General features: G+C 40.5%; 2 protein-coding genes and 1 long non-coding RNA gene across 11 annotated transcripts; 1 reads left to right on the top strand and 2 right to left on the bottom strand.

Annotated features, from left to right (window-relative positions):
• Positions 1-11707: 11707 nt before the first annotated feature.
• Positions 11708-30180, bottom strand: HEPACAM (hepatic and glial cell adhesion molecule; the record flags this gene model as incomplete). Of its 3 annotated transcripts, none has more annotated exons than XM_081239575.1 (7): positions 11708-12013; positions 12576-12646; positions 12949-13022; positions 13561-13660; positions 13952-14233; positions 14910-15251; positions 29931-30180. In XM_081239575.1, 7 exons carry the CDS (start codon positions 30013-30015, stop codon positions 11708-11710), a joined length of 1260 nt encoding a protein of 419 aa, XP_081095701.1. The 3 variants fall into 3 exon arrangements, with proteins under 3 accessions (XP_081095701.1, XP_081095699.1, XP_081095700.1); XM_081239573.1 differs by having other exon boundaries at positions 12793-13022; positions 13567-13660; positions 29931-30015; XM_081239574.1 differs by having other exon boundaries at positions 13567-13660; positions 29931-30015.
• Positions 30181-38060: 7880 nt separating this feature from the next.
• LOC308620930 lies at positions 38061-45307 on the bottom strand. Its single transcript, XR_014016361.1, has 3 exons — positions 45172-45307; positions 39640-39810; positions 38061-39560 (listed from the first exon to the last, which is right to left on the bottom strand). It is a non-coding gene; the product is annotated as an uncharacterized lncRNA (long non-coding RNA).
• A 230-nt stretch (positions 45308-45537) lies between these two features.
• Positions 45538-110618, top strand: CCDC15 (coiled-coil domain containing 15). Of its 7 annotated transcripts, XM_081240835.1 has the most exons (18): positions 45538-45673; positions 46032-46220; positions 51414-51575; positions 52105-52296; positions 56591-56704; positions 61758-61880; positions 62138-62641; positions 63215-63337; positions 63577-63699; positions 65798-65914; positions 66181-66303; positions 66782-66904; positions 72890-72982; positions 74539-74642; positions 105178-105351; positions 105675-105823; positions 107035-107175; positions 108959-110618. In XM_081240835.1, exons 2-17 carry the CDS (start codon positions 46041-46043, stop codon positions 107154-107156), a joined length of 2526 nt encoding a protein of 841 aa, XP_081096961.1. In that variant the 5' UTR covers positions 45538-45673; positions 46032-46040; the 3' UTR covers positions 107157-107175; positions 108959-110618. The 7 variants fall into 7 exon arrangements, with proteins under 7 accessions (XP_081096961.1, XP_081096966.1, XP_081096962.1 ...); XM_081240840.1 differs by lacking the exon at positions 108959-110618 and having other exon boundaries at positions 51414-51563; positions 65798-65872; positions 107035-107928; XM_081240836.1 differs by lacking the exon at positions 108959-110618 and having other exon boundaries at positions 65798-65872; positions 107035-107928.
• The last annotated feature ends 1798 nt before the right edge of the window (positions 110619-112416 follow it).

Here is a 112416-nt window from a genome sequence, read left to right as displayed (position 1 = left end):
GGGGAGAGCTCAGGGTGGTAGGTCAGAAGACAGGGAAGATCAAAGGCTCTTGGACAGTCTGGGAGATGTCCGCTCTGTGCGCCTAGTCAGCCCAGAGACAGATGAGATAAGCTTCTGGGAGACCTCGGGCAAGTGACTTAACCCCTGAAAGTCAGTTTCCTTATTTGTAAAGTGAGAATAATAATAATAATAGTTCCTACCTTGAGAGCTGGAGTAAGAGTGAGAGGAGATAAAGCCTAAAATCACCTAGTACAGTGCCTAATGCATTGTAAGTGATCAGTAAAGCTTAGCCAATATTGTGATATATTTATTTTTATGCACATCCCATCATTGAAACTATTTGAGCATCCTTGGCAGGGATAGTTTTCAGGCCCTGGAAAGGTGGTTGGAGTACATGACCTTTAAGAATTTTTCCAGCCCTGAAACCTCGTGTCTATAGCAGACAGGACACATTCAGGTCCCGCCTTGGCGTCTCCCAGCGTTCTGCATTACATACCTTTCTGCTTGTGAGCCTGCAATGTCAGTGCTCACCCCGCTGCTCCCCACCCCCTGCCTAGAGAGATGCTGCTCTCCCCTCTCAGAGCCCAGCTCCTGTTTACAGGTCTCTTCCTTCCAAATCTGGAATCTCAGACATTTCCTGGAACTGTTCCCGGAAGGCCAAGGCCAGGCTCTGGAGGCTCAGCGGAAGAATGTCCAGCCTTTGTTCCCCATTGTTCCTGGCCAGCTCCTTTGTGGGGCCCCTAACCCAGCCGACTCCCTCCCTTCCTCCCCCTTCTCAGCCTGGCCTCGGTCAGTGCCAGCTGCAGCCACGGCCCTCACAGCCTATCAAGAGGAAGACCTCCTTCACTCCTTCTTCTCTTTCCCCTCAAATGCAGGCCAAGACTGATTAAGACAGTTAGAGCAAGAGAACACTGTGATCTCTCCAAACTGGGCATTTCCAAGGGGTAAAAAATTGAGTTAAAGTAACAGAGTGACAGAGCTGGAAGAATAGGAATTGGGGTCAGAGAATAGAGCTTGGTATTTCAGAAGTGGAGAAACTAAGAGCAGTGACAGACTCCATGGCACGTGCCTGGGCGTATGTGTGCCAGGCATAGCGGAGTAGAATTTATGGGGTCAGGGATCTGTGGGGACAGAGTGAAGAAGGAGGTATTCACATGGACCCTGAAGTCAGCCAAGGATGAACAAGAAAGGGTGTGGTGGGACAGACGGATTTACTGCACATCTAGCCAATTTGGGATTTCCCAGGTCCAGAGCCCCCCAGGCCTGTCTGACCCAGTGACTACCTGCTCCCAGGAATGTTGCTGTTAGCAGTCCTCTTTAGTCTCTTCTGCTTATACATTGGACTTGGGGAGACTAAACAAGTTCTCTGCTAATTATTTGATGGCAGCTTGATCTGACTCAAATCTCTATAATCCAAAAAGATGGTATAAATTTCCTTTGCGGGATAAGAGGGCAAGTCTCAAAGGAATTCAGATTCATGGCTAGCGCTGTCCTCAGATGAGTTGGAACGGGCAGGTGACTCAGCGAGGAGAGGCGCCAGTGCTGTACTGCAGGAATGGAGCCTGGAGGCTGCAGCAGCTGGGGCGGGGCCCTCGCCCCACAGTTATGTGACTCACCCCTGGACATGCCGTTGGCACAGCCTCTTTCCATTCCCAGACTCTGGACACCCAAGTGCTAAGAAGTGATGGAGATTGGAAGGCCCCATCATTCTGAGCTCTTCCTTAGGACGTTAAGACTCTTTCTCCTCACTCAGTCCAAGCATCCAGGGCACTCAGGGATCCGTGGAGTGATGGCCGAGGGGACTTCCCAACAGTGAGGTATGGCTGGATGGCTCTCAGAGACCACAGTGATCATTTCCAGCAACCTGTCCCATCAGCATCCTGACTGTCTCATTTCCACACACTAAGGAAGAGCTGACTGCGTGAGTCATGGGGATGACGTTAGTCAATGGGACACGCCTCCAACTATTTCAAGGAAGCTCTGCTCTGGGACCCTGGGGATGTGCCGGCCAGTGACCAGTTTAAATACTATCTTCCTTCACCCCCTAGTTTTAGAGTTTTGTGTTTTTGTGAGTAACTCTTTCATTGCTTGTAAGAGGGAAGAGAGAGGAGAGACATTAGGTGCTCTTCAAGGGCCCTCCAGAGGACATTTTTTTCTCCTGGTTTCTCTGGTGTCTTATTCTGTGTTTTCTGAAAATGCAGCCCAGGGACTCCTGCTGGTCAAGCTGGTGGGGTAAACGGTACTAATTCAGTTGATGTCCGTTATGCTTAGGTTGCGATCCTAGCTCCACCTCTTACTGGCAGAGGGACCTCAAATGAGTCACATAACTTCTCCAAGCCCCACCTTCTTTATCTGTGAAGAGTCTGTATGAAGTTTGTTGATAGTGGATATGTAAGTGCTGTGAAAACACCAGGTATGTGTTAAGTAGCCCTTGAGTGTTCTGGAAGGGGAATAGACCCTCACCGACCAACAGAGTCACAGCCGGCCGGCCCTCACCACCCAGGGCACTCTCTTTGGCCTTGAGATCCTGCCCTTTCTGTCTTCTTGTTTTTATTTTGTTTTGCTTTATTTTGTTTCCCTCTTTGCTTGAGTCTGTTTGGTCCCATTTTCCAAACTCTCCTCTGTGTTCCACGATGCCAGTAGCTAGAGGGAAATTGAGACGAGAGAGGAGACAGGAATGATCTCCTCTTAGCCGAAGGGAAAGTTGCCCTGAGGCCACTTGACTGGCTCTGCTTCTGCTTCCTCCTTCCTGGTCCCATCAACATCACGGGCAATTTGAGGGTCCATGTGGAAATCACCTCTAACACTCTCAACACCACGGTTTCTTGGCTTCCTCAACACCAATGTCTATGGGTCACATCTAGACCAAACATTGGAAATTGGACCAAGTGGAGATTTTGAAAGCTGTTGGCGTCTGTATTTAACTGTCTGCTCACATGTCCAAGAAGAAAAAGAGATCAGTTCCTGTCCTTTGTGTTCAGCTTGTCAATGCCCTGCAGGCAAAGAAAAGACCACCAGAACTTACCTGTTGTTAACATGTTGGGTTTATTACTCCTTGCAGCTAAGGGGAGTGCGCATCATGGGGTGCCTCAGTAAGGTGTTAGAACCTATTATAAGATTTGGACTTTGACTAGGTATTGAGGAGGGTCCTAGGAAGAAGAGTTGTGCTCTAAATTGGGTGCTGTCAGGAATCAGGTACAATTCTATGATTCTTTGCAGAAGAGTGTCTTTGATAATTTCCTTACTATGTAGTATATCAAGTGGTTCTTTTTCTTCTTCTATTATGAACCGTGCTGAACCTTTATTTTGTATATCTCCTAGTATAACTAAGATTTTCTTTAGGGAATAAAAAACCTAGTAGTAGAATTTCTGTGTCTTGGGACATACAAATATTCAACTTCAGATGCTAATGACAAATTGTTTTCCAGATCATTTGGTTGTCCCAATAACCTTAAACCACATCTTCAGAAGAGTTGATGGATTTCTTAATTTTTGACAATCTAGTATGCAAAATAATATATTATTATTGTCTTAATTTGCATTTGCCTGATTAAATAATGAAGCTGAACATCTTTTCAAGTATTATTCGCCATTTGTGTTTTTTCTTCTGGGAAGTATTTGTTTCTATCTATAGCTCATCTTTCTATTGCTTATATGTCTTTTTCTCAATAACTCTCAGGAGTTTTATACATTCGGGAAAATACTTCTCTGTGAATTAGAGACGTTGTGAGAAGAAGTTTGGCGTCATGTTTTCTCTTTCTTTATGATGTAATAGACTTCTTAATTTTGCCATAGATATATTTATTAATATTTATATGTTTAGTGCATTTTTTCTATTTTTGAAGAAAATCTCCTCTAAAGTAAGAAAATAGTCTCCCATATTTTCTTCTAAAAGTATACAAACTTCACATTTAAGTCTTTGATCTATCACTAAATGATTGTTTTATATGGCTTGAGGTAGGGCTACACTTTTTCTTCCAGATAGTAACCAGTTATCCCAGCACTACTTATTGCTTGGTCTCAGTGACCTGTAATTATTCCTTGGTCACATATCAAATACCCATATATGTATAGCTTGTTTCACTGGCCTCTTTGTCTAATCCTGCATGAACACCAGACAATCTCAATTACTAGAGCTGTATAAAATAAAATTATTATTTTATTAATAATTATTCTACAATAATTTGTAGAATTCAATAATTAGTATTAATCACCAGACATGTGAGTGAGGCCATCTTAGGCGTCCAGCTGCAGCTCAAGATGCCAGATGATATAGGCACATAAATGACCTCATGCAGCACCAGAGAATGAATTGCCTAGCTGGGTCCAGCCCAACCCACTGACACAAAGAACTGTGATAGAATAAAATGGTTATTCTTTTAAGTCATTCAATTTTGGGGTGGCTTGCTTCAGAGCAATAAAGAAATGAGACCTCGTGATATTATAATAGTTGTAGATTCCTTTGAATTTTCTATATAGAAAATTATATCATCTAAATATATATGAATTTTTGGTTTTTCAATTTCCCATCTTTATACGCTTTTGTTTCTTTTTCTTGCTTTACAAGTACAATGTTGAATACAAGGAGTGATTGTGGGTATCTTTGTTTCCCTCTTCATTTGAAAAGGAATACGTCTAGTGTTTCATGATTAAAAATGAGGTTTGCTGTTGGTCTTTGTAAACATTATTTATCATGTTTTTTTTTTTTTTTTTGCCATACTCGGGCCTCTCACTGTTGTGGCCTCTCCCTGTGTTGTGCAGCACAGGCTCAGCGGCCATGGCTCACGGGCCCAGCCGCTCCGCGGCATGTGGGCTCTTCCCGGACCGGGGCACGAACCTGCGTCCCCTGCATCGGCAGGCGGACTCTCAACCACTGTGCCACCAGGGAAGCTCTATTTATCATGTTTTAAAAGTTTTATTTTATAAAATTATTAAATTCTACAAATGTTTTTTGAGCTGATGTTTTCTTTGTAGGAGGATTTTAATTTCTTTTTCTGATTCAAATTCTTTAAAGGTTACAAAGTTATTCAGGCTTCCTAATTCTTTTTAAATAAGTTTTGGTAAGATAAACACTTCTAGGAATTTTTCCTAGGTTTTCAAATTAATTTTGTCCATATTGTCTTTTTATTATCTTTTCCATCTATACTGAATCAATAATTTTCTCTTTTTTTATTCATACAATTTATACGTCTTTTCTTTTTCCTTGATCAGTCTCACTAGAGATTTACTTTTAAAATGATCTTTTCAGAGAAATAACTTTTGGTTTAGTTGATCCTCTGTACTATATTTTTCTTTCTCTATTTCACTAATTTTTACTGGTCTTTCTATTGTTTCATAATTTCTACTTTCTTTGGCTTTGTTTGGTTGTTCCTTTTCCAATGTTTTTATTTATTTATTTTTTAATTAAAAAAATATTTATTTATTTATTTGGCTGCGTCAGGTCCTACCTGCAGCACGTGAGATCTTCACTGCCATTTTTATTGCTGCATGTGGGATCTTTAGTTGTGGCATGTGTGATCTTTAGTTGCGGCATGCATGTGGGATCCAGTTCCCTGACCAGGGATAGAACCCAGGCCCCCGGCATTGGAAGCGTGGAGTCTTAACCACTGGATCTCCAGGGAAGTCCTCCAATGCTTTTAGATGAATGCTTTCCTCTTTAATTTGCAGCCATTCTGCTTTTGTAACATAAGCATTTAAAGCGATAAACTGTCCCCTTAGTGACATTTTTGCTGCATTTTATGTTTTTTTTTTTTTTTTTTTTTTTTCTTTTTTTGCAGTACGCGGGCCTCTCACTGTTGTGGCCTCTCCCGTTGTGGAGCACAGGCTCCAGACACGCAGGCTCAGTGGCCATGGCTCACGGGCCGAGCCACTCCACTGCATGTGGGATCTTCCCGGACCGGGGCACGAACCCGCGTCCCCTGCATCAGCAGGCGGACTCTCAACCACTGCGCCACCAGGGAAGCCCTGCATTTTATGTTTTGATATATAGTATTTTATTATGGTTTACATTAAAAGAATTTTTAGAGCAGTTTTAGACTCACAGTAAAATTTAGAGGAAGGTACAGAGGTTTCCTGTATACCCCCTGTCCCCATACAGGCACAGCCTCCTCCATGATCAACATCCCACACCAGAGTGGTATTGATACATTTGTTACAATCGATGAACCTACACTGACACATCATAATCACCCAACTTCATAACTTACATTAGGGTTCACTTTTGGTGTTGTACATTCTATGAGTTTAGACAAACATACGATGACATGTATCCACTGTTATAGTGTCATACAGAGTATTTTCACTGCCCTAAAAATCCTCTGTGCTCCACCTATTCATCTCTCCCCTCCCCCTATCCCCTGGCAACCCCTGTTTTTTTTTTTAACAATCTCCACAGTTTTGCATTTTCCAGAATGTCAGATATTGGAATCACACAATACATAACCTTTTCAGATTGGGGTCTTTCACTTAGTAATATGCATTTAAGTTTCCTCCCTGTCTTTTCATGGCTTGGTGGCTCATTTCTTTTTAACACTGACTAATATTCCATTTTCTGGATCTACCACAGTTTAATTTTATTTTTTTCCCCAGCTTTATTGAGATATAATTGACCTAGAACATTGTGTAAGTTAAGGTGTACAACGTGTTGACTTGATACTTTTATAAATTGCAAAATGATGACCACCATGGTATTAGTGTCCACCTCTATTTCTTTTTTGTGATGAGGACATTTCAGATCTACTGTTTTGGCAACGTTCAAGTATATGATACAGTATTATTAGCTATAATCACCATGTTGTATATTAGATCCCCAAACTCGTTGATTTTACAACTGGAAGTTTGTTCTCTTTGACCAATATCTCCTATTCCCCTACCCCTCAACCCCTGGTAAGTACCACTCTACTCTCTGTTTCTCTGAGTTTGTCTTTTCAAAATTCCATACATAAGTAATATCATACAGTATTTGTCTTTTTATGTCTGATGTATTTCACTCAGCATAATGCCCTCGAAGTTGTTGCAAACAGCAGAAATTCCTTCTTTTTCACAGCTGGATAGTATTCCAATGTGTATGTTTATACCACATTTTCTTTATCCATTTATCCATTGATGAATGAATATGGAAACTTAGGTTGTTTCCATATCTTGGCTATTGTGAGTAATACTGCAATGAACATGGGAGTGCAGATACCTCTAGAGATCTAGATTTCAATGCCTTTGGTTATATACCCAGAAGTGGGATTGCTAGGTCATATGATAGTTCTATTTTTAATTTTTTGAAGAACGTCCATACTTATTTTTATAGTGGCTGCACCAATTTACATTCCCATCAGCAGTGCACTGAGGTTCCCTTTTCTCCACACCCTCATCAACATTTGTTATGTCTTCTTTTTTTGCTGATGGTCATTCTAATTGATGTGAGGTGATATCTCAACGTGGTTTTTTTTTTTATTTTTATTTTTATTTTTTATAGTGTGCTCGGGGCACACTATCACCTATTCTGCCTTTTATTAATTTTATGTGTTTATTTTTGCTGTGTTGGGTCTTCGTTTCTGTGCGAGGGCCTTCTCTAGTTGTGGCAAGCGGGGGCCACTCTTCATCGCAGTGCGCGGGCCTCTCACTCTCATGGCCTCTCCCGTTGCGGAGCACAGCCTCCAGACGCGCAGGCTCAGCAGTTGTGGCTCACGGGCCTAGCCGCTCCGCGGCATGCGGGATCCTCCCAGACCAGGGCTCGAACCCGTGTCCCCTGCCTTAGCAGGCAGACTCTCAACCACTGTGCCACCAGGGAAGCCCCTCAACGTGGTTTTGATTTGAATTTCCTGGATGATTAGTACCACAGTTTATCTAGTTAACTACTGAAGGACATTTTGGTTGCTTACAAGTTTTAGCAGCTATGGATAAAGCTACTATAAACATCTATGTGCAGGTTTTTGTGTGGACATAAGTTTTCAACTTGTTTGGGGAAATACCAAGGAGTGTGATTGCTGGATCATATGGTAAGAGTATATTTACTTTTGTTAGAAACTGCCATACTTTTTTTCAAAGTGGGTGTACCATTTTGTATTCCCACCGACAATAAATCAGAATTCTTGTTGCTCTACATCCTTATCAGTATTTGGTGTTGTCAGTATTTTGGATTTTGGCCCTTCTAATAGTTTCGTAGTAGTATCTCATTGTTGTTTTAAATTGCATTTCTCTGATGACATATGATGTGGAGCATCTTTTCATGTGCTTATTAGCTATCTGTATACCTTCTTTGGTGAGGTGTCTGTTCATGTCTTTTGTCCATTTTTTAATCAGGTTGTTTGTTTTCTTCTTGTTGAATTTTAAGAGTCCTTTGTATATTTTGGATATACAAGACCTTCCCTTTGTCCTTGGTATACTCTAGTTTTACTACATTTTATGTAGGTGTGGAAATCTTTTAAAATATCTTGTGTGTCAACCTTCTTGAATCTGTATATTTATGTTCATCATGAGTTCTACAAAAATTTCAGTCATTACTCTTAAACTATTTTCTCTTCTCCATCTCTCTATTCGCCCCTTTGAGCTTTTGAGGAAATGTGTGTCAGACCTTTTCATGCTACATGCCATATCCCTTAATCTCTTTTCTCATATATTTCATCTCCTTGTCTGTCTGTGCCTAATTCTGAATAATTCCTTCAGGTACAACTTTCAGTTAACTAACTCTCTTCAGCTGTTTTTAATGTGCCGTTAAACTCTTTCATTTACATTTTTATTGCAATAAATTGTATTTTTATTTATGAGTTCTATTTGTTCCTTTCCAAATTTGATCACTCTTGATAGTCTCTTGTTGCTTGTTCATTTTTGTAATTTTGTCTTGTATTACTTCAAGCATTTCATAATTATTTTATGTTCTATATCTGATAATTTCAGTATCTGAAGGCCTTGGGGTCTAAATCTATTGCTTCTTATATTTGCTGACTTTCATTCATGATGATTTATTTCCTTCTGTGTTTAATGACCTTTCCTTGTGAACTCGTCTTTGGTTGGTCTTAGTCTCTGAAAATTTAAGAAGATGTTTTTTTCCAGAGAGGATTTGTATTTTTTATTTTAGGAGCCTGGGATGCTACCAGCTGGGGGCCAATACCAATTTAATCCAGGAGTCTCAGATTCAGCTCCCACACTTTGCCACTGGCACAAGTCTGGTCTTTCATCAGTGCTAATGTAAACATTTGCCCTTGGGTAATCCACATTTTATGAGTGCTAAGAAGTCAGGACTCATCTTACACTTCTAAGCTTTTATATATGCTGCTCCTTCTGCCTGGAATATGTATCCTTTTATCCTCCCCCACATGCCCCATCTGATTAATCAATCTTTCTAAGACTAAGTTCAGGCTTGTTCTCTTCCAAGATACCTTTGCTGACGATCCCTAGTCTGGGTTAGATGCTGCTCTTACATGCCTCTACGGCACCCTGTATCTACCTGTCGTTGCATTTTCCACACTGTATTGTAATAATCTGTTTACTTATCTGTCTTCCTCCACGAGACTCTCTTTGGTAGGGGTCGTGGCATAGTTATGCTGTTTCCCCCGTGTCTGGCACAGGGCGGATCATGGTAGATTAATACATGTTTGTTGAATAAATGAAAGAACACCCGAAGAAATGAATGAATGAATGAATGAGTGATGATTTTGGAATGGACAATATGGGATTTCCAGAGAGGGTGAAGGATGATGGAGGGATGTGAGAAGAAAAGAGAAAAGGGAAATGACTGGTAGTTCTGGGCTGTTTGTTTGTTCTCCTTGATTAAGTGGAATAAAGTTGTCACTTCATTTCATCCAAAGTTTGTTGAGCATCCAGTATGTGCTAGGCACTCTGCTAGATGCCAGTAATACAAAGATGAAGATCAGAATGAAACAAAAACAAAACCACTCCCCCCTCACCCCATTTAAGGCAGATTTGGCTTGAGCCTGGGAAGCCAGCCCCTCAGGGATGCAGAACCGGGGTTTGGAATACAACTTGCCCGCATCTCACCTTAATCTTCACCCTTGCCTCTCAAGGCTGACCAGCATGTACCCATCTCCAAGTCCTGCATCTTCCACCTGCCTGAGCAACTTTCCCCTGCATGCATTATCTCCTTCTAGATGAGGCACCTGGGGAAGTGAGGGGAGCAGTTCGGGCTAAGGAAGGGGAGCTGCAAAGGCACACCTGCTCCGAGGAGCCTGGAGAAGTGCACAGGGGCAGGGAGCTGGGAGGGGCACGACGTCCAGGTAAGAGCAGAGAGGACCAACGAGAAATGTTGCTGCCCTTGGGGCTGGGACAAAACTGGCCCCAGTGTGGAGTGGTGGGGAACAGGGACCTTGAGAGTCGCTCTGTGGGATGGTGCAGAGTCAGAGCAGGGGCTGAGGAAGTTAAGGAGGGACCAGGGATGCACTAGAGGCATCAGGGGAGAGAGGTCAGAACACAGCGAGGGACTTCTTCTCTTTCAGCTTTTTAATTGCCCTCTCTCTTCACACGGTAGATTACTGTTCCTACAAACTGTTCAAGAGGCGGCGGCATGGGCGTGGCCCGCCTACACAGTGGACCAGCCTCTCGGTATTCTGCTGTTTGTGTGACTGGGGAGTCTGCCCTTGTCCTGTCTCCTGGGACCTGAGCATCTGGGAGCAAGGCAGGTGAGAGGCCAGAGTCCAAGGTTCCATCATGTCTCCAAGACATGCTGGGGAGCAATAAGCCTCCTCCTCCCCCTACCATTTTTGGGGAGAGTCGAACTTCATCCTCTTACAGCTGGAGGAAGCCCAACAACTTTCCGGGGGATAATGATTGTTTGAAAGGCTTGTTTTGTAGAAAGCCAGGGAGAAGCCATAGGTATGGGGGGTCAAAAGACAGAGCTTCACTTGATCTAGCCTTCTGGGCCTGAAGAATGCGTGAGAAGCCCCTTCGCCATGGAACAGGGACGGAAAAGACGGAAAGAATGCCGGGCACGCCACTGAGGGAGGCTTTGGGAGGAGGCCAAGCGTGGGAGGCTTGAATCCTTTGCTCTTGCTAGAACCCCGGTAGCTAGCGGGGCAACGGAATGTATTGTCCTTGAGCTCCTCCTTCACCAACTGGTAGGCACCGAGGTACCATATGCCTGAGAAGGGTGCTCCAAGGTACTGCCTTCACAATGATTCGGTGGATGCTCAGAACAGCGCTCTGTACACCCAGTAAAGGGCATCGGACTTCCCCTTAGTTTAGGACAGTTGTACGTTTGAGGCAAGTGGCCTCTCTGATCTGGGCTTGCCAAAAAAGTTCCCCAGGAACCAGGAGTTCGTTCGGAGGGAAGGGGAATGGGTGGAAGCGTGAGTGTGCCCTAGGAAGGGCATAGAACAGTCAAGGGGGTTAGGTTACTGATGTTAGTTTCCATAAGCCCCTCGGGGATTGGGCCGTAAATTTAATAATCTATATGGTCCTAAAAGGGCACAACCCACACCCACTGAGAACACAACTAAAGAGCCGGGAGCGAACGTAACCCGGTTTCACCATCTGATCCACCCTCCGCCTTCCCGCCGCGTGCCCCCATCTGCGCATGCTCACAATCGTCCACGCGCCGGAACCCTAGCGCCAGGTGAGGACCTCCATCTCCCCTCTGCCCTAGCCCCTCGCCCCTCGCCCCTCGCCCCTCGCCCCTGGCGGGCTGCTGCCCAGCTGCCCTGCCTTCCCCCGGGCCGCGGGCAGCAGTGCGCGGGCGCCCCCCGGGGGGTCCCGAGGAGGCTCAGGCGCTGATCTCCACCGCGCCGGCCTCGTCTTGCTCGCGGATCAGGTGCACGCCGCCCGCAGTCCGCAGTGTGCGCGAGGCGCTGCGCGAGCGGCCGGGCGAGCTCGGGGGCCGGGGCGGCGACGTGTGCGTCCGGCCCGTGGCGGGGGAGCGCGCTGGAGAGCGCGGGTAGCGGCGGGCAGAGCGGCTGGGCAGCCCCGGCGAGCGGCCCGGCACGGCCGGCGACACGGAGTAGCCGGGCGGACCGGGCTCCGTCGCGCTCCGAGGCTCTGGGGCGGGGTTCTCCTCGGGTTCCGGGGAGTCCTGCAAGGACACGTGCCGCGAGGGGTCAGCGGACAGCCGGCCAGGGCTGGGAGCGCGCCTGCTGTTCCAGGGCGCTGGGAATACCGAGGTGGAGGGGACATAGTTCCCTCCACAATCCGACTGCCTGGAGGGCTGCAGGCGTAGGTCTGTTTTTGCTTGCAACACAGGACACCTAGCGTCGTGCCTGGCACATAATAGGTGCTCATTAAATGTTGAAATGCATTAGTTTGAGTACTTTGTCCACTTACTCTGCGCCTTCCACCTGCCTTGGACAGCGTGGGACAGAGTTGGTTATGGAATAGTAGGGAAATCACCCGAGACAGTGTCCAAAGACCTGGGTTTGAAGCCTAGATTTGCCACTGATTTACTTGTTTGATCCTGGGCAAGTCATTTCACCCTGTCAGCCTTATTTTTCTCATCTCTAAAGTGGGGATGACACAAATATTTCTCAGGGTTATTCTGAGTCCTAGAAAGGTATATCAATATGGTATGGCTATGTAATACCAGAACATGGTAGGGGCTGTTGGAGAGTTTGTGGGGCACCCAGCCCGAAGCTGCTTACCTTGTCCTTCAGGATGTAGAGTGCCATGGGGTTCTTCCGCTCCTGCTCTCCGCTTCGTGGGAGGGTGTCTGCTGCACGGAGCAAAGAATGGGGTGGCTGGCCCAGGTACGGAACCCTTTCCACCAGCCAGCACCTGCACTCTTTGCTTCCCGATGGCCAGTTAAGGCCATCGGGAAGCCAGCCTCCACCAAAGGGTCCGGAATACCTGAGATCCTACCTTGGCTGCTCCTCTCCCTGCTCTGCAGCCTTCGTGCAGTTGATGCAGGAAGGGGCCCTGCAGAGCTGGCTTCCTTGTCGCCCATTTCGGCCTTTTCCCAGCAGCTCACTGATCTGAGTGCAGATGGGACGGGTGAGTGTGTGGCTGGGAGCTCACCTTCTGCTTTCAGGCGGTCATCATTCTGATCCATATATTCCAGGGAGTTTTGCTTCTCCAGCTTCCTCTTCTTCCTGCAAATCAACCCAGCACCCTGTGAACAGAGCTGTCGAGTGTGAGCAGGAGAAGTTCTGGGGGTGAGGACACAGGGGGGATCTGATGGCCATAAACGAGGCCTTGTAACAGGAAGACGGGCTGAGTGCGGTGGGAGGGGGAGAAGTCCAGAGCTTTGGGATGCGTCCCATCTAGGTTTGCATCCTGAGTCTGTCCCTAGCATTGTGACTGTGGGCTAGTCATTTAACTAATCTGCGTCTCGGGTCGTTGTCTGTAAACTGCAGATAATCACATTTAAAGGTAACACCCTAACCACAAACACAGTGCCTGGCTCACAAAAGGCGCCGTGCAAGTGAAACCAGTATTCATCGTGCTGGGGTTGTCAGGGTTGTGAGCACAGGATGTGGTTCCATATACAACACATGCAGTGGTAAGATGGATCTCCTGGGAAGAGGTGTGGGGCCCTGGGAGGAAAGGCGTTTAAAGGAAAGAACAGAGCTCGGGGCTGGAATGGGTTGAAGGATTCAGGTGCTCAGGGAGAGGAACTTGGAGAGTTACCCAGACTTTTTGGATGGTTTCCAGCAGGCACAGACTGTCACCAAGGTCACAAGGAGGAAGATGCCTCCTGTGGACAAGATTATGTAGAGCGAGCTTCTTCCTAGGGAGAGAGAGGCAGAGAGGTGGGAGAGACTTCAGAAGGGGCACGGGGTGTGGTGAGGAGAGCTTCCTGCGGCCGAAGAAATAGAAGAGGAACCCCAGGCAGCATGGCTGGCCAGTGGTGGACCTTACCCAGAGCTCACTTCCTACCCGTGGCTGTCCTCCAGGGAAAGCTGGCCCATCTCTGCCTCTCTCCCCCTCCAGTGGCACTCTGTCGGGGATGTCCTTAGCCTCTCATGGGCCCCTGCCTCTCAGGGCTTTGAGTCCCAAGGGAGGGCAGCGGGAGACTCACTGTACACAGTGATCTTGACGGGCAGGCTGCGGCCCTGGCTGATGGGGTTCTCCACCACACAGCTGTACAGGTCGTCGTCCTCCATGAGCACGCGGCTGATGGTGAGCACCTTTTGGTCGGGGGACAGGAGCATCCGCGAGTCGTTGAGGAGGGGCTTGCCGTCCTTCAGCCATGTGTAGCTGGGCTTGGTGCCATTCTCGTGCGAGCAGTTCAGGGTAAAGGCCTCGCTGAGCTCCAGCACCGTGGTCGAAGCCACTAACACCTGGGGCCTCGAAATGGGCACTGAGCCCGGGGGTGGGAGGAGCCTGTGAGCCACAGGCCAAAAAGCATCTCCCTTCCCCTTCTTAACTGCCTACCTTCCAACTCAGTCTGCGGTGTTCAGAGATCATCACTCCAGCTCTTTACCACCATCCATCCACCCATCCATCCATACAGCCACTCACTCAGTTATTTACCCACTATTTATTGAGCACATACTGAGCACGGGGAGTGCAATGCTGAACAAGACAGCTATGGTCCCTGCCCTCATGGACCTTCCCTTCCCTTCTTCCCAAATACCTTTCCAAGATGTCTTAAACTGACCCAGGCTGGAAGATATTTTAGTTGGGCTAAGCTTAGGTCAAAATAGGTTCAAATATTGGCTCTACCAGTTACTAGCTGCCTGAACTTATGCCCCAGTTTCCTCATCTGCAAAATGGGGTCCGTGATATTAACTATCCCTAGATTATTATGAGCATTACGTGAGTCAATATAGGCAAAGCACTTACAGTCGTTTCTGGCACATAGTAAGCGCTGTATACGTGTTAGCTATGGCCTATCTGCCAACCTCTAACATTCCCGTTGGCTCACTCCCAAGCGGCTTTTGTGTGGGTTTTCCTGGGGTCTAGCTAATGTATTGGGTGGACGTGGCCCCAGTCCCAGTCACCAGTCCCGCCTCCTTCCCTGCCAGAGACTTTACCGTCTACAGTGAGGTTGATGGTCTTCTCCCCAGTGAAGGTGTCATCGGTGATAGAGATCTCAACCTCATAGGTGCCCTCGTCGGCCAGCTGCAGGTCGCTGAGAAGCAGGGAGCCGTTTTCAAAGAGGCGGATGCGGTCTCGATAGTCGGGCCGCAGGGTACCAATGACCTCTGTGCCGATGGACTGAACCACGGTCACTGGCTTGTCCCGCTTCAGCTGCCACTTGACAACGGGTTTGTCACTGCTGGTGCTGCTGTACTGCACAGAAAGCAGGGCCGCCTTCCCCACTGTGCCATGGATCAGGCGCACCGGGCTGGTGATGTTCACCCCCTCCAGGGGCTCTGTGAACAGAGACCCATGAGGTGAGGGCAGCATCAGGCCCTGGCTCCTAACCTCACTCCCATCTTCGAGTCCTCTGGTCTCTCCATGCCTCACCCTTCTGGACCCTTCACTCCCTGTCAGTCCTTCCTTCTCACCCTTCGACTGTAGCTCTGGCCCCTCCGCTCCCCTGTCATCCCTCACACCCATCCCTTTGCCCTCAATCCTTCTTCAATCTGGACCTTTGCCTCTGCCTCTGGCAGTTTTCCCTATTGCCTTCCTCTTGAGGAAGATTCCAGGTAACCCATACCTTATGTGGCCCATTTATGGAAATATGTATTGAGACTTCCCATGTGCCAGACACTGTTCTATGTCCCCAGGATATATCAGTGAGCAAAACTGACAAACATCCCTACCCCCTGCAACTTATAGGTCATTAGACCTCAGAATGAACTTGTCAGATTTTCTCCTTAATTGGGCATTGGGAGAGTGGGGGATGGAGAAAGCATGGACATGTAGATTCCCAAAGAAAGGAAGGTGTCATGAGACAGCGCCAGTAAAGGGCAAGTTTAGGGGCCTGAGGACAACTGGACAACTCTCCGGTCATGCCAAGAGCCTCCCCTATCCTTGCGCCAGCTGCACGTAGCATCATACTAGGCCTGGCCCAGGGCAGAACAGTCCTGGAAATTCACCCAAACTCCAGCCCAATTTGCATCCCCTATGGAAGAGGGATTTGGGACAGGTCAAGCAAAGAGCTTGGAGTCAGAAGACCTTGTAAGATTGGGCTCCACTGCTTACTGGCTGTGAGAATTTGGGCGACTCATCCTTCTAGGCCTCACTCTTCTCTTTTAGAAAATAAGGATGACAACGATAACAAGAGCAAGTGTCTTATCCAGTTCACAGTGCAAAAGCACGATACGTATGTCAGTTACTGTGGTGTAGGGGAGAGAACACAGGAGTGAGCATCAGAGATCGGGGCCCTATTGTTGACTTAGGACCTCGGAGAAGTTGCTTATCTGTTCAGAGCTCAGATTTCCCACAGGCCAAATGAGTGGTAACGAGATGGTCTCATGGTTTGTTCCAGCCCTGTAGTTAGTTCTGGGATTTTACCATCTTGTCCAATGGCAGCCCCATCCAGAGACACATCTCACATTTCAGAGATCTCTTAGGAACTTTGGGGCCTGAACAGATGCTGCTCGTTGGCCTTGCACCTGGCCTTGCAGAGCAATACAGCCACCTGCGGGAGGGGTCTTCTGGAGAGGATGTCAGCTAGGAACAGGGCTGAGTTTAGCTGAATAGACACATACATGTCAGGTTCTCTGTTCCTCTGCACCCCCAGCTGCTCCCTTTGACTGTCATTGCCTCTGAAGTTCCCTCCTTCTTTCTCACCCCTGTTTCCCACTCTGCTACTGCTGCAGTGTAGATTTGGGGAAGGTGAGCTGTACCTTTCCAACCCCTATTCCTCTCCTTGTACCTCGAGGACCCAGACCAAACCAGGAGGCAATGGAACTAAAAGGCTAGTTGTGGAGATTGAAGCAAATTTAATTTGAAAACATATCCAGTCCATTTTGGGAGCAAATGCATTGTTAAGTAATGAGCTCATCATCTTTGGAAGTGGTCAAGGAAAGGCCAATTGACTTTTCTTTCACCTGTCTGTGCTTCCATTTCCTCCTCTGAATAGTGAGGTGGTGGGACCAGATGATCTCTAGGGGCCTTCTCCACCCTGGCATTCTATGATCCATCACCTGTCAAGGATGTTACAATCATAAAACCTTAAGCATGGAAGAGACTACTTTAATGATGAAAGCCACCATATGTATGAATATTACATACTTGTTACTGAGAGGAGTCTCAATTGGCAGGAGTTAGAATGGACAAAATCAACTATTTTCAAATTTTTTTAATTAAAGGTATTTTGGGGGCTTCCCTGGTGGCGCAGTGGTTGAGAGTCCACCTGACGATGCAGGGGACATGGCTTCTTGCCCCGGTCCGGGAAGATCCCACATGCTGCGGAGTGGCTGGGCCCGTGAGCCATGGCTGCTGAGCCTGAGCGTCCGGAGCCTGTGCCCCGCAACGGGAGAGGCCACAACAGTGAGAGGCCCGCGTACCACAAAAAGTAAATAAATAAGTAAATAAATAAATTTTTTTAAAAAAGGTATTTTTGTTCCCACAAAACCTTATAGAAACTGAAAAGAAATGAAATTTAGTTCTAGTTCACCTGATTTGGCCAAAGAGGTGGTGAGGACCAGAGCCCTGTCCTCCCCAATACCTTGGGGTGCTGCTAAGAATCCTTATGGCTCTGTGTATCAGGCTGAAATTGTTTGGCTACATGATCCTTAAGATTTCTCCAGCTTTAAGTTTCTGTGATAATTTAGATGGGATTTCCTGCCTTGCATCTGCTAGGTCCCAGGCTTGCTTTGATTTAGAAACACAAGCTTTCAAATTTCCCTGAATAGGCAAATAGGGTTTGGTGTGTGTGACTTGAGGTGACCCTGAAAAAATTCACTGAGCTTCATTAAAGGCCAGGGTGGGCACATCTACCCCCCTTCCTCAGGACCCAGTCTGAAGCAGTGGGGTTGGCACATGAGAGTGATATATGCAGAGCCATCCTGAGGTTTAGCAACCCCAAGCACTGAGGTTCCCCTTTCCTCCCTCCTGGAGGCTGGACAGTGACAGTCCCGGCCCCAAGAAAAAGTGGAAGGGATTCTCCTCCCCCCTTCTGTCTTCTCTGGCCCTCCCTGAGTTTCCCCAGCGTCCACTCTCTTGCATCCCATAGAAGGTCCTGCTAGTGCTTTTGTGATGTCTTTCCCCCTTCAAGTCAGCTCTTTCTACCTATTTATTTATTTATTTATTTTGACCACACCACGCAGCATGTGGGATCTTAGTTCCCCGACCAGGGATCGAACCTGTGACCCCTGCATTGGAAGCACAGAGTCCTAACCACAGGACCGTCAGAGAAGTCCCACTTTCTACCAATTTAAACTTGATTCTTCTGGATAAAAACATTGGAGAAGCTACAGCATGTGGATTGCCCTGGGCCTCACCCTCTTCTAGGTGGATGCCTGTGAACAGGGCCTGCCCATGAGTCATAGGGATGTATGGAGGTATGTTCAGAGTGGAGGGAGCAGTCTTTCTCAGAAGCTGACAAAGAAAGCGTTTGTGCTGAGCAGACACTGGTTCCCAAAACTCGCGCCAAAATCGGAGTTGCTTTTAAGTTCAGGGTCCCACAACTTTCAAGGGACACAGAGAACTGGGACAGGTGCCAAAGCAGGACACAGAAGTGAGGAAATGGCTAACAGTGCAAATAAAAGGGACTGGGACTATTCAACCTTGAGAAACGATTAACTTAATCATTGTCCTCAAGTCTCTGAGGCATCATTATGTAGAAAGTTGCTCTTCCCGCTGGAGGCCGGAAAAAAAGGAAACTGACCTCGCAGCAAGACGTCCCTATCAATTTAAACAGCCATACCGGATCAGGTAGGTGGCCCTCGTCAAGTAGGATTTTGACCTGTGGTGACACCAAGGAATGTCAAACTTTAAAATATAAGAATGTACCGAAGAGACACCAAGGGTGCACAGGTGCCGAGGGAACACCAAGTGAACACACAAAGAGAAGGTAGCCAAGAAGAAAGACTTCAGAAGAAAGTCTATTCTTTCTTCTGAAGAAACCAGCTCTACTAGCATCTTGATCTTGAACTTCAGCCTCCAGAACCGATTGGAACAAAGATGGCGGAGTAGAAGGACGTGCTCTCACTCCCTCTTGCGAGAACACCAGAATCACAACTAGCTGCTGGACAATCATCGACAGGAAGACACTGGAACTCACCAAAAAAAGATACCCCACATCCAAAGACAAAGGAGAAGCCACAATGAGATGGTAGGAGGGGCGCAATCACAGTAAAATCAAATCCCATAACTGCTGGGTGGGTGACTCACAAACTGGAGAACACTTATACCACAGAAGTCCACCTACTGGAGTGAAGGTTCTGAGCCCCACGTCAGGCTTCTCAACCTGAGGGTCCGGCAACGGGAGGAGGAATTCCTAGAGAATCAGACTTTGAAGGCTAGTGGGATTTGATTGCAGGACTTCGACAGGACTGGGGGAAACAGAGACTCCACTCTTGGAGGGCACACACAAAGTAGTGTGCACATCGGGACCCAGGGGAAGGAACAGTGACACCAGGGGAGACTGAACCAGACCTACCTGCTAGTGTTGGACGGTCTCCTGCAGAGGTGGGGGTGGCTGTGGCTCACCGTGGGGATAAGGACACTGGCAGCAGAAGTTCTGGGAAGTACTCCTTGGCATGAGCCCTCCCAGAGACTGCCATTAGCCCCACCAAAGAGCCCAGGTAGGCTTCAGTGTTGGGTTGCCTCAGGCCAGACAACCAACAGGGAGGGTACCCAGCCCCACCCAACAACAGTCAAGTGGATTAAAGTTTTACTGAGCTCTGCCCACCAGAGCAACAGTCAGCTCTACCCACCACCAGTCCCTCCCATCAGGAAACGTGCACAACCCTCTTAGATAGGCTCAACCACCAGAGGGCAGACAGCAGAAGCAAGAAGAACTACAATCCTGCAGCCTGTAGTACAAAAACCACATTCACAGAAAGATAGACAAGATGAAAAGGCAGAAGGCTATGTACCAGATGGAGGAACAAGATAAAACCCCAGAAAAACAACTAAATGAAGTGGAGATAGGCAACCTTCCAGAAAAAGAATTCAGAATAATGACAGTGAAGATGATCCAGGACCTTGGAAAAAGAACAGAGGCAAAGATCAAGAAGAGGCAAGAAATGTTTAACAAAGACTTAGAAGAATTAAAGAACAAGCAAACAGAGGTGAACAATACAATAACTGAAATGAAAAATACACTAGAAGGGATCAATAGCAGAATAACTGAGGCAGAAGAACGGATAAGTGGCCTGGAAGACAGAATAGTGGAATTCATGGCTGCGGAACAGAATAAAGAAAAAAGAATGAAAAGAAATGAAGACAGCCTAAGAGACCTCTGGGACAACATGAAATGCAACAACGTTCGCATTATAGGGGTCCCAGAAGGAGAAGAAAGAGAGAAAGGACTAGAGACAAATGACAATGAAAACATGACAATCCAAAACCTATGGGATGCAACAAAAGCAGTTCTAAGAGGGAAGTTTATAGCTATACAAGCCTACCTCAAGAAACAAGAAAAACCTCAAATACACAATCTAACCTTACACCTAAAGGAACTAGAGAAAGAAAAACAAACAAAACCCAAAGTTAGCAGAAGGAAAGAAATCATAAAGATCAGAGCAGAAATAAATGAAATAGAAAAAAAGAAAACAATAGCAGAGATCAATAAAACTAAAAGCTGGTTCTTTGAGAAGATAAACAAAATTGATAAACCATTAGCCAGACTCATCAAGAAAAAGAGGGAGAGAACTAAAATCAGTAAAATTAGAAATGAAAAAGGAGAAGTTACAACAGACACCACAGAAATACAAAGCATCCTAAGAGACTACTACAAGCAACTGTATGCCAATAAAATGGACAACCTGGAAGAAATGGACAAATTCTCAGAAAGGTATAACCTTCCAAGACTGAACCAGGAAGAAATAGAAAATACGAACATACCAATCACAAGTAATGAAATGGAAACTGTGATTAAAATACTTCCAACAAACAAAAGTCCAGGACCAGATGGCTTCACAGGTGAATTCTATCAAACATTTAGAGAAGAGATAACACCCACCCTTCTCAAACTCTTCCAAAAAATTGCAGAGGAAGGAACACTCCCAAACTCATTCTATGAGGCCACCATCACCCTGATACCAAAACCAGACAAAGATACTACAAAAAAAGAAAATTACAGACCAATATCACTGATGAATATAGATGCAAAAATCCTCAACAAAGTACTAGCAAACAGAATCCAACAACACATTAAAAGGATCATACACCATGATCAAGTGGGATTTATCCCAGGGATGCAAGGATTCTTCAATATATGCAATCAATGAATGTGATACACCATATTAACAAATTGAAGAATAAAAACCATATGATCATCTCAATAGATGCAGAAAAAGCTTTTGACAAAATTCAACACCTGTTTATTATAAAAACTCTCCAGGAAGTAGGCATAGAGGGAACCTACCTCAACATAATAAAGGCCACATACAACAAAGGCACAGCAAACATCATTCTCAATGGTGAAAAACTGAAAGCATTTCCTCTAAGATCAGGAACAAGGCAAGGATGTCCATTCTCACCATTATCATTCAACATAGTTTTGGAAGTCCTAGCCATTGCAATCAGAGAAGAAAAAGTAATAAAAGGAATACAAATTGGAAAAGAAGAAGTAAAACTGTCACTGTTTGCAGATGACATGATACTATACATAGAGAATCCTAAAGATGCCACCAGAAAACTACTAGAGCTAATCAATGAATTTGGTAAAGTTGCAGGATACCAAATTAATGCACAGAAATCTCTTGCATTCCTATACACTAATGATGAAAAATCTGAAAGAGAAATTAAGGAAACACTCCCATTTACCACTGCAACAAAAAGAATAAAACACCTAGGAATAAACCTACCTAGGGAGACAAAAGACCTGTATGCAGAAAGCTATAAGACACTGATGAAAGAAATTAAAGATGATACCAGCAGATGGAGAGATATACCATGTTCTTGGATTGGAAGAATCAATATTTTGAAAATGACTATACTACCCAAAGCAATCTACAGATTCAATGCAATCCCTATCAAATTACCAATGGCAGTTTTTACAGAACTAGAACAAAAAAATCTTAAAATTTGTATGGAGACAAAAAAGACCCCGAATAGCCAAAGTAGTCTTGAGGGAAAAAAACGGAGCTGGAGGAATCAGACTCCCTGACTTCAGACTATACTACAAAGCTACCGTAATCAAGACAATATGGTACTGGCACAAAAACAGAAACATACATCAATGGAACAAGATAGAAAGCCCAGAGATAAAGCCACGCACCTATGGTCAACTAATCTATGACAAAGGAGGCAAGGATATACAGTGGAGATAAGACAGTCTATTCAATAAGTAGTGCTGGGAAAACTGGACAACTACACATAAAAGAATGAAATTAGAACACTCCCTAACACCATATACAAAAATAAACTCAAAATGGATTAGAGACCTAAATGTAAGACCGGACACTATAAAACTCTTAGAGGAAAACATAGGAATAACACTCTTTGACATAAATCACAGCAAGATCTTTTTGGATCCACCTCCTAGAGTACTGGAAATAAAAACAAAAATAAGCAAATGGAACCTAATGAAACTTCAAAGCTTTTGCACAGCAAAGGAAACCATAAACAAGACAAAAAGACAACCCTCAGAATGGGAAAAAGTATTTGCAAATGAATCAACGGACAAAGGATTAATCTCCAAAATATATAAACAGCTCATGCAGTTCAATATTAAAAAAACAAACAAACAAATCCAAAAATGGGCAGAAGACCTAAATAGACCTTTCTCCAAAGAAGACATACAGATGGCCAAGAAGCACATGAAAAGCTGCTCAGCACCACTAATTATTAGAGAAATGCAGATCAAAACTGCAATGAGGTATCACCTCACACCAGTTAGAATGGGCATCATCAGAAAAGCTACAAACAACAACTGCTGGAGAGGGTGTGGAGAAAAGGGAACCCTCTTGCACTGTTGGTGGGAATGTAAATTGATACAGCCACTATGGAGAACAGTATGGAGGTTCCTTAAAAAACTAAAAATAGAATTACCATATGACCCAGCAATCCCACTACTGGGCATATACCCAGACAAAACCATAATTCAAAAAGACACATGCACCCCATGTTCATTGCAGCACTGTTTACAATAGCCAGGTCTTGGAAGCAACCTAAATGCTCATCGACAGACAAATGGAGAAAGAAGACATGGATGGATCTAGAGACTGTCATACAGAGTGAAGTAAGTCAGAAAGAGAAAAACAAATATCGTATATTAATGCATGTATGTGGAACCTAGAAAAATGGTACAGATGAACCGGTTTGCAGGGCAGAAGTGGAGACACAGATGTAGAGAACAAATGTATGGACACCAAGGGGGGAAAGCGGTGGGGGGGTGGGATGAATTGGGAGATTGGGATTGACATGTATGCACTGATGTGTATTAAATTGATGACTAATAAGAATCTGCTGTATAAAAAATAAAATAAAATAAAAATAAAAATAAAATGCTAAAATAAAAAAGAAGGTACCTACCAGTAGCCTTGGGATCCCTTAATAGCCTCTTCCTTTAAAGAAACCATCATCTACTCATTTTCATGTGATCATTTTTGCTGGGCAAAGGTTTTCTTTTACCAGTATTTGCCTTCAATTTACCTTTTAAAAGTATCAATGAGATAGTGGGAAACGTGTTACACCTAATCTATACACTCTGATAACACTGACTGCAGTTAAATCCCTTTTTATCTGAAGGGCTTTTTGTTTTGTTTGGATGTGTCTCCACAAGGAAGTTCCTCTTTCCCTTTGGCTAGTATAGATACCCTTATTTGGGCTTTCTCCAGCTCTATTATTTTTTTGAGGTGTGGTAACCAGAACTGCATACGGTAACCCAAGGGCACACAGCGTGGTTTTCGAAGAGGAAAAAATATTGCTTTCCACTTTTCATTTTTAATGTTTTTCTTAATGAATTAACAATAAAGGATATTAAAGGCTCTGAGAAAACAACCACCCTCCTCAGTCCCTACTGTATAGGGCCTTCACTGTTGGGGTTATTGTATTGTTTTCTTATGCTGTTACCACGTTGAGGCCTACAAAAGTGTGAAATCATCTTAAGTGTCAATCACTCAGGAATATAAGAGAAAACCAGGAAATGGAAATGGTGAAGAAGGCCCTTGGGATCCAGGAAGAGAAGGATAGCTTTTTTTCTACACTGTACAGAGTGTAGGCGTTCAGTAATGTGTACCTAGCTAATAAGTGTTAAGCTGACACACAGAGATTTACCATGTTTTGGATTGGAATAATCATTATTGTTAAGCTGTCATATCTCCCAAGCTGACTTATAAACTTAATACAATGCCAATCAAAATCCCACGAGGTTTACTTTGTGGTATTGGCACAAGGATAGACAAATAGATCAATGGAACAGAATAGAGAGTCCAAAAACAGACTTAAACATGATAGCTTGACTTTTTTTTTTTTGGCTGCTAGGCTTGTGGGATCTTAGTTCCTGACCAGGGATCGAACCCATGCCCCCTGCAGTAGGGCATGGAGTCCTAACCACTGGACCGCCAGGGAACTCCCTGATTGCTTGACTTATGACACAGGTGACACTGCAGTGAAGTGGAGAAAGAATTTTTTTTTCTTTTTAATAAACAGTGCTGGGCCACATAGGGAAAAAAAAAGAATATTGATCCCTATCTCACATCTCACACAAATAGCAATTCTAGGTAGATTGTAGATCTACCTAGAGTGCGAAAGGAAAAATAATGTTTTAGAAAGAAAACATAGCATAATATCTCCATGACTTGAGGGCAGACACAGATTTTTTTGACAGGACAGAAAAGTGGTACCCATAAAAGAAGAAAATGATACACTGGACACAATAAAGTTAAGAGCTTCTGTTCATCAAAAGACACCATTAAGAGAGTGAAAAGGCAAGCTGTACAGTGAGAGATATTTGTAATACATATATCCTATAAAAACTCATATCCAACATATATATTTTAAATTCCTACAAATTAGTACTTTAACAAAATCCAGGAAACTCAGTAGAAAGTGGGCAAAAGACTTGGAACAGGTACCTCACATAAAAGGATTTCCAAATGGCTAATAAATATATGAACAAGACACAACTTCATTAATCATCATAGAAATGCAATTTCCCTGGTGGCGCAGTGGTTAAGAATATGCCTGCCAATGCAGGGGACACAGGTTCCAGCCCTGGTTCAGGAAGATCCCACATGCTGCGGAGCAACTAAGCCCGTGTGCCACAGCTACTGAGCCTGCACCCTAGAGCCCGTGAACCACAACTACTGAAGCCCACGTGCCTAGAGCCCGAGCTCCGCAACAAGAAAAGCCACCGCAATGAGAAGCCCGCGTACCGCAACGAAGAGTAGCCCCCGCTCACTGCAACTAGAGAAGCCTGCGCGCAGCAACAAAGACCCAACACAACCAAAAAGAAATAAATTTAAAAAAATTTTTTTTAAAAGAAATGCAATTTTAAACCATAATTTGATGCCACCTCATACTAGGATAGCTAAAATGAAAACGAGAAGATTCAATTATTGGTGAATATATGGAACATCTGGAACTCTCAATCACTGCTGGTGGGAATGTAGATTGATACAACCATGTAGCTTGATACAACCACTTTTGAAAACTCTGGCTATGTCTACTAAGTCTAACCACACACGTATAACTCAGCAAATTCTACTCCTGGGTATATCTGTTCACCAAAAGACATCTACTAGAATGTTTTAACAACTCTATGCATAAAGGCCCAAACTGTAAACAACCAAAGTGTCTATCAAAGTTCAATAGGTAAATTGTGGTAAATTCATACAATGGAATATTCTACAGCACTGAGACCAAACAAGTTATAATTTTAACAACAAAATGCATGAATCTTACAAATTTGGTGCTCATTGAAAGAAGCCAGGCATAAAAGAATGCATACATATAATTCCATTTTTATGAAGTTCAAAGACATGCAAAATTAATCCATATTAGAAGTTAGGACACCTCTGTGACCCTGGAGGGAAGGCAATAGTAACAGAAATAGAATGGGGGTGCTTCCGAGGTGCTGAAATGTTCTTTTTCTTGGTCTTGGGGGCTGATTAAATGGGTCTGTTCACTTCATAAAGGTTCATAAAACTGTATCCTTATGCAAAATGCATGTTCCTGTATGTAATTTTCAATTGCAATTAAAAAAAAAAAAGACAGCACCTACGATGTGAAGGTGATCTTAGGACTAAAAGGGTGGAAACCAGGCAAAGGACTTCCTGCTATTGGGTCCGTAGAGGATGCGCTAACTCTAGGATCCCAGAGAGTAACATCTTGCAAATCAGATTATCTAGATTTATGGCATGCTGTGTTTATGTCTGTAAATAGTATCCTAGCCTCTAGAAAAGCCTTGTTTGAATGTTCCAGGAATAGGGCTGTGATGAATTTAGGAAAGCCTCATTAGGCCATATTAGGTTCAGAGTACTAAGCGTTACTTGCCTGAGGCTAGTTTGGTGATTGCTGTCATAAGGGAGTATGGCAAGGGATTAAGGTAAATCTCTGGGAGCCAGGGCCACGTGGTCCAGCCCCCCTTTTAGTGCCAATCTTAAAAATACATTTCCCAGCCTCCCTTGCAATTAATTATGATACTACTGATTTCTAGTCAATAATACTAGCAAAAGTTGTAGACACCTTTTATAGGCTGATTTAGAAAAACCTCCCTCCTTTTTTTTTAATACTCTACCTAAAAGAAATGAAGATAAATCTCAGACTGACCATTGGAAACACATGTCAAAGTTGATAGCGCTCCATCAGCTTGGTGCCTGAAAAACCTCATGGAACAGTCTTTCCTCATTCCAGGCCTAGCCTGAAACGGCACTGACTACTCCATGGTTAATGCCAGGAGGCCTTAAATTTTGGAATTTATTTGTCACAGAAGCTGACACTTTCCTCATAGATTGAGGATGGCAGAAATTCCTTATAGAATCTCAGCTCTTTATTGCTCTTGAGTCCACAGCAGTACAATGGCCTGACCCTGCACTTACCAAGTCTTACCTGTCATAGATTGTAACTAATATCTTATTAGCATAGTTTATCTTTAGAACTTTTTTGTTATACCTTTTTTTTTTTTTTTTTGGCCGAGCCACGTGGCATGCCTGATCTTAGTTCCTTGACCAGTGATCGAACCCATGCCCCCTGCAGTGGAAGCACGGAGTCTTAACCGCTGGACCGCCAAGGAAGTCCCTTGTTATATAATAATTATTAAGTTCCATTTTCCCTCACAGGAGATCCTTTGTCACCTTTTTTTTTTTGCCTAATCACACTGACTGACAAGATCTTTCTATATATTTTTTTCTTTACCATATGATGACCTGAAAGAGCTTCGGGAACATCTCTGATTTGTATAATTCATTGTGCATTTCCTATTCCCAATTCACTGCCTCCATACCCTCAGCTCTCATTTCCTCAACTCATTGTAATTTCCACTGAGACCGCTCTCAACAAGGCTAATGGTAACCTCTTTTTTTAAAAAAATAAATTTATTTATCTATTTATTGCTTCGTTGCTGCACGTGGGCTTTCTCTAGTTGCGGAGAGCGGGGGCTACTCTTCGTTGCGGTGCGCAGGCTTCTCATTGCAGTGGCTTCTCTTGTTGCGGAGCACGGGCTCTAGGCGCAAGGACTTCAGTAGTTGTGGCACATGGGCTCAGTAGTTGTGGTGCATGGGCTTAGTTGCTCCGTGGCATTTGGGACCTTTCTGGACCAGGGCTCGAACCCGTGTACCCCTGCATTGGCAGACGGATTCTTAACCACTGTGCCACCAGTTAAGTCCCTAATGGTAACCTTTTAATTGGCTCTTTAATGGGCTCTTTCAGGTCCTTATTATACTGGGCTCCTTGATACATTTGATGATGATTGTCTGGGAAACTCCCAACTCCCTTCACTTTATAGATACCACAGTCTCCCAGGTCTCCCTCTGTGTCTCTGATTGTTCCTTCTGGGGCTCCTCAGTGGGCTTTATTCTCTGCCTTCCTCTGCAAATCTTGGGGTTCCTCAATGTTCCATATTTAGCTCATTTTCTCCTCCAAGGTAATATTTATTCATTCTCCTTGTTTTAAATCTCACCTCTTGGCTGACAGTTTCCAAATACTTCCCTCCAACCCTCCAGCTTTAGGTTATTCAACATTTTCCCACACATGACTCATAGGCATTTCAACCTCAACATGAGAAACACTAGTTATCATATCTCCCAACCTTGCCCCATTTTTTAAATTTATGGTTTCACACAGAAGCCCTACCTCCTTCTCTAGATTGTTTCACTTCCTATAAATCACTAGGTCCTGACTTTCCCTCCAAAATATTATCTCAACATCCCTCACTCCCCCTCTCTTTATTCTAATTCCAGCCCAGGTCACTTCTCTCCTGAACTATTGCAATAGCCTCGCTATGGTTTGACTTGTGTCCCCTAAAATTCATATCTTGAAGTCCTAACCCCAAGTATCTCAGAATGTGACCTTATTTTGCAGTGTGGTCATTGCCAAGGTAATAAGCTAAAATGAGGTCATGCTGGAGTGGGGTGGGCCTCTAATCGAAGATGACTGGTGTCCTTTTAAAAAGGAGAAATTTGGATATACACACAAGCACAGGGAGAATGCCATGTGAAGATTAAAGTTATCTGTCACAGCCAAGGAACTCCCAGAAGCCAGCAGAGAGCACTGGAACAGAACCTTCCCTAGGGCCTTCAGAGGGAGCACAGCCTTGCCAGCACCTTGATCTTGAACTTTTATTCTCCAGAACTGTGAGACAATACATTTCTGCTATTGAAGCCACCCAGTCTGTGGTTCCAGCAAATGGATACAGGCTTCCTTCCCTATCTTGCTTGCCTACAGTTTCACCTCCAACACCTCACTGCAGAGTGAGGGATCTGAGCTATACTCTGGCCCTGCTTGTTCCCAGATTAAAAACCATTCAATGTCCTCCCCCGCTCCCATTGTTTGCAAACTATATTACAATTTCCTTAGCAGAGTTTACCAGTCTCACCTAACTCCATCCACACTTTCTTCTCCAGCAGCGGTAACTGACTGGGCTGCTCCTAACATGTGATACCATTTCAAGCTGTTGACCTTGGCCCATTTTCCCAACTCTAATGCTCACTCCCACACCTATCTGTTTTTCTCATCTTTTAAAATTCAGTGCAGACATTCCCAGGAAACCTCCCCTGATATTCCCCCACTCCCATCCTGTACCACCAGCACCAGCTTCCTGATGGGGTAGGTGACCTCTCTCTGATTCTTGGAACCCTCTGCCTCTCTGACTCATAGTAGTTTCTGCATTTTATTAAAATGATCTCTGCATCTTATTTGCCCCACTAAATTGTGAATTCCTAGGCTCTCTGGAATAGTGTGTGTGTGCGCGCCTGCGTGTGCGCACATAAGCATGTGTATTTCAAATAAGATCATTTCTCCAAGAAGCTGGTAGGGGGAGGTAGGTGTCTATGGCGTGTGTGTTATGCATAGATTGGTGTTACTCTCCCAAACCAGGAGGCTTATTATCTCCAAAGCTTCTTTCATCTCCCTTGTTATTTTATACTCAGAGAAGCCAGGGTGGCGGCTGGGGAGACACAAAACCAAGATTTCCCCACCCCTTCAAGGCCCACCATAGTCCCTTGGAAAGAATGCCGGACTGGCCCACGCCAACAAGACATCCCATCAGAAACGGCTCATTGCCCTCCATCTAATGTACGGAATGCTGTGGGAGCTGCAAAGTCATGCAGGCTTTGGGGGATGGGGGGCAGGGGCCGGGCAGGAGGCATACAGAATGAAGAAATACATTCAACACGAATGCCTGAATTCACTGAGACGCTTCCCACGGTGGCTGAGCATTCTCCCCTCCTCCCGCCCCAAAGGCATTCTGGCCCTCAGCTCTCCCCTCCCTCTCCTTTGAAAGCCCCGGGTCCCTTCTCTAGACCCTGTCTTACCCTCTGGTCTCCTACCTGTCTGGATCAGAAGCAGGTAGAGAAAAGGAGTGAGGCGCAGGGCACTGAAGGCTCTGGACAGGGCTTCCCTTTCTCTCTTCATTTTGGGTGGCGTTCTCCAGCTCTGGTGCACACAATTAGCATGATTTCTCCACTCTGGGCACGTCCCTTTGTACCACTCGGAGTTTCTCTGCCCGAACACAACCCTGCCAAGTTCCCTCTGAATACACAGAGCTCTGTGTGTTGCTGGACTTGTTCTTTCCTCTCTTTCAGACCTGGCATTTTCTAGTTTCAAAGCCCTACATCCCGGGTTCGGAGGAGAGTATCTGCTTGGGAGATAATCTCCAGCACAGGGTTCAGTCTGATGGGTCCCAGCAGCCTAGCAGCTCTTTGTTCACCTGCGCTGAGCCCCACTGTCAGGGGGAGATGAGGATTTGGGCTCATTGAAGGGACTGGGCTGGGACACACACTAAATTGGACCTTGTGTGTCCCAACCTGTCCTGTCTCCACCTCACGCTCCCTGTTCCTGCAAAGGAGGGTGTGCGCCAGGGACACACCTCCAATAAACTCTGAAAATGGAGGGAGAGGAGCTTTTCAAAAGCTGGGGAATGAGAGATTCCAGAAACTGCTGAAGAAATGGAAAACTCCTGTTCCACCCCAAAGAAAGAAGATTGGAATATGGCTTGAATTCTATTATTTTCATACCTGTCCTGGTGCTGCTTGGGCTTCTCTCTCCTATCATAGAATCACATAGATGCTGGGAACCTTTCTCCAGAAGCTACTCTGCTCATTCCCTAGCCTCCAGCCCATTTCCTAGAACATGTCAGAACAAAGATGAAGGTAATAGCCCAAGGGCCTGGGGTTCTGTCACCAGCTACAGCCCAGCCGTTTCCTCAAGTCTTGAGGCATGATGAAGAGAGACACCCTAGCTCTACCCTGACCCTTCATTACCACGTCCACATCCTCTCCTGAGGGGCATCAGTGGAATGTATGCTTGCTAACTGTGTGATCTGGGGATGGGTGTGCAACCTTGTTAATTCTCCAATTTCACATCTGTAAAAGGGGGGAAAACAGTAGCTTCCTTATGGAAATTGTTGAGAGGACTGATGAAGATTTAGTACGGTAGAGTGCCTAGAAAATTCTTCGTTGGAGAGGTGATATTTTAAACTTTAAGAAAAAACTGCCTCTTCTTCTTTTCCATTCCTTTAGGGATCTTTATATCTTGGTGAGACCAAAGTTTACAACTTCCCCTCTTGACTGTCTCTGACGCTGACCTTAGTTTTGTAAATGCAGTAGCTATCTCCTAAAGTATTCTTTTTACATACTGGAGACAGCTTGTGTAAGCCAGGTTTCTAGAACTGAAGATTGAGTGTATGGTCCATCTGAGCCAAAGGATGGGGAGAAGAGGTGGGAAGCATTGCTTTTGAACTTCACAGAGGAACTCCAAAAAATATTCTGAAATACACAAGTCAGATTTTTTTCCTTTTGCATCTTTATGGTTGTGACTTTTTCCTACACAGCTCAAGGCGCTTGTCTGCCTCTGGTAGAGCTAATGGTGTTTCAGCATGAATACAATGAAAAAGAGAAAGGCAATATTCAGCTTCTGACATCGAAAATAGTATTTTAGAGTCAGTAGCAAGACGAAAGGCTTGAAAGCCAGTGTTTGTAAGGTACAGAAGGATATTTTAATTTCTTTTATCTGTTCCTTTGATGTATCACAGAGCAGGCTGTGGACCAGATCATAGCGTTCTTCTATAGTTGTAGACAAATGGCCTCTTTTGCCTGTGATGGTTAGGTCCAGAGGCTTATTGTCTGAGGTAAAAGGATATGATGTTCAGGAAATAGAAAGCCTGAACTCTGTCTTTTTCATCCTGAAGGACTGTGGAAAGAGCACTGTGATAGAGGGAGACCTGGGCAGGATCTAAGTTCTCCACGTCCCCTCCAGGGATGAACCTTAGGCTCCTTACACCCACGCAGAATACGAAAGTGCCCCAAAGTGGCCACATGTTCCCTTGAGGGGACCCAGAGGTGCTGGAGGGTAAAGCACCAATAGAGGGCAGAACAGGGAGCAAAGAGGCCGCACTGTGCAGGTGATAGCTGGACCACCAACTGCCCCTCAGACCAGAGAGCAACCTAGACTCGTGCAGAGACCAGTGGGAGTCCTGAGAAGGCCACACAGGTCCCCGGACACCATCTCCCCCGTTGCCACAAGGACCTCTAAGCCACACCACCTATGCTCACCCTAACCCTTCTCAGAGAAGAGCTGGGTTTGGGGAAGAAACTGGAAAGACTGATCCAAGCAGAGACTGAGCTACCTCAAGTGAACGTTCAGGTGGTTGGGTTAGACTGAGTTTACCAGGATGGACTGACTTTTGGTTTTCCTCTGCTGCCCTGGGTGGCGGGGGTGGGAGGCTCACATGGGAGACCCCGACAGCTGCAAAGGCACAAAGGCACCACGGTGCCTTTTCACATCTGAGTGTATGAGGAGCAATTCCGCAGTCCTGCTTCAGGTGTTTTAAGATGAGTAGCCCTACAGAGGCGTATATCATCTGCTTCTGTGCTTTTCTCATCTCAAGAACAGAGAGTTAAAAAAAAAAAAAAAAAAGAACAGAGAGTTCTTTGATTGAGGGACTGTGTCTTATTGGCCTCTGTAGCCCTACTGTGTAACACAGGGCGGGGCACATAGTAGGTGCTCAGCAGACAGTCACTGACTATTGAATGGGCGAGAACTTGTGGGGGGCAGGGGGACTTCTCTAGCAGCTGGTGGAGTGAAGGGTAACTGTGAGGGGAGCCGGGCTGGAGGAACGACAGCGGGGAGGGCACCAAACAGCAACTGCAGGTGACAGAGCGATGTGTGAGCACACGTGTGGCACCCCTTTGGGAATTCCCAGAAGTAACTGGGATTCACTTTGAGGGGGGCCACTGATCCAATAGGCAATGGGTGACAGAAACATAAGGTAACAGCCCAGCCAACTTAGTCTCACACACAACACATACCCGTGATCTCACCTGTCTGAGCTGACCTTGTTTTATCCTTGCATGCATTCCTTGTGTTTTTCCCTGTGGGTGTGTCTGTTCCAGCTAATTGTTGATGATTCAGACTGGGGTTTTTGCTTTTTTGTCTTTCGTTTTTTTCTTTTGGTACGGATATCCTGATTATATATATTATGTTTTTCTTTAGCTTTGAAGAGGGTTGTCCCCCTTGGGATCAGAAAACATGGTTACTGTGGCTACCTCCTCATTAGCCTGGGAGGCTCTCCAGGGCAGGGGCTGTAATTATTCATTCTTATGTGTCTCCTCCCAGGGAGGAGCTCTGAGCTCTGCATAACATGGCTATTAAGCAATGTGTAGACACACCGCTTGACTGACCGCATCCAAGGCCCGTGCCCTTTCCTCCACTGAGCACTTCAACAGATGCATTTCCGCGGGCATCGTCCTCTTCTGAGCAGCTCGGCCCGGTTCTCTTGGCCCTCCGGCTGCACACAGGTGCTTCAGGCCACTCTCATTTGGCACCCGCTCTGGGGCTCTGGGATTCCGACCCTCCCCTCCCCCACACCCATGGCAGCCCTGGCCTGCCATACTCAGGCCGCTATGCTGAGCACCCAGGCAGTGGCCCTGCAGCTCAGAATGGAAACCTCCCTCAACACACACACACGTGAATGATGTATATATAAGTAGGCTTTAGTAACCCTACCATTAGATTTAAGAATGTCCCTGCCCACTTGGCCTCTTCTCTTGTCTCCAGGCTGCAGGAAGAATGCTCTGGCACGGATACTACTGGAGAGGTTTGGTCCTTGCTAATACCATAACATCAGTGGTGATTTTTATATTTAGCACCCTCCCCCTCCTTCCCTTCATTCACGTCCTGTTATTAATTGACTCAAATCTGTCTCCTCCACTAAATTGTAATTAATCTTTGGTAGCAGAATGAAAAGTAATCTAACAAATGGCACCCAAATTCCTCTTATAGAGTAAATTGTCTTTAGCAAGAAAAATATCTAGATATGCCACATGGAGTGGAAGGTAAGGCCTGAAGCAAAAAGCGTCAAGACACAAACAGATAAACCCCTGTGCAATAGAAACAAACTGGACTTGGGGATGGAGAAAGAGCAGGGAGGAGAGACGTGAGGGGTCGGGGTGAGGAAGCAACAAGGGGCAGGGAGCTGAAAACAACTGAAGACCAACTTGCATTGTTACACTGTAAAACCCTTTCTCCTCTGTCTTCTTCAAAACTCTAAGAAAAGTTTACTGTACACAAATTGCAGTATGTGTGTGTGTGCTTCTAGCTGATAGAGTATGGCAAAGGTGATAGGAGAGCCACTCCCTTGGTTAGATTATGTTATACAAGACTTAGCAGACCAGAGAGAGGTGGTGCTGCTGACTCTGAAGAAGTCAACTCCTCTGTTGTGAAACAGCCTCGTGGCAAGGAAATGCTGGTACCCTCAGCTAATAGCTGGCAAGAAAATAGGAACCTCAGTACTACAGGCACAAGGAACTGAATTCTTCCCATGACTACATGAGCTTGGAAGATGACCTTGAGCTTCAGAAAGGACTGCAAACCAGCTGACACCTTAACTGAAGTCTGATGAAACCTTGAGCAGAAAATCCAGCTAAGCTGTACCTGACCCACAGAAACTGTAAAAAAAATAAATGTATGTTGCTTTAAGCTGCTAAATTTGTGGCAATTAGTTATGCAGCATAGAAAACTAATACATGTGTGTGTGTGTGTGTGTGTGTGTGTTTACACACTGAGACAAAGGACGGAGTTCCAGGTCTGGATCAACAAGGTGGGCAGGAGGACAGCACATATAGAACAGTGAAATCATCTCTAAAGGGACTAATTCAGGTGAAGCAGGAGTTTGGAGTCAGAGACAGTGCTGAGAACTTAGGCCTTCAGAAATTTGGAGAAATATTGGTATCTTAGTCAGGGTTCCCCCAGAGGCAGACTCCAAGACAAGAAGCTAAATAGTTTATTTGAAAGGTGATCCCCGCAAAACCAGGAAGGATATTGGGGGAATGAGACATGGAAGGGAAGGAAGCCAATGAAGGTTGCACATCAAGCAATTTACTACCGTGGACAGCTAGAGCTTAATCCTGTGGGAAATTGAAGAATAAGCCTCAGAATTATCCCACCCAAGGGGCAAGGGAGCTGGGATATTTATCCACAAACTGCCATCAGATATGCGTTGAAGGCTGCTTCTCCGGGGTAAGGAGAAGTTAATTCCCCAGATTTCTGGGTGACCTTGCAGTAAGGTATCCCGTCCAAACCTTCTCCCCTTCTCTAACTGCTCTCAAAGTGTGTGTGTGTGTGTGTGTGTGTGTGTGTGTGTGTGTGTGTAAGCTACTCCTACTGTCAGGCACTTTGTATCTATTTGTTCATTTAATTCTCCCAGTACCTCCTTTTCAGTAGATATTATCACCTCATTTTACAAAGAGAGACTAAAACTTCAAGAAGTTAGCAGTTTGCTGAGGTCATATAGTTACTGAGTGGCAGAACCTGGATTAGAAACCCAGGTTAGTTGCTATCAAAGCTGAGGCTCCCGACCACCTCTCTGGGTCATCAGTTGGAAGTCCAAATCCTGGTCTAACCTTTTACCCCCAGCACCCACCCTCTGACTAAGCCCCAGGATGTAAGGTGGACCTCTCTGCCCACTCCTGGTGCCCTCTCTTGTTGCTGAAGTTATTTTCAATTCTTTGTTCCATAAACCTATATGTGAACGGTGCCAGAGCTGTCCCTACCATCAGTTCAGTTTGCCAGAAAGGAGGGAGAGGGAGGACTCGGGAATTTGTGGCGCTGCAGTGCGTTGCCTGGGAACGAGGAATTTGTGTGAGGCTTTGAGTTGAGAGAAGGCAGGGCCCTGCTGCTCCGGCAACCGGCGAACCAGGGACAGATTAGCTAGCTCTCTTTGGAAAAAATAAGCTTTCTGTGGGCCTGGAGAGTGAGGAATGGCCCTCCCCAAGGACATTTTTTCTTTCCTTTTTCTTTATAAAATTCCCCAGCTCTGGCTCGCTTCTGAGAAACATCAAATATGAACAGAGATGGGGGTCAAAAGGCTCCCCGTGCCCTCCCCGGGGCCTTCATCCTGAACGTTGGTTTTGCTGCCTGTGAGTTCTGTGAATGTGAGGGGATGCCTGGAAGAAAAGCGTTCTACAGATAGGGTGTCTCAAAAAGGCGTGGGGTTTACTAGCAGAAACAATGTGATCCTGCAACGGCATGGGGTCCAGATTTCCATAAGCCAGGGAGGAGGTGCTCCCAGTTCCGAAGTGGAAAACTTGAAAACATCAAAGTGTTTTATGCTGAGAGTCAATATTTGATTTCTGAATAGAATTCCCACCCCCTCAGAAACTGAGAGGAACTCAGGCTTGTGTACACGGTCGATGAACATGCCCTATTCAGCAACTCTCCAGAGGGACAAAGAGGAGACATGAATTGGTATTAAAGCGGGGAGAGATCCAGCTTTCCTTGACCTATTTGAGATGTGGCGAGGACATTCTAGAAAACATCTCTGGCTTTCTGTTCATGTAAAGCTTCAGTGCTCAAAGAAAAACAGGCTGAAAAACCATGGGGAAGCCACAAATTACCCCAACTCATGAATGGCTTCATTTTTTCTTTTCTCCTAGATCCTCAGATGGTGTCCTCCCACCAACCTTGTCAGGAACGGGTTTGGTCCCATCCTCCCTCTCCCGCCCTCCTCCCAAAGAGGGAGGCACAGAAATGGAACTCAGCTGGCCAGCATCTAATAACTGCCTACTGTGTGAAGAGCGCTCCGTGTTCCAGACTTTAGTAAGAGGAGTGGGATGTGGGGAAGGGTGTCACATTCAAAAGTAACAGAAAACACAATCCTTGCCTAGGTGCTTAACTCTAGTTGGGAGAGCTGCATCTGTATCTATAATACTGTTGATAATATATTTGCATTGCCCCTTACAAATTGTCTTTTATTTATTTTTAATATTTTATTTATTTGGCTGTGCCGGGTCTTAGTTTTGGCGTGCAGGATCTTCAGGTGCGGCATGCAGGATCTAGTTCCCTGACCAGGGATTGAAGCCAGGCGCCCTGCATTGGGAGCACAGAGTCTTAACCACTGGACCACCAGGGAAGTCCCCCAGTAAAGGGATTCATTATCTTATATAACCAGAGTCCTAACTAAGGGCATCTCTGTAACTTGTAAAAGTTAAGTGGCTCAGCAATGTTATCAAGGATCCAGGTCCTTTCTGTCTTGCTATCTACCAGTCCCAGCTTCTTTTTTCATCGTACTTATCACCATTTGAGACAATATGACGTAGGGGTTAACACAGACTTTGAAGCCAAACTCCCTGAATTTGAAATCTGGCTACCACATTACTAGGTGTTGAGTTAAACTACTCAATCTCTCAGTTTCCATATCTGTAAGATGGGGATGATTATTATAGTATTACCTACCTCAGAGGGTTGACTTGAGGATTGAATAATGAGTTGCTGTGAGGATTAAATATGTAAAATGCTTAAGCAACCTAAATGCCCATTGACAGATGAATGGATAAAGAAGGTGTGGCACACACATACAATGGAACACCACTCAGCCACAAAAAGGAACAAAATTGGGCCACCTGTAGAGACCCGGATGGACCCAGAGACTGCCATAGAGTGAAGCAAGTCAGAAAAGCAAACATTGTATGTCAACACATATATGTGGAATCTAGAAAAATGGCACAGATGAAATAGAGGCTTGCAAGGCAGAAGTAGAGACACAGATGTAGAGAACAAACGCATGGACACCAAGGGGGGAAAGTGGCGGGGAGGGGTGTTGAATTGGGAGATTGGGACCAACACATACACACCAATATGCATAAAATAGATAAGTAACAAGAACCTGCTGTATAAAAATAAAAACCAAAAAAACAAAAAAAACCTATAGGTTTAGCAGGGCCTTCTAAAAATAAATAAATATGTAAAATGTTTGAAACAGCTACCCTAGTTCTAGTTCATTCCTCAGGCTCAGCTGTATCCTGGAGACATTCCTGTATCCTTTTAATAAATTCTTTCTTGTTTAAACCCCTCATTTCTGGGGTTCTCCATGGGGCTCCCTGCCACCAACAAATTGTCTTTTAGAATATGGTCTTATTTAATCTTCTAACAACTTTATGTGATAAGAATTTTTTCCCAAGTAGGGACATGAAGCTCAGGGAGGTTAAGTAACCTGCTCAAAGTCACACAGTTTATAAGTCAGCATAGTGCAGATTCAGCTTGTGCTTCTTGGACTAGTGTTCACATACTACACTCCTGAAAGAGGTTGCCTTCACTCAGGCCCAGAAGTAAAAAGTGCGTGAAAAAAAGGAAGGCTCTGAGACAAGATATGAAACAAGGAAGGGTAAAGGTGAGCAACAGAGACTTAAAAAAAAAACAAAAACGAAAAACTTAGTCAACAAGAGAATGACTGGGTGCCCAGTGGTGAGTCTGGGGGACACTAAGAAGATGAATTTATGATACATGGGATTCAACATAGGGAGAGACAAGGTTTTTTTTTTTTTAATTTTATGTATTTTTTGGCTGTGTTGGGTCTTCGTTGCTGCACTTGGGCTTTCTCTAGTTGTGGCGAGTGGGGGCTACTCTTTGTTTTGGTGCGGGGACTTCTCATTGCAGTGGCTTCTCCTGCTGTGGAGCACGGGCCCTAGGTGCACAGGCTTCAGTAGTTGTGGCACGTGGGCTCAGTAGTTGTGGTGCACGGGCTTAGCTGCTCCCCAGCATGTGGGATCTTCCTGGACCAGGGATCAAACCCGTGTCCCCTGCATTGGCAGGCAGATTCTTAACCACTGCACCACCAAGGAAGTCCTGAGACAAGGTTTCTTAAAAGAAGGCCCCAACTAAGTTAGTAGGAAGGTGGCCGTGAAGCCAGGCTGAAATGTTCACCCCTTGTTGTAGTACTTGTAGGGTCCAGCTCTGTCTCGTTTACAGATCCTTACCAGAGTTAGCCCTCCAGGATTCTGCATCTGGTTTGCTGCCCGTCAAGCCGAAGAATGTGATTCATCAAGATTTTTTGGTTGTAAGTGACAGAAGTTCAACTTGAACTGTTTGAAGCCCAGAAGGAGGAATTTCTTGCACCATGTAACAACATTTCGGAGGGAACCAGAATAATTGGGAATGAGATACTTAAAAGCCATGGCAGTTATCTCTCATCTCTCGTGCTTATGTCTTGGTGTCAGCTTCATTCTCATAAACCTTCTTACGCTTTTTGAGGGGGGCCGTTGTTGCCAGTCAGTCTAAGGTATCAGTGCTGCCCGATATAACTTCTGCATCTGTGCTGGTAAGCACAGCAGCTGTTAGCCACACGTGGCTATTGAGAACTCCAAATGTGGCTAGTAGGACTGAGGAACTGAATTATAAATTTTATCTAATTTTAATTAATTTGAAATTAAATAGCTACATGTAGCTAGTGGTTAACACATTGGACTGTGCGGCTTGTTATCCAGGGCGGAGGAGAATTCTGATGAAGCTGGTTAAAAAAACTGGGTGGAGGACTGTGGCTGGTGCAGAATAGGTCACAGACGCAGCTCTGTATCAGTCACAATAGCCAGGAGGATAGAATACTATCCCAGGCTGGGCCATGTGCCCAACCATGTGCAGACAAATCAGTCTGCTAGGGGCGGAAGAGATGACTTCTATGTTGCTTCCTAAAAAAAAAAAAAAAAAAAAAAATTAGCAAGCATTTATTGAAAACCTATTATATATTACACATTTCACATATATTACCTTCATTTTCACAAAAGAGTCCTGAAAGGTCAATTGTTCCACCCATGTTGTAGATGAAGAAACAAAGATGCAGATTATGTGACTTGACCATAAACAGTAAATTGCAGAGTCAGAATATAAATCCAGGTTTGTTTCCAAAGTCTCTGTTCTCTGCACTATAATACGCTGTCTCTAGAGATTTGGGATATAGAAAACGAGACTATTAATAGTGGATAATTATAACAATCATAGAAGAACACACAAAATGAATGACTTGGTTTTCTCCAAATAGTTATCTTGAGTGCCTGCTACTTATTCTATAAAATATTTTTGAAGTCTTCTTTTGAAATTGCTTTTAGATCCTGCAACATTTTTTTTTTTTTTTTTTTTTTGCGGTACACGGGCCTCTCCCTGCTGTGGCCTCTCCCGCTGCGGAGCACAGGCTCCGGACGCGCGGGCTCGGCGGCCATGGCTCACGGGCCCAGCCGCTCCGCGGCATGTGGGATCCTCCCGGACGGGGGCACAAACCCGTGTCCCCTAGCGTCGGCAGGCGGACTCTCAACCACTGCGCCACCAGGGAAGCCTCTGCAACATATTTTTTAAAGTACCTTTAATGATTGCAATTTTTATATTTTAGAAGTACATTTTCTAAAACAGTAAAAGTATGGTGAATAATATTGGTAACAATTTATTGATAGATAAAATCATTTTGGTCCTAACTAACTTGTATTAAGGCAAAGTCTCTTATCTTCGTGAAGCTTCTTTGGCTTCAAAGAACAGATACCCCAGGGAAGGTACCACCAGAGGAGGGGCACATCACAAGGATCTCGAATTGGAGAGCTCAAATGCTGAAGCAGCTCCTGGAACCAGTTTTTGTAGGTAGCTCGGAATCTTCTACTTTTCTGCTTCATCCTCCTACATTTACCAATTGCCTCCCTCTACTTTGCTCATCTCAGGGCTCTCTATGTTACAAACAATATACAACCGAATGCAAATTGGCATTCATGATAAACAACTTTCTTGGCTCACATATTTTGAAAGTCTAGAGGTGGGGTAACCTTCAGACTTAGCTTAATCCAGAGGCTCAAAAGTGTCAACAGGGAATAGGAAGGACTTTAAACTGTGGTTTGATGGAAAAGAATAATAAGGGTTATCTATGTATTTTTACATTGGGAATCATGTGGCCTCAGAGCTGTTAGTGCCTTGGTCCCTGAGGCCTAACAACACTCAGAGGGGGTTGTAGGTGGGTTCTCCAGGAAGCAGACTCTAAGACTCAAGTTCAGGATGTTTATCAGGGAGCGCGCTGGAGATTGGCACCTGTGGAAGGGAGGAGGAGGAAGCAGGAAGAGGCACAGGAAGAGGTTGAGCTGTGATGCAGGTTGGACAACCTCAGCCAAGCCCACGGGGAGCTCTGAAGCTGAAATGATGGCTCATTGGAGTTGTTCCAAGTTAGGCAGTAACCGCCAGGCCTTTACATCCCCAGACCCACGGGTCTCAGGATGCGGCTGCTCCTCAGAGGGTGAGGCTGCTCTCTGAAGCTGAGGCTGTCCCCGAAGGAGCCGACAGCTCAAGGGACTACAGCATTCTCAGAGGCTGGGCCAACAAGTCATTCCTTGAAGGGGGATCTGGGAAGCGCATCTCTGTGTCCATCCAAGATGAGTATTTGGTAATGAGGGGGACAATGAAATTCTTGTTAATTTTTTTTTATCACCCACCAGCGGAAAGGGGAAAGACTTCTGCATCCATGACAAATTAGAGAATTGTTTGCAAAGATCAGTACAGCAGGTGCTATTGAGACAACCGGAACAATCTGCTATCAGTGCCACATACAATGAAATGCTGCTGCAGAAACTTATTTTGCACAGGCAAGCAGAAGAACCCTCATCAATTATTCCAGTTAGAAGGGTTATTTTGTGAGGCGGGTAAGGAGGAGGAGGAACAAAGAGAACTTTCAGGAAATATCCCAGAACACTGGTTGTTGGCCCTGGGGAATCCTGCTTACATTTGGGAAAGAGAGTGGAAGAGGGTACGACCCAGCTGCCTGAGGATCCCGATATCAGATCCCATGAGAGTGGGAATAGGCAGCCTTCCCACTTCCAGAGAGGTTCTCCTTAGGATGGGCCCTTAGGACCAACAGGTGACCAAATTCTCTAATTTGTTACAGGTAGGGGGTGTCAGTCAGCCACAAATAGGACAGTGACGACCAGGCAGCACATTTCTGAGTTCTGTGTGGGGTGGATCATTGCCAGAGACCCAGTGACTCAGGGCTTTGTGCAGAGATGGCCAGGGATCCCCCAGCCACACACATCAGAGATTATCAGCCCGACGAGGAGTGCTCTGGGGTGGGGCCGCAACACAGCTGTCAGCAATACCCATTCGAGTTTCTGAAGAAGTTAGACATTTCTAAGCAAACAGTTCCCTTGCTGAGAAACAAACTCTGGCCATACAGAAGATAAGCCTTGAGAAAACGTCAGAAAATGGTTGCAGGGCCCAAGATGTGATCTCTCCAGACATACGAGAGTATAGATTCATATGAAGCCACTGGCACAGCAGCTAGTGGGAGGCACAGACCTGAGGTAGAGGGTTAGAGACAGCAAGGAGCTACCCAATAACACTTCTGAGTGTGTGTGTGTGTGTGTGTGTGTGTATGGAGGTGTACAAATCAATCTCCCTCTGGCCCTCTCCAGTGGTATGTTCTTTTCCTCACCCTTCTGGGTGGATGTGGGATGGGTTTCCTTCTTGTTAACTTGATTACTCAGTGCTATTTACAAACCATTTATTTTTTATTTTATTATTTATAAAAAGAGAGCTCCTTTTTTTTTTCTCAGCTTCACCTCTTGCTTTGAATCTGATGTTAGACTATGTCACTCGCTACTTTCCAGGCTGCACTCATCTACCAGCCTCCAGGTCTCTTCCTGAAATTCCTTGAAGATTGTTGCTCCTGGCTCTCGCCAACACTCTTCTGGTCATGTATCTTGGTGATTTCAACAACCTCAGGCATAATCCATACAGTGCTGTTGCCCTCATTTCTATGACCTCTTCTTCTCCAGTAATCTTGTTCTCCTACTCCCTCCCTTGGTCATACCATAAACTTTGACAGTACCAGTATCTGCAGTTTCAAGCATCCCACTCTTGGATCACCACCTCTTATTTTTTCAGTGCATTCCTTCTAGTATCCTGCTCTAACAAACCTTAGATCCCCAACTGGAGCCTACAATCTCTTGATCCTACAAACTTTACAAGGTCCCTTACCTACTTGTCATCCTTTCCCATATTACCTATCTTAAATTCCATGGTCAGTCATTTAATCACTCCCTTGCGCTCAACTTTAACTCTCTTGCCCCTTTCTTGTTTGAGAGTAATAGTTTGGTAAAACCGCAACCCTGGTTAAAAGTAAAATTTCTACCTATGGCTATGCCTGTAACCATGCAACTGAAGGAAAACACTCAACCATGCTGACTAGTCTCACTTTAAATTCATAATCATGAACCTCACATGGGTCCTTAAAGCTGTCTGGCAATTGTACATGTTTCTAGTTCATACTTCTACTCTTCTGGACGACTATTTTATACCTTCTTCAAACCTCCAACGTCTCTTCCTCTATTTTATTAATTGATGAACTTGCTTTCTATTTGTATTAGTTATGTCTCTCTGTTAACAAATTACCTCAGAATCTAGCATCTGAAAACAACAAATATTATCTCATACAGTTTCTGGCTGGGTCGTCTGTCTCAGGGTCTCTTATGAGATTGCAGTCAAGTTGTTGGCCAAGACTATATAGTCTCTGAAGACCTGACTGGGGCTGGAGGATCCACTTCCAAGATCATTCACCTGGCTGTTAGCAGGAGCCTTGAGTTCTTTGCCATGTGGGCCTTTTTATGTGACTTCCCATGACATAAATGGCTTCCCCCAGAGGAAGTGATCTGAGTGAGAGTGAGAATGAGAGTGCACGCTGGAGACAGAGAGAGAGAGAGAGAGATAGAAAGAGAGGACACAGTATCTTTTATAACCTCATCTCTGTAGTGACATACCATCCCTTCTGCCATATTCTATCTGTCACACAGACCAACTCTGGTACAGTGTGAAAGGGGACTACACAGGGTGTGAATACCAGGAGGTGGGGATCATCAGAGGCCATCTTGTAGGCTGGCTACAATTCTGTTTTACAGAGAAAACAGAGGAATCAGGAAAGAACTTCCCACTGCCATATTACCCAATTACCAGTATATATTCTATTTTCACTGCTAGTGTCATAATGAACTCTCTCTCTCCTGCTATCTAAGGCCAATCCTTCCAATTGTTCACTAGATCCTGTTCCCTCTTGCCCACTTAAGGACACAGATACAAAAATTCTCGTCTTTCTCTCCTGCACTGTCACTTTTCTTTTGTTTACTGGATAATTCCCATCAACAAAACATATGTGCTGCGATATTAAAGAATCCTCCTATGATCCTATCTCTCCTTTCAGCTACGCATTTCTGTGTCCCTTTACAATAAAACTCATTGAAAGAATTGTCTAAAATGACTGTCTCCAATTCTTCCTCCCCCTCTCTTTTAAGTCTACCCCATCATGCTTTTGCTCTCAAACTACTCTAAAAATACTGCTCTTATATAAGTCGTGTATGACCTCCATATTGTTAAATCCAATGGTAAATTCTCAGTCCTCATCCTATTTGACCTAACAGCAGAGTTTAACATAGGTGGTTGGTTCTCTTAAACAAAACACTTTCTTCACTTGGCTTTCAAGGTATCACACCCTCCTGGGTTTCTTCCTTAGCTTACTGGCTGATCCTTCCCAATCTCTTTGCATTTCCCTCTTCTTTCCAGCCTCTTTAATGTTGGAAAACCCCAGGGTCAGTTTCTCAGCCAGGCAGGCACCCACTCTGGAGTGATTGTACTTGCTGTTCCTTTTGCCTGGAACGCTCTTTTGGAAAACTCCCCGGTGAAAATTAAAGTAGCTTGTTCCATTACCTCATGGAATTTTGCATTGGAGTCTTTGCTCAAAAGTACCTCAGTGAAGTGTTCTCTGGTCATCCTATCTAAAATTGCATCTCCTCTACCCCCCAACACACTTTTAATCCTCTTCCTCAGCTTTTACTCTACAATGCTCATCAGCACCAGACACATTTGTTAACTTATTCATTAGTCTATTTGGTTACTTCTCATTGTCAATTCCATGAACAAGGGATATATGTCTATTTTGTTCACTGCTATATATTTCCAGTGCCTAGAACAGTGGTGGTATATAAAAAATCTCTCAATTATATATTACACGAACGAACGAATGGGTGATAATAGCGAAGTGTCCCAGGATTATAGCAAAGCTTGGAAGCAGACAGGAAGACCACTCACGAGGCTGCGATGTAAATATATAAGAACAGGTATGAAAGAGCTCCGTTAACGTAGCGAGGTGTACAAATATCAGTATGATTTACTGTTGGCTTAGTTCGTTCCTCAATAAAGCCCTGCCAGGCCCGCCTTCTCCCATCCTCTTCCCGTGCTTCCCTCAATTGGTCCCCTGCCCTGCCCAATCAGCTCTTCAGCCCAACATACTTCTTTTCCTGAAGGATGTGGGATGGTCCCAGCGCCGGGACACTGGGGGCACGGCCAGTGGGCGACACCTCCGTCCGCCTGTTACCCAGCGGCCACGCGGCCTCACCCGTGCCCCACCACCTCCACGCGCGTTTTTAAGTCCCGCCCACACAGCGAGACAAAGCGGAAGTGACGAACCTCTGGAGCGCGAAACCCCGCCCCTCACGCCTTTTCAGTCTCCGGGAGGTGACACAAGCCCGGAAGAGGCAGACGCAAGGCCGCTGAGGGGCGGGGCGGGGTAGCCCTCTCCAAAGCGGCGGTTTACCGGAGGCGGTTCCCTTAGCGTCAGTGGTAACTTGAATCCGTGGCGAACCGTAATCGGTACTAGGCCGGTGTAGTCTCAGCAGGAGTGGGACCCTGAGGCTTGAGAAACAGGCTTTTCTTTGGTCCGGGACTCCCCGGCGTTCAGCGCTTCCCCGCATAACCGGACACCGATTTTTCGGACTCTTTGCATCAGACCCAGGTTCCCACCCCGCACCCTCCCAACCCCCTTGCCCTCCGGCTGCTACGCTCTTTCCTCCCTTTCCTGCATCGCTTTGCCGCCACTGGCACAGTCTTCGTTCTCTCATTCAGATTCTTGTTTCTCCCCCTTCTCGTCCCCGTTCCTTTCCGAGAGCGATCTTTAAACCTTTCCTTCCTTTATTTCTTACCCCTTCTTTTCCCTTTTTTCCCTTTTCCTTCCTTCTTCTCCAGTATCCTGTCAGGCTACTGCCTCCTCCAAGGCTTCTCTCCTTTTCAGGAGCCTGTGGCATACGTGTGAGGGGGTTGAGCTTTTAAGGCGGTCGTTTGAAGATTTTAAGCTTTTCCTCTCTCCTAACCAGGAGTCATAGATGCCAGGAAGTATGGCCCCCCTGAAGAAGCTTCGAAATACCACAAAGTTGTCCCTGGCTTTAAACCCCCTGAAGAGCAAGGACGTGTTGGCAGTGCTGGCTGAGAGGAACCAGGCTATAGTACCCGTTGGGGCATGGGTGGAGCCTGCCCCGCCAGATAGTTCAGCAGTCCCGGCATCTGTGAGTGTCAGTTTGATGCAAGTATGGTGGGGTTCTTCCTCCATCTTTCTTTTTATTAGCCTTCTCAAATCCCTGGTGCTCAGATAAGATGAGCAGTCTGGGCATGCCTTTTCTATTCTGTCATAAATAGATATGTTCTTGCATTAGGATTATAGAACAAATACGTATCTACCGAAACTTCCTGCAGCTTTAGTCGGCATAATCAAATATTTATTACCTATATATATTTCAGTTTGCTTTGCAAACCCTTGATTGCTTTCTATGCACAAGACATAGGCACTGTCTTCCAGACACTCTACAATGTAGTAGGGATGACGACCACAGTTAATGTAACATTGATTGCTTAAAGTTTATGGTAAGTTTTGTAATGGAGATTCAGTAAGGTTCAGATGCAGTGGGAGAATAAAGAAGAAAGAGATTAATTCTGATTGGGATTCCGAGAAAGTTTAACTGTAAATTCCATGAGGACAGGGATCTTGATGTTTTGTTCATTCCTGTACTGGCATGTGGCAAGTCTTCAGGATATAGTTGTTGAATGAGTGAATGAGGTAATATAGTTTGTGTTAGTCCTTAAAGAATGGAAGTGCTGTAAGTACAGATGAAAGGGAAGAGCATTTCAGATGAAGGGAAACTTTTGCAAATTCACATGTGTGCCTGTCAGACAACTCTCTTACATAGCTGTTAACACAGGAGAACAATTTTGTAAGATTTTTTTTTCCTTTTTGGTAAGAAGATTTTTGATTGTCTTTCACCAAACTGTGCTCCTTAGCTATTTGTTCATATATTATTGTGGTTCATTTATTATTATAAATACCACATTATATTTATAGTAAGTTGTTTACATATCTACTTTTCCTGATGGAGCATGTAGATATTTATGGAATGCACAAAATGTTTGAAGATCTTCAGAATGTATAGACAAGGTGCTGAACATGAGTTGAAAAGTATGAGGTAGGTTCTCTTAGTGGTCCTTCATCTCAGAGAAGAAATGAGACATGTTTCAAGTAAATGTTAAATAGTAGTGCAATGGCATGTATTCATTCATTTTATTTATGTCTGTAAGGGTGTATATACATATGCATTCATTTATTGCTATGCTATTTCCAGAAAGGATTTTGAGTCTGAGTAGTATATGATTAAGTGCTAAGACTATTATAGCACTTAATGAAGAAAGATATGGTTTTGAATTGATGTGACTCAGGAAAGTTTAATGAAGAATTTGGATAATCAAAAAGAAAGAGGATGATTCTCCAATTAAGGAGAATGGAGAGAGTAGGAAGTAAGCAAGGTATATTTAGGATTTAAGGGTAGGTTAGATTGATTGCAGTGGAAGGCCTAGTAGGGGCATGGTGGTTGATAGGATTGTGGAAAATAGGAGTGGTAGGGAACCACAGGAAATTTTGGAGACAGGATTGACTTCATTCATTGTTTAATATTTACAGATTAATTTCATGATCAAATAGTGTTTTGATTATATTAATTGCTTTAACATTTTTTTTAAGTTCTATTTTTTAAAAATATTTATTTATTTATTTTACTTATTATTTTTGGCTGCGTTGGGTCTTCGTTGCTGCGTGTGGCTTTCTCTAATTGCAGCGAGCAGGCTTCTCATTGCAGTGACTTTTCTTGTTGTGGAGCACAGGCTCTGGGCACGCGGGCTTCAGTAGTTGTGGCTTGTGGGCTCTAGAGTGCAGGCTCAGTAGTTGTAGCGCACGGGCTTAATTGCCCTGTGGCATGTGGGATCTTCCCCGACCAGGGCTTGAGCCCGTGTCCCCTGCATTTGCAGGCGGGTTCTTAAGCACTGAGCAACCAGGGAAGTCCTGCTTTAACATTTTTAAAGGTGAAGGAGCGATTGGCTCCTGAGGGACAAATTAGGATGTAATGGTAACAATTTAAGCATGAAGTATAGCACCAAGATTTTAGTGGTAAATAATGTAGAGGGAAAGCCTTGAAAAAGGGATTGAAATGGAAATGAAAAGGGATAAATGTAAGAAACATCCCGGAAGAATCAGTAAGATTTGGTACAAAAGTATTTTGGTATTTAAATTATTGACACCTGTTTTTAATTGCCCATATTATGATATCTTTATAATATCAATAGCATAAAAATGTCTAAAAACGACCAAGATTTTCTGTGTTAAAAAGAATCATCACATGTTCCCACATATCAACTCAAAATATTAAAGTCTTGGAGCATGTGTAAACATCTCTCCTTTGCCTCATTTAAAAAATTCTGATCATTACCAGTCAAAGGCAATTTGATCAAGCATCTAATAGAACTCTTTATCACTTTAGCATATACAGCCTGGGGAATTCACTCTTATTAACAGACGTAGGTCTTGTCAGCTCAGAGCTTCTAAAGCTTGGTTACCCTAAGATCATGTCTATGCTAAAGGGAAATGCCTAATCATTTTTGTCCTTACGTTTCAAGGAGCCATCAGAATTCGTAAAAACGCCATAGTTTGAGACTGCCCCTTAATTAAATTATCATCCAAGGATACTGCTTTCCTATCAGCATATATAGCTATTGCATTGTTTTATAATTTATCTGATTATCTACTGTTGCGTAAGAAACCACTCTAAAACTTAATGGCATAAAGCAAACAATATTGTGCGTCAGGAATTTGAGCAGGACACAGTGGGGATGGCTTGTCTGCTCCACAGTGTCTGAGCCCTCTGTTGGGGTGACCCCAATAGCTGATGATATCTGGGACAACTTGACTGGATTCTGGCTGGTGGCTGGATTTCTTGGTTCTTTATCTGGCATCTGCTGGGCTGTAATGTCCTACATGGCTTTCTTACTCATATATCTGGCACTTGGGCTAGAATGACTAGAATGGCTGAGGACTGGCTGGACATCTTCCTCTTTCCACGTGGTCTCTCTGCTTGGCTAGTATGGGCTTCCCTAGGTTAGAGGTTGCTTTATGACCTTGCCTGGGAAGTCATGGAGCCAACACTTGTGCCTCAGTCTATTGAGTATACAGTCAGACTACATTCAGTATGGGAGATGACTACACGAGAGCATATATACTGGGAGGCTTGATTCATTGGGGGCAGAAGGGGAGATCATCTTTGGAGACTAAGGACTATGTAATATAACTATTAGTTCCACCATATATAAATTATCTGAATGTATCCTTTGACTGTCCTGAGGAACACTTCATTCTATATTGCCCCTTGGGTAGTAGGGTGCAAAAAGGCTATGAAGAATTGGTTGTACAACTGAAACAGTACAGTTGTCCCTCAGTATCTGGAGGGGATTGGTTCCAGGACCCCACTCTTCCCTCACCTCCCCCACCTGCAGATACCAAAATTCACAGATGCTCAAGCAGTTGTATAAAATAGCATAGTATTTGCATATAACCTATGTACATCCTCCTGTATATTTTAAATCACGTCTAGATTACATATAATACCTAATACAATGTAGATGCTATGTAAATAGTTGCCTGTGCTTGGCATATTTAAGTTTTGCCTTTTTGGAACTTTCTGGAAATTTTTCTTTTCATCCATGGTTGGTTGAATCTGAGGATGAGGAACCTGTGGATTGGATACAGAGGGCCAACTATTTATTTTTGTTTAACCCAGTATTTCTCAAGTTTATATGATTCTGGGAACCTCTTAATGTCCCATGGAACAAGTGTTTTCAGGTTCTGGTTGTCTTACACGATAGTGTTGCTAAGAAAAATATGTTTCTAAAATATGTTTCTATGGTACAATCTTATCTTTGGTTTACTCTTGAGATCCACAATTTGGAACCAGTCATGCACTTCAATAAGACGTTTGATAATCTCAAGGTATGAGTAAAAGAGGGCAGACAGAGACAATGGGAGTAAAAGAAAGGCTTAAATTTGTCTGGGTCTTGACTTAACTTGAGTCACTTGTTCAGGCTTTACTACATATATATCTACTTTGGAATTATTTTACTTAGTTATTCATTGATATCTGTCTGTACATTCTACTCCTATGGTACATACTCCTGTAGAATAGTTTATGGGATCGATTTCTTGGAAATTTTAATTTTAATTGGAACTTAAATTCATTTGATTTTGAGAATTTAATGACTGTCTGTGAAATAATTTGGGGCACCCCTCAGAATTAGAATTTGGAATCACTGCATTAGAAGAAGGGATAGATAGGAGGTATGATGATTTTATTTAATATGAAGATTCCTTATGGAAGAGAGACATAGTCAAGAGAAAAGCAGTACAGTACAGGGCATAAGTGTTGGAGTCAGAGAAACTTCTAGCTCTGCTACTTGCCAGCTATAGGATCTTGGGCTACTACTAAAGATTAATCCTTCTGAGCCCCATTTCCTCATTTTTAACATAAGAGGTAAGAATACCTAGTATTGGAGGTAGTTTTGAGGATTCATTGACACAAGGTAGTTAAAGTGTTTATCTCATAATAGATCTTTAATAATGGTAACTGCCGTTATTATATTGACTTTGTTATTCAAAGCACTTAGAGGAGGCGAACAATGATCAAGGACTCAAATGTGATAAAATGTTCCAGATTGTTTAGAATGTTTTGGAATTAAGCATTATATAAATATTGAGTACCTTTGTATTCAAGGCTCTGTGTTGTATACCATAGGGGAAACAAAGGAGAATTAAATACATTTCCTGCCCTCAAAGAATTCATAATCTAACGGGGGAGTTAAGAAGTACTCAACGTTAATAAGAGTGAGAGGTACCAGATGGGTATTGGATGGTCTTGACTGAGTAGGCCTTTTCCAGATGGAGGTGGCAAGAAGGCCATGCTAGGTTAAAAATGAGGCCTAATTCTCATTTTATAATAGGACATAGTGGGTGAGTGGTAAGCAGTCTGGTGTATCTGGACTATTTTACTCATTTTAGAAAATGTAACATAATATAAGTTTGAATTGGTTCATTAAGAATTAATGAAGATACTTTTAGTTCTCAGTACAATGAAAAATTAAGATTTGATTTGAGTGCTCACAGATTCCAATTCTTAGTTTGTGATTTGGCTTAAGTTCTTGGTACTCACTAGCTACATCTAGATTATCAGCTCTGAACTCCTGTGATTTCTTTACTGTACGGGGAATTTGGGGTTGTAGAACTGAATTATATTTTCAGGGCTGTATTCTGACTGCTTTGTATTTACGACAGAGTCCTAATGGGCAAAACGAATGGGACATGTAAGTTTATTTTCTATCTTTCATCTTTAAAGACTTCAGCATATATGATTGAAGAAGAGCTAAGGGAACAGCTAAGAAAGAAACAAGAAGCTCTGAAGCGTTTTCAGAGACAAGTCAAACGCCGAGTAAATCAGCAAATTAGGCTGAGAAAAAAGCAACAACTTCAGAGGTCTTATGAAGCCGTAAGTTCAAAAGTGAGCCTGAGTAAAGACTGAATGGGAAGTGTGTTTGTTATGAGAAATGCTATTAGGCAATGACAGAATCACTTTCTTTTGATTCCAGGCTTCGCATAATCTGATTTACTAGTGAGGGCAGTAGATTGTATATAGAGAAACTGTTGTTTCTGTTTGCTGTGTTGTTCTGACTCCCTCTTTTTCTTTCACCAAATAGTTATAAACAATGTCAGAGTTTGGGGTTGGGGTTTGAATTCTGGCTTTGCTGCCTACTAGCTTTGTGACCTTGGGCTAATTACTTAAATTCTCTCGACTATAGTTTCTTTATATGTGAAATGGGGATATGATACTTGTTTCTCAGTGTTGTTTTGAGAATTAGATAATGTAAAATATTAGCACATAGTAGGCGCCTGGTAAATGTTAGTTTCTTTGCCAGCTGAAGTTTTCCCCTCCTTCCCCCCAACCCCGGTTTTAAAGCTTTTGGGCTGCTGGTAGACATTATTTGATTGCACTTGACTGGGGGAAGCTCACTCTTTCTTCCTTTGTGTAGGCAGAAAAAGAAGGCTCTATAGCCATGCACTCTTTGGATCCAGCATACTTAACTCTTAAAAGAACGAGTGTTTTTCCAAACCATTTGAATGCTGCTATTGGAAGTACTAGGTTACCTCCTTCCCAGAAGCTTGAGGATGGAATAGAAGATAGAGAGAATCAAAATGAACTATTCCAACAACAAGCCCAGGCTGTAAGTACATATTCACTTTATTTTATGTCTCTGGTTTTTTTTTAGGCTATGATGTAGAGATTAGGAAGTGTCACATTCAACTTCGCTTTTTATCACCTCCTCTTTTTTTTACCTTTGTAAAGTGGGGAATAGTGGGTGATGTTTATTTTTATATATATTTTAAATTTATATTTATTGGTCAGACACTTAAGCATAATCTAAAGAAAGGTGCCAAAGTGTTAGAGTTCAAAACTTATTAGAAAGAGCTTTAGGTCAAAGAATGTAGATTTTTCAATTATACTGAAATTGTGTTATGGGTAAGTTACTCTCAGTTTGTGGTATATGGACAAAAGATTATTTTTGTTTCTTTTTTCTGTCCCGCAATCTGATTATCACAATAAATTGATCTATAAGTCAAGTAATACTATAGTAAACTCTAAATTAACATATTCAGAATTTTTTAATGTAACTTTTTAGTGACTCACTTTATATAACGAATATTTAAAAATTAACCACCATGAGTAGATTTATCCACTCAAATCACTTGATGCCATCTAATCAGTAGCCCCCTCCACCCTGCATAATGTACCCAGGCTTTTGTCCAGTTGATCATATTCTTCAACTCTTCTGTGGGTATAATCCTTCATCGTATCATTTTAAAATGTAATCCTAGGGTTAGTGAGGAGAACAAAAATGTGGAAAATTATGATTATGTGAAAATAAAAGTTGTGTGATTGCTGACATACTTCGTCATAAGTATGAAGCAAATCTGATTATGCTGTTAGTATAAATAGGGAAAGCTTTATAATCACATGTTATGTTGAAATACTTATTAAAAAGATTTTTCTCTCTGCCCAAACTATGACTTTTTCTTGTCATTATTTGGTTTGTAGTGATCATTTTTATAATCATTTTTGTTTTTAAGTTTATGAACAGTTTACTGAGCAAATATTTATTGAGCCAGGCACTGCAGAAATTGCAAAGGATAGAACATTGACTGAGACAGAATAACAGTCCTTGCTTTCTTGCTACTGGTAGCTATAAATTCCATTGTGAGGATTTTACTTCATTTGTATGATACATGAATAGGACACATCAGTCCACAGATATGTGAATATACTGTGTTTGTTAAACATTGTAGGGATACTAATATGTGAAATAGGACCTTTCATGGGTTTATATTTCCAAGTAGAGATACAAAGCTGGTAGACCCCCAATCTATTAGATAATAATATGGAGATATTTGCTGCATTGTTGATAAATTTGTGCAGTGGAAATTCAAAAACTTTTTAATTCCAAGGAAATAGTTTGGGAAGAATTCATGGAAGAGGTGGAATTGAGCTGTGTATTCTGAATTGATAAACTGAATTTAATTGGTAAATTCAAAAGAATTTTGAGCTGGGAGGAATAGTAAAAAGTCTAAAATATGTAATGAGCTTAGTATTGGGTTGGCCAGAAAGTTCGTTCAGGTTTTTCTGTAACAGCTTACAAAAACCTGAACAAACTTTGTGGCCAACCCAATATATTTGCTAATAAGTGATGGAACCTTTCTAATTGATAGTGTACAGGGTAAAGCAACAGAAAATGAGGTTAGATGGGTAGGAAAAAATCAGGTTATGAAAAGCCTTAAATGTTCCCCAAATCTAAAAAGTTTTTATACTGTTTTTTTCTTTTCTTTTTTTTTTTTGGCTGTGCCTTGTGGCATGTGGGATCTTAGTTCCCCAACCAGGGATTGAACCTGTGCCCCCAGCCGTACAAGCGCAGAGTACTAACCACTGGACCACCAGGGAATTCCCAACCCTGTTTTCTTCTTAAAAGAAGATGCACTACTGAGGAATGTTCAGTGACTTAAACTACTTTAAGCCTGTAAACTTTGCCCATGCAACACCATGACAATAGATGGTCAATTTTTTTTAATCTCACTGTTTTTGTTGCAGTTTCTATCCACTAGATGTCGCTAAGAACTAGACAATGAGGCAGAGTTCAAGCACTTAACTCCTTTGGGACAGTTTCAGGCAAATGGAGAGTTGGTCATACTGTCTCTACATGTGTTCTCTCTTCTTTACTTATTTTTCTACTACTAACTCGTATTTTCATCATCACAGCTCCAAAACTTTGGCATACCTGAGGCTCCTTTAGTCTCTTCTCTCCAGCTTAGGATCTTTTAGGTCCAGCTCCTGTCTCTGACTTTTTCTCTGAACACTTCCTTGTTCATTATGTAAGGTAAGGAATCTTTATTGGCCTATCTGCCTTTCTGCACTAGGTCTAGGTTACTGGCCAGCCTCTAGCTTGGTATGCCTACTTAAAGGTAAATTGATGCACTACATTGGGGTTCATAGGCTATGCTAAGGGCCTCATGTGAGTTTTTAGGTGTATGGTATTTTTGTGGCTGTAGAAAAGTCTAACACACTGAAAAATCAATATGTTATCTTTTGCAAATAAACTATATTGTACTTGGATAGAATTCAACTTTGGGTAGATTCTTATGGCATTAACATACATTTAAATACATTGGTATTAGGCCTCCATGGCAGTACAATAGGTGAAATTCTATAAATGTTAGAACTCATCTATAGTCTTTTCCCATGACCTACATGTTATTACCACATTGTTTCATTTATATAGTTCCATATAAATTCCTAATTGTCTGAATAAATTAAAAAGAACTGAAGAAAATATGAACAATGAGTGGGGAACAGTGTCACAGTAGATACCTATATTTGTCAAATTTCATCCTACGTATTTGTTTGAAGTTTTACATTTTAATGTATGATCAGTGTTTGCTTTAGATTTTAAGATTTAAGTCTCAAAATTTGTTTATTTAAATCTCAAAATTTGTTTATATAGTACATTTTAATTTTATTGGTCAGAACTACCTTTGCTTATTGATAGCTGGGTTTTCTATGTAATTGTATAACAATTTATTTCCATCAGGGAATTTTTAAGTCTTGGTTAGCGATTCAGTTCCAGTCTTTGTTGATAACAACAGCTACAAAGGAATGAAAATTGTGTCTAAGCTTCTAGTACAGAAAAGACTTTTGGGGGAGTTCCCTGGCAGTCCAGTGGTTAGGACTTGGTGACGTGGCCGTAGGTTCAATCCCTGGTCAGGGAACTATCCTGCAAGCCGCGTGGTGTGGCCCCCCAAAAAGAAAAAGAAAAGACAAGACTTTTGGTCAAATTTTATGTTTTGAGTAGTTACAAACACAACATATATATGTGTTTAAACTTAAATATGTAAATATATATGTATATATATACACATAAAATGCATATATATCTTTGTATTAGTTTCCTGTGGCTGCTGTAACGAATTACCCCAAACTTAGTGGCTTAAAATGACAGAAAGTTATTCTCTCACAGTTGTGGAGGCCAGAAGTCCAAAATCAGTTTCACTGAGTCAAAATCCAGGTGTCCGCAGATTCTAGGGAGAATTTGTTCCTTGACTCTTGAAGCTTTTGGTGTCTGCTGGCATTCCTTTGCTTGTGACCACATCAGACCCATCTCTGCCTCCATCTTCACATCACTTCTTCCATATGTTTGCTCTTCCTCTACCTCTCTTATAAAAACACTTGTGATGGCATTTAGTGCCCATCTGGATAATCCAGGATTATCTCCTCATCTCAAGATCCTTAACTTAATCACACGTGCAAAGGCCCTTTCTCCTTATAAAGTAACATTTCAGGGATTAAGACCTGATATCTTTGGGTGGCCATTATTCAGCCTACTACAGTCCTCATAGCAGGTCATTGAAAGGATCTTTGGGTTGATTTGATGAAGGGTTGGGCCTCCCTGGTGGTGCAGTGGTTGAGAGTCCGCCTGTTGATGCAGGGGACACAGGTTCGTGCCCCGGTCCGGGAAGATCCCACATGCCGCGGGGCGGCTGGGGCCGTGAGCCATGGCCGCTGAGCCTGCACGTCTGGAGCCTGTGCTCCGCAATGGGAGAGGCCACAACAGTGAGAGGCCCGCGTACCGCAAAAAAAAAAAAAAAATAATAATAATAATAATTTCCAAATTCAGCCTTTTAGGTTCTAATATTTTTGTGTACGTACTTAATATAAAGCATACATTATTAAAAAATGATTTGAGTAACAGCACTTAAATCAAGTTATGAAATACAGTCTCTTAAGATAATGAAAATAATGTTGTAAATACACTTATCAGCAGATCAGAAAATCTCCTTTCCAAGTAATCCTCTTGTCTTAGGTCTGGCATTTTTTTAATAATAGGGGCCTGTTTTCCTGTTGGAACACTTAGTGAATTTGGTATTAAGACTTTAGCCTGTTTTTGTTTTCTTTTTTTCCCCTTTCTTTGGCAGCTTAGTCAAACCATGAAAGAAGCACGTCACCGGCTGGCATCATTTAAAACTGTGAATAAAAAAAATGCATCGGTGTTTCCAGATGATCGAAAGAAAAACTTTCCCACCGAAGAGGTAAATTAAATTCTAATGAGCTGTTTCTAAAAATACAGATTAAAAAATAGGATAAAGATTAATTTACATCTCTACATTATTTAGACCTGAAAAATAATTGGAAATAACCTTAATTATCCAATAGTAGGGAGCGGTTTAAAAGTTATGATATATTTGTTTATAGCTATTATCAAAAATATCATGCTTTCAAAGGATATCTGAAGACTAGGGAAAGTGTCTGTGATATAAAGTTAAGTGGAAAAAGTAGGATATAAAATTAGATACAGTATAAGCTCAATTAAAAAAATTCATTCCATAAATATTTATGGAATGTCTACGATTGCCAGGCATTGTTCTAGAAGCAGGACTTAACAGTGGTGAAAAGGTAGACAACGAGCTCCTGTGTTAGTAGGGAAGCATATAATAAATAAGCAAATAAATACAAAATATAATTTCAAATGATAAGTGCTATGAAAAAAATAAAGCAAAATATTGAGATGGGGAGAGAATGCTATGAGTACAGACAAAGGCCTGGAAAGAAATGGACCAAGAGGTTAATACTGATTATTTCTGGATAGTGATATTACAGGTGATTTTTATTTTTTTCTCTTGGTTTTCTTTACTGTAGAAGTTTTCCATAATGTATATATTTTATTTTTTAATCAGGAAGAAGTCAATACCATTATTTTTTAAAAAGAAAGAAATCCTTTTGATTCAAAATATAGAATAAGTTTAGAGTGAATAATTGGAACCTAAGTATGGAGTTAGACTTAAAAGAATATTTAGAGCTATGCTTGTAAAATTACATTGTTTTTGTGCCTCCTTATTTCCATGTTCACAAATTTGGATGTTAAACCCATGTATTTTCCTGTGTTTACTTAATTTTAGCATTAATTTCAAGTTTTGATAGGCAGCATCAGTAAAATGGATCATTAATTAGTCTTTTTTTTACTTTTTTTTGGTACCATTAAGAACTCTGTCTCTTGCTTAGTTCTTTCTCAGTTTTGCTTCCTAAATGGTATTTTTTTACATTTTCCTAGATTACATATATGTTTATATTTTATTTTTGTGTTTTTTCCTTAAGTATCTCTACAACCATCAAAGACATTTGTCTCTTATATGTTTGCAGTTGGTAGAATACTAAGCTACAATACCTTCCTCTTCAGCGATAATTAAGAAATTTATAGTTAAATATAAAAAACAAGTGGGCATGGGTGTGCCTACATATGGCATTCCATCTTAGATGCATTAAGTATGGTTACCTTTTTCTAGGATTGCCTTGTTGTGACTTAAGACTCTTTTGAAACTAAATTCTGGACTTAGTTTCTTGACAATTTTCATACCTCTACCACGGATTTGGCAGTACTATAGTTTGGTCCATAAGACTGACTTCCCGGTACTGCTCAAAGGAGATGATTGGACACATTTTATTTAAACCAGAAAAAAAAAAAAGGGTTATCAGAGCCTAGAGACTGATACTTCACATTGTGTGGAGCATGTTCAAATCTTTCAACTGATGTTTTTCCCAGAAAGAGTACTGCTCCTGGGCCTGACTGAAATAATTCTCCAGTAGAAGGGAGGAGGATTAAGTCTGAGATAACATCCTTGTGTAAACCAGTTTGATACGTCAAAGGTGCCATTTAAGTGTAATTCATTATGATGTTGATGGTGAATTCAGGCTAGCTGCTTGCTTCCAAAGAATGCATGTGTGTTTTTTTTTTTTTTTTAAAAGATGATGTTGGGGGTATGAGTTTATTAATTTATTTATTTTTGCTGTGTTGGGTCTTCGTTTCTGTGCGAGGGCTTTCTCTAGTTGTGGCAAGCGGGGGCCACTCTTCATCGTGGTGCGCAGGCCTCTCACTATTGCGGCCTCTCTTTTTGCGGAGCACAGGCTCCAGACGCGCAGGCTCAGTAGTTGTGGCTCACGGGCCTAGTTGCTCCGCGGCATGTGGGATCCTCCCAGACCAGGGCTCGAACCCGTGTCCCCTGCATTAGCAGGCAGATTCTCAACCACTGCACCACCAGGGAAGCCCCTGCATGTGTGTTTTTCAGGTAAAACATCACAAACAAATCTACTCCATATAATTGAGAATGATCTAAGAAATTAGTGAAATTTTTCTTATCAAGTACATAGTCTTTCCCTCAAATCTGAACAGTTTTCTATCCATTCAGCTGTGTGAAGGAGGAAGCTCTTGTGTGAAGGAGGAAGCTGCCAGTCAGAAAGGAGAACAATCTATAACCCAGTTGAACTCTGGTTTTGTTTTCTTGTTAGACTTATTTTGACTGACATCTGGTTGTTCCAGATTTAGAGATAAACGTAGAAGAGATATATTTGCCTTGCCCACTGTTAGATCACCAAGACAAAATTATAAGCCTCCTGAAATTGTTACTGGCTAGGATAGGAGCAAATTCTCATTTATAAAGTTAAAATATTCTCCTACCAGGATCAGCTCCATGCTTTGTGACCACCTAGAGGGGTGGGATAGGGAGGGCGGGAGGGAGACGCAAGAGGGAGTGGATACGGGGATATATGTATATGTATAGCTGATTCACTTTGTTATACAGCAGAAACTAACACAACAATGTAAAGCAATTATACTCCAATAAAGATGTTAAAAAAAATTCTCCTACCAGGAATTTCACTTCCATGTGTTTGATATGTAAGTGACTTGTTTGTATACTTGAAATAGAACTCACTATTCTGTATTAGACTACCATAATCTGCTAGGATTGCTCCAGATCTTTCACAAAAACTCAGCTTAGTGTCATGAGCATATTGCTTTCTCTAGATCATTTATATTTGTATTAATTTTTCTTTTTTTTCAGAAAGCACTTTGTAGGAAACCATCATTCACCAGCATAAATATAGGGGTAAGAGGAGAAATGCCCTTTGAGGTCCATCAAGGTTTTTTTTTTTTTTTTTTTTTTTGCGGTACGCGGGCCTCTCACTGTTGTGGCCTCTCCCGCTGCAGAACACAGGCTCCAGATGCGCAGGCTCAGCAGCCATAGCTCACGGGCCCAGCCACTCCGCGGCATGTGGGGTCTTCCCAGACGGGGGCACGAACCCGCGTCCCCTGCATCAGCAGGCGGACTCTCAACCACTGCGCCACCAGGGAAGCCCTAGGTCTTTTAACTCTTGTAGATTACCAGAAATTTACGGAAGATCAGGTAGGGAAATGTAAAGAGTAGAGGAAAAAAGATGCCTTGTTAGAACTATCCGCAGCTAATTAAGGATGGGTTTAACTATTAAGATTATAATGCCCAATAGTTTTTTTCTAACAGTTTTATTAAGCTATAATTCACATACCACACAATTCACCCACTTAAAGTGTACAGTTCAGAGGTGTTTGATATATTCACAGGGTTGTGCAACTGTCGCCACAATCTAATTTAGAAGATTTTCTTCACCCCTGAAAGAAACCCTGTACCTGTTAACTGTCACTCCCCAGTCCCTCCCTGTCCCTACCCCCAGTACTAAGCAACCACTAAACTACTTTCTGTCTCTGTAGATTTGCTTATTTTGGGCATTTCATATAAATGGAATAATATAATATGGGGTCTTTTGTGACTGGCTTCTTTCACTTTGCATAATGTATTCAAAGTTCATCCACATTGTAGCATGTATCAGTACATCAGTATGTCACACTTAGTATATCTGTTCATCAGTTGATAGACATTTGTGTTGTTTCCATTTCTTAGCTTTTATGAATAATTGTGCTATAAGCAGTTTTTACATGTTTTTGTATGGACATTCATTTCTCTGGTTGTGGAATTTCTGGGTCATGTTAAGTGTATGTTTAATATTTTGAGGAACTGCCAAGGTTTTTTTTTTTTATTAAAAAAATTAATTAATTAATTTTAAAATTTATTTTTGGCTGTGTTCGATCTTCATCACTGTGCATTCGCTTTTCTCTAGTTGCGGTGAGCGGGGGCTACTCTTTGTTGCGGTGCGCAGGCTTCTCATTGCGGTGGCTTCTCTTGTTGCGGAGCACGGACTCTAGGCATGCGGGCTTCAGTAGTTGTGGCTCACGGGCTCTAGAGCACAGGCTCAATAGTTGTGGTGCATGGGCTTAGTTGTTCCACGGCATGTGGGATCTTCCCAGATCAGGGATCGAAGCTCTGTTCCCTGCATTGCCAGGCAGATTCTTATCCACTGTGCCACCAGGGAAGCCCCTGCCAAGGTGTTTTCCATCAACAATGTATGAGGGTTCCAATTTCTCCACATTGTCTTCAAAACTAGTTATTGCCCATCTTTTTTATAGCCACCTTAGTGGGTGTGAAGTGGGATCTCTCCATACTTTTGATTTGTATTTTCCTGATGACTAATCATCTTGAATATCTTTTCATGTGCTTATTGCCCATTTATATATCTCGTGGAGAAAATCTGTATTCAAATGTAGTGCCATTTTTTTTTTTTTTTTTTTTTTTTTTTTTTGCGGTACGCGGGCCTCTCACTGCTGTGGCCTCTCCCGTTGCGGAGCACAGGCTCCGGACACACAGGCTCCGCGGCCATGGCTCGCGGGCCCAGCCGCTCCGCGGCATGTGGGATCTTCCGGGATCGGGGCACGAACCCGTGTCCCCTGCATCGGCAGGCGGACTCTCAACCACTGCGCCACCAGGGAAGCCCCTGTAGTGCCATTTTTAAATTGAGTTGTCTTTTTATTATCAAGTTATAAGAATTCTTTATATATTCTGAATACAAGTCCCTTATCAAATACTTGATTGCAAGTATTTTCTCCCATTCTCTGGGTTGTCATTTCACTTTCTTAATGCTATCATTTGCAGCACAAAATTTTTAGTTTTGGTATAGTCTAATTTATCTATTTTTCTTTTGCTGCTGTGCTTTTGGTGCAGTATCTATTAAGCCATTGCTTAATCCTATGTCTTCTAAGAATTTTATAATTTTATCTCTCATATTTAGGTCTATAATCCATTTTGAGTTAATTTTTATATATGGTGTGAGGAAGAGTTCTAACTTAATTCTTTTGCATGCATTCTTGTTTCTACCTGTAACAGATACATTTGGTTGTTTTTTTTTTTTTTTCTTTTCCATTTTTGTTTGTGTGTTCTTTAGGAACCTGACACTGAGGAATCTTCATCTATTATGATAGATAAGAAAGGGAAAAAGAATTTGTCTTGGGGGGACCAGCAGGATCTCCTTTTTGAAGACAAGGATATACCTTTCAGCACAGTTCAGGTAAAGCAGAGTGAAAGGAGATAGTATAATAGAAGTTAAAGTAATTATGATTTGGACTAGAGATGCCAGTATTCTTGTACTGGTTTGGGACTGTAGATTTAGGTTCTACTGAGTTGAGCAAAGACTGTAATTTTGCATTTTATTTTAGTAATTTGTTTGACTATCGTATCCTTTTAAGATTATTTTAGGAATCTCGCAGAAAACCCAGTGTTGCTGCTGCTTGGCATTCTATATTTGATGTTTATGTTCACCTTTAGAAAGTACAATTCAAAAATCCATTATTTGCTGTGATGGAAGAGGAAGAGGTAAAGCAGTTACATCAGGATGTTCTGCCAGAAGCCCAGGATTATCTTCCAGAAGCCCAAGGTGACCTGCTGCAAACCCAGGGTGATTTGACAGGAGTCTGCAGTGTTGAGCTGGAAGCCCAGAGTGTTGAGCTGAGGCTCAGTACCGAGGATATCAAGCTGGAAGGCCAAGCTGTTGAGCCCAAAGCCCAGGCTGTTAAGACCAGAACTCAGAGTGTTATGCTGAAAGATCAGAGTGTTGAACTAGAAGATGGGAATATTGTTTTGGACGTCCAAGATTTTCTACTCCAAAACCAGGCTTTTCTACCCACAGACCAGCATATTCTTCCCAAAGACCAGAATGTTCTACCCAAATGCCAGGACCAGGATTTTCTACCCACAGACCAGCATGTTTTTCTCAAAGACCAGAATGTTCAACCCAAATGCCAGGACCAGGATTTTCTACCCAGAGATCAGGTAAAATAGAGTGGAAAGGAGATATAACAAAAAGAAATAAGCTCTTTAAGGCTTGTAGTGGGATTTGCAAGGACTATATTGCAGCTGATTTGGAGAGCTATAGTTGGAACAAAATAGTTTACTGATTGATTTATCAAATAAATGTCCAGGGTTCTTATTAAGTGTTAAAATATTATCAGCAGCAGATTACCCCTGTCTGGACAATTTGCTTTTTAAAAAATTTTCTTCATTAGGGAAAGTATTTTTTGCAGCCATCATCTGTTTTGAGAGCTGAAAGATGGGAAAAAAGAGTGGCCCACAAGTGTCCAACAGTATTTTTTACCCAGGTTCCAAGGTCAGCCCTCCACCAGAGATCAGGTAGACCAAGAGGAAGAAGAAAGGGATCAACAGGAAGTAGATTACTTAGGGTTGTGGCTGGGTTTATGGGGAATAGAGTACAGTGTGTTAATTTATTCTATAAGATGTTCAGTTAAACTCTGTTAACTCCTGAATTCTCAGTGCAACCTAAAGTATTATCGATTAACCTATCTTTCTTAACGGAACAATTGCTATTTTATATTTGTTCTTTTTTAGAAAGCAAATTTGAAGCCGCCAGCATCAATTATGATAGGTAGGAGTGGGGGAGAGGTGTTTCCTCTGGATGTCCATCAAGATCTTCTACACAGGCATCAAGATCAGGCCTTCATCAACAGCAAGGTAGAGCAGAAAAAGGAGAGAGACCATCAGGAACTGCATTGTTTGGGTTTAGTTTGGAACTTTCCAAGATTGTTCTTAGCTAGATTTCAAAAAGTATGGTTTTCTGTTTTATTCCATAATGTTTCACATTATCTGGAGTTGAAAAAATTACTGTAAGGCTCCCAATAAAGCCTAGAATATTATTGCTATCATGTTACTCCCACTGAACAATTTACACTTTATGTTTTTTTCTCTTTTAGAAGGTACGCTTCAAGGAGTCATATTGTGATACGACAAATGAGAAAGGGAGAGAAGACTTTTCTCTGGCAGGTTATCAGTATCTGCCTCCTAAACTTCAGGACCACGCCTTCATCAGAGATCAGGTAGAGCACAATCAGAAAGAGATAGATAGGAAATAAAGTAACTGGATTTTATACATTTTCAACAACTGGTAATGTGAAGTATAGAATCAGATCCTTGTTCAGTGAACTGTATCAGTCAAATCAGTTCTGTCATTCAGAAGGATGATAAATCACATTCATATTCTTATTGTGGAATCAGACTATTTTAATTTACTAAGATTATGCTATAACTTTTGCTGAAGCCCACATTATTACCACAAGCATACTGCCCTTACGTGAGTATTATAGGAAGAATTAGCAGATCCTAAATTACTTAAAATTTGGGGGCGGGGGGGTTGTCAGACTATTCTGTACATGTTTGGGGATTAAAAATTAAGATCTATAGAGTTGGGGTAAAAGTATAACATCCTTGTTCAAACCAAAATGTATCAGAATATCCTCATCTGGTACCATTTCCCTGGAGTTCTCACTGAAGCCTAGAGTATTAAGATTAGCATGTTGCCCTGGTTAGTCGACTTGTTTTCTGTTTTTGTTGTTTCTTTTGAACATATTTCTGAAGCAACTGTCATCTTTTATGAGAGAAGAGGGAGTGAGAGATGAATTGACTCTGGGTGTCATCAGTATGTTAAACCTAAAATGCAAGACCAAGCCTCCCCTAGAGAGCAGGTAGAGCAGAATACAGTGAGAGCGCTGTCTACTTTCTAAAAGAGTAACAGATGAAATTTCTTAAGATTTGGGCTGGAGCTTGCCAAGCTAGCTAGTATGTAGACTACATAGAATTAAAGCTTCTAGAGTTAGGCTAAGAGTATGATGTCTTCATTTATTTCAGAATGTGCCAGATCTAAAGAGTCCAGGTGAGAAAGCATACCTCTGTCATTTGGGTTAAATAAGAGATAGGTTTTATATAACATTGATTGGTTATCTGTAAATTGTTCTTCTTAAACTCAAGTCCTTCAGCAAATTTGGCTTTTGACATTTAGTCTTATACATACTGAAGGAATTCTACTCTTGGCCATCTGAAGCAGTACACCAAAGCCAGACATCAAATTTACAAACCAATTATGATGAAGGAAAAAACAAGCTCTTTGCCACTCAAAACTTCCTAGACTTCACCACTTCTAGTGTTTCTGCATGGAGTTATTGGGGACATCGAGTAGGAATACTTTGGGAAATGACACAAGCTTTTTTCCTGGCTTTACCTGAGAAAATGCTGCAACATGATAAAAAAGATTGCCTTGTTGCCTTATCTTCTTCCAAATGTGTTGTTGAATAAAGAGTTGCCCCATGCAAAAAATGAAAAAGAAAAAAAGTGCCAGAATAATCTGGGATTTGCTTTAAAATACTCCAGGAGGGGCTTCCCTGGTGGCACAGTGGTTGAGAGTCTGCCTGCCGATGCAGGGGACACAGGTTCGTGCCCCGGTCTGGGAAGATCCCACATGCTGTGGAGCGGCTGGGCCCGTGAGCCATGGCCGCTGAGCCTGCACGTCTGGAGCCTGTGCTCTGCAACGGGAGAGGCCACAACAGTGAGAGGCCCGCGTACCGCAAAAAAAAAAAGAAAAAAAAAAGTTAAAATATTCCAGGAAAGAAAGTGGGAGAAGAGATGGATGAAAAAACATGATGTTGCTGGGAGGGACAAATTGGGAGATTGGGATTGACATATACACACGACTATATATAAAATAGATAACTAATAAGGACCTACTGTATAGCACAGGGAACTCTATTCAATACTCTGTAATGGCCTATATGGGAAAAGAATCTAAAGAAGAGTGGATGTATGTATAACTGACTCACTTTTCTGTGCACCTGAAACTAGTACAACCTTGTAAAATCAACCATACTCCAATAAAAATTAAAAGAAAAAGCAAAAACAAAAAACATTATGTTGCTAATTGTTGGTGCTGGGTGATAGGTATCTTGAGATTTATTATACTAATTTTTTTCCCACTTCTATGTGTGTTTGGAAATTTTATATTAAACACACACATGCACACCTCTAATTGTTACATTACCCTCCCCTAGTATCATTATTTCGGGGTTGTCACTGAAGTGTACAGTATTGTCACTAACCTATAATTTTTGCTTAGACAATTAGTTTTGTGTTTTGTTATTCCTTTAGAACAAGTGTATCAGGCAGCCCTCATCTTTTGAGAAATGGGAGACTGAAAGACGAGTTGCTTCTGGAGTGCCATCGGTATGTTTCACCTGCTATTCAAGACCTAGCCTCTCCCAGAGAGTAAGTAAAGCAGAATATAGTGAGAAGTAAGTAACAGAGAGTAAATTCCTTAGGTTTTGGTTCAAGATTGACAGGACAAAGTAGTAACTGTTTCAGGGGTTTAGTGTTAAGGTCAATAACAATGGGCAAAGATATAATGTCCTCCTGTTCTGTGACCATTCTACCCTGTTAAAACTACTTCTGGCCTCTTCATTGAAGCTTTTACTATTGCCCTGGCATGATGCTACTGCTTGGACAATTGATGTTCAGTGTTTGTTTTCTCTTAGCACGGGAACTATGGGCAGGCCTCACATAATATGACAGATGAGAGATGGAGAAAGGAGTTACTTCTGGAGCACCATGAATATGTTTTACATGAAATCCAGGATCCAGGCTCCACCAGAGAGCAGGTAGAGCAGAGTATAGTAAAGTGTAAGCAGCAGAAAGTCAGTTAGTTAGAGTTTGGTATAGACTTGCCAGAGCTATGCTACCAACAACGATGATGATGATAGTGTTATCTCTTATTAATATTATCAAAATGTTATTAATATTATTAAGGCTAACAGCTTAAATTCATTAAGCATTTACCATAGCCAGAATGGTTCTAAAACTTTGTATCCATTGTCTCATTTAACTCTCACAATTACCCTGGGAGATGGATACTATTATTATCCTTGTTTTATGGGTAGAGAAACTTAGGATTGCTTCGCAGATACAGTTAAGATCCATCGTAGTGGCAAGAAGTGTAATGTCTACTTTTATGCCGTAATATATTAGACTATTCTGACCTATTTAGATTACATCAGGGGTATCGCTGCAGCCTAAAGTATTTTTACTACCATTACGTCACTGCTTATGCAATTGGGTGAATACATTTGTATCTTTTAGAGCTTACGCTCCATACGGCAACCATCTGCTGGAACAGCTGAAAGATGGCAAGCAGGTTTGCTTCTGGCCGGCCATCAGCATCGTCCACCCAAGCGCCAGAGAGAGGCTCCCAGCAGCAGACAGGTAAAGCAGATTGTAGTGTATGAGCCCTGGAGTTAGGGTTGTGGGTCCTACTGAGCTGGGAGCAGTAAGGCTGAGCAAAAAGCAGATTATGGGTTTATTTCATAGTGTGTTAAACCTAAGATTACTCACCGAAGCCTAGGGTATTGTCAGGAGCGCTTGTTGCCTATTGGAAAAATTGTATTTTTTACATGTATGTTCTTTTATTAAAGGTGTATTTCTGGTGGCCCTTGTCTTCTATGGTGTGAGAGGGAAAGAAATAAGTGGTTTCTGGGGGGAGGGGTCAGGAGGATCTTTCACCAACAGCCAGGACTAGATCTCCATCAGTAACCTGGTAGAGCATAAGGTAGGATCACCAAGAAAGAAACTATTCAGAATTTGGGCTGGAGCTTGTTAGGGTTATATTGCCTAAGTTTTGGTGTATTGATTTAAGATCTGTAGTTTTTCAAGAAAATGTCACAGTACGCTGGCCTACTAAGATTTTTCTGTGACTTAACTGAAGTCTAGTTTATTCCCACTAGAATTTTAACCATTGTCTGGATAATTTCTGACTTGTGGTTTCACGTTATTTTAAAGACAGAGCCTTCAGGCAACCAGTGTTGTTAGAATATATGAAAGAGATAAAGAGAAATTTCCTCTTGGCTGTTTTAAGAGAGCAGAAAGAAAAGGAGGCATAAAGGCAGAATTACGGATTTGGGCTGAGGTTTTTAGGACGAAACTGCAGCTCCTCTGTTATTTTTGGTTTGGGTCTCTTAAGATTGGTCTAAGGGAAGGCTGTCATGTTTTCTTCTGCATCGCCGTTTATATATCCTGAACTATGCCAGGCCCTTTTCTACTTCAGCTCTTTTGCTTTTTTTCCCCCTCTGCTTGGATAGTCTTCTCTTTTTTCTTCACGAAGCTGGTCCCTTCTCATCCTTCACGTTTCAGCTTAAATGTCACCTTTTTAGAAAAGACTGCTCTGACCACCTGATCAAGATTAGGCCTCCCCTCCTCTGTTTTTCCTCTGTCCCTGCATTCTGTTTGTTTCCTTCTCCATAAACAAGACAGTTTGTAATTATTTACTTATTTACATGGCTTCCACTAGTCTATAAGCTTTATGAGGAGAGGCACCACACTTGTTTTGTTTACTGGAGTGTGGACAGCCTTTATCATGGTGCCTGGTACCTGCTAGTTTCTTGCTAAATTTGTTTAGAAAGAATTAGTCAGTCAAACACTTATTGAGCACCTGTTTGACGTTAGCCATTGTTTAGGTTCTAAATATCAAAGATATAACTGTGAACAAGACATAGCACTCAAATTTCAGACAGTCTAAAGAAGAGAGACTGACAAATAAGTGATAATTTTGAAGCAACATAATTAGTGGTAGAGGATGCATAGGGCATTAGCTGAGCACAGAAGAGGGGTGCCTAATCCTGACTGTTTAATTGAGGGTGCAGCTTTGGTAGTCAGAACCTTTTCTTCTTGTCCTTCTGCCATACCAGCCCTGAAAATCCTCAACCCTGGATCCGTCCTTTCACCTTTTAGGCTCCCAAATAATCCAGCCTTATTGGAAAAAAGCTCTTTACTAGTGTAGATTTATACACATTCATCCTTACGGTTTATAGTCACAGCTGGGTCCCCAGTGCTGCCTAGCTTTTTCCTTACTTGCCACCTATGGCCCACACCGATAATTCTAACCCTTAAATACTCCTTAAAGTTCCTGCTGCACCCCCATACTCTCAGACTTTTGATTAAAAAAAAAAAAGAAGCCATCATGCAATAACTCCCTTGACCATTTACTTTTTTGCCATTCTTACCTGTTCCTCCTAATCTCAGAGGAAGAGATGTCTTTCTTTGGATCCATATTCTGGATTCTCTTGCCATCTTTTCTTCTGGGTCCAATTTTGAATATTATATTGTGAGACAGGTTTCTATTAAAATCCTCTGAATAATGTTGCATATTTTTGTTTGTTTGTTTTGGCAAGCAGTCAACCTGGTTAAATTCAGATTATACGTTCTTTCTCATCTTCTGTGAACAGTGGCTCCAATGTTAGTTCAGTTCTCAAAAAGCCTTCATTATACTTCTTTAAGTCCATCCCATGCATGCACAGCTCAGGGGTGATTCTGGGATGTGTGCCAGTTCATACACAGAATTAAGGAATCCACTTTTCTAACTCATGCATCTTTTTTTAAATTAATTTTTATTGGAGTATAGTTGATTTATAATGTTGTATCAGTTTCTGCTGTACAGCAAAGTGAATCAGTTATACGTATACACATATCCACTCTTTTTTTAGATTCTGTTCCCATATAGGTCATTACAGAGTATTGAGTAGAGTTCTGAACTCACTCCTCTTGAGGATACCCACCCCCTATACTCTCCAGATACCAGGGGCCACATTTCCTGGAATTTTTAGTTACAGTCAGTGAGAGAGAGAGGCTCAGAGTGGGCTTACTCCTTGGCCAGTGCTGGAAGTCCAGTTCTTCTTACTTTTTTGAAAGCAGAAAGTTTCATTTTATTATAGCAAAAGTAAATACAAATAAACAAAAAGAAACCCCCCCCAAAATTCCAGAGATAACCACCATTAGCCTTTTGCTATGTATTGTTTTCAGATTTTCTCTATAACAAATAAATAACTTTAAAAATAACAGCATTATTGAAATATACAATCAGTTCTCTTGATTCATAGTAGTTATGTTCTATAAAGTTGCCATAAACACTGAATTTTAGTGAATACTGAACCATTCATTGCTCAACTGTTTTGTGTGAATTTCTGTTTAAAGACACCTTATTTATGTGTGTTGTTGATTCATTAGCATTGTAGTCAGGGCCAGTGTCACTATAGCTTGTGCCTGAATGAAGCTTATCTAATATATGTAAATATTTTCTCCATAAGGCACATCACAGCCTTCTTATGCTTAAGAACACTAGGTAGTGCTTCAGCACTGTGCTTGAGGGATGTTTTAAATAGCAAAATCAACAAAAAAAGCACAAAAATGCAAAAACCTTTGCACCAAATGTACCTTGAAAGGGATACTTGTTTACAGTATGAAGGCCCAAACAAAGGCAGAGCATCACCGTGTTCGACCTCAGCTGGCAATGTGTACAACTGATGATTCAGATTTTTCACAGCTCTGTGCATGTCTCCAAGTGACCACAAAAGCACTGCAAGTATTCATTTTGTGATAACAAATACATTTTAGTGAATAGGCAAATTCACAAATACTATAGCAGTATTCAAATAATGAGGATTGACTACTTTATATACCATACAAGTAACCCATTTAAAGTGTACAATTCAGTGTTTTTACTATATTCAAAGGGTTGTGCAAACTTTGCCACAATCGGTTTTAGAATATTTTCATCACTCCCCAAAAGTCATACACCCATTAGCAGCCACTCGCTCCCTTTTTCCCCTCACCCTGATCCCCAGCCCTAGGCAACCACTAATCTACTTTCTGTCTCTATAGATTTGCCTGTTCTGGACATTTTGTATAAATGGGATTGTGGAATGGCCTTTTGTTACTGACTTCTTTCACTTAGCTTAATGTTTTCAAAGTTCATTGACCTTGTAGCATGTAGTAGTACTTCATTCCTATTCGTTGGATCATATTCCATTATATTCATATAGCACGTTTTATTTACCCATGCATCAGCTGATGGACATTTGGATTGTTTCCACTTCTTGACTGTCATGAATAATGCTGCTATGAACATTTGTTTATAAGTTTTTCTGTGATATGTGTTTCCATTTCCCTTGGGTATATACCTAGGAGGGGAATTGCTGAGACTTACGGTAATCATATGCTTAACCTTTGAGGAACTGCCAAACTGGTTTCCAAAGTGGCTGCACTATTTTTCATTCTCACTGGCAGTATTATGAGGGTTCCAACTTTTCTGCATCCTCACCAACACTTATCATTGTCTGCCTTTTTAATTACAGTTCTCTTAATGGGTGTGAAGTCGTATCTCATTGTGGTTTTGGTTTACATTTACTTGATGATTAATGATGAGCATCTCTTCACGTGCTTATTGGCCATAGGTATATCTTCTTTGGAAAATTATTAAATCCTCTGTGCAACTTGTAATTGGATTATTTATCTTCTAATTATTGAGTTATGTGAGTTCTTAACATATTGTACATACAGGACCCTTATTTGTTTTGTGATTTGCAGATGTTTTCTCCTATCCTGTGGGTTGTCTTTTCACTTTCTTGGTGGTTTCCTTTCCTTTGCAGCACAGAAATTTTTAATTTTGAAGAAGTCCAGGTTACTTTTTTTTTCGTGGCTTGTGCTTTTGGTGTCATATCTAAGAAACCATTGCCTGATCCAAGGTCATGATGATTTACTCCTGTGTGTTCCTCTAAGAATTTTATATCTCTTGCATTCTGCAAGGTCTTCAATCCACTTTGCATTAATTTTCTTATATGGTGTTCAGTAGAGGTCCAACTTGACACACTTGGATATCCAGTTGACCCAACATAATTTGTTGAAAAGACTCTTTTTACCCATTGAATTCGCTCGTCACTCTTGTCAAAAATTAGCTGATTGTAAATTTAAGAGTTTATTTCTGAACTATCAGTTCTATTCCATTGATCATAAGTCTATCCTTATGTTAGTACCACACTGTGTTGATCAGTGTAGCTTTGCAGTAAGTTTTGAAATTGGGGAGAGTGAGTTCTCCAACTTTGTTCTTCTGTTTCAAGGTCATCTCAGCTATTCCAGGTCCCTTGCATTTTCGTATGAATTTAAGGATAACCTTGTCAACTTCTACAAAGAAGTCAGCTGAAATTTTGATGTGGATTGCATTAAATCTGTTGATCAATTTGCCATCTTAACAATATTAAGTCTTCTGATTCATTTAGGTCTTCTATTTCTTTCAACAATGTTTTGTAGGTTTCAATGTATACAATTTACACCTCCTTTATTAAATTTATTCCTAAGTATCTTTGATGGTAATTTATATGGATTTTCCCCTTAATTTCATTTTCAGATTGTTCATTGCATGTACATAAAAATACAATAGATTTTTGCATACTGATCTTATATCTTGCAACTTTGCTGAAAGATAAATAACTTTTAAGCTAAAAAGATAAAAGTAATTTTAATTTATTTCTAAAAGTTAGAGATCATAATTTGAGCCATATAATGTCCAAGTAAGTGTACTAAGTTATGTCAACAGGCTTTTCTAATAATTAGGGGGGAAATAAGCCCCAGTTTCTTCCCTGCCATGTCAGTTGATGGCTATAATATTTTCAAGCTTTTATTCTCTAAATTCACACCTTTCAAGAATATGTATAAATTGAAAATGATTATAGATTTGAGATGTTAAGGGATCTATATCCTGGATTCAGTCACAAGCACACACTCATGATAGAGTGATTTCAAGTGATCACTTTAGAAGGACTTTCATTCTGAACATTTTGATCTGTCATTAGTTCATTTTCTTTTTTTTTGGCTGCATTGGGTCTTCGTTGCTGTGTGCTGGCTTTCACTAGTTGCGGCGAGCGGGAGCTACTCTTCATTGCAGTGTGCAGGCTTCTCATTGAGGAGGCTTCTCTTGTTGCGGAGCATGGGCTCTAGGCACGGCCTTCAGTAGTTGTGGTGTGTGGGCTCAGTAATTGTGGCTTGCGGGCTCTAGAGCACAGGCTCAGTAGTTGTGGCACATGGGCTTAGTTGCTCCATGGCATGTGAGATCTTCCTGGACCAGGTCTCGAACCCATGTCCCCTGCATTGGCAGGCGGATTCTTAACCACTGCACCACCAGGGAAGTCCCCATCCATGTTTTTGACCTGGATATTTTCTTTTCTTTATTGTTTTTGTTTGATTAATTTCTTTCTTTTATTCTTTCTTAAAGCTTTATTCTTTTATATTTGTTTAAAAAATTTTTTTTATCCAGTTGAGCTCAAGATTGCAGGAGAAAGGAATCAATAGATGAAATTTTCAAAAGCATACATAGGGCTAAATTTTGGCAATTTTGTCTCTTTGTGTGACTGGACTTTCTAACAGGTTGGTGGTGAATATCAATCAGGATTGAACACTGAATTCCAAACTCCACTGGCACTTCAGTCAGGAGTAAGTCAAGAGGAAGACAAGAAAGAGGTATGTAGTAATAATGGCTTTTGGACATCAGTGTTTCTACTATAATAGTATATGTGAGATTGGAAACAATTTGTTGTGTCCTAACACATTAAGAGCTAGTACTACAAATTCCATAGATAAAGGCACAAAAGTTGCTTGACTCATTTTAATATGTTGAACTTCTCTTCTAAGCTTCTAGGATTTAGGGTACCTTGATGTGAAATCAGAGAGGTGATCCTAGTGAGTTTCTTCAGTTAGTGTATATTTGCCATAATAGCTAATTTAAGGATGAGTTTTAATTTGTGACTTCCTTTTTTTCCTTTTCAATCTAAAGTTAGTTTAAATGAACAGTTTTTAACACTGGCCATGCACCAGAATCAGACATGGAGCTTTTTTCCAAATACAAATGCCTGGACCCAAAGCAGATGTACTGAATCAGTATCTTAGGTAGTTTTGGGGCATCTGTGTTTTAAAAAAACACCACAGATGATTGTGATGTATCCTCAATATTGAGAACTGTTATTATAGTTTTAATAATTTTTACCAAAAAGACACAAGCTACTCTAAGGACAAAAACATGTCTGTGTGTATACTAGTGCTCTTTGAGTAGCTTGTGCCCTTAAAAAGAGAATATATAAATTTGGAAGTATGAACAGATCACATACAGGGTAGTAGCATTTGCTTTTTTTTTTTTTAATTATTTATTTATTTATATTTGGCTTCGTTGGGTCTTTGTTGCATGCGGGCTTTCTCTAGCTGTGGCGAGCAGGGGCTGCTCTTCCTTGCAGTGTGCGGGTTTCTCATTGTGGTGGCTTCTCTTGTTGTGGAGCATGGGCTCTAGGCATGTGCACTTCAGTAGTTGTGGCACATGGGCTCAGTAGTTGTGGCTCACGGGCTCTAGAGTGCAGACTCAGTAGTTGTGGTGCACAGGCTTAGTTGCTCCGCGGCATGTGGGATCTTCCCGGACCAGGGCTCGAACCCATGTACCCTGCATTGGCAGGCAGATTCTTAACCACTGTGCCACCAGGGAAGCCCCAGCATTTGCTTTTATTATACTTGTTCCCTTTAAAAGTATGATGCTCAGATATTCCTCAGTCTTCCCTCCCTCCTCCCCACCATATTAGGCTATGCTTAGAGTGTGGTTTTGTAGTGTGGTTTTAATTTTGAAAAGTTAAAGTGACGTTGTTCTGTTATAAAATACCTCTTACATTCTTTCTTTGGCTCTGCTTCTGTGGTACTTAATACTTGGGAACACAGAGTAAATATAGTATGTATCTTATATTAAATATAATCATTTCCTCAAGGGCAATTGACAACTGACCATGCTAAGTGCAAACTAAATTAGTACTTCTTTCTCTGATTTGTCTGTTACATCTCATAGTTATGTGCTTGAAAATATAAATCTCTTGCTATATGTGATATTATCCTGAGTCACCATAAATAGAAGGAAATTAAGGACTTAAGTCCCTGTGACTTTTGTGTCATATAGTTTTCTTGTTTATGGCACAAGGATATTTTCCTTTCTTGGAAAGTCCTCTGAGAGCGGAATCTTAACAATTTTAAATTCTTTTCTTTAGCGTCAAAAGCAGTACCTGAGATATAGACGACTTTTCATGGATATTGAAAGAGAACAAGTGAAAGAACAACAAAGGCAAAAAGAAGAAAGGAAGAAAATTGAAAAGTAAGTTCTTTGATCCTCATTGTGAGCCTTAAATTACCAGTTAAGATGATTTTGGAAGCTAGGTTTTAGAAATCAAGCAGTGGTTTTACCTTCTTATCCGTAGTGGAAACAACTATTTTTGATCTGGGTCGTAGTATTGAAAGATGGTTAAGAGCTATGTTGTTTTGGTTTTTTTTTTTGCGGTACGTGGGCCTCTCACTGTTGTGGCCTCTCCCGTTGCGGAGCACAGGCTCCGGACGCGCAGGCTCAGCGGCCATGGCTCACGGGCCCAGCCGCTCCGCGGCATGTGGGATCTTCCCAGACCGGGGCACGAACCCATGTCCCCTGCATCGGCAGGTGGACTCTCAACCACTGCGCCACCAGGGAAGCCCTATGTTTTTTTAATAGACTTTTTTTGGGGAATAGTTTTAGGTTCATAGCAAAATTAAGCAGAAAGTACAGAAAGTTCCCATTTACTCCCTGCCCCTACACATGGACTGCTTCCTTCACTGTCAATATCCTGTACCACAGTGATACATTTGTTACAACTCATAAACCTACATTGACATATCATAATCTATATTTTACATTAGGCTTCACTCTCTGTGTTGTACATTATTATAGGTTTTGACAAATGTATAATGACATGTATCTACAAATGTAGTATCACACAGAATAGTTCTATTGCCCTAAAAATGTTCTGTGCTCTGTATATTCATCTCTCCCTTCCCCCAGCCTATGGCAACCACGGATCTTGTTACTGGCTCTATTGTTTTGCTCTTGGGTTGGCCAAAAGGTTCATTTGGTTTTTCTGTAAGATGGCTCTAGTAGCACTTAGTTGTCTTTAACTTCATTCAAAATAAGTATGTTAGACTGTATGTGACAGCTGTCATATCAGCGTGCATTTAAAAAAAGACTTATCAAAATTGGTGAATTTTTTGTGTAGCCATTTTAATATTGAAGATGAAAGAAAAAAACCATTTTTGGCATATTATGCTTTATTATTTCAAGAAAGGTAAATACACAACCAAAATGCAAAGAAAGATTTGTGCAGTATATAGAGAAGGTGCTGTGACTGATCGAACATGTCAAAAATGGTCTGCAAAGTTTTGTGCTGGAGATTTCTCGCTGGATGATGCTCCATGGTCAGATAGACCAGTTGAAGTTGATAGCGATCAAGTCGAGACATGAATTGAGAATAATCAACATTATACCACACAGGAGATAGCCGACATACTCAAAATATCCAAATCAAGTGCTGAAAATCATTTGCACCAGCTTGGTTATGTTAATCGCTTTGATGTTTGGGTTCCACATAAGTTAAGCGAAGAAAACCTTCTTGACCATATTTCCGCATGCGATTCTCTACTTAAACGTAATGAAAACGTTCCGTTTTGAAAACAAATTGTGAGGGGTGATGAAAAGTGGATACTGTACACTAGTGTGGAATGGAAGAGATCGTGGGGCAAGAGAAATGAACCACCAACAACCACAACAAAGGCCAGTCTTCATCCAAAGAAGGTGATGTTGTATATGTGGTGGGATCGGAAAGGAGTCCTCTATTATGATCTCCTTCTGGAAAACCAAACGACTAATTCCAACAAGTATTGCTCCCAGTTAGACCAACTGAAAGAAGCACTCGATGAAAAGAATCCAGAATTAGTCAACAGAAAACGCATAATCTTCCATCAGCATAATGCAAGACCTTGTGTTTCTTTGATGACCAGGCAAAAACTATTACAGCTTGGCTGGGAACTTCTGATTCACCCGCCACATTCACCAGACACTGCACCTTCGGATTTCCATTTATTTTGGTCTTTATAAAGTTTTCTTAATGGAAAGATTCTCAATTCCCTGGAAGCTGTAAAAGGCACCTGGAACAGTTCTTTGCTTAAAAAGGTAAAAAGTTTTGGGAAGATGGAATTATGAAGTTGCCTGAAAAATGGCAGAAGGTAGTGGAACAAAAGGGTGAATACATTAGTCAATAAACTTCTTGGTGAAAATGAAAAAAATATGTCTTTTATTTTTACTTAAAAACCAAAGGCACTTTTTGGCCAACCCAGTATTTTCAGAATATCATGTAGCTGGAATCATATGGTATGTAGCCTGTTCAGATTGACTGTTTCTCCTTAGTATTATGCATTTAAGATTGCTCAAATTCCTTTTCATGGCTTGATAATTCATTTCTTTTTAGTGCTGAATAATATTCTAAAATCTGGATGTACTACAGTTTATTTATTCATGCACCTACTGAAGGATATCTTGGTTTCTTCCAAGATTTGGCAGTTACAAATAAAGCTACTATAAGCATCCATGTGCAGGTTTTGTGTGGGCATAAATTTTCAACTCATTTGGGTAAATATTGAGGAGTACATTTGCTGGATTGTATGGTAAGAGGATGTTCACTTTTCTAAGAAACTATCAAACTTTCTTCCAAAATGACTGTACCACTTTGCAATCCATCAGCAATGAATGAGAGTTCCTGTTGCTCCACATCCTTGTCAGCATTTGATGCTGTCGGCGTTTTGGATTTTGGCCATTGTAATAGGAGTGTGTGTTATCTCGTTGTTTTAAATTGCATTTCCCTGATGACATATGATGAGGAGCATCTTTTCATATGCTTACTAGCCATCTGTATATCATCTTTGGTGAAGTGCCTGTTCAGGTCTTTGGCCCATTTTTAAATTGGGCTATTTGTTTTCTTATTCTTAAGTTTTAAGGATTCTTTGTATATTTTGGATAATAGTATTTTATCAGATGTGTCTTTTGCAAATAATTCCTCCTAGTCTGTGGCTTGAATTCTCATTCTCATGACATTGTCTTTTGGAGAGGAGATGTTTTTAATTTTAATGAAATCCAGCTTATAATTATTTTTTTCATAGATCATGCCTTTGATATTATATCTAAAAAGTCATTGCCGTACCCAAAGTCACCTATATTTTCTTTTGTGTTATCTTCTAGGAATTTTGTAGTTTTGTGTTTTACATTTAGCTTTATGATACACTTTGAGTTAACTTTTGTAAGGGGTATAAGGTCTGTGTCTGTATTCCTTTTTTATTTTCACACAGATATTCAGTTGTTCCTATACCATTTGTTGAAAAGGCTATCTTTGTCTCATTATATTGCCTTTGCTTCTTTGTCAAAGAACAGTTAAAGTGTATTTGTGAGGGTCTATTTCTGGGCTCTCTGTTCTGTGCCATTTACCTATTTGTCTATTCTTTTGCCAATACCACACTGTCTTAAAAGGGAAATGATGCCTGTAAGAGACTCACTTTAACTTTAAGGACACACATAGGCTGGAAGTCGAGGGATGGAAAAAGATATTCCATGCAAATGCTCACAAAAAGAGAGCAGGGATACCTATCCTTGTATCAGAAAAAATAAACTAAGTTTAAAAAGAAGGGTCACAATAGACAAAGAAGTCACTATATATGATAAAAAGATCAATTCATGAAGATGACATAACGATTGTAAATATCCAACATCGGAGCATCTAAATATAAAGCAGATATTAATAGAACTGAAGGGAGAAATAAACAATACAGTAAAAGTAGGAGACTTTAATACCCCCCTCTCAACAATGGATAGATCATACAGAAAGAAAATCAATAAGGAAACAGCACTTTTGAGTAACACTATAGACCAAATGGATCTATACACACATATACAGAACATTTTAACCAACAGCAGCAGAAAACACATTCTCTTCAAGAACAAACAGAACATTCTCCAGGAGAGATCATATGTTAGCCTACAAAACAAATCTTAACAAATCAAGAAGATTGAAATTATATCAAGCATCTTTTCCAAACACAATAGTGTGAAACTAGAAATCAATAACAGGAGGAAAATTGGAAAATTCACAAATACATGGAATTTAAACAACACACTCCTGAACAACCAGTGGACCAAAGAAGAAATCAAAAGGGAAATAAAAAAAATCTTGTGATATTATGGGATATGGCAAAAGCATTTCTAAGAGGAAAGTTTTTAGCTATAAAGAGAAAAGATCTCAAATAAACAACCGAACCTTCCACCTGAAGGAACTGGAAAAAGAAGAGCAAACTAAGCTCAAAATTAATAGAAGGAAGGAAATAACGATCAGAGCAGAAATAAAGAATAGGGAAAAAATAGAAATGATCAACAAAACTAAGAATTGCTTTTTGAAAAGATAAGACAAAATTGAAAATCCTTCGCTAGATTAACCAAGAAAAAAAGAACTCATAATATTATAAATGAAAGAGGACTCATTACAACTGACACCACAGAAACACAAAGGTTTATAAGAGACTACCATTTACAATTATATGCCAACAAATTGGACAACCTAAGAAAAATGGATACATTTCTAGAAACATACAACCTATCAAGACTGGATTATGGAGAAATAGAAAATCTAAACAGACCAATTGCAAGTAGGGAGATTGAATTAGTAATCAAAAACCTCCCAACAACAGTGGAGGAGCAGACAGCTTCACTGGGAATTCTACCAAACGTTTAAAGAGGAATTAACACTGATCCTTCTCAAACTTCCAAAAAATAGAAGAGGAGGGAACACTTCCAAACTTATTATGAGGCCAGCATTATCCTGATATCAAAACCAGACAAGGACACTACAAGAAAAGAAAATTACAGGCTACTATCCTTGATGAATGTAGATGCAGAAAGTTTCAACAAAGTATTAGCAAATTGAATCCAACAATACATTAAAAGGACCACACACCAGGATCAAGTGGAATTTATTCTAGGGATGCAAGGATGGTTCAAATCCACAAATCAATCAGTGTGATACACCATATTAACATAATGAAAGATAAAAATCATGTGATTGTCTCAGTAGATGCAGAAAAAGCACTTGGCAAAATTCAACATCCATTCATGATAAAAACTCTCAACAAAGTTGATATAGAGGGAACGTACCTTGACATAATAAAGACCATATATGACAAGTCCATAGCTAACATCATACTCCATGGTGAAAAGCTGAAAGCTTTTCCTTTAGGATCAGGAACAAGACAAAAATGACTATTCTTGCCACTTTTATTCAACATAGTACAGGAAGTCCTAGCCTGAGCAGTTAGTCAAGAAAAATAAATAAAAACATTAACTTGGAAAGGAAGAATTAAAAGTGTGACTATTTACAGATGACATGCTATTATATACAGAAAACCCTTAGACTCCACCAAAAATCTGTTAGAACTAAATGAATTCAGTAAAGTTGCAGGATACAAAATCAATTTACAAAAATCAGTTGTGTTTCCATATATTAACAATGAACTATTGAAAACAGAAATTGAGAAAACAATCCTATTTACCATAACATCAAAAAGAATAAAATGCTTAGGAGTAAATTTAACCAAGGAGGTGAAAGATCTGTACCCTGAAAACTATAAGACATTGTTGAAAGAAATTGAAGAAGACACAATTAAATGGAAAGCTATTTCATGCCCATGGATTGGAAGAATTAGTATTGTTAAAAATATCCATACTACCCAAAGCAATCCACAGATATAATGCAGTCCCTATCAAAATTCCAATGACAGAAATAGACAAACAATCCTAAAATCCAAATAAAACCACAAAAGACCCTGAATAGCCAAAGCAATGTTGAGAAAGGAGCACAAAGCTGGAGACATCACACGTCCTGATTTTAGACTATATGAAAAAGCTATAGTAATCAAAACAGTGTGGTATTGACATAAAAACAGATACATATATCACGGGACAGAATAAAGAGTCCAGAAATAAATCAATTAATTTGTGATGAGAGAGCCAAGAATATGCAATGGAGAAAGGATAGTCTTGTCAATAAATGGTGTTGGGAAAACTGGACAGCAGCATGCAAAAGAATTAAACTGGACCCCTATCTTACACTATCAAAAATCAACTCAAAATGGATTAAAAACTTGAACTTAAGACCTGAAACTGTAAAACTCCTAGAAGAAAGCACAGAGGTAACCTCCTTGACATTAGTCTTAATAATGATTTTTTGAATATGATACAATAAGCACAAGCAACAAAAGCAAAAAGATTCTAGTGAGACTACATCAGACTAAAAAGCTTCTTCACAACAAAGTGAAAGGGCATTGTATGAAATGAGAGAAAATATTTGCAAACCGTGTAACCGGTAAGTGTTCATATCCAACATATATAATGAACTCACTCAACCCAATAGAAAAAAAAATTTTTAAATGCGCAAAGGACCTGAATAGACATTTTTTCCAAGAAAACAGAAAAATGGCCAACAGGTACGTGAAAAAGTGCTCAACATTACTAATCATCATGGAAATGCAAATCAAAGCCATAATGAGATACCACACCTATTTGAATGGCTTTTATCAAAAAGACAAGAGATAAGGGCTGGCAAGGATGTGGAGAAAAGGGAACACTTGTGCATGCTTGGTAGGAATATAAATTGGTATAGACATTATGGAAGACAGTATAGAGGTTCCTCAAAAAATTAAAAGTAGAACTACCATATGATCCAGCAATTCTACTTTTGGGTATATATCCAAAGGAAATTAAATCACTATCTCAAATAAATATGTGCACTCCTATGTTCATTGCAGTATTATTCACAATAGCCAAGACATGGAAGCTGCCTAAGTGTCCATTAACAAGTGAATGGATAAAAATAATGTGGTGCAAATATAACAATATTATTCAACCATGGAAAAGAAGGAAATCCTGCCATTTGTGACAGCATGAATGAAACTTGAGGGCATTATACTAAGTGAAATAAGTCAGATAAAGAAAGACAACTACTTTATGACCTCACATGTTAAATCTTAAAAAGTTGAACTTATAGAAACAGAGAATAGATTGGTGGTTGCCAGGACTTGGTGGGTTGGGGGAAATGAGATGTTGGTCAAAAGGTACAAACTTTTAGTTATAAGATTAATACGTCCTGGGATCTAATAATGTACAGCATGGTAACTATAGTTAACAATACTGTATTATATACTTGACATTTGCTAAGAGACTAGATCTTGTATGTTCTCATCTATCTTTCTGTCTGTCTATCTAGCTATCTAAAATTATTGGTATACATTGTATACCTTAAAGTTACACAGTGTTTTTTGTCAATTATATCTCAATAAAGCTAGGAAAAAAATATGAGTTCCAAGGCAAGGACCTACCCTCTTATCTGGGTCTGAGAGTGATTCTGCATTTATTCAGCAGATATGAATTTGGCATCTTTCATATCCTGACACTGTCCTAGGCACAAGCAATACAAAGATAAATAAAATGTGGTTTCTTTTCTTGAAAAATTCATAATCTAGGGTGGATGGGGGAAGAATTGTATGCAAATGGGTTATATAATTATTATAACAGAAGTAAGTACAGAGTCCCTGAGAGCACAGAAGAAGAGGGATTACTGATTTCATATGGAGAGTTAAAGAAATTATTACATTTCACTTGGGCCTAGATGGATAAATGTGTGTTTACTGGGGAAGTGGATAAGGATGGTGAAGTAGAAAAATCAACAAAAACTGAGTCAGGGTGGAAGGAAATGATAGTATTCATGCAGAGTTTTATAATTTACAAGGGCTTTCATATATTATGTTGTTCATATATTATCTTGTTTTATTGTTTCAACAATAAAACAAATGTTTGTTGAATGTTAAAGCCTACCACTTGGCAGGCACTGTACTGAATGCTGAGGATATGCAATTTGCATATGTGGCAGGATAGTGGTTCATAGCACAAGTTTAGAATCAAATAGTCTTAGGTTTGAATTTGCTACCTATTGGCTGTGTAACCTTTGGCACAGTTCTTCATGTGGATGAACTTCTTCATGTGGATGAACTTCTTTTTTTTTTTTTGAAATTTTTTGGAATTTTTGAATTTTATTTTATTTATTTTTTTATACAGCGGGTTCTTATTAGTTATCTATTTTATACACATCAGTGTATACATGTCAATCCCAATCTCCCAGTTCATCCCCCCACTCCCCACTTTCCCCCCTGGTGTCCATACGTTTGTTCTCTATGTCTGTGTCTCTGTTTCTGCTTTGCAAACTGGTTCATCTGTACCATTTTTCTAGATTCCACATATATGCGTTAATATACGATATTTGTTTTTCTCTTTCTGACTTACTTCACTCTGTATGACAGTCTCTAGGTCCATCCATGTCTCTACAAATGACCCAATTTTGTTCCTTTTTATGGCTGAGTAATATTCCATTGTATATATGTACCACATCTTCTTTATCCATTCATCTGTCGATGGGCATTTCGGTTGCTTCCATGACCTGGCTATTGTAAATAGCGCTGCAGCAAACACTGGGTGCATGTGTCTTTTTTTTTTTTTTTTTTTTTTTTTTTTTTTTTCTTTTTGCGGTATGCGGGCCTCTCACTGTTGTGACCTCTCCCGTTGCGGAGCACAGGCTCCGGATGCGCAGGCCCAGCGGCCATGGCTCACGGGCCCAGCCGCTCCGCGGCATATGGGATCCTCCCAGACCGGGGCACGAACCCGTATCCCCTGCATCGGCAGGCGGACTCTCAACCACTGCGCCACCAGGGAGGCCCACATGTGTCTTTTTGAATTATGGTTTTCTCTGGGTATAAGCCCAGTAGTGGGATTCCTGGGTCATATGGTAATTCTATTTTTAGTTTTTTAAGGAACCTCCATACTGTTATTCATAGTGGCTGTATCAATTTACATTCCCACCAACAGTGCAAGAGGGTTCCCTTTTCTCCACACCCTCTCCAGCATTTGTTGTTTGTAGATTTTCTGATGATGTCCATTCTGTCTGGTGTGAGGTGATACCTCACTGTAGTTTTGATTTGCATTTCTCTAATAATTAGTGATGTTGAGCAGCTTTTCATGTGCCCGTTGGCCATCTGTATGTCTTCTTTGGAGAAATGTCTATTTAGGTCTTCTGCTCATTTTTTGATTAGGTTGTTTGTTTTTTTAATATTGACCTGCATGAGCTGTTTATATATTTTGGAGATTAATCCTTTGTCTGATTTGGTTGTAAACATTTTCTCCCATTCTGAGGGTTCTCTTTTTGTCTTGTTTATGGTTTCCTTTGCTGTGCAAAAGCTTTTAAGTTTCATTAGGTCCCATTTGTTTACTTTTGTTTTTTTTCCATTACTCTAGGAGGTGGGTTAAAAAAGATCTTGCTGTGATTTATGTCAGAGAGTGATCTTCCTATGTTTTCCTCTAAGAGTTTTATAGTGTCCAGTCTTACATTTGGTCTTTAATCCATTTTGAGTTTATTTTTGTGTATGGTGTTAGAGAGTGTTCTAATTTCATTCTTTTGCATGTAGCTCTCCAGTTTTCCCAGCACCACTTATTGAAGAGACTGTCTTTTCCCCATTGTGTATCCTTGCCTCCTTTGTCATATATTAGTTGACCATAGGGGCGTGGGTTTACCTCTGGACATTCTATCCTGTTCCATTGATCTATATTTCTGTTTTTGTGCCAGTACCATATTGTCTTGATTACTGTAGCTTTGTAGTATAGTCTGAAGTCAGGGAGTCTGATTCCTCCAGCTCCATTTTTTCCCCTCAAGATTGCTTTGGCTATTTGGGGTCTTTTGTGTCTCCATACAAATTTTAAGATTTTTTTGTTCTAGTTCTGTAAAAACTGCCATTGGTAGTTTGATAGGGATTGCATAGAATCTGTAGATTGCTTTGGGTAGTATGGTCATTTCCACAATGTTGATTCTTCCAATCCAAGAACATGGTATATCGCTCCATCTGTGTCATCTTTGATTGCTTTCGTCAGTGTCTTATAGTTTTCTGAGTGCAGGTCTTTTACCTCCTTAGGTAGGTTTACTCCAAGGTATTTTATTCTTTTTTTGCAATGGTGAATGGGATTGTTTCCTTAATTTCTCTTTCTGATCTTTCATTGTTAGTGTATAGGAATGCATGAGATTTCTGTGCATTAATTTTGTATCATGCAACTTTACCAAATTCATTGATTAGCCCTGGTAGTTTTCTGGTGGCATTTTTAGGATTATCTATGTATAGTGTCATGTCATCTGCAAACAATGACAGTTTTACTTCTTCTTTTCCAATTTGTATTCCTTTTATTTCTTTTTCTTCTCTGATTGCAGTGGCTAGTACTTCCAAAACTATGTTGAATAAGAGTGGCAAGAGTGGACATACTTGTCTTGTTCCTGATCTTAGAGAAAATACTTTCAGTTTTTCACCATTGAGAATGATGTTTGCTGTGAGTTTGTCATATATGGCCTTTATTATGTTGAAGTAGTTTCCCTCTATGCCCACTTTCTGGAGAGTTTTTATCATGAATGGGTGTTGAATTTTGTCAAGAGCTTTTTCTGCATCTATTGAGATGATCATATGGTTTTTATTATTCAATTTGTTAGTGTGGTGTATCACATTCATTGATTTGCATATATTGAAGAATCCTTGCATCCCTGGGATAAATCCCACTTGATCATGGTGTATGATCCTTTTAATGTGTTGTTGGATTCTGTTTGCTAGTATTTTGTTGAGGACTTTTACATCTATATTCATCAGTGATATTGGTCTGTAATTTTTTTTTTGTAGTATCTTTGTCTGGTTTTGGTATCAGGGTGATGGTGGCCTTGTAGAATGAGTTTGGGAGTGTTCCTTCCTCTGCAACTTTTTGGAAGAGTTTGAGAAGGGTGGGTGTTAGCTCTTCTCTAAATGTTTGATAGAATTCACCTGTGAAGCCATCTGGTCCTGGACTTCTGTTTGTTGGAAGATTTTTAATCACAGTTTCCATTTCATTACTTGTGATTGGTCTGTTCATATGTTCTATTTCTTCCTGGTTCAGTCTTGGAAATTTATACCTTTCTAAGAATTTGTCCATTTCTTCCAGGTTGTCCATTTTATTGACATAGAGTTGCTTGTAGTAGTCTCTTATGATGCTTTGTATTTCTGCAGTGTCCATTGTAACGTCTTCTTTTTCATGTGTAATTTTATTGATTTGAGTCCTTTCCCTCTTTTTCTTGAGGAGTCTGGCTAAAGGTTTATCAATTTTGTTTATCTTCTCAAAGAACCAGCTTTTAGTTTTATTGATCTTTGCTATTGTTTTCTTTGTTTCTATTTCATTTATTTCTGCTCTGATCTTGATGATTTCTTTCCTTCTACTAACTTTGGGTTTTGTTTGCTCTTCTTTCTCTAGTTCCTTTAGGTGTAAGGTTAGATTGTTTATTTGAGATTGTTTCTTGAGGTAGGATTGTATTGCTATAAACTTCCCTTTTAGAACTGCTTTTGCTGCATCCCATAAGTTTTGGATCGTCATGTTTTCATTGTCATTTGTCTCTAGGTTTTTTTTGATTTCCTCTTTGATTTCTTAAGTGATCTCTTGGTTATTTAGTAATGTGTTGTTTATCCTCCATGTGTTTGTGTTTTTTACATTTTTTTCCCCATAATTGATTTCTAATCTCATAGCTTCATGGTTCAGAAAAGATGCTTGATATAATTTCAGTTTTCTTAAATTTACTGAGGCTTGATTTGTGACCCAAGATGTGGTCTATCCTGGAGAATGTTCTGTGTGCACTTTAATTCTTCTAGGTGTTTGTTCTTTAATTCTTCTAGGTCTTTGTTAAACATTTCTTGCATCTTCTCGATCTTTGTTTGCCTCCATTCTTTTTCCAAGGTCCTGGATCATCTTCACTATCATTATTCTGAGTTCTTTTTCTGGAAGTTTGCCTATCTCCACTTCATTTAATTGTTTTTCTGAGGTTTTATCTTGTTCCTTCATCTGTTACATAGCCCTCTGCCTTTTCATTTTGTCTGTCTTTCTGTGAATGTGGTTTTTGTTCCACAGGCTGCAAGACTGTAGTTCTTGCTTCTGCTTAAGTGTTTTGATTGGATAAAATTGATGAACGCTGCACTCTCTGCCTAGCAGAGAAAAGGGTAAACTCTTTCTGGTCATAGATAACATAATTTGGAGCCTGTAAAAAATTTTAAAACAATATTATTCAGTCAAAATTTTCTAGGCATGTCAAGAGATAGGACCAGATAACCAAAAGCCAACAGAAGCAGGCTCACAGATGCCACAGATACTGGTGTTACCATACAAGGACTTTAAAACACTTGATTAATATCTTTATGTAAATGGAGGAAAAGATGGAGAAAACAGATGAAAATGTGGAGAATTTCACCAGAGAACTGAAATCTTTAAAATAGAAAAAAATAGATAGTCTTAAATTGAAAAAATATGGTCTTAAAATATGCAGTCCAGGCCTTCCCTGGTGGCGCAGTGGTTGAGAATCTGCCTGCCAATGCAGGGGACACGGGTTTGAGCCCTGGTCTAGGAAGATCCCACATGCCACAGAGCAACTAGGCCCGTGAGCCACAACTACTGAGCCTGTGCGTCTGGAGCCTGTGCCCCACAACAAGAGAGGCCGCGACAGTGAAAGACCCAGGCACCGCGATGAAGAGTGGCCCCTGCTTGCCGCAACTAGAGAAAGCCCTCACACAGAAACGAAGACCCGACACTGCCATAAATAAATAAATAAATAAATGCACTCCATGCACAATGAGATACCACTTCATACTCACTAGAATAGCTTAAACAAACAAACAAACAAGACCCAACTTAACAGTACCAAATAGTGGCAAGGGTGTAGATTAACTGTAACTCATGTATTTAAAGTGAAAGAGGAGAAGAGCACAGCTACTTTAGAAAACTGTTTAGTATTTTTACATAGTTAAACATACACCTACGCTATGACCCAGCCGCTCTACTGCTAGATATTTCCTTAAGAAAAATGAAAACATTCATAAAAACACCAAACAGAGACAATATATTTTCAAGCGTCCATGGCATTTACCAAAATTGATCACATCCTGGGTTATCTTCTAGAGTATGTTCTCTATAGCAATATTAGGCTATAAATTAGTAAGAAGTACATTTTCAAAGATAAAATTGTAGTGGAAATTAGGAAGTACTTTGAAGGGAATAAGAATGAAAATAAAACATATCAAAACTTCTCAGATGCAGCTAAAGCAGTGCTTAGAGGATACATTGCAGCCTCAACTGCAATTATCAGAAAAAGTGAAAAGGATGAAAAATCAACATTATAGTTTGCTCTCTCCTAAGAAGCTAGGAAAAAATAGCAAATCAAACCGGAAGAAAGAAGTCAGAAAGAATAGAAATCAATGAAATAGAAAACAAATGTACAATGGAGAAAATCAGCAAAGCCAAAAATTGGTTCTTTGAAAATTTAGTTTTGCTGGGGACATACCTCTTTTACTAATCAGTGAAACAAAATGAGAGAAGGCATCATTTACCAGTATTAGGAATGAAAACGGAGCCATTACTACAGAGCGTAGAAACATTAAATGTTAATAAGAGGACATTATGAACAACTTTACACTAAAAAATTTGATCACTTTGATGAAATAGACAAACTCCTGTAAAAATAAAAAAACTGAAAATGGATGCAAGAAGGAATAGAAATATGAGTAAACCCATATCACGTAAAGGAATTAAATCACTTACTGAAAAAAAAAATCTTACCTAAAAGAAAAATTCAAGTTCAGGTCCAGGCTCAGATGTCTTCATTAGGGGATCCCAAATATTTAAGGGAAAAAAATAACACCAGGTTTTACATAAACTATTCTAGAGAATGGAAAACAGAGAATACCTCCCAAATAATTGTAGAGGCCAGTGTAATCTTAGTACCAGCCTGACAAGGACGTTACAAGAAATCAACACTTACAGACTAATTTCTCCCATGAACATAAATGTAAAAATTCCAAGTTGGGGCTTCCCTGGTGGCGCAGTGGTTGAGAGTCCGCCTGCCGATGCAGGGGACGCGGGTTCGTGCCCCGGTCTGGGAGGATACCACGTGCCGCGGAGCGGCTGGGCCCGTGAGCCATGGCTGCTGAGACTGCGCGTCCAGAGCCTGTGCTCCGCAACGGGAGAGGTCACAGCGGTGAGAGGCCCGCGTACCGCAAAAAAAAAAAAAAAAAAAAAAAAAATTCCAAGTAAAATAAGAAGACCCAGTGGCCTATGACGGGCACTGCTGCAGGCCCCTGTCCTTGGGGCTTCTGCCTGAACCTGTGTCTCCTTCCCCAGGGCAGCTTCTTAACCACCCCTGAAATGTTCCCAGGCCATGGACTTAATGGAAACAAAGCTTTTTGCAAAAACAATGATGATGAACAAAATGACTAAAGTAAACAATCCAAGATGTTTAAGAATTATCTTTTGGGGGCTTCCCTGGTGGCGCAGTGGTTGAGAGTCTGCCTGCCGATGCAGGGGACACGGGTTCATGCCCCGGTCCGGGAAGATCCCACATGCTGCGGAGCGGCTGGGCCCGTGAGCCATGGCCACTGAGCCTGCGCATCTGGAGCCTGTGCTCTGCAACAGGAGAGGCCACAACAGTGAGAGGCCCACGTACCGCAAAAAAAAAAAAAAAAAAAAAAAAGAATTGTCTTTTGGGCTTCCCTGGTGGTGCAGTGGTTGAGAATCCACCTGCCAATGCAGGGGACATGGGTCCAAGCCCTGGTCCAGGAAGATCCCACATGCCACGGAGCAACTAAGCCCGTGCGCCACAACTACTAAGCCTGTGCTCTAGAGCCCGCAAGCCACAACTACTGAGCCCGTGTCCCACAACTACTGAAGCCCATGCGCCTAGAGCCCGAGCTCCGCAACAAGAGAAGCCACCGCAATGAGAAGCCCGTGCACCACAACAAAGAGTAGCCCCCGCTCGCCACAACTAGGGAAAAGCCTGCACGCAGCAATGAGGACCCAACACAGCCAAAAATAAACACATAAATTAAAAAAAAAAGAATTGTCTTTCACTGATGGAAGTAAATCATTTTTTTCTATTCTTTCTACATTTCAATTTTTTATCATTAGCATATTTGATTTAGGGAGCCTAAGCAATACCTATATTGTAAGGGACCCCTTGCTGAATATCTTGTTTATTTTGCTATAGAGAGTACAAAGACTTCTGAAATTTTTATGTGGCAGTCCACTGGTGAGGATAGTTTTCCTGTGAGGTGTTTAATAGTTCCTTTGGTATGTTTTTATTCTCACATTTTTTTCCCCTTTGAGATATGTTATAATACTCTTGTCCTAAAAGCAACTTGACAAAAACTGCTGCAGTAAAAAAGTGTGTGTGTATGTGTATTTTGGATTGGGGTTAGAAGAGAGAGGCTTGGAAGAATCCTCATGAGGTTGTCTAGGGTATCCTTTAGGCAGAATTCCATTTAAGTATTTCAAGGATCTTTTCTATTCTTAATATTCTTTAGGATTGTAGTTATATTGATATAATCTCCCAAATAACAATTCCAGAACATAAGGTCATTGGCTCTCAGACGTTCATTCTTATATCTAGGCCAGATTTGTCTTACTATAACCTAGTTATTTTGCCATAATTATGATCTGATCTACATCAAAAAAAATCTCAGTTCTGTGGTGCCCATATATAAGCATTTTTACAGACTCATCAGGCAAAAGACAGAATGGAAATTTCAGTTCATTTAACTGAAGCCAAGACATCCCTGCTGTGGGTATTTTATGTCTAACTTAAATCGTCTTATGACATCCCTACCACATGGCATAGTCGGTGGGGAATTCTTCTTTAGCTACACTGCTGACCTTCTTTGAAAGCTTTTCTGCTTAAGGCTTTTGTTTTATTGCCATTTTCTCGCCAGATAATATTTTTCTTGTTGGATTTATACTCTTGACCCCAGAAAAAATATGAAGGTCTCTGTCTTACAGATGGTATCAGAACATTAAATCTGTTTTCATTGACAGTTTGCAAGTAATTAAAATTTATTTTTTGCTTTTGCCTTGTTGAAGAAACTAAATCATGTATGCCTTCTTTGCATGGGGGTTATATGTTTTAACTTAAAGACAAAAGCCATTTTAGCAACATTCTAAAGTAAACATATACTTGCTTTCTGAACCGGGATTGATAATAACCACTTTACCTCACCCAGTTGTTATAAGAATCAAATGATATGTTTTCATTCATTCACTTAGCAGCTACTTATTGAGCATCTATTAATTGGTAGACATGACGCTAGATGTAAGAGGTACAAAAAATGGAAGACATGATCCCACCCTTCAAGGATCTTACTAGATAGATTTCACTGACTAATGGGGAGGCAGATAAATGAATAGGTAATCATAATACCATATATTAAGTATTACAAGACAGTATAGCAAGTGATTAAGAACATGGGGATACATGTGTTGAAGTCCCAGTTCTGCTGCCTACCAGCTCTGTGACTTTGGGAAAGTTACCTTCTATAAGCCCCAGTTTCTTCTCTATAAAACAGGGATAATAATGATATATACCTTAGAAAGTTGCTGTGAGGATTAAATGAGGTAACATAGTAAATGAGCTTAGTATAGAATCTGGCATGTAGTATATGCTCAATAGATGTTAGTTGCCAAATATTTAAGGGAAAAAATAATACCAAGTTTTATATAAAATATTCCAGAGAATGGAAAACAGGGAATACTTCCCAGATAATTATAGAAGACAGTATAACCTTAATACCAACCTGTCATGGGTATTACAAGAAAGCAATGTTACAAACTAATTTCTTTCATCACCATAAATGTAAAAAATCAAGTAAAATATCAGTAAAATAAAATCGTTCTTCTTATGTCATTAGAAGGAAAAAATTACAAGAATGTCTGAGAGCACGGAGACTGTGTTTCGAAATCAAGTGTGAAAAAGGCCCCACGTGGGGCAGAGCTGTTCAATCACCCAAAAAAGAGAGAAGTCAGTCCCCCAGGAAGCCTGGCTGGGATATAAATTGCCCAGGGCCAGGACATGCGCCAAGGCTGCTGCTGCTGGTGCTCGGTCCATTTTCTCCAGGACAAGGAAGGCTTCCTGGGCTGAGTTGTGAAGGGTTAGAAGAAGTAGTATGAGACAAAATTGGAATTGGATTGGGGAAAAGAGTAGATGGGAATTCTAGGCAAAAAGAATAGCATTGTAAAAGCAGTAACTCATGAAAGAATAGGACACTTCTGAGTTGGATGTGATTGGAGCTAAAGGAATGGCAAGAAGTAAACCTTCAAAATGAGGAAAGATCATAAAGAACTTCGTATGTCATGAGAAGGAATTTGGATTTTATCCTGAAAACAGGAGCCATTTAGAGGCATTGTGAGGAATAGATAAAATGGCTAAGACTAGATGTTAGGGTATTATTGAAGTAATATACTTATAGAGAAGATGAGAAGTGAAATTAATTTTTAAAGGTTATTAAATATTAAGCCCTTACTGCATGTTAAATGCTTTACATAGATTATTGTATCATTTAATTGATATACAGTCCTGCAGGGTAGTGGTGGCCACCATTCATTGAGTGTTTACAATATGCCAGACATACTGTTGGATGTTTTAGAGGCATTAGCTCATTTGCCTACTTAAATAACTGTATGAGGTAAATTTTATTATTCTTTTTATTTTACAGATGAGAAAATGAGCCCCAGAGAGGTTAAGTAATTTGCCTAAGATTAAATCACACTTAGCAATGGCAGAACTGGGATTCAGTCCCAGATTTATTTGACTCCATCACCTAAGCACTTTGAAGGCTGTAACTTCAATAAGTTATAAGCCAGGGCCAGGAAGACAGCGAGGAGGAGGCAGTTTTAAGAGCGAAAGAGATAGAATTAATAAAATATTGTCAGAGGAGAATTCAAGGATAAGTCCCAGGTTTATGGCTTAGGCCACCAGGTAAATGGGGTACTGTGAAACATTTTCCAGGAAGGAGGTGGAGGTGGAGAGGATAAGTTTAGTTTGGGGCATATTGGATTTGAAGTTCTTAAAGGAAATCCAAGTAGAGTGTCCAGTAGGAAATATTATTTTTAGTAATGATTTCAGAAATCACTAAGGAAGAATACTATCAGAATCAAGAAACAGAGAGACAGAGAAAAAAAGTTGAACAGAAAAACAGGATCAGCAGGCAAAGATTTAGACTGTGCTAGATTAGACCTTAATCATGTTGTACCAAAGAGGAAGCTTTCTTTCATCTCCTTGAGAAGTTATTTTTCTAACAGAGCACCTCTTTTTTTTGAATATTATTTTATTGTATTTTTTATACAGCAGGTTCTTACTAGTTATCTATTTTATACTTATTAGTGTATATATGTCAATCCCAATCTCCCAATTCATCCCATCACCACCACCTAACAGAGCACCTCTTCTAACTCCTGAAATAAATCTATTTCTTATTCTTGGATGCAGAATTCCTTTTATTTGATAGTGTTAGTGTTGGCAAATTTCTGTGATTGCTCAAGAAGTATGAACCCATAGAGCCAAAAAGATAGCCCTCGATTTTAGTTCCAGGTCTCTATCTTGGTTTAACTTTGTAAAGGATTAGTGGTGTGGCTTTATATGGAAGATAGCTAACAAGAGTTTTTGAGTCATTGTAATTATAAGAATATATTTTTAATGCAGTTTGCCTGTGATAATCACTTTCTTTTCAGGATTCTCTTCAAAATGTAAATATTGACATCTACTTGTTGCTTAGTTCGGCATACACCCAGTGTAGCAAGTTTACAAATCAATTTGCAGTGTTTTGTATTCTTACTCTCTTTTACTGAAAGTCTGACACTGGTTTTAGAATACCTTTTATCATAACCAGAGAACCAGTATAATTGTATTCACGTCAGTGCCCTGGGAAAAACCGATATGTTGACATGTTGATTTCCAACCTAGTTTAGTTTCTATTGTGTGTCAGCTAAAAGGTATATTTATGCAAGAAGCTTTAAAGACATCCGAGAAGAATAAACTTGTTTATAGAATAATTGTTTATATCAACTTTTTTAGTTGGTTTTTGCCATTTTTTATTTTTATGATCCTTTCTGAAACTACTGTAAGGCAGTAGTTCTTAACCTGAGAATCTGACCAAAGCTGCGGATTCTTTTCCCAGATAAATACCTTTGAGACACTCAAGTGGAATGTCAAACTGGCAGGTAGTTAAGTAGGTTTGAATCTCAGAAGAATGGTCTATGCTGGAACTGTAGCTTAATGAGTTACAGGTGGTAGTAGGTGGTAACTGAAGCAGATGGTATGCGTAAAGTCACCTGGGAAGAAGGCATAGTGTAAGATATGGAGAATGCCTAGATGTAGTGTATTTCTGCTTATGTACTATGACTTTTTGGAGAGCCCCAAACTATTTTAATATCTAAGATATTTTGCTCCCTTGAATCAATTTTTGCTGCCCTTGGGTACAATGTTGCCCCTGTTGAGCATGTAAATGCTAGATGGAGTAACCTGTAGGCCACCACTGACCTTAGAGAGACTTGTTTCGGTGGAGTGATTGATGGGTCTTAATAAGCCATAATGGAGTGGGAGAGGAGATCAGGAAGTAGAGAGAGAAAGCTAGACAACTCTTAAGATGTTTGACTGTGAGGAGAGGAGTAGCTATGGGGGAGAAGGGGGAAAGGGCTGATTCCATCATTTCTAGTAATTGTCCTGTTACCAACATTTGAGAAACAATGCTGATGTGTTCCTTAGCTCTTAGTTTACTGGTATAGAGAATAAATGGTATAGAGAATTATACCAGTAACTAAGCTGTTCTGTTGTCATTCACTTGGCTCCATTTGTTTCACTATTGAAAACCTCACTTTAATTTCTTATCTACAGAAAAATCTTTTCACATTCGCCTTTTTCACAAGCTGAAGAGTTATTGAACTAATCAAATATGAATGTCCTAAAAACATTTACTTTTTTTACTGGCTCTCTTTGGAATAAGATCTTTATATAAGAAGATCTTTAGCCAAGGGCACCTATGATCTTAGGCTTATCTTTAAACTTTTGTACTCTTTTAATCTCTTCCTTTTATTCTCTTATTTCATGCATTATATATATATATATATATATTTACATCTTTATTGGAGTATAATTGCTTTACAATGGTGTGTTAGTTTCTGCTTTATAATGAAGTGAATCAGTTATACATATACATATGTCCCCATATCTCTTCCCTCTTGCGTCTCCCTCCCTCCCACCCTCCCTATCCCACCCCTCTAGGTGGAGAGCACAGCGACATGTATTTTAAAATCAATTTTGGGGAATTCCTTGGTGGTCCAGTGGTTAGGACTCCAGGCTTCCACTGCAGGGGGCATGGGTTCGATCCCTGTTCGGGGAACTAAGATCTCTCATACTTTGTGGCACAGCCAAAAAAAAAAGTCAGTTGGGAAGAGGTATGTGTCTTGTGGCTCTTCTCCACATTACCTTTCTCACATTCCTAGTACACAACCTTATATGCCTTTAAATCTTGATCCTTGCTAGTTATAAAAACATTATCTCTCTGCCCAAGTGGCAATAGTGAGATTTCTTACCTCTACCCTATTACAACTTTATATTGCATTTGAGTTTGAATCATACCATAAAAGCTATATTTATGTTCTATACTCTTTGAGGAATACTCAACTTAGACTTACAGTTGTAGCTCAAGAAAGAACAGCAAGTGTGGCAGAACAGTTATAAGAAAATCCTTGTTCAAAGTGGCCTTGTCACTCTGCTAGAGGTGGCCAGAGATTAGCTGTCATAATCTGGATGGACTTAGTTGCACATACAATACAAGTTTCTTGTGCTTTTCCAGTGCCTGATCTTTCAGCCTTTATAGGACAGCTTCCTGGGTTTTAGTATATACCTGTGTCAATCTAAGTAAAAGGAAGCCCATAATTCCCCTGGAGCAAATAGCCTTCTACAAATGGATAGAAGCCCAGAATTTTCAGCAGTTCATGCTTTATTGAAGAGGTGTGAGTATGAATTGACCTCACACTACTGTTCAGAAAACTATAGCTCATTTGTTTCAAAGTAATTTTTAGCAACTGACATTATCAGAGTATATTTATAAGTTCTAGTCTTGAATTAATTATATTTCTTAACAAAAGCTCTTAAATTAGGTTTTCTGACAATTTTCTCACTGAGCAACTCATTTCCTCTCTGCAAGTAGGTGTTTTTTTAAATAAACATAATTGATATTCAATAAACTACACATATTAAAGTGTAAACTTTGATGTTTTCTCTCTCTCACACACACACACACACAACGACTATCATAGTCAAGATAGTGAACATATCTATCATCCTCAAAAGTTTCCTCATGCCTTAGGTAGCACCTCTTTCCTGCCCTCCACCCCCCTTTTTCCCCAGGCAACCACTGGTTTGCTTTGTGTCACTATAGATTAGTTTGCATTTTCTGGAGTCATACAACATGTACTCTTGGGCCCAGCTCCTTTTATTCAGAGTAATTATTTTGTCCTTGTTGTTATGATACCAAGAGTTTATTCCTTTTTGTTACTAGATAGTATTCCATTGTATGGATATACCGCAATTTGTTTATCCATTCATAGTTTGATGGACATTTGAGTTGTTTCCAGTTTTTGGTTATTACAAATAAAGCTGCAGTGAACATTCGTGTGCAAGTCTTTGGAAATATGTTACCTTTTCTCTTGGGTGAATACCTGAGAGTAGACTGGATCATCATGGTAGGTATATATTTCATTTTTTAAAGAAACTGTCAAAGGCTTTCCAAAGTAGTTGTACCACTTTATATTACCACCAGCAAGAGTAATATAACTTGTAAGAGTTCAAGTTCCCTTACATCATCACCAACACTTGGTATGGTCAATCTTTTTCATTTTAGCCATTTGAATAGGTATGTAGTGGCATCTCATTGTGGTTTTAGTTTACATTTCCTGAATGACTAAATATGTTGTACTTTTGGCATCATATTTAAGATATCATTGCCTAACCCAAGGTCACAAAAGTTTTCTTTTTTGTTTTCTTCTAGAAAGATTATCATTGTAGATTTTACGTTTAGGTCTGCAATCCAGTTTGAGTTAATTTTCACATATAGTTTGAAGTTTATTTTTTTGTATGTGGATATCCATTTGCTGAAAAGTTATTCTTTCTCCACTGCATTGCTTTCGTGCATTTGTCAAAAATTAGTTGTCCAGCAAACAATAAAAGAGAAGATTGATGTTGGACTTCATCAAAATTAAAAACCGTCAAGAAAGTGAAAAAACAACTACAGAATGGGAGAAATTATTTGCAAATTATATATCTGATGAGAGACTTGTAGTCAGAATATATAAAAGAACTCTTACAACTCAATAATAAAAAGATAACCCAATTAAAAGGTAGACAAAAGATTTAACTAGACATTTCTCCTAGGAAAATATATAAATGGCTAATAAGCACTTGAAAAGATATGCAACATCATTAGTTACTGGGAAGTGCAAATCAAAACCACAATGAGATACCACTTCACACACATAAGAATTGCTCCAATAAAAAAGACAAATTATAACAAGCGCTGATGAGGATGTCTAAAAATTAGAAGTCCCATACACTGTTGGTGGGGAATGTAAAACGGTACAATCACTTTGGAAAACAGTTTAGCAATTTCTCAAAAAGTTAAACATAGAGTTACCATATGACTCAGCAATTCCATTCTTGGGTGTATACCCAAGAGAACTAAAAATGTACGTCCACACACAAACTTACACAAATGTTCATAGCAGCATTATTCAAAATAGCCAGGAAGTGGAAGCATCCCGAATGTCCATAAACTGATGAATAGATAAATGAAATGTATAGATATAGATAATATCTATACAGTAGAGTATCAGCAACAAAAAGGAATGAAGTACCAGTACATGCTACAACATGGACTTATGCTAAGTGAAAGAAGCCAGTCATGAAAGGCTGCATATTGTATGATCCCATTTATATGAAATGTCAAGAACAGGCAAATCTATAGAGACAGAAAAATTAGTGTTTGCCTAGGGCTATGTGGGAGTGGGTGGAAGGTGACTGTTAATGAGTACAAGGTTTCTTTTGGGGATGATGAAAATGTTCTCAAATTACATTATGGTCATGTGAACTTTATGGTATGCAAATAATATCTCAGTAAAGATGTTAAAAAAAATGAGCTATACTTATATGTGTGGGTTTATTTCTGGACTTTCTCTTCTGTTTTACTGATCTATTTGTCTATCTTTATGCCAATACCATGCTGTTCTGATTGGTATAGTTTTATAATAATGCTTGAAATCAGGCAGTGTTAGCCCTCCAGTTTATTTTTCCCCAGAGTCGCCATGGCTATTTTAGGCCATTTGCATTTCCATATGAATTTTAAAATGTTTGTCAATTTCTACCAAAGAACCTTCTTGGATTTTGAGTGGGATTGTGTTGAATCTATAGATAATTTGGGGAGAATTGACATCTTAATGATATTGAGTCTTCCAACCCAGGAACATTTATTTAGCTCTCCTTTAATTTTTCTCAGTTATAGTTTTCAGTGTATAGGTCTTTCACATTTTTTGTCAGGTCTATCCTGAAGTATTTCATATTTTTGCAGCTATTGTAAATGGTATTTTAAAGAATTTTCAATTGCTGATTTTGTTGTTGTCATTGCTAGTATATGGAAATATACAGTTGATTTTTGGATATGGATCTTTGTACTCACTTATTAATTCATTGGATTTTTTTACATGGCAATCATGTCATCTTTAAACAAAAACGGTTTTGCTTCTTCCTTTAAACCTGGATGTCTTTTATTTCTCTGTCTTGCCTGATTTCACGGCTAGAACCCCCAGAATGTTGAATAGAAGTGATGAGAGTGGACAATCCTGATTTTAGAGAGAAAGCATTTAGTCTTTCACCATCAAGTATGATGTTAGCTATAGTTTTTTCTTAGGTTCCCTTGTCTTCCTAGTTGGTTGAGAATCTTTATCTGGAATGAACGTTGGATTTTGTCAATTTTTTTTCCTCTCTAGTGATATGATCATAGGTTTTCTTTTCTAGTTTGCTAATATGGTGAATAACATTGTTTGATTTTCAAATGTTAAATCAGTCCTGCATTCCCGGGGTTACACCCCACTTGGTAATAATGTATTATCCTTTTAATGTATTGTTTGAGGGACTTCCCTGATGGTGCAGTGGTTAAAAATCCGCCTGCCAAGGCAGGGGACATGGGTTCCATCCCTGGTCTGGGAAGATCCCACATGCCGCGGAACAACTAAGCCCGTGCGCCACAACTACTGAGCCTGTGCTCTAGAGCCCACAAACCACAACTACTGAGCCCACGCACCACAACTACTGAAGCCCGCCTAGAGCCTGTGCTCCTAGATCCCTTGTTGCTTCGCAACAAGAGAAGCCGCCACAGTGAGAAGCCCGAGCACCACAACGAAGAGTAGCCTCCACTTGTGGCGATTAGAGAAAGCCCGCGCACAGCAACAAAGACCCAATGCAGCCAAAAATAAATAAATAAATAAATAAATTTATAATGTATTGTTTGGTAAGACTTGCTAAAAATTTTGTTTAGAATTTACATCTATGTTCTAGGAGATATTGGCTTTTACTTTTCTTGTAATATCTTTGACAGGTTTTGTTTTCAGGGAAATGCTAGCCTCATAGAATGAGCTGGGAAGTATTTGGGAGGAAAAGTTTATATAGAATTGGCATTATTTCTTCCCTAACTGTTTGGTAGAATTTGCCAGTGACTCTCCCTGTTTCTGGACTTTTCACTGTGGAAATGTTCTTAACAACAGTTTCAACATTGATAGTAGAAATAGGGCTATTCAGGTTATTTATTTTTTTCTTGATGAGGCTTTAGTAGTTTGTCTGTTTCAACAAATTTGTCATTTCATCTAGGTTGTCTAATTTATTGGCATAAAATTATTCTTAGTATTCTATTATCCTTTTAATATCTGTAGAATCTGTAGTAGTTTCATTTCTCTTATTTTTTACCTTAAAAATTGTATCTTCTCTCTCTTTTTTTCATGATTAGATAAGCTCAAGATTTATCAGTTTTATTGATCTTCTCAAAGTCCTAGCGTTTGGTTTCATTAATTTTTTATTCTGTTTTCTAATTCATTGATTTCTGCTTCAATGTTTATTATTTTTTTTCTGCTTACTTTAGGTTTAATTTCCTCCTCTTTTTTAAGTTTCTTAAGGTAGAAGATTAGGACATTTACTTGATACCTTCCTTCTTTTCTCATATAGGCATTTAGTGCTATAAATATCATACTAAATACTCTTTAGCCACATTCAATAAATTCATTTTCATTTGGTTCAAAATACCTTCTAATTTCCCCTTTTTTCTTCTTTGGTCATAGGTTATTTAGCAGTGTGTTATTTAATTTCCAAGTATTTGGAGATCTTTCAAGGATCTTTCTGTTATTGATTTCTAATTTAATTCTATTGTACTATGTATGTCTTGAAATCTTTTGAATTTACTGACACTTGTTTTATGGCCCAGAATATGATTTATCTTTGTAAATGTTCTAAGTTCAATAACCTTACAATAGAAGAATGTGTATTCTCTTGTTCTATAAATGTGTATTCTGCTATTCTATAAATGTTGTGGAGTGTTCTATAAGTGTCCATTACGTCAAGTTGGTTGATGATGTTGATCAAGTCCATATCTTTTCCATTTTTATGCCTAGTTATTCTATCAATAATTGAGAGAGGGTATTAAAAATCTCTGCCTGTAACTATGGATTTATTGTATCTCCTTGAAGTTCCATCAGTCTTTGTTTCATGCATTTTGAAGTTCTCTTATTAGATACATAACTGTTTGGGATTGTTATGTCTTCTCAATTAATTGACTCCATAATTATGAAGTGATTTTTATTTCTGATATTTTGTTTTCTCTGAAATCTACACTGTCTGATACTACCTACTCCAACCTTCTTTTAATTAGAGCTAGCATATCTTTTGTATTTCTTGTATTTTTAATCTATTTGTTTCTTTATATTTAAAGTGCGTTTCTTGTCAGCAGCATGTAGTTGGGTTGTGACTTTTTGTCAAATCTGACAATCTCTTCCTTTTAATCAGGGTATTTAGATCATGTACTTTTAATGTGATTTTTGGTAGGGTTTGATATAAGTATATTATCTTGCTATTTGTCCCATCTGTTCTTTGTCCTCTTTTTCTCTTTTTATGCCTTCTTTTGAATTACTTTTATATTTTTATATCTATTACATCTCCTTTGATGGCATGTTAGCATGACATTTTTGTTATTTTATTGGTTGTTCTAGGATTTATATCATACATCTCTAACTTTTCACAGTCTACCTTCAAATGATATTATACTACTTCACATATAGTATAAAAATCTTAATATAAGAATCTTAAAGTAATATTCTTCCATTTCTCTCATCCCAACCTTTATGCTATTGTCATACATTTTACTTTTATATATAAAATACATTGTTATTTTTGTTAAAGCAGTCTATTATTATTTAAAGAGATTTAACTAATAAGAAAAATCTTATATATATTACCTAAAGTATCACTTTGCTCAGGTCTGAAAGACAACCTTTAACATTTCTTTTAGTTGTGGATACACAGGCATACCTCATTTTATTGCACTATGTTTTATTGCACTTTGCAGATATTGCATTTTTTACAAATTGAAGGTATGTGGCAACCCTGTGTTGAGCAGGTCTACTGGTGCCATTTTTCCAATAACATTTGTTTTTTTTTTGTTTTTTTTTTTTGCGGTACGCGGGCCTCTCACTGTTGTGGCCTCTCCCGTTGCGGAGCACAGGCTCTGGACACGCAGGCTCAGCGGCCATGGCTCACGGGCCCAGCTGCTCCGTGGCATGCGGGATCCTCCTGGACCGGGGCACAAACCCGTGTCCCCTGCATTAGCAGGCAGACTCTCAACCACTGCGCCACCAGGGAAGCCCAACATTTGTTTTTAATTAAGGCATGTACATTGTGTTATTGCACACCTAAAAGACTACAGTGTAGTGTAAACAGAACTTTTATATGCACTGGGAAACCAGAAAATTCATGTGACTTGCTTTATTGCAATATTCCCTTTATTACAGTGGTCTGGAAACAAACCTGCAGTATCTCTGGGTTATGCCTGTACTAGGGATGAATTCTTTCAGTTTTTGTATGTCTAAAAACAACTTTGTTTCATTTTTCCCCCTCCATTTGTTCATTTATATATTTATGTGACATGCCTTTTTTTTTGGTGGTATAAAACACATAATGTAAAATTTAGCATTGTAACCATTTTCAAGTGTACAGTTCAGTAGTGTTAATAAATAAACATATGCACATTGCTGTGAATGTGGTATGAGGTGATACCTCATTGAGATTTTGGTTTGCATTTTCCTAAAGATTAGTGAGATTGAGCATCTTTTCAGGTTTGTTGGTCATTTATAGATCATCTTTGGAGAAATGTCTGTTCAAGTCCTTTACCCATTTTTAATTGGATTAACTGCTTTTTTGTGTTCCTTTTAATTTTTTGGATTTTTCCCCTGTGGTTTTATTTTGGATAATTTCTATCATTGTGCTTTCAGATTTCGTTCTGCAGCATTTAATCTCCTGGTAATCCCATCCAGTGTGTTTTTTAATAAAGAATTAATTTTTATAGAGCAGTTTAGATTCACAGCAAATTTGAGAGGAAAGTAGAGCAATTTCCCACATGTACTCCCTGTCCCCTGACATTCAGAGCCTCCCCCATTATCAACATCCCCCCCTCCCCCGGTGTGGTACTTTTGTTAACAAGTGATAAGCCTACATTGACTCATCATTATCACCCAAAGTTTATAGTTTACATTAGGGATCACTCTTGGTGCTGTACATTTATGGGTTTGGGCAAATGTGTAATGACATGTATCCATCATTATAGTATCACACAGAATAGTTTTACTACTCTAAAAGTCCTTTATGCTCTGCCTTTTCACCCTTCTTTCCTTCCCTCCAACCCCAACTTCTGGCAACCACTCATCTTTCACTTTCTCCGTTGTTTTACTATTTCCAGAATGTCATATGGTTGGAATCATACAGTATGTAGCTTTTTGAGATTGGCTTCTTTCACTTAGTAATATGCATTTATGTGCAATGTCTCTTCATGGCTTGATAGCTCATTTCTCTTTAGTACTGAATAATATTTCATTATCTGGATGTACAACAGTTTATATATCCATTCACTTACTGAAGGACATCTTGGTTTCTTCCAAGATTTGGCAATTATAAATAAAGCTACTTTAGGGCTTCCCTGGTGGCACAGTGGTTAAGAATCTTCCTGCCAATGCAAGGGACACAGGTTCGAGCCCTGGCCAGGGAATATCCCACATGCCTCGGAGCCACTAAGCCTGTGCGCCACAACTACTGAGCCTGAGCTCTAGAGCCCGCAAGCCACAACTACTGAGCCCACGTACCACAACTACTGAAGCCTGCGCACCTAGGGCCCGTGCTCTGCAACAGGAGAAGCCACGACAATGAGAAGCCCGCACACCGCAACGAAGGGTAGCCCCTGCTCACTGCAAGTAGAGACAGCCCGCACACAGCAACAAAGACCCAACACAGGGCTTCCCTGGTGGCGCAGTGGTTGAGAGTCTGCCTGCTGATGCAGGGGACACGGGTTCGTGCCCCGGTCCAGGAAGATCCCACATGCCGCGGAGCGGCTGGGCCCGTGAGCCATGGCCGCTGAGCCTGCGCGTCCGGAGCCTGTGCTCCGCAATGGGAGGGGCCACAACAGTGAGAGGCCCGCATACCACACACACACAAAAAAAGACCCAACACAGCCATAAATAAATAAATAAATAAATATCCATGTGCAGGTTTTGTGTGGGTATAAGTTTTCAACTCCTTTGAGTAAATACCAAGGAGTATGATTGCTGGATTATATGGTATTGGGTTTTGTCAATTGCTTTCTCTGTATCTATTTATAGGATCTTGTGATTTTTCTTATTTAGCTTATTGATGTGATCTATTACATTAATTGATTTTTTTCATGTTGAACCAGGCTTGCTTTCTTGGCATAAATTCCACTTGGTTGTGGAATGTAATATATGTACATCTTTGGATTTGACTTGCTAATATTTTTGAGGATTTCTGCCTCTTGTTCATGAGAGATATTAGTTGTAGTTTTCATGTAATATCTTTGTCAGGTTTTGGTATTAGAATAATGCTGACCTCATAGAATGAGTTAAGAAATATTCTTTCTGTTTCTGCCCACTGAAAGAGATTGAAGAGATTTGGTATAGTTTCTTCCTTAATTGTTGGGTGAACCCATCTGGGCCTAGTGCTTTCTGTTTTGGAAGGTTACCTATTATTAATTCCATTTCTTTAATATATAAGCTTATTCTCCAATGTATTTTTCATCTCAGATATTGTAGTTTTCATCTCAAGAAGTTGATTTCAGCCTTTTTTACGTCTAAACTTTTTGAACATATAGGATATAGTTGTACTATCTGTTTTAATATCCTTCTGTGCTAATTCTAATAACTGTCCATTCTAGGTTGATTTTGATTGATTGATTATTCTCTTCATTATGAGTTGTATTTTCCTGCCTCTTTGCATCTTATCTTTTTTTTTTTTTTTTTTGCGGTACGCGGGCCTCTCACTGTTGTGGCCTCTCCCGTTGCGGAGCACAGGCTCCAGACGCGCAGGCTCAGCGGCCATGGCTCACGGGCCTAGCCACTCCGTGGCATGTGGGATCTTCCCGGACCGGGGCATGAACCTATGTCCCCTGCATCGGCAGGCGGATTCTCAACCACTGCGCCACCAGGGAAGCTCTGCATCTTATCTTTGATAAGATGTCCAACATTGTGAATTTACCTTGTTGGTTACTGGATATCTTTGTATTCTTATAAATTTTCCTGAGCTTTGTTTTGGGATGCAGTTAAGTTACTTTGGGGCTTTGCTTTTACAATGTTGGGTGTGTCTGGAGCAGTGCTCAGTCTAGGACTAATCATTATTTCCCACTACTGAGGTAAAATCTTTCTGAAAACTTTACCCAATGTCCTGTGCATTATGAGTTTTTCAAGTCTTGACTGGTGGGAACAGGCTCTATTCTGTGCTCTGTGTGAGCACAGGACACTGTTCCCTGTTATTCTTTCAGATGGTTCTGTCCCTGGCCCCAAATCCTTTCCTCACATACATGCAAAATGCTCTGCTGTGTATTAGAAGGAGACCCTCTGCAGATCTCTAGGGTTCTCTCTCTGAGCAGCTCTTTCTCCCTGGTTTTCTGTCTTAGGAACTCTAGTTGCTTTTGTGTCCCTGGACTTTGAGCTTCATGTCCTCAACTCAGGGAGTCTACCAGGCCCCACCTCAACTCCCTGTCGTGCTGCCTTGAAACTTTCAAGGCAGTAAGCTTGGGCACTTGTAGGGCTCACTTCATTTGTCTTCCAGCTGTCAAGGATCACTGTCTTTTGTTGCCTAATATCTAGTGTCTTGAAAACCATTGTTTTTTTTGTATTTGGTCTGGTTGATTTCTGGGTTGATTTGTTTATCTATTTGGTTGTTTAAGGTGGGAGGGCAAGCCCAGTCCCTATTACTCCATTTTAGCCAAAAGCAGAAGTCCTGTCTACTTGTAGTTTTAACCTGAGAAAGTTCTTGTATTAGAATTCTTAAAGGAAAACTCTTTTAGCAGTAACCATTGGTCATTTCCATTCAGGAGGCTATGTGTATACATGAACTACGGGATAAACTCAAATCAACCAGCAGGAGTTTTTGAGGCTTTTCTAGGGGTGTTAAACTGATTTCCTGACTCCCCTGTTTCTGGGCATTTCTTGAGTTATTTGGATCTAGAAGCTAATTCTAAATAATGATTTTACGAAATTCCTAACCACGTTATGATTTTATTCTCAGAATTAAGAAAAAGAAAGAGCAGCAACGTTATGCTGAAGAGCAGAGGATATTAAGAACGAACTTTCATGAAGAGCCATATTCAGGGGAGAAGATGAGTGAGATACTAGCCCAGCTACAACTTGAGGAAGTAAAAGGAGCCAGAGAAAAACAACAGAAAGAAAAGGAATACCAAAGGTACTTTGAAAAGTTCTGTGTGAAATTTTGGCTCTAGAGGAAACTTGTTAGGAAGTCAGTGTTCTCATTTTCCTTAAAAAAGAGAGTTGACTGTGTCTTCTCATACTTTTGGGAGTACAGAACTTCATCACATTTCTTGGTTGCCTAATACCTCTCTGGAATAGCACTACATTTTTCCTAGTGCTGCTTCCCAGGACAAAGAGGAAGAGTTGAGGCACAGAGATATGAAATAGTTTAACAGTTAAAGCTGGTAGTAAAATAAGGACTCATACTCATTCTCTTCCTAGTAGTTCACTTTGCCTGGTCATACTATATTTTTATAGATATGTAGAAGCTTTAAGAGCCCAGATCCAGGAGAAAATGCAGCTGTATAATATTACTTTACCTCCACTATGCTGCTGTGGTCCTGATTTTTGGGATGCTCATCCTGATACCTGTGCCAACAATTGTATTTTCTATAAAAACCACAAAGGTAAGTCTCTTAAAGGAATGGTTGGGGCCTGTAAAAAAAAAACAACAGTAAAAGTAGTGATTGTAGTAATTTAGCATTTATTGACTAAGGGCTGACTATATATCAGAGACTATTCTACACCCTTTACAAAACAACTCTGAGGCAATAAAAATAATTATAGTGAGTTATATTTCTCTTTGAGATCTATTATCTTCTTATCTCCATTTATGCTGGGGAAATATTTCTAGCTCACTCCACAGTAGTGAGACTAGGGTTTCAGGTCCTCCTGTAAATGAAGAATATTAGAGCTTGCCTCTTATGGCCATCTAAGTTAGGCCTTATCTAACATAAACTTATTATTTATATTCACACATATATATTATTTATAATGTATAGATATCCACATTAGACTTTCAGTTCTGCTAAGGATCACTGAGGGAAAGGAGGACCAATATAAACTCTACCTTTATCAGGGATCCCAGCTAGAGAAGATGAGTCATTCCTGCTGTGACTAGTATTTCTGTTTCCTGTCCATTCTTCAATATATTGATTTACATACCGTACAGATTATATAGGCTTCATACACACACTGAAAGTACTGCAAGTATTTGTATTCCTGTTGCCCTGTGATATGAGTTTCTTATCAGTCCTGTGAGTTATATTTTAAAACCACAAATCTGATCATGCCATTCCCCTATCATCAAACCTGTAGGACTTACCATTACAGTACAAAATACATGTCATATTTGGCATATTTTCTCTCTGGCTCCAGGCAACACTCCAGCCTTATCGAACTTGCTACTGCCAGGACATGCCACATTTTTTTATACCTTTGCACCCCACACACTCATTTCTTTGCCTACAATGCCTTCTTTCCTTTACTTTTATTAATCCTTCAAGACCATCTTAAATGTTACCACTTCTGGAAATCTTTCCCATCCTCTCCTAGTTTTTCTTTCATTCCAAACTTCATTCTGTGATGACATTTTGTATATGCCTCTGGTCTGGAAATATTACACTGCAATTTAATTTTTGTGTCCATCCTCTCCCTTATCTTTTCTGTAATCACAGAGTACTTGGCATGTGGTAAGTACTCAAGAAATATTTATTCAGTGAATGGGTTAAAGTTAATTCCTATGAGACTGGGCAGAGAAACAGTACTAATAGAAAAAGGTTGGGAGAATTGTTTAGAATCTGACTTCATTCACCACTGTTCAAATCTTTATTTGCAGCATACACCCGGGCACTACATTCAGTCATCAATTCCTGTGATATCCCTGAAGGGAACTCAGCTCTTCGAGTCGCCATTCATAATTTTGCTTCTGCACACAGACGGACTTTGAAAAATCTGTAATAAGAATCTGAAATAAACTGTTAGTATTTCAACCTTCACTTAAAGTCAACCCTGAGAGATTATTTACGAAAAGCTGTTAAAGTTTATAAGATGTGTAATCTGAAAAGAAAGACTGTCCCACATAATAACAGCTATCACTATAATTAGATTGTGACCATTGTCTCACTCTGTGCTTGGCACCAAGATTGAAAGTTGGCTTCCAAACTTGTCTCTTTGCTGTAAACCACATGGAGCATGTTGCTTTAAAAATGATCAGTCAGACTGGTAAGGTTTCTCTCACTTTGCTCTGCTCTGATCAGAAGAGATTATTAGAAATCTTTGAGATTATCTCATTTATTGTCTTTCTATGTCTGTACTTTGAGTCCTGACAAAATTGAAAATGTCTGGATGAAGCAGAAGAGAAGATGATGAAATGAGTTTCTGAGCCTCAGTGGCCATCCGTTTTGCTGTTAACTTTTCTAGTTGTGTATAACAATTAGAGATGAGAACAATCTGAATTTGATGTATGTTTTCTTTTCTCAAAAATTTTTCTCTCCTGTTTTTTAATTTATTCCCTCTTTCCCCATTCGGTGACAATGGACATAGGACTTCTTAATTTTATAATTTTTATTGCAAAAAAGAGAAAGGCAAATAAACTCTCTGTCTTTTGGGCATCTTTTATGTGAAATAATTGTGAGTGACATTTCAAAAAGTGAATCTGAAGTCAAAGTGAATAAAGTTCTGCCTTATTTCCCTATCTTTAAAAAAATCTGGTGAATGCCATACCTACAGAGCAGATGAAATAAAAATTGCTATAGTTAGTATGAATTTGTTATTTCTTCACAGTGTTTCTTGACACAAAATATGAAAAGGTTTAATATTGTGAATTAAAGATAGGTACTGACATTTTCTTTTTCCTGTGTCTTCTAATGGTCAGTGTTAAAAAAGCACTTAGGTTATGTCTCAAAAAACACCTAAATATCTAGCCAGGTCATTGCAAATAAGAGTCAGAATTACCCATGTGACAAGATTGACTGGTTATTTAACCAGATTATTTATTCAGTTCAGTCAAAATCCTTATGTAACTATATCCTTGATTTAGCCTTTCTGAGTTGTATTTTTTAACAGCTTCATTGAGATATAATTCATATACCATTTGATTCACCCACTTGAAATGTACAATTCAGTGGTTTTTAGTATATTCTAGGGTTGTACAACCATCACCACTAACAAATTTTAGAACACTTTTGTCACTCTAAAGAGATGCCCCTGTGATCCATCAATCCAAAATAATTGAAAGCAGGATCTTCAGCAGATATCTGCACACCCATGTTCATAATGGCATTATTCACAATAGCCAAGAGGTGGAAGCAACCTAAGTTTCCAACCGTAGATGAATGAATAAACAAAATGTGGTATATACGTACAGTGGAATACTATTCAGCCCTAAAAAGGAAAGAAATCCTGTCACGTACTATAGCATGGATTAGCCTTAAGGACATGATGGTAAGTGAAGTAAGCCAGAAACAAAAAGACAAATACTGTGTGATTCCACTCATATGAGGAACCTAGAGTAGTCAAATTCATGGAGACAGAAAGTGGAGTGATGGTTACCAGGGTCTGGGAGGAGGGGGAAATGGGAAGTTGATTAATGAGTAGAGTTTCAGTTTTGCAAGATGAAAAACTTCTAGAGGTCTGTTTCACAACAATGTGCATATACTTAACACTACTAAACAGTATACTTAAAAATGGTTACAATGGTAAATTTTAGATTATGTGTGGGGTTTTTTTTTAACCACAATTAAACTTTTTTTTTTTTGCAGTACGCGGGCCTCTCACTGTTGTGGCCTCTCCCGTTGCGGAGCACAGGCTCCGGACTCGCAGGCTCAGCGGCCATGGCTCACGGGCCCAGCCACTCAGCGGCATATGGGATCCTCCTGGACCAGGGCACGAACCTGTGTCCCCTGCATCGGCAGGTGGACTCTCAACCACTGCGCCACCAGGGAAGCCCTAAACTTTTTTTTTAATATAGAAAAGAAAAATCCCATACCCATTAGCAGTTGTTTCCCATTCCCCTGGCAATCACCAGCCCACTTTCTATCTCTACAGATTTGCCTATTTTGGACTTTTCATATGAATGGAATCATATAATATATAGTCTTTTGTGACTGGAGTCTTTAATTTAGTATAATGTTTTTCAGATTTGTGCATGTTGTAGTGTGTATCAGTACTTCATTGCTTTTATTGCTGAATATTATTCTACTCTATGGATGTACTGCATTTTATTTACCCATTTATCAATTGATGAACATTTGGGCTGTTTCTACTCATTAGCTATTATGAATAAGGCTGCTATGAACATTTGTTTACAAGTTTTTCTGTGGACATACGTTTTCATTTCTCTTGGGTATATACCTAGGAGGGGATTTGCTGGGTCATATGGTAGCTCTACGTTGAGCATTTTGAGGAACTGAAAACTGTTTTACAGAGTGGCTGCACCATTTTACATTCCCACCAACTGTGTATAAGGGTTCAGATGTCTTCACATCCTCCAACCCTTGTCCTTATCTGTCTCTTTAATTATGGTCATGCTACTGGGTATGAAGTGGTATCTCGTGGATTTGATTTGCATTTTCCTGATGGCTAATGATGTTGAGCATCTTTTCATGTGCTTATTAGCCCCTTGTATATCCTTTTTGGAGAGCTGTCTTTTCAGATCCTTTGCCATTTTGTAATTGTGTTATTTATCTTTTGATTGTTGAGTTATGAGAGTTGTTAATATATTCTCCATAAGGTCCATTATTAGACTTATGATTTGCAAATATTTCCTGTTGTTCTGGAGATTGTCTTTTCACTTTCTTGATGGTTTCCTTTGCAGAACAAAAGTTTTTAATTTTGAGGAAGTCCAATTCATCTACTTTTTCTCTTGTTGCTTTAGCCATTACCTAATCCAAGGTCACAAAGATTTACTCCTGTGTGTTCTTCTAAGAGTTTTATAGTTTTAGCTCTTACACCAAGGTCTATGATCTATTTTGAGTTAATATTTGTATATAGTGTTAGATAGGGGTCTAACCTCATTCTTTTGCATGAGGATATCTAGTTGTCCCAGTGTCATTTGTTCAAAAAACTATTATTTGCCCCACTGAATTGATGTGACACTGTTGTCAAAAATCAATGGACCATTGGGACTTCCCTCGTGGTCCAGTGGTAAAGAATCCGGCTTCCAATGCAGGGGACGCAGGTTTGATCCCTTGTCGGGGAACTAAGATCCCACATGCCTCAGGGCAGCTAAGCCCACAAACCACAACTACTGAGCTCACACCCTTCAACTAGAGAGCCCGCATGCCACAAACTACAGAGCCCACGTGCTCTGGAGCCCGCACACCACAACTAGAGAGAAGCCCTCACGTCACAACGAAAGATCCCACATGCCGCAACAGAGATCCTGGGTGCCGCAACTAAGACCCGATGCAGCCAAAAAAAAGGGGGGGCTTCCCTGGTGGCACAGTGGTTGAGAGTCCGCCTGCCGATGCAGGGGACACGGGTTCGTGCCCCGGTCCAGGAAGATCCCACATGCCGCGGAGCGGCTGGGCCCGTGAGCCATGGCCGCTGAGCCTGTGCGTCCGGAGCCTGTGCTCCGCAATGGGAGAGGCCACAACAGTGAGAGGCCCGCGTACCGCAAAAGAAAAAAAAAAAATCGTTGGACCATTAATGTTAGGGTTTATTTCTGAACTCTCAGTTCTATTCCATTAATCTATATGTTTATCCTTAAACCAATACATTCTGTCTTGATTATTGTGGCTTTGTAGTAAGTTATGAAATCAAGAGGCATGAGTTCTCCAACTTTGTTCTTCTTTTTCAAGATTGTTTTGCTATACTGAGTCCCTTGCATTTTTTGTACAAATTTTAAGATCACCTTCCAGCAAAAAAGCCAGCTGAGATTTTGATAAGGATTGTGTTGAATCTATAGGTCAATTTGGGAGCTATTGCCATCTGATCCATGAACATGGGATGTCTTTCCACTCATTTAAGTCTTTAATTTCTTTTAACAATGTTTTGTAATTTTCAGAGCATAAAATGTGTACTTTTTGTTAAATTTATTCCAAAGTATTTTATTCTTTTTGATGCTATTTTAAATGGATTATCTCCTTAATTTTATTTTCAGATTGTTCATCACAAGTGTATAGAAATACAATTGAGTTTTGTATATCAGTCTTGTATCCTGTAACCTTCCTGAATTAATTTTTTATGCCTAATAGTTTTTTAGGGCATTCCTTAGGATTTTTCATCTATAAGATTTTCTCATTTGGAAGTAGAGACAGTTTTACTTCTTTTCCAATCTAGATGCCTTTGATTTCTTTTTCTTGCCTAATTGCCTTGGATAGAACATCCAGTACAATGTTGAATAGGAATGATAACATCTGTGTCCTGTTCCTGATCTTAGGGGGAAAGCATTTAGTCTTTCACTATTATGTGGGATGTTAGCTGTGCATTTTTCTTGGATAGGCTTTATTAGTTTAAGGAAGTTCCCTTCTATTACGAGTTTGTTGAGTGTTTTTATCATGAAAATTTGTTGGGTTTTGTCAAATGCTTTTTTTGCATCTATTCAGATTATCATGTATTTTTGTCATTTTTTCTATTAATAAGATTATTAATTGATTTTCAGATGTTAAAGTTTTTCACTCCTAGGATAAGTTGTATTGGTTTTTATTTGTTTCTTTGGTCTCATCTAATGTGTTTTGATTGTTTGTTTGTTTTTTCTGCTTGTTTTGTTCTACTTTTTTAGTTTGGTTATCTGACATAGGTGAATTGACTTGTCTGACATCAAGTTAATGGTAGAATGGTGATGGGATTAGGTCTTACACAGGACCAGGGAAATTTCAAGTCTTCTTCCTCTAGGTTAAGTCTATGAATATAAATCTCACCTGAGAATGAGTATGCTTTTGTATTGTAGTTTGGTTATGTGTAGACAGTATCTAAAGATTTATTTTTGTGGGGTTAGAGAATGCTGGGATAACTAGCAGCTACCAAGGAGGAAGCCTGAGTCTCATGACCCTTAGTGATGATAGTTCGGTGAATCCTGTTTGAATTGGATGAATGTGCTTTGGAAAGGAGCCTGGACTCTAAGAGTTTGCCTGAATTTACACGTTTCTGAAGTCATGGTTGGGAGGACAAATTCTACAGGTTTTCTAAATTAGCAGGGACTAATAAGGAAGAAGAGGCCTGAAGATAAGATTGAGCCTAAATGAGATAGATTTTGATTTCAGGGCGGGGGGCTGAG

This window comes from Mesoplodon bidens (assembly GCF_964165515.1).
Source record: "Mesoplodon bidens genome assembly, chromosome: 7".
NCBI classification, from domain to species: domain Eukaryota; kingdom Metazoa; phylum Chordata; class Mammalia; order Artiodactyla; family Ziphiidae; genus Mesoplodon; species Mesoplodon bidens.
Note: the sequence above shows the minus strand (reverse complement) of the source record. Positions and strands in the feature narration are given on the sequence as shown.

What these genes read in the sequence shown, in the direction of transcription:
- CCDC15 (XM_081240835.1), top strand. Translation starts at nt 46,041, where the DNA reads ATGCCAGGAAGTATGGCCCCCCTGAAGAAGCTTCGAAATACCACAAAG. An exon ending in ATGAAGCCGTAAGTTCAAAA is followed by an intron (nt 51,576 to 52,104) that starts GTGAGCCTGAGT and finishes TCCTTTGTGTAG; the next exon opens with GCAGAAAAAGAAGGCTCTAT. An exon ending in AGGCCTTCATCAACAGCAAG is followed by an intron (nt 63,338 to 63,576) that starts GTAGAGCAGAAA and finishes TTTCTCTTTTAG; the next exon opens with AAGGTACGCTTCAAGGAGTC.